The sequence below is a fragment of the Mauremys mutica genome, chromosome 19 (assembly GCF_020497125.1).
Source record: "Mauremys mutica isolate MM-2020 ecotype Southern chromosome 19, ASM2049712v1, whole genome shotgun sequence".
Lineage (NCBI taxonomy): Eukaryota > Metazoa > Chordata > Testudines > Geoemydidae > Mauremys > Mauremys mutica.
The window spans coordinates 3,706,405-3,833,810 of NC_059090.1; the positions used below are offsets into that span (position 1 = coordinate 3,706,405).

The following is a 127,406-nucleotide window of genomic DNA, read 5'->3' on the forward strand; positions in this document are numbered from 1 at the left end:
CCGTCCTGGGGTGGCTGAAAACATTGTCACGAAGCTGGTGCATGGCTTCTGGATTTGCTGTTACTGCTTACACCCAAGGGCTGTGGAAAGACTCACCTCTTCTACACCACCATTGCTTTTTCCTTCTTGGTAGACTCCATTAGGCCACTCAGCATCATCTCTTTCCAGCGCTGTAAACTGGAGAACCTTGATTTCTCAGGAATAAAAGGGCTTTAGGGAAATACCATGGTATACTTTAGGTTTTAGGGTAGGGTCTGGGAATGCTATGAGGTAATTACAGCTCCCAGGCACTCTTGGACCATAAATGGCCCCTCCCATGATGCTTCCATCTTATTGGCCTGGAGCGCTTTCAGGACCATGACTTGGTCTCCTCTGAAGGAATGCTCTCTGGCATGTTTATCATACCAGGCCTTTTGCCCTTGTTGAGCATCCTGTAGGTTTTCTTGAGCAAGGGCTAGAGAGTCTTTGAGAGTGTTTTGCAGGTTAGGTACAAAGTCCAAAATGTTAGTTCCTGGAGAAGATGTAACCCCCTCCCGTTGCTGCTTCACCAACTGTAATGGCCCCTTAACTTTGTGGCCATAAATGAGTTCAAAGGGTGAAAATCCCAAACTGGGATGTGGTACAGCCCTGTAGGCAAAGAGCAACTGCTGCAACACTAGGTCCGAAATCATTGGAGTGAATCATTCACAAATGTACGTATCATGGCCCCCAAAGTCCCATTAAACTTCTCCACTAGGCCATTTGTTTGATGGTGGTAAGGTGTAGCAACCAAGTGGTTCACCCCATGAGCTTCCCAAAGATGTTTCATGGTCCCTGCCAGGAAGTTAGTTCTTCGAGTGCTTGCTCATGTCTGTTCCACAGTAGGTGTGCTTGCTCGCCACATGCACCGGTGCCGGAAGTTTTTCCCTCAGCAGTACCTGTAGGGGGAGCTCTGCTGTGACCCCTGGAGTGGCACCACGATAGCACGCTATAAGGGGAGCTGCACGCTTCCCCCACCCTCAGTTCCTTCTTGCCGCCAGTGACAGTGCATCGGAACTACTCGCTCCAGCTTTGCTGCAGCTCATCCCAAATCTCATTCGTTGTTCAGTAGTACCTGTATCAGTTAGTTCATGAAAGTTCTAGTTTAGTTAGTTATTCTTCGGGCCAGGGCATGCCCTGAGACCCAGGGTATAAATCGTGTGAGTCTTGCAGGTGTTCGATGTCCAGGAGTGACCCACACACGGACTGTCTCCGCTGCCTGGGCAAATCCCACATCAGCGACTGCTGTAAAATCTGCAGGTCCTTCACACCCAGGATGAAAAAAGAGAGAGACATTAGACTTCGGCCATTCTCATGGAGTCGGCACTGGCTCCTACCCTGGTGCACCGAGCGGAATCAGCACCGGATACTTTGTCTTTGGTGCTTGGCGATCCCCTAGCACCTTCCAGTGGCAAGCACTGCTCCCCGTCAAAAAAGCAGAGGAAGGCTTTGTCGTCTCAGAAGTGTAGAGAGAAGGCACGGGGGGAGGCTAGACCCACATTGGGCAGCCCCGGTTCCCCCCTCCTACAGGAGCCACTCCCGACACGGCTGCCGTTGCTGGTCACGCTCCAGCTCTCATATGTTGAGGCACCAAGCTCACGACTCCCGGTGGGGATCGCCAGCTCCACGTCAAGAATCCAGGCATTGAAGTGTCTTGACTAGCAGCAGCTCAAGGTGGCATCGTTCCTCAATGCCAAAGTCCAGATACCATGGCAGACGTAGTGCTCGGTACCACCGCACGTACCGCTCGCCTGGCACCGACAGGTCATTGGCAACCCCGACCTTGTCCCGCACGCAGCACCCTGTGACCCAGCCGGGCCAACCCGACCAGCTGGTGCCACCGGTGCTGCACCAGGGCCAATGGCAGGGACCCCCGTGGCAGGGCCAGTGGTGCCAGTGGCCCCCCTGGCCCCCTGTGCACGTCCTGCAAGGCCCTCCATCAATAGGGGGCGCATTGGAGCCTCCGTCAGTTGCGCTATCCAGACCTCCGAGGGATAGATCGGCAGATCACGGTTCCTTGCCACTGCACGAGGAGTCCGACCAATGGGCGGATCCCGCTGCACCAGCCGACGTGCAGAGCCTGGTACTGGCCCCCTCCCCAGAGGACAAGATTGCAGCTCCGCCCCCCTCCGTACCGCAGGAGGACTTCAGGGCTCATCAGGAGCTGCCAAAGCGAGTAGCATCCAGTCCCCATCTCCAAGCTGAGGCAATGGAGGGACCCTCGGACTCGCTGTTTAACGTGCTCTCATCCTCGGCACCGGGCAGAGTGGCCCTCCTGGTCCATGAATGGGTGGCCAACATCTCCAATGCCCTCTGGCAAACACCGGCCTCCCTGGCCCCGATATCGAAATGGGCAGAGTGCAAATACTTCGTGCCCACGAAAGGCCATGAATACCTCTATACTCACCTGGTCCCCAACTCCCTAGTGGTGGAATCTGTGAACCACAGGGAAAGACAAGGCCAACCAGGACCCGCACCCAAGAATAAAGACTCCAAAAGACTGGACTCGTTTGGCAGAAAGCTTTATTCGCCCGCCAGCTTCCAGCTCCGGGTGGCCAACCACCAGGCCCTCCTCAGACGATATGAGTTTAACTTGTGGGGGTCACTGCCAAAATTCGAGCCCTCCCTTCCGGAGCACAAAAGGAAGGAATTCAAGTCTCTGGTGGAGGAGGGCGCCGCTGCTGCAAAGGCTGTGTCACGGAGTGTGGGGGAGTCCGGCCCTGCACCCCTCTTCCTGAACTCACGGTGACTCTCAGCCAGCCAGTAAAACAGAAGGTTTATTGAACAACAGGAACACAGGATACAGCCCAGCTTGTGTTCAGAGCCAGGATCCCTCAATCTGGCCTTTCTGGGGGGGTTCAGGGTGCTTGGATCCCAGCCTAGGATCCCCTGAAAACCCACCACCCAGCTCCCAAACCGAAGACTGACTTCACTCCACCCTTCCCTTTGTCTAGCCCCAGCCAGAGGTGACGACCTCCCCTCCCCCAGGCCAGGCTCATATTACAGCTGCATACCTGGCTCTCACCTATCAACCACACAGACAGTCCCTGCTCTCACCTATCAACCACACAGACAGTCCCTACTCCATCACACCTCTCCCCCCTCCGAGACTGAACTGAGCGGGGTCACTTTGCCCAGTGACCTGGGGAAGTTCAGGGCCTCCTCTCCGGGACAGCGCATCCGCTATCAGGTTGGCACTTCCCTTCACGTGGACCATGTCCATGTCATAGTCCTGCAGGAGCAGGGTCCACCTCAGGATCTTGGCGTTGGCTCCTTTCATCTGGTGCAGCCAGGTCAGGGGAGAGCGGTCGGTGTACACGGTGAAGTGGCGCCCAAAGAGATATGGCTCCAGTTTCTTCAGGGCCCACACCATGGCCAGGCATTCCTTCTCGATGGCCGCGTAGTTCTGCTCCCGGGGTAGCAACTTCTTGCTCAGGTACACGATGGGGTGTCTCTCCCCCTTTTCATCTTCCTGCATCAACACCGCCCCCAGGCCCGTGTCTGAGGCATCGGTAAACACCATAAAGGGCTTGTCAAAGTTTGGGTTTGTCAGAACTGGGCCTTTGAGCAGAGCCTCCTTCAGTGTCTGGAGAGCCTCCTGGCACTGCTCGGTCCAGACCACCTTGTCTGGCTTACCCTTCTTGCACAGCTCAGTGATGGGGGCGGCTATGGCACTAAAGTGGGGCACGAACCTCCGATAGTACCCCGCCATCCCAATAAAGGCCTGGACCTGCTTTTTGGTCTGGGGAGCGGGCCAGTCTCTGATCACCTCCACCTTGGCCGGTTCCGGCTTTAGGCAGCCGCTCCCCACCCGATGGCCCAGGTAAGATACTTCAGCCATCCCCACCTTGCACTTCTCAGCCTTTACGGTTAACCCCGCCTCCCGGAGTCGGTCCAGCACTTGTCTAACCTGGAACACGTGGTCCTCCCAGGTCTGGCTGAAGACGCAGATGTCATCAATATACGCCACAGCAAAACTCTCCATCCCCCTCAGTAGCTGATCCACCAGGTGCTGGAAGGTGGCCGGCGCTCCCTTGAGGCCGAAGGGCAGGGTCAGAAACTCATAGAGCCCCAGGGGGGTGATGAAGGCCAATTTCAGCCTGGCATCTGCGTCCAGCGGCACTTGCCAGTAGCCCTTTGTAAGATCCATGGTGGTGAGGTACCGAGCGCCTCCCAGCTTGTCTAGGAGCTCATCAGGCCTTGGCATGGGGTAGGCATCAGATACGGTGATGGCATTGAGCTTTCGATAGTCCACGCAGAACCGGATCGACCCGTCCTTCTTGGGGACCAGCACCACTGGGGAGGCCCAGGGGCTGGCGGACGGCTGGATCACCCCTAAAGCCAGCATGTCCCTGACCTCCCTTTCCAAGTCCTGGGCAGTCTTCCCGGTAACCCGAAAAGGGGAGCATCGTATCGGGGTGTGTGCCCCAGTCTCCACCCGGTGGACAGTCAAATTAGTGCGCCCAGGCTGGTTGGAAAACAACTGTCGGTACAGTTGCAGCACCCCTCTGATCTCAGCATGCTGGGCCGGGGTCAGCTGATCAGAGAGGGGAATTGCCTCCAGGGGGGAACCAGCCTTTGTCCCTGGGAATAGATCCACTAGAGGGTCATCCCCCGGCTCCTCCCAGTGCCCACACACGGCCAACGCCACATTCCCCCTGTCATAATATGGCTTCATCATATTCACATGGTACACCCGGCGGTGATGAGCCCGGTTCGACAGCTCCACCACATAGTTTACCTCATTTAGTTGCTTGACAACCTTGAAGGGTCCTTCCCAGGCAGCCTGGAGTTTGTTTTTCCTCACGGGGATGAGAACCATCACTTGGTCCCTGGTGGCGAAGGCGCGGGCCCGCGCCGTGCGGTCGTACCAGACCTTCTGCTTCCTCTGGGCTCGGGCCAGATTCTCCCTGGCCAGGCCCATGAGCTCGGTAAGTCTTTCCCGGAAGGTCAGGACATACTCTACCACCGACTCTCCATCGGGAGCGGCCTTCCCCTCCCATTCGTCTCTCATCAGGTCCAGGGGCCCCCTTACCTGCCTTCCATATAACAGTTCGAAAGGCGAAAACCCAGTAGACTCCTGGGGTACCTCCCTGTATGCAAACAGCAGGTGAGGTAAGTACTTGTCCCAGTCCTGTGGGTGCTGGTGAATGAATGTTTTTAGCATCATCTTTAGCGTCCCGTTGAACCTCTCCACCAGCCCGTTGGTCTGGGGGTGGTACGCTGAGGCCCAGCTGGGTCGGACCCCACATTTCTCCCACAGGCACTGGAGCAGCTTCGACATGAAGTTGGACCCCTGGTCTGTTAAGACTTCCTGGGGGAACCCCACCCGGCTGAAAATGGTCAGCAGCGCATCCACCACGGTGTCTGCTTCGGTAGAGGACAAGGCCACCGCCTCGGGGTATCGAGTGGCGAAATCTACCACCACCAAGATGTATTTCTTTCCTGACCGGGTCGCCTTGCTGAGAGGTCCCACCATGTCCATGGCCACCTTCTGGAAAGGCTCTTCTATGATGGGCAAAGGCCTCAGAGCTGCTTTCCCCTTGTCCCGGGCCTTCCCCACCCGCTGGCAGGGGTCACAGGATTGGCAGTACTGTCGGACATGGGTAAAGACCCCAGGCCAGTAAAAGTTCTGAAGCAGCCTCTGCCTGGTGCGCCGGATTCCCTGGTGCCCGGCGAGGGGGATGTCATGGGCCAGGTACAGGAGCTTGTGGTGAAACTTCTGGGGAACCACCAGCTGCCTCCTAATCCCCCATGACTCCACTTCCCCGGGGGGAGCCCATTCTCGGTACAGGAACCCCTTCTCCCACAGGAACCTCTCCTTGCAACCTCTCCTCATGGTCTGTACCGCACTGAGGTCAGCCCGGTCCCTGGGCTTCTGCAAGGAGGGATCCTTCTGCACCTCGGCCTGGAACTCAGCAGTTGGGACAGGGATGGGGACCTGCTCTCTCTCACCGGCTGGGTCTGAGGCCGCAGCCTCTCTGGGTCATGTCTCTGGGCGTTCCCTCCCCACCAGGTTAGGGTCTTGCGCCTCGGGCAGAGTACTTTCCCCGTTGTCAGGGTGCAGTGCCCTGCGCCGACTCTGACTACGGGTCACGATCAGGGTACCCCGGGCATTGCCTGGCCAGGCCTCGAGGTCCCCCCCCATTAGCACCTCTGTGGGCAAATGGGGGTGTACCCCCACATCCTTGGGGCCCTCCTTGACCCCCCACTTCAGGTGCACCCTCGCCACGGGCACCTTGAATGGGGTCCCGCTCACGCCCATCAGGGTCAGGTAGGTATCAGGCACCATCCGATTTAGGCCCACCACCTCGGGCCGGGCCAGCGTCACCTCTGCGCCTGTGTTCCAGTACCCAGTAACCTTCCTCCCATCCACCTCCAGGGGAACCAGGCACTGGTTCCGGAGGGGCAGCCCCGTGGCCACCCTGTAGCAGAACCTTGTGTCCGGAGCATCCAGCCCCCCAGAGGTGCTGACCTGGGGCCCTCCTCCCTCCTTCCCAGGTGGGACGCTGCCAGCCCCCCTCTCTTGGGCATGTTGCCCCTCCTCCGATTGGGTCTTTACCCAGTCAACCCTCTGCGGGTTGGGTCTGCTCGGTCTGTCTCTGAACTTGGGGCATTGGGCCCGTATGTGGCCTTGTTGGCCACAGTGGAAGCAGCCCATGTCTCGTGGGTCCCCTCGAGTGGGTCGGGTGGACCTGACGCTGGACGTTCCCCTTTTGTGGGGGTTCTCCATAGGGCCCTGCTGGGAGGTCCCATGGTGACTCTCTCTCTGCGTTGAGGCGGGCCTGTTCCCTCGAGACTCCTCCCTGCCATCCCCTGCCCGACTGTCCACATATTGGTCGGCCAGCCGGCCTGCGTGCTGCGGGTTCTCCGGCTTCTGGTCCATCACCCACCACCTCAGGTCCGACGGGCACTGCTCATACAGGTGCTCCAGTACGAATAGGTCAAGCAGGTCCTCTCTAGTTTGGGCCCCAGCTGTCCACTTGCGGGCGTACCCCTGCGCCCGGTTGACCAGTTGTAGGTATGTGACCTCCCGGGTCTTATGTTGACTCCGGAACCTCTTCCGGTACATCTCCGGGGTCAGCCCAAACTCGCAGAGCAGGGCCTCTTTGAACAGGTTGTAGTCCCCCGCCTCCGCCCCCTTCATTCGGCTGTACACCTCCACGGCGGTGGAGTCCAGTAAGGGGGTGAGAAACTGGATCCTGTCTGCAGGGTCAACCTTGTGCAGCTCGCAGGCATTCTCAAAGGCCCGTCAGGAAGGTGTCTATGTCCTCCCCCTCCTTACGCCGGGCCAGGAAGTTCTTATCGAAGCTCTTTGTAGGCTTGGGCCCCCCCTCACTCACTGCAGCCGGGGCCTCCCTGCTTTTCAGCTGGGCCAGGGCCAGCTCATGTCTGCGCTGCTGCTCCTTCTCCCTCTCCTCGTATTCGCGTTGCTTCTCCTTCTCCCTCTCCTCGTATTCGCGTTGCTTCTGCTTCTCTTCCAGCTCACGCTGGCTTTGTCTCTCCTCAAATTCCCTCTGTTCCTTACGCTCCACCAGCTCTCTCAGTTGTATCTCTCTCTCCAAGTCCAGCCGCCTGCGCTCCACGGAGGCCGAGCGTCGCCGGGACGATCCCCTGCTGGCCGGGGGGTTCACGGTGCCCTTGGTAGTCGCTGGGCTCCTCCTCCCCCTAGGCCTAGGGGTGGGAGGTCTCGGGGAGCCCTCAGCAGCCGGCTGACCGCTCCCAGCGGGGACAGACACTGGTGCCTGCGCTGCATCTGCCCGGCTGCTTCCCTCAGAGACAGGGACCGGTTCATTCCTGCGATCTCTCTCCTCCAGCTGGGCAATCAGCTGGGCCTTGGTGAGCTTCCCACAGTGCAGCCCCCTCTGCTTGCACAGCTCCACCAGGTCACACTTGCGCTGCGTGGCATACATCTTCCTGCTGGCTGCTCACAGGCCGGGGTGCTCGCCGCTCCCCACGGGTTCCATGGGGACCCCTAGTGTGCCAGTCCTTGAGGTCACCCCCTCTCTGCCAGGGTCGAGCTGCAGACTCCTCCGCCCCTGGAATCGCTCGCTGTGATCCCCCGGGGGACCCTGTTACTGCAAAGTCCTTCTCGCTGGTCACACTCTCCCAGGGGTTAATCGCCCCTTCGTTTTACTGCTCCCCAGTCACTTACTGCAGGAAGCGCCGTCCACGGGGTGCAGTCGATCCCACTGATGCCACCAGTTGTCACGGAGTGTGGGGGAGTCCAGCCCTGCACCCCTCTTCCTGAACTCACGGTGACTCTCAGCCAGCCAGTAAAACAGAAGGTTTATTGAACAACAGGAACACAGGATACAGCCCAGCTTGTGTTCAGAGCCAGGACCCCTCAATCTGGCCTTTCTGGGGGGGGTTCAGGGTGCTTGGATCCCAGCCTAGGATCCCCTGAAAACCCACCACCCAGCTCCCAAACCGAAGACTGACTTCACTCCACCCTTCCCTTTGTCTAGCCCCAGCCAGATGTGACGACCTCCCCTCCCCCAGGCCAGGCTCATGTTACAGCTGCATACCTGGCTCTCACCTATCAACCACACAGACAGTCCCTGCTCTCACCTATCAACCACACAGACAGTCCCTACTCCATCACAGGCTGCTTTGCAGGCGGTGTCGGATGCGGCTGACACAGCTGCTCGGTCCATGGCCTCGGTGGTGTCCATGTGCAGGACATCGTGCCTACTGCTATCCGGGCTCTCCGCGGAGGCACAGTCTGCGATGCAGGATCTTCCCTTTGACGGCAAGGACCTGTTCGCAGAACAAACAGACGTGAGGCTCCACGGCATGAAGGACTCACGTGCCACCCTTCAAACCCTAGGGTTCTATGTCCCACCCAAGGAAAAGCCTAAGGCGCAAGCCTCCATCCCTGCGTCTCAGCCTAGATACAAGAGGTCCAAAAGTCAGAAGAGGCCACCTCAGAAGCAGTCTCGCTCTGGCTCACAGCCTGGGCCCTCCAGCGGCAAGCAGCAGGGCAAGAGGCGGTTTTGATTGGCTGCGGGAGGGTACCCCGGTGACCCCCAAAAGGACCCTCTCATCAATAAAGTTGGATTTCAGCAACCGCTTGTCTGCGTTCCTTGTGGAATGGTCCTGAATAACATTGGACCAATGGGTCCTCAGCACCATTTCCCAGGGTTATACGCTACATACGCCCGCCCTCCCTCCCTGCTCCCGGCAGGGGGGGAAGTGGGTCGGCTCCTCAGCCTGGGCGCTGTGGAGAAGGTTCCATGGGAATTCCGGGGGAAAGGATTCTACTCTCGTTACTTTCTGATCCCCAAGGCGAAAGGGGGCTTCAAACCCATCCTGGATCTGCAAGGCCTCATCGGTTCATGGCAAAATGCCGGTTCCTCATGGTCTCTTTGGCATGTATCATACCCTCTCTGGACCCTGGCGATTGGCATGCGGCCCTGGACCTTCAGGACGCTTACTTCCATATCCACATATTTGAAGGGCACAGACACTTCCTCTGCTTCCTAGTAGGACAGGACCACTACCAATTTACGGTCCTCCCCTTTGGCCTGGGTGTTCACGAAATGTATGGTGGTAGTGGCGGCCTACCTCAGACGCCGAGGGGTACAGATATTCCCCTATCTCGACGACTGGCTGCTCAAGGGCACCTCCCAATCCCAGGTTCAGATCCATATGGACCTGCTCTTGGCCATGTGTGCCAAACTAGGCCTCCTAGTAAACGAGGCCAAGTCGACACTGGTCCCGGTGCAGCGCATAGAATTCATAGGCACTCTCCTGGATGCTTCCAAGGCCACAGCCTCCCTTCCCATGGACAGGTTCCAGACCCTGAAGGGGCTTATAGCCTCGGTCACGGAGTTTCCCGTTACCATGGCCAGGGCATGCCTACAGCTCCTGGGCCACATGGCAGCATGCACGTACGTGGTCCGTCATGCCAGGCTTTGTATGAGGCCCCTCCAGCTCTGATTGGCCTCAGAGTTCTCCCAGGCCCAGGACAAACTGGACAAGGTCCTCTCAGTACTGGCAGGGGTGATCGCCACACTTCAATGGTGGTCCTGCCCAGACAATATGCTCCAGGGAATTCCCTTCCAGGACCCCACCCCAACATTAGACCTGGTGTCCAACGCGTCGGACCTGTGCTGGGGAGCCCACTTAGGGAACTCTCAGACCCAAGGGATGTGGTCGGCCAAGGAGCTGTCCCTTCACATAAACATCAGAGAGCTCAGGGCAATACGATTAGTCTGCGTGGCGTTCAGCTCGCAGCTGCACGGCAAGGTGATCAGAGTACTCACGGACAACACCGCCACAATGTTTTACATCAACAGGCAAGGCGGGACGCGGTCCTTGGCCCTCTGCCAGGAAGCCCTCAACCTCTGTATAGCCCACGACATCTCCCTGAAGGCCTTCCACCTGCTCGGTGTCAACAACACACAAGTCGATCACCTGCGCAGGGTTTTCTCCTCCCAATACGAGTGGTTGCTCCACTTGGAGGTTACTCACCAAGTCTTCCAAGCATGGGGCTCTCCCCAAGTAGACCTGTTTGCGACCAGGCAGAACCACCGTTGCCACAGGTTCTGTTCCAGTGGGGGCTGTGGGGGAAGCAGTCAAAAAAGTCTTCTGTCCACAATGGTTTGTCTGATGTCCGCAGACCTTCTTTTTTTGGGGAGAAGATAACACCTCCTGTGGTGACTAGTATTTCACACTTGGCAGCGCTTCTCGTCTGATTCATAGAATCTCAGGGTTGGAAGGGACCTCAGGAGGCATCTAGTCCCACCCCCTGCTCAAAGCAGGACCAACCACAACTAAATCATCCCAGCCAGGGCTTTGTCAAGCCTGACCTTAAAAACCTCTAAGGATGGAGATTTCACCACCTCCCTAGGAAACCCGATCCAGGGCTTCCCCACCCTCCTAGTGAAACAGTGTTTCCTAATATCCAGCCTAGATCTCTCCCACTGCAACTTGAGACCATTGCTCCTTGTTCTGTCACTGCCACCACTGAGAACAGCTGAGCTCCATCCTCTTTGGAATCCCCTTTCAGGTAGTTGAAAGCAGCTATCAAATCCCCCCTCACTCTTCTCTTCTGCAGACTAAACAAGCCAGATCCCTCAGCCTCTCCTTGTAAGGCATGTGGTCCATCCCCCTAATCATTTTCGTTGCCCTCCGCTGGACTCTCTCCAATTTGTCCACATCCTTTCTCGGGTGGGGGTGGGGGGGGAACTGGATGCAGTACTCCAGGTGTGGCCTCACCAGTGCCGAATAAAGGGGAATAATCACTTTCCTCGATCTGCTGGCAATGCTCCTACTAATGCAGCCCAAAATGCCACTAGCCTTCTTGGCAACAAGGGCACACTGCTGACTCATATCCAGCTTCTCATCCACTGTAATCCCCAAGTCCTTTTCTGCAGAACTGCTGCCTAGCCACTCGGTCCCTAGTCTCTAGAGGTGAATGGGATTCTTCTATCCTAAGTGCAGGACTCTGCACTTGTCCTTATTGAAACTCATCAGATTTCTTTTGGCCCAATCCTCCAATTTGTCTAGGTCCCTCTGGATCCTATCCCTACCCTCCAGCGTATCTACCACTCTTCCCAGCTTAGTGTCATCTGTGAACTTGCTGAGGGTGCAATCCATCCCATTATCCAGATCATTAATAAAGATGTTGAACAAAACCGGCCCCAGGACCGACCCTTGGGGCACTCTGCTTGAAATACAGATACATCATCAATATTCGTAACTTCAGATACAAAAATGATACATGCATTCAAATAAGATAATCATATTCAGCAAACCATAACCTTTCCAATGACACCTCACATGGTTTATCTTGCATAAAATACATTATAACTATGCCATACTAATATCATAATAATATCACTATGAAGAATATGGGATGCAAAGTTAGAGGTATCATTTGACAACTCATAATTTGATGATCAGTACTGTCCTGATAAAATATGTGTAGCAACACCGTATGTGCAGTTATAAGTGTGACAGGATCCCTGGAGTGCAGTCAGGGACTGTGGGTCTGCTCTACCCCCTGCTGTACCCCTGAGCTGTCTCTCCCAAGGCTTTGCTAGTGACAAGCAGCAAACACCTCTAGGCGCTGTGATCACTCAGCACAACCGCATGTGGAGCCCTCCCGCCCAGATATAGTGCATGAATGCTCCCAGAGCCACTCATGAATCACACAGGGAAAGGCACCAGCTCCCAGCACTGTATCTCAGGAATATACTGTCTTGCACTGCTCAAGACGAGCAGTGCAAATTTATTAATTGGTTCACCACCTCATCAATGGAAAGTGGATACTCACCAGCCTTTGTAAAACCTGAGCACATTTACCATTCACTTTAGGCAAACTCACGGGTAACGATAAACAGTAAAACAAATTTATTGACTACAAAAGATAGATTTAAGTGGTATTAAGTGATAGGCAAAAAGTCAGAGTTAGTTACCAAAAGAAATAAAAGATAAGCGCAGTCTAAACCCTCAACCCTACTAGACTGGGCAATATCTAGACCAAGCAGTTTTTCTTGCCCCACTGGATATTGCAGTTCATAGCACACAGATTTCACCCTTGAAATCTGGGCCAGTCTCCTCTGCTTAAGACTTCTCAGTGTCCTTGTTGCTTACAACATGGGTGAGGGAAGGAGAAAGGCGAAGCCTGGGCCTGCTCTATTCTGTTTTATACCCTCAGTCCCATATGCTTGGGGAACACGAGTCCAGGCTAGATTCTCACTGGAACGTATCAAGGGAGACTATGCCAGACTGGGGAAGACGCTTAAGAAAATCAAGGCTCAGGTGATCTTCAGTGGGATTCTGCCTGTTCCTAGAGAAGGGCAACAAAGGTGTGACAAGATTATGGCGATCAACAGATGGCTCAGGCAGTGGTGCTATAAGGAGGGCTTTGAGATGTACAGCCACTGGGAAGCATTTATGGACAGAGGACAGTTCTTACTCAGTTACTCACCTGAGTAAGTCCTGGGGCTGGTTGGGTACTACAGGCGGTTCATCCCCCACTTCGCCACCAGGGCATGCCCGCTAACCGACCTAACGAAAGCCCGTGGCCCAGACATAGTGAGATGGGCCAGCGCGGCTGAGGAGGCTTTTGCAGATCTGCAGACCGCGCTCTGCACCGCCCCAGTGCTGGTAGCTCCAGACTGGGAGAAAGAGTTTATCTTGCAAACGGATGCCTCTGAGATTGGGTTGGGAGCGGTGCTTTCACAAATGGTTGGAGCGGAAGAACACCCAGTCCTGTTCCTCAGTAGGAAACTCCTTCCCAGGGAACATAAATATGCCATAGTAGAGAAGGAATGCCTGGCCGTAAAGTGGGCCATAGAAAGTCTTCGCTATTACCTACTCGGACAGAGGTTTACCCTTGTCACGGACCATGCTCCTCTGAAGTGGATGCACCAAAACAAAGAGAAAAATGCGAGAGTAACAAGGTGGTTCCTGTCGCTACAACTCTTCCACTTCAGAGTACAACATAGGTCCGGACTCAAGCATGGCAACACGGATGGCCTTTCAAGGGTTCACTGTTTGCCGACCCAAGTAGCCCAACCCTGTAGTGTTGTGCGGGGGGGGGGGGGATGTGTGATAAACTCAGGACAGACAGTTGCAAGAGGGGGGTAGGAGTCAGTCCCAGAGGGTTAAAAAGCCCTCCTCCTTATCAACTGAGAGGCAACTACAGGGCAATCAGGTTCAGCTGAGAAAGGGTTACCAAGGTAGCAAATTAGACTCAGCTGAGGGGGAGTTACCTGAGGGTAATTAGGATCAGCTGATTCCAACTTGGGGCTGCCTGAGACCTTTTTAAACCCCTCCCTGGGAGGAAGGAGGGGAGAGAGCAGAGAGAAGGAGCCCGGCTGCCAGGAGTGCTGGAGCAGCAAGACAGCGAGCCTCCCCAGGAGGAGAGGCAGTACGCTCTCCCACAAGGCAGGGTAAAGATACTTTAAACAAGACTGGTGGGAAGACAGGGAACAGACTTCCCCTGAGTCCTAAGGGGGGCTGCATTACCCAGGCCTGTCTCCCCAGGGCTAAAAACAGCAGAGGCTGGGGAGACGGAGAAGGTACTTTGCCACACAGTGCATACTACCAAATTCCATACCACATCATCAAGCTGGTTTGAACAATACCCCACTACATCGCATTGTCTACACTTCGGACTTCTGGTCTTTTGCTCTCTGTCTGCATGACAAGAACCAGGGGAGAGGGTGAAGGGAAACCCTCTAACAGGTCTGAATAAATGGTCAGCTTTCACAATGGAGAGAGGTAAATAGTGGTGTCCCCATGGGTCTGTACTGGGACCAGCACTAGTCAACTTATTCATAAATGATCCTGAAAAGGAGGTAAACTGTGAGGTGGCAAAATTTGCAGATGATACAAAACTGCTCAAGATATTTAAGTCCAAAGCAGAGTGCGAAGAGTTACAAAGGGATCTCACAAAACTGGGTGACTGGGCTACAAAATGGCAGATGAAAATCAATGTAGATAAATGCAAAGTAATGCACATTGGAAAACATAATCCCAGCTATACATATAAAATGATGGGGTCTAAATTGGCTGTTACCACTCAAGAAAGAGATCTTGGAGTCACTGTAGATAGTCCTCTAAAAACATCCACTCAATGTGCAGCAGCAGTCAAAAAAGCTAACAATGCTGGGAATCATTAAGAAAGGGATAGATAATAAGAGAAAATATCATAATGTCTCTATATAAATCTATGTTACGCCCACATCTTGAATACTGTGTGCAGATGTGGTCACCCCATCTCAGAAAAGATATATTGGAATTGGAAAAGTTACAGAAAAGTTACAGAAAACAAAAATGATTAGGGGTATGGAACAGCTTCCATATGAGGAGAGATTAATAAAACTGGGAGTTTTCAGCTTAGAAAAGAGATGACTAAGGGGGGATATGATACTGGTCTATAAAATCATGACTGATGTGGAGAAAGTAAAGAAGGAAGTGTTATTTGCTCCTCATAATGGAAGGACTAGGGGTCACCAAATGAAATTAATAGGCAGCATATTTAAAACAAACAAAAGGAAGTATTTCTTCACAGTCAATCTGTGGAACTCCTTGCCAGAGGATGTTGTGAAGGGCAAGACTATAACGGGGTTCAGAAAAGAATTAGATAAGTTCATGGAGGACAGGTCCATCAATGGCTATTAGCCAGGATGGGCAGGGATGGTGTCCCTACCTCTGTTTGCCAGAAGCGGGGAATGGGCAACAGGGGATGGATAACTTGATGATTCCCTGTTCTGTTCATTCCCTCTGGGGCACCTGGCATTGGCCACCATCGGAAGACAGGATACTGGCCTAGATGGACCATCGGTCTGACCCAGTATGTCTGTTCTTATGTTCTTATGTACTCATTTAAAATCTATCTCTTTGTAGTTAATAAACTTGGGTTTTTGTTTTTGACATAATCCAGTGTGTTTAAATTGGAGTCTCTTGGAAACTCCATGGTGCGGGGGGGGAGTTGTGTGCATATTATTTCTATTAAAGAAATAACAGACTTTATATAACTTGTGTGGTCCAGGAGAGAGCTGCATAGTACAGGGGGGAAATCTAAGACTTGGCATCACCCTGCAATATAGCCAGGGCTGGTGAGAGCCAGAATATAAGAACAACCCTAGTGGGTCAAACATCGTAAGTTTGGCCACCATGGAAAGAATTTTATATTGTAACAGAAACACCCAAGAAAAATTCTCAGAGATATGCAGGGGTGAAAGTAACTTAAAGGACTTACCAGTACTGCCAGAGTCCTGAGCGGGGGCGTGGCCTTAACCAGAAGAGGCGGGGCCTAAACCGGAAGAGGTGGGACTTTTCACGATTTAAAGGCCCTGGGGCTCCGGCTGTGGCTGGGAGCCCCAGAGCCTTTAAATCACCCCGGAGCTCCCAGCTGCCTCTGCAGCTGGGAGCCCCAGGGCTCAGGGGCAAATTAAAGGGCCCGGGGCTCTGGCCGCTGAGCCCTGGGCCCTTTAAATCACTGCCGCGGAAGCCGGTCCAGTCCGGCACGGCATACTGGCTCTTGCCGGTACGCCGTACCGCCCCGGACCTGCTTAGTTTCACCTCTGGAGATATGGGATTCTTTTCTAGAAATATCTGAATGATCCTATGAAATCCATGGTTCCCCCTCACCTCATTCTCTTCTCTACCCATTTCCTTCCCTTTCCATCAGGATCCCCCTCTTCTGAATTTTGCTTCTAGTCTTTATCTTTTTAAATAATTTTTCTTTAGCTAGTCGGATTTTTTTTAAACAACATTTGTTTGTTTGTTAGTTGTGTAATACAAATAATTGATTTATATTTTAACCATTCATCTTATATGTAATTAAATGTTTAAAGTACAGCTAAGATTAGGTAGCAGATGGTTAATATATGAGAAGAAGTTGATGTATTATAACAAATTTATGTATATTTTATAATGATTGTTTTTCTATATATAGTTTTTAAAAATTAATAAAAAGTAAGCAGGAAAAAAAGAAAAAAAGATGGCTGCCGATGTGACCTGCAACTGGAGTGATGTCATAGAGAAACTGATGACATCACTTCTTTATGACTTTACTAGGCTGGCTCATAGCTAAGGGAACTGATGATTGAACAGCTCCCAGCAAAACAAGTTTTTTGCGGAAGTCAAAAATGCAAATTTCTTAACAGGTGGTGTTTGTTCAGCCTGCAGGCCAGCCAGCCTTCAAGGCAACAGATTATGGATTCTACTCAGAAAGGATATAGTTTAGGTCAGCCAGCAGCAAAATTCCCCCGGAGCTCCTCACCCCAGCAAGGGGGAGGGCTCCTCCAAGGGATCCTGCTCCAACAAGGGAGTGCGCCCCCCCGAACCACCTCACTTCCGCAGGGGAGCGAGCGCTGCCAAGGCATCGTGCTCCGACAAGCAAGTGCACCCCCCCGAAGCGCCTCACCCCAGCGGGGCAGCGAGATCCCCCAAAGCACCTCACCCCAACGGGGCTGCGAGATCCCCCGAAGCGCCTCGCCCCAACGGGGCAGCGAGATCCCCCGAGGCGCCTCGCCCCAGCGGGGCAGCGAGATCCCCCGAAGCACCTCACTGAAGCAGGGGAGCGAGATCCCCCGAAGCACCTCACCCCAGCGGGGCAGCGAGATCCCCCGAAGCACCTCACCCCAGCGGGGCAGCGAGATCCCCCGAAGCACCTCACTGAAGCAGGGGAGCGAGATCCCCCGAGGCGCCTCGCCCCAGCGGGGCAGTGAGATTCCCCGAAGCACCTCACCCCAGCGGGGCAGCGAGATCCCCCGAAGCACCTCACCCCAGCGGGGCAGCGAGATCCCCCGAAGCACCTCACCCCAGCGGGGCAGCGAGATCCCCCGAAGCACCTCACTGAAGCAGGGGAGCGAGATCCCCCGAAGCGCCTCACCCCAGCGGGGCAGCGAGATCCCCCGAAGCGCCTCGCCCCAGCGGGGCAGCGAGATCCCCCGAAGCGCCTCGCCCCAGCGAGCAGGAGAACTCTCCCAAGGCATCCTGCTCCGACGAGAGAGTGAGCCTCCCCTAAGTGCTTCATCCCAGCGAGGAAATGAGTTCTGCCAGGGCATCCTGCTCCGAAGGGGGAGTGCCCCCCCCCGAACCGCTGCACCTCAGCGAGAGAGTGAGCTCTTGCGCAGTGTCTTCCCCCAGCAAGGGCATGATCTCCCACAAAGTGCCTCACTGCAGCGAGGGAGCGAGAGCCCCCGAAGCGCCTCCCCACAAACAGTAATGGAACTGAGAAGTGGCAAATGTTCGGTCCAGCCAGGGAAGTTGTCGGTGACAGCTAGCCACTTGCTGGTAACTGTGCAGCAGGGTCTCAGTGCCCAGAGGGTGGAACCACGCCAGAGAGCTAGCCACCTGCCAGAGACTGAACGGAACCATGGAACATCGACACCAGATGGCAGACACGTTCACAGGCCTCCTGCCCTCCCAAAGAGCGAATCCTTGCAGACAGGATCAACCCCCAGGAGCTCACCACGGCCAGAGGCTGCTTCAGCCAGCAACGAGACTCCTCAGCCACAGACCAAACGTGCTCGCAGAACCATCCTCAATCCAAAAGACCAATCGACCCAGACTGAACCCATCTATGCAGTCTCCTTTCCGCCAAGGACTGATGGGACCCACAGGGGCTCTCCCCATCCCGACGCCGAAGGGACCCGCAGGGGCTCTCCCCATCCCGACGCCGAAGGGACCCGCAGGGGCTCTCCCCATCCCGACGCCGAAGGGACCCGCAGGGGCTCTCCCCATCCCGATGCCGAAGGGACCCGCAGGGGCTCTCCCCATCCCGACGCCGAAGGGACCCGCAGGGGCTCTCCCCATCCCGACGCCGACGGGACCCGCAGGGGCTCTCCCCATCCTGACGCTGAAGTGACCCGCAGGGGCTCTCCCCATCCCGACGCCGAAGGGACCCGCAGGGGCTCTCTCCATCCCGACGCCGAAGGGACCCGCAGGGGCTCTATCCATCCAGAGAGTGAGTCAAGCTACAGGTGCGCACTGCACCATGAGATGGAATCGATTCGCAGGGGCTCACTCCATCCAGAGTCCAAAGTGACTCCCAGGACCTCATTCCACCCACAGACCAGATGCACTAGCAGCTATTTATCTGTCCCAAAGGATGCATCAACACAGACTGAACCCTTCCTTGGGGTTCCACTCCACTCAGAGACTGACTCAACCTGCAAGGGCTCACCCCAGGCTGCGAGTGCAGCCACCCACAGGGGCTCGCCCCTGCCACAGACTACATTAATCCCCAGGGATTTACCTCCTAGGGCCTTAGCCAAGTTTGGACCTGAATCAACGTGGTGGTCCTTACTCCAGCCAGATACCGGACAGCCAGATAGCCAGGCTCCCGCGTGGCCAGGGTCATCAGTGACAGCGGCTGAGCCACTCTCTGCTGGAACTTTGCCTATGGAGACAGACGTGCTCTCAGATTGTGTATGTGAAGGCACAGATATCTCACGCAAAGACTTGGCCATGCCAGTGTTACCAGACAAGCAACTCATTGCTGTCCCATCGCATAAGGATGAGCCAGAGCATGCTGGGCCCAGCTATGAAGCAGTAGACATGATCAAGCCAGCCAGAGAAAGAACAATTCCCAGGTTTAGTGCTTTCTTTGTGGGTATGTATAAACAATCTTGGACCATGAATTTACTGGGGCCTCTCAGAGTGAACATTGCAGGCTGGGACTGGTGTCCTGTCACTCCGCTATGACCACTTCAGGGCTGTACTCAATCCTGTGTCTATAGTAGCAGCTGTCACTGTGACTGCTTCACGCTGAGGCTGGATGGGATTGAGTGCGAAGCTCTTGGCTTGCTGTAAGAAACAACCTTAGGTATGTTCAATCCAGGGCCTCTTACTGGAAGCAGGGTCTCCATTGCTGCTTATAGCCACCCCGAATATGAGCCTGAAAGAGGCTTCACAGGGATGGAGCAGAAGGAATACACAGTCCTTGGAAAGCTCTGCAGGGCTTTTGCAGACCCTCCAGTGCATCGGGGGAGACTATGCATCCAAACATCAGGGGAGCAGAGCTCCCATGGAGGGAGCTATCACTAAGGGTCACTTTGGTGCAGAGGCTCTCAGGGAGGAACCTACCAGTATCTGGAAATATGTGGAGGGGAAGTCAAATGAAAGGAGACACTGAGTGTTCAGGACAGCAAGAAGGACAGGTTTGGAACTTCCTGTTAACTTCAGGTTCCATGCCAAGCAGACAGTCCTGGGTGCAGCACCTTCCCAGGGCACACATACGGGCGATAGGGGTCAGAATCGCAGACAATTCAAGTGGGGTCTCAGACAGGGCAGTGTTTTGCTGCATTCTGCAAAATCTAGGGCAGTGGTTCCCAAACTTTATGACATCATGACCCCATTTTAATAAATTATTTCCTCCCAGGACCCCAGACAGCATGGAGGATGGCATTTTATGTCCTCGGCACAGTGTGACCTCGCACGTATGGTGCATGCGGGGTCAGGACACATGAGGGATGGCATCCTCCATGCATTTTTGACCTCGCACACACTGTGCACACAAGGTCACACTGAGCGGAGCAAAATGGCATCCTCCGCACACTAGGGATTGCAATGACCCCATCTGCTGATGGCTCGACCCCATTTAGGGGGTGAGATATCTGTGCCTTCACATACCCCATTTAGGGTCTCGATCCACAGTTTGAGATCCTAAGTTTGAGATCCTAAGTTTGAGATCCTAAGTAGGGGCATTTCCAGCAGATCGAGGGATGTGATCATTCCCCTCTATTCAGCACTGGTGAGGCCTCATTTGGAGTACTGTGTCCAGTTTTGGGCCCCACACTACAAAAAGGATGTGGATAAATTGGAGAGAGTCCAGCGGAGGGCAACAAAAATGATTAAGGGGCTGGAGCACATGACTTACGAGGAGAGGTTGAGGGAACTGAGATTGTTTAGCCTGCAGAAGAGAAGAATGAGGGGGGATTTGATAGCTGCTTTCAACTACCTGAAAGGGGGTTCCAAAGAGGATGGATCTAGACTGTTCTCAGTGGTAGCAGATGACAGAACAAGGAGTAATGGTCTCAAGTTGCAGAGGGGGAGGTTTAGGTTGGACATTAGGAAAAACTTTTTCACTAGTAGGGTGGTGAAGCACTGGAATGGGTTACCTAGGGAGGTAGTGGAATCTCCTTCCTTAGATGTTTTTAAGGTCAGGCTTGACAAAGCCCTGGCTGGGATGATTTAGTTGGGTTGGTCCTGCTTTGAGCAGGGGGTTGGACTAGATGACCTCCTGAGGTCCCTTCCAACCCTGAGATTCTATGATTCTATGACTAAAGCTAATTTAAAAAAAAAAGACCAGTTTTGTCTGAACATGCAGTTTTGTTGAAATTTAAATGTTTTTGATAGGAACATGTTGATTTCAACTAAATCATTTTGTTTCGATACTGTCAATGTTTCATTTTAACTTTATAGTTTCAATTCAACTTTTATATTAGAATATTAATGTTAATGGTGTATGTATTTTATTTTTGTTTAATAACACAATCCATATGTTATGTTTATTATTTCAACACGATATAAAAGTTGAAACACAAATAGATGTTATTGAAACAAATGGTTTGATTCCAAATTTTGTTCCATGGGAAATTTCAGCATTGGGACTTTTTGTTCTGATTCAGAATCAGTTTTCCCCAGATAGTTGTGGAATCTTCAATGGGATGGATATGCTGTTTCGGACCAGCACTATTTATGACTGTGCAGTAAGAAGTGCTTGCCACTACGGTGTTCCCCATTTCAGCTTGCCCTGGTTCCTAGGTAAGTAGTCCCTGAGTCCCAGCTATGTAGCTGTTCACAGAACCAAAAAGCGGTTCTTTGGCCAGTGCCAGCATTCCCACAGTTCATCACCTCCTCCTCTGTACAAGGCACTGTGCTCAGAGCATCAACCCTGGCAGTGCCCTGCCTACTCTGTACAGTATCACAGAGCTGTTGGGTAATGAGAGAGTCTGCAGGGTCTTTCACTGTGTATCATTCAAACAACCTGTGAACACTGGAGAACCTCCAGAGCAGGAGGCTGAGCTGTTGATGTCATTCATTCTGCTCTGCTCAAAGCTGACGTCTCTCGGTCTGTGTGAATACCTAGTCTGGGAACTGTTGGCTTGCCAAGGCAGCCTCTGGGAGCAGGAATGAAGGGGTGTCACGGAGTCCCCGGGCGATGCTCTGGAACTGCTCCCCACAAAGCCAGGCAGGACTTTGGGGAGCCTCCTCTCCCTTGGAGCAGACTGTCTTCAGGGCAAGAAGCTCACACGGCTTCACCTCCTGGGTCTGACCTTGGAGCATTCAGCATATGCCCCTCCGTGCACTTCCCACAGCGAGTCCGCACAGGTGGGGTTCTGGGGAAGCCACAGGGTCCTGCACCCCCAACTTTGCAGTCAGACATGACTCTCAGCTAGCCAGTAAAACAGAGGTTTTATTCGATGACAGGAACACCAGCCAGCTCCTAACTCAAACCCCCTCCAGCCTGTCCTTTCTGGCCTTTGTCTCTTTCCTGGGGCAGGAGGTCACCTGACCTCTTTGTTCACCTTTAGCTATCCACTTGCAAGGGCCCAGGGGGAAAGGGCCCTGGCCATTTTTTTGCTAGGAGACAGGTTGTCAGTTATTTATGCACACTGGAGACTTAAGAAATGCATAGAGGCAACTCATGCACCCACACAGTATTCAGAGGAAAGATTAAGAACAGTCTCACTTAGTCACATCTCTCCCCCCTTCGAGACTGAACTGAGCGAGGTCACTTTAGCCGGTGACCTGGGGAAGTTCAAACCCACCAACGTTCCCATGGATGCCCCAGCATCTCTCCCATTCCTTGGTGGGAGTTACACCAGGACAGTCCAGTTTCACACCCTCCCGTGGGTCTGTTGTGCTTGATGGCGCTTGCAGACTGCATGTGGGAAGGTTTATGCGGTCCGGGCCCTTTTGCCACCGCAGTACCCCTGGGGTTTAAACTGGGATTGGGTCTTTTCCCAGCGCTCCAGTTTGGAGGGCTGCAATTCAGGCTCTCTTGGATAAGAGCCCCCAGCTTGACCTTGGCCACCCTCTGACCAGTGTCTCTGTCACCTGCAGCTCGGCATCAGCCCCTTACATTTGATTCTGCCACGTCGGAGGAGAGTGGTCAGTATACACAGTAAAGCGCCGCCCAAATAGATCCAGCTGCAGCTTTCTAAGGGCCGGCACCATGGCCAGGCCTTTCTTCTCTGAGGCCGCAGAGTTCTGCTCCCGGGGCAGCAGTTTCTTGCTCAGGTACCCGATGGGGTGTCTCCCCCCCTCAGCATCGGCTTGCAACAGCATCTCGCCCAGCCCTGCGTCTGAGGTGTCGGTGAACACAGCAAAAGGCTCGGCAAAGTCTGGGTTTGCCAGATTTACCAGGCCTTGGATTAGAGCCTCCTTCAGTATCCAGAGAGCCCTGCTCGGTCCAGAGCACCTCGGCTGGCTTCCCCCTCTCACATAGCTCAGGGATGGGGGCAGCTAGGGGGCTAACGTGGGGTACAAACCTCCGGTAGTGCCCCACCATCCCGATAAAGGCCTGGACCTGTTTCTTGGGCTGGGGAATGGGCCAGTCTCTGATCATCTCCACCTTGCCCTTTTTGGCTTTTACCGTCAGTCCTGCCTCCTTGGGCAGCCCAGCACCCTCTTCACCTGGGACACGTGTTCCTCCCAGGTCTGGCTAAAGACACACACGACATCGTATGCCAGGGCCAAGTTCTCCATCCCCCTCAGTAACTGACTCACTTGGCGCTGGGAGGTGGCCGATGCCCCCTTGAGATCAAAAGGCAGGACCAGGAACTCAAAGAGCCCCAAAGGGCTCACAGGCACCTGCCAGTCACCCTTGGTGTGATCCGTGGTAGAAAGGTAATGAGCACCCCCCAGCTTGTCTAGAATCTCCCCAGGCCTAGGCATGGGGTGGGCACTGGACACCGTGATGGCTTTAAGCTTCCAATAGTCCCCACAGAACCAGATCATCCTGTCTTCCTTGGGGATCAGACCCACGGGCCCGTGGGCTGTTGAACAGCTGGATCACATCTAAAGCCAGCAGGTCCTTGACCTCTCTCCAGGTTCTGGGCTGCTTTCCCAGGGACTCTGAATGGGGGACACCTGATGGGGAGATTGGCTCCCACCTCAGGGAAGAGATCCCCCAGGGGGTCTTCCCCCTTCTCCTCCCAATCCTCCCCTTCCAGGTCCTGGGGTCCCCTCACTCTCCTCCCATCCAGCAGCTCGAACGGGAAGAACCCTGTGGATTCCTGGGGCACCCCCAGCTGCCTCCCGATTCCCCCCAGTTCTACTTCCCCTTGGGGAGCCCATTCTCGGTACAGGGATCCCTTCTCCCGCAGGATTCTGTCCCTGCAGCCTTCCCCAAGGGGCTTTGCAGCGCTGTGGCCAGCAAGTTCCCTCAGCTTCTCCAAGGAGGGATCCTTCTGCAGCTCGGTCTGGGATTCAGCGACTGGGGGAGGGAGTGGGACCTGCTCCCTCTCGCTGGCTGGGCCTGGGGTCACAGCCCCCCTGAGCCCTGTCCCTGGTAGCTCCCTCCCTGCTGTGTAATCACTTCCCAGCAGCACGTCTGGACCAGGCAAACCTGGTTGGCAGCCGACCTGCCCTGCCTGGGTGTCCCCCCACTCAGCTGGGGTCTCAGCTCCCCCCATGCTCAGCGCTGCCCTGGCTGTCCCCGTCGGGGCAGGCAGTGAGCTCTCTGCTCTGGTCACAGCATCAGAGCCAGCGTGAGCCCCCTCTCCGGTGTGCAGGGGGACGGGGAGCATCTCTCCCTCCCAGGGGGCTGGTTACAGGTAGGCAGGTATCCTGAGCCCAGCAGCCCCTCCCCCCTGCCAGCCAGGTCATTTGCATTTTCAATGACCATTTTCATCTTAGCCAATTGGTTCCCTGGATTCAAATTCAAATCCTCGGCCATTACAGGAGCAGGGCCTGGATCCTGTCCCAAAGAGACACAGTCACTCCCCCAAGACCTCACAGCCGATATCCTGGAGAACCAGCCAGCCAGACCCCTCCTGCATCTGCACAGGGATCCGGGCCATAGGCAGGGCGAGGGGCTTCACCCCGGGGACTTTCACCCAGGTCCCACAGCCCCTCAGCATCTGTGGCTGCACCACCCGGGGCCTGACAACAGTTCTCTCTGTCCCAGGGTCTCGCCACCCCAGGCAGGTCTCCCCATTGACCACCACCTTCTGTTCCCACTGGGGGTCCGAGAGGCCTGAGCCCAGGAGACTCCACGCAGACATATAGACCGGGGCCAGGAGTGGGAGCCTGTCCACCACCCCACCCGTCTGGCTGACAGCATCTATGGCCTTGGGACCCAGCAAGGGAGCTAGATACGGGGCTTTTCCACAGGGTTCCCCTGGTTCAATCACCCGCCTGCTTGAAGGCAGCATGGGGAGCATCCACATCCCTCCCTCCTTAACCAGGGGCAGCAATTTAGTGTCAAGGTTCCCTGCGGAACCGGCAGCCCGGGGTCTATCCCCACTCACCCCTGGGAAGCCCCCTATGCCTCTCCGCTCCACCATCGCCAGTCCATGCTGCCGCTGCTTCTTCTGCAGCTTTTCCTCGGGCTCTTGCTCTCTCTCACGGTCCTCTCGCTCTCTCGGGCTCTGCTCCAATCCCATCCGTCTCCAATCCCTTGATGGGGAACCCAATCGTGAAGACTCTCTTCTGGTTGGGGACCAGACTCTCCGGGATGCCTGGCTGCTGCTCCAGCTGCTCCCAGATCCTCTTGTAGCCCCATCTGGGTCAGGAATCTGCTCCTCAGAGCGGTCCTCCTCCTCCAACTGCACGATTAACTGGGCCTTGGTGAACTTCCCAATGTGTAACCCTCTCTGTGTGCACATGATCACAATGTCCTTCTTAAAGAGATGGTGATAGGCCATCACTTCACCGTTCCCAAGTTGCTTTGGACTCAGAGTCCCGTGTGCTCTCAGCTCCTCCACGGTTTCCAGGAAGAACCCCTGGTGTGCCAGCCCTTCTCGTGGTCACCACCTCTTTGCCAGGGTTGAGCTGCAGACTCCTCCGCCCCTGGGACCGCTCACTGCAATCCCCAGGGGAACCCTGCTACTGCAAAAGTCCTTCTCCCTCCCAGGGGGACTCCGTTACTCCAACAGTCCTTCTCGCTGGTCACACACTGCCAGAGGTTAACCGCCCCCTGAAACCGTCCCTCTCTGAGCCTTCAGCATGCCTGGTCCTCATTATCCCCCCTTTGTTTTACTGCTCCCCAGTCACTTACTGCAAGAAGCACTATTCACAGGGTGCAGTACATCCCGCCGCTGCCGCCAGTTGTCACGGAGTCCCCGGGCGATGCTCTGGAACTGCTCCCCACCAAGCCAGACAGGACTTTGGGGAGCCTCCTCTCCCTTGGAGCAGGCTGTCTTCAGGGCAAGAAGCTCACACGGCTTCACCTTCTGGGTTTTTCCTTGGAGCATTTAGCATATGCCCCTTCGTGCGCTTTCCACAGTGAGTCCGCCCAAGTGGGGTCCTGGGGAAGCCACAGGGTCCTGCATCCCCACTTTGCTTTGCAGTCAGACGTGACTTTTAGCCAGCCAGTAAAACAGAGGTTTATTAGATGACAGGAACATGGTCTAAAACAGAGCTTGTAGGTACAGAGAATGGGACCCCTCCGCCGGGTCCATTCTGGGGCCCAGCAAGCCAGACAACCCCACCTGCCCTCATTTCCTGTCCCCAGCCAGCTCCAAACTCAAACCCCCTCCAGCTCCTCCTTTCTGGCCTTTGTCTCTTTCCTGGGCCAGGAGGTCACCTGATCTCTTTGTTCACCTTTAGCTATCCTCTTGCAAGGGGGGGAAGGGCCCTGGCCATTTGTTGCTAGGAGACAGATTGTCGGCCATTTATGCACACTGGTGACTTTTAATGCATAGGAGAAACTGAGGCACCCACACAGTATTCAGAGGACACATTAAGAACAGTCCCACTGCGTCACAGAGGGTGTTTGCAGTCAGGGAATAACAGTGATCCCTGCTGTTGTTGAAGACTCCAGTGACAGCCAGTAGACCAGGAGTAGCCTGGATTTATAAAGCTTGGGGGGGAAACTGATTCTTAATCTCCACCATTCATTGATTTGTCAGATTTGGATTTTATCCGTGTTCTCTTAGCATCTGTTTGCCAAAGACTTTACCACCCTACTTAGCTGTTTTACTGGGGCTGTTTCTATTAGTCCTTCAAAATATATAGTAGTGAACTGTCATGCATGCGTGTGTGTGTGCGTGTGCGCATGCGTATGCACCTCTGCCCTCCACTGACAGACTCAGAATTGCTCTGGTGTGTCACAGGCTCCATACTGCTGACAGAGAACAGAGATTTTCCTTCAGCTCAGTACCGAGGCAGTGACTACTGCACCAGTTTCTGATTCACATTTTTGAGGCTCTCTTCATGGTTGTGAGGGCTAGAAGCAACATGGGCAGGCGCCAGGGGGGCACTGCCATATGTGGCTACGAAGTGTATGTGCTTCAAAGCTGAAATCCTGGAACACATTTCTGTAGTCAGCGGTGGATGAGGAGAGGAGACTGGAGTCAGGAGACATAGCTTCTCCTCCTAAATTGCTTCAACTCTGTGCCCTGGGTTCCCCCTCTGCCACAGGGTTGTTACGAGGTGTAATGCATGAATGTGTTTAAAACACTTTGAGATCCACAGGTAAAAGATTCTAGATAAATGGAAGGTATTGTTGTTATCAGCAGGATGGGGGTGAGTCATAGCCAGCCAGAGCCCTTACAGAAAAGTCCTGTCACAGTCAGCAGGGAAGAAAGTGTTAGAGTGTGGTAGGTATTTGACAGGTCTTTACAGAAACTACTCTAAATATCTGTAACATTGAATAGAAAATGTGATCATAGCCATAGATTTTGGAACCAGCCTGCAGAATTCTCCAGCTGTCTAGTCTGTTCATGAGTATAGGCTGGCCTGGCTCAATGCACCTACAGAAAGGCATTCATGTTCTTTAAACTCCATAGGATACTTCTATACGGGTGTGGTTCAACCAGACTACCCTTACTGAAGGTGACATGGTAGCTGCTCCAAAAGCCCTGATGCCCATGCCAGCCTATCCGTCTGACATCAGCTCGGGGCAGCTTGCCGACCCTTCACATAGCGAGAGGATGTGTTGTTACCTGCTGCTGAAACGGCCCCCGGACAGAAGCCAGTGTAGTATGAGGGAAGGGCAGGAACTTTGCCGAGTTTGGGATACATCATCTAGCAGCCAGCGGACCCAGGAGTGGGAGATTTTGGGGCTCTTACCAATTCTTTAGCCTGGCCACTCACCGCAGCACAGTTAATCTGAGCAGGAAAGAGAGGGAAGGTGGAGCAGGGATTGTGTGTGCTTGTGTCTTGCCCTGCACTGAGCTCCGGGACAGCACTGAACTCTTGTCAGTGCAGGGTTTTCCATGACATCACAGCCAGGATTCAGTTCACCCTCTCTCTCTCTCTCTCCACTGCAGATCTCACCGATGAAATGTACACTGACATCCTGTGGTGGCTGAGAGGTTGGTGTCTCCCCTCATTTCATACGGAATCTTAGATACAGGGTTTGCTCTGTTTTAACGGTTAGAGCTCAGAGATCTCTCCCTCCCTGGTTGTTGATTTCCCTTTCTCTAAGGCTCCCTTGCCCCACACGTTATCATCTCACCAAGAAATTGCAACCAGAATCCCAAGTTGCTATTTTTGTAGACCCTACACAAACACAGTGTTTTGCTTATGGATAGCTAAACCCTGAATCACAGACTGCATTAAAGATGGATTTTAAGCTTTTGTGGCCTGTGATCTTGTTGGGGTTCTTCCCTGGGGCATCTTTCTCCATCTATGAGGCATCTGCAGCCAAGGGATGGAGGGTGTGATCAGGTGCTTCTAAAGCTGAAATTTCTACAACAAAAGCCAGCAAGTGAATTTTGGCTGGTGTCTAAACCCAGCAATACACCCTCAGTCTGCTGAGCTTTCAGACAATGGAGGATGGCTGCCCTGCTGTGACAGCAGATAGCTGTGGGGAAGGTGCTTTCCCTTGGTTGTCTGTTTGATCCGTCAGCAGCTGCCTGGGGTTTTTGGAGTGCATGTCGCTGAGTAGTGAAGTAACCTGTATTCGTTTCTCTCTTTCCCTCCTGCTTTGTTCTCCACCTGCTTCCAAATCCTCACACTCCTCCCTGCATGTGGCTCCTCTGCCAAACTCCCGTGTCACCAGACGAAGAGGTAAGAGATCCCTTAGCATGACACTTCTTTCCTGCTTGTAGCCCCTTGCCTGGCCTGGCCCCACTTCTCCAGGGTCTCCCCTCGTTGAGAGACGAGAGCTGGGCAGGTAGGTTCCTGTACCCTCTCAGCTCTCCTGGACAGCACTGTTCCCATTTACCCACCCTGGCAAGGAGCAGGACATCTGGGCAGGTGCTGTCAGCTCCACGGCTCAGGCCTCCAGCATACCCTGTCATCTCACAGCGCCCCCTGCTGGCCTCTGAGCAGCCCTGCACATAGCCCCTCACTGGAGTTTCCCTTCTTGGCACCCCAAATAAACACCACACAGGGTTTTTCCAGTCCCATCATGGCAGCCCTCCTTAGGGTCTGACACATTAAATGAAAGGTCAGAGCTCAACACAGAAATCTTCCCTCCAGCCCGGTACAGCCCAAGCTCCCGTGGTCTGGTCAGCATCCTTCCTGCCTTAGCAGGCTATTCCCAGCCCTTCCTAGCTGGAGCAACTCCCCTGGGCTCAGGGTCTTCCCTGCCAGAACCTCCCTCCCTCCCTGCAGTCTCCTGAGCTTCCTCCCTGATGGCAGCCACCTTCTGCTCCTTGTGGGCAATGGCCTGGTTCCCCTCAGGTGGGCTCATTCTGTAATCCGGGTTGGCTTGGTCCCAGGCTCTCCAGCACAAGCAAACTGCCCTGTCACATTCAGAGCGAGTGCCCTGCTTTGCCAGTGCTGCCACGTGTGCTCGCTGGCCTGGGCACCTGGAAGATGTACTCTGGGGTCTGGGCACTTTCTGGGCTTCGCTGAATTCACCTCTCTGACTGAGGAAGGGAAACCATTGCCCTGGATCCCCCACAATGGGGGGCTGTCACAGAGTCCCCGGGCGATGCTCTGGAACTGCTCCCCACAAAGCCAGTCAGGACTTTGGGGAGCCTCCTCTCCCTTGGAGCAGACTGTCTGCAGGGCAAGAAGCTCACACGGCTTCACCTCCTGGGTCTCTCCTTGGAGCATTCAGCATCCTCTGCCCCTCCGTGTGCTTCCCACAGTGAGTCCGCCCAGGCGGGGTCCTGGGGAAGCCACAGGGTCCTGCACCCCCACTTTGCTTCTCAGTCAGATGTGACTCTCAGCCAGCCAGTAAGACAGAGGTTTATTAGATGACAGAAACACGGTCTAAAACAGGGCTTGTAGGTACAGAGAACCGGACTGTTGCCGGCACAAAGGCCCGAGGCGACAGCAACAGTGGTTCGTTGCCCGGAGTGCCTCGCTCCAATAGACACACCAGGGTGGAGAAGCAAAAAAAAAGTTTATTTGAGATCTCAAAGCACGTGCTCGGAGACACAGACACGTCTCAAATCAAGCACACTCCATACAAGCAGCTTTCTTTCTTTATACATGATTTTAGCTAAGCATCTCTATTACCCCCCACTGCCCAGCTCCCCCTTCCCCGCCCCCTCTTCTCCCTCCCTTTTAGTTCCCATACAGCAAATACATTATAACGTAGCAATTACTCTAAACAGGTTAAATCATACTTGGCAGAAAATACATCATCTCGTTAGTAACTTTTTCCCGACCGGTTATTTTGTGTCACTCCCTTTAGCCAGGTGCAAGCAGGCTGTATAATTGCCTCCTGGTACTGATAACTAGTTGCCACACATTCCATTCTTTCCATCTGGCCTGTGGGGTTAATTAAAGTCTAAACATGGAAGCGGTTCGGACAAGCAGAGGCCTGATACAGGGAGCCTTCATTGGCACTGTCATTTTCCACCCCTCTGTTAACACTGGGCCATGCCTGGTGCCACCAACAGGACCCCTCAGCCAGGTTCATTCTGGGGCCCAGCGAGGCAGACACCCACGTCTGCCCTCACTCCTCGTCCCCCACCAGCCCCAAACTGAAACCCCCTCCAGCCCCTCCTTTATGGCCTTCGTCTCTTTCCCGGGCCAGGAGGTCACCTGATCTCTTTGTCTCCAACACCTTCAGTTGGCACCTTTGCAGAGGAGGGGCCCAGGCCATCAGTTGCTAGGAGACAGAGTGTCAGGCATTTATGTGCACTGGCCCTTTGCTCTGCAGCAACCATACACCCTTATCCCACCATTAGATACTTAAGAACTGCATAGGGGAAACTGAGGCACCCACACAGTATTCAGAGAAAACATTAAGAACATTCCCAGTTCGTCACTGGGGCATGCACAGCACAGGGCCTGCAGGGCCCCTGCCAAGGCACTGGAAATGAGAGCGGGATGAATCTTTTCTGCCCGAGCTCAAAGGCGCACACAACTCGACAGCTTTCAGGGTTTGTTACGTGCTGGAAACCCTGCATTGGCAGCCTGTTTCCTGCCCTAGGTTGGGGGGTGGGCAGGCTCTGAATCACCCTGACAACAGCAGGGAGTCTCCTCTGAAGGGCTGCCCTGGCCCGTGAAGGGTTCTGTGCTCTGGGCTATGCAGGCATCAGTCATCTGTGTAAATGCATTGGCTCAGCAGATGCCACTGTTGAGTGCCAATAGCTCAGACGCTGGCTGGCCACAGCGGGTGTCAGTTGGGTGTGCGCCTCGCACAGGTGCAGCTAAGCACGGGGTTGCTCACTGGGGGAGAGGATCCTAGGGGCTGGAAGGACTGCATAAGGGGAGGGGCTTCTGTGGGGGAGAGCAGCTGCCCAGGAGGGTGTGTTGTGTGATGTGCATGGCGGGGGTTACACAACCTGGTAGAGCTGGGCTGGGATTGCATGGGAACGAGAGGACACTGCTGCATGTGGCCAAGACGGGGAGGGGAGCCCATTGCCTGGCAGCACGAGGCCTTCCACACAGTGTGGGAATGTGATCTGCTGCTGCCCCAAAGCCCCTGGGCAGTGAGAGCGGTTCCAGGTCTAATGGTGAGCGGGAACATCAGCCACTCTGGAAAGTGGCCAGCACAAGCGCAGCACAGCCTTTGTGTTCTGAGGCTGAGCCTCGGGCAGGTTTGCCATTCGGCAAGATTTGCCGAATAGTTTGGGCAGATAATCTCCAGCCCAATGGGTGCTGGCTGTTCGTGTTGGGTGGTTGGGAACCTCAGTCACTTGGTTTGTTTCTGCTCCCTGTTTGGGTAAACAAAACATTTTCAACAGGAGAACACCGAACAGTGCACTTTCTGGTGCAGATTTCCCTACGAACGATGTGTGCGAAAATCTGTGACAGTTCCAGTGTTCACAAGCTTTTTTAGTAATCCCTGGGGTTGTCCAAATGCTCAGGAATAACAAATAATGATGCCACTTGGCTCCTCATTGTTATTCACAAAACTTTCCACTAATTTGCTTTTTAATTATTTGCTCTTTCTAAGATCTGCCCTGAGGGCCAATGCTGGGACACTTTTGTTACAGAGGATTTTTAAAGGAGCGCATAGATACCGTTTGCAAAGCTGTCATCCTTGGAGCTGGATATAATTTGCAACAGGGCTTCATGCCCTCCTGTCACTAACTGCATGGAGAGCTGGGGATAGAACAGGTGCCCACATCTCAGAATGCACCATGACCATTGGTACTAGTTGACCCTGGTCACCGGTCTCAGTAGAGACAGTAGTTAATGGGTCACTGTTCTCTCATCTCACTGGATGTGGGGCTGCCCAGGAGGGTTCAGTACTGGGGCAGGCTGGTGGGGAAGCATGGAGGAACTTTGCTCAGCCTTTGCATAGAGGGCTTAGATGCTAAGGCTGCCAGCTGCCATGTTTCACCAGCACTCCCCTTGCACAGAGTGAGGGGAGAACCCAGCTGTCTGGTTATCACATGTGCAGAGAAACACAAACACGCACACTCTCACACTGGCTCAGGAACATCGATAGCTAGTCAGCAAAAACATAGACAGTGAATGTTAGCTAATTCTGCAGGGAACAGATCCTGGGAGAAGGGGCTCAGGGGGAATTCAGGGAGTTTAAGCACAGGCTTTGCTGTGAGGCCTTGTAAGTGGACACAGACTCACCCCTGCGGCGCCTCCTGCTGGTTGTCTCCAGGAATTAGCTCTCCAGCTGTTGGAGCGCCCTCTGCAGGCCGGTCTCCTGCTACCGCTTGGCCCCCCATGTCCCTCCCAGACCTGGTGCCCTGTTGTCTGGGGTGCTGCCCCCTGGCAGTAACTCCTCACAGCTCTGGGTCTCCCCCTCCCAGGGGAACCCCCACCCACTATCCCCACTTCACCTCAGTGTTAGGCTACTGCTAGTCTCCATCTAGCCCCCACTCACTGGGGCAGGCTGCAGTATCAGCCACTCATCACAGGCAGTAGGGTTTGGACCTGCTGCCTCTGGCTACCTGTGGGCTGCTCCTGCAACCCAATACCTGATAGGCCTTACCAGGCCTGCAGCCTGGGGCTTTCCTAGGCCAGAGCTCCCCAGCTCCCCTGGCCTTTCCCCAGCCCTGCTCTACTCCAGATACCTGATTAACCTCCCTGCAGCCAGGCCCTTCTCTCTCTGAACACAGAGACAGACTCTCTGTTTGAGCGCCTGACTCAAGCCTTTATAGGGTCAGCTGGGCCCTGATTGGGGCATGGCCCCAGCTGAGCTGGCTTCCTCCCAGTCAGCCCAGGCATCTTGCCCTTCCACAGCACTCCTCCAGGGCTGTTTTAAACCCCTCAGGGCAGGTGCGGGGAACCACCCTGCTACAGGCCTGCATTTGCGGTTTACCCCTGTCCCAGACACCTGCCCCTTCTGCGCATGAGGGAGACCCTGGCGCACGTTTACTTAGGGTACGTCTACACTTACCTGCCGGTTCGACGCGGAGAGTTCGACTTTTTGGAGTTCGAACTATCGCGTCTGATCTAGACGCGATAGTTCGAACTCCGGAAGCGCCGCGGTCGACTCCGGTACTCCACCTCGGCAGAAGGAGTTGGCGGAGTCGACGGGGGAGCCGCGGAGTTCGACCCCGCCGCGTCTGGACGGGTGAGTTGTTCGAATTAGGGTACTTCGAATTCAGCTACGCTATTCACGTAGCTGAATTTGCGTACCCTAATTCGAACCCCCTTCTTAGTGTAGACCAGGCCTTAGAGTGCGCCAGGCTGCAGCCCCTATACCGGCTCCTCACCAACATCCTATTGCGTTTCTGGCTGCACTTTTCCCCTCACCTCCTTCTCTACGCACTCCCTATCCATGGCCCCACGAAGTCGCGGGACCTCCTGGTCAACCTCCTCCTCGCCCTGGCAAAAATGGCCATCTACGTGACCAGGGAGAGGCGGTTGGCCAATGGAGACTCCTGCAACTGTGGGGCTTGTTTCCGATCCTCTGTCCGTTCACGTCTCCGGGCGGAGTTCCTCTGGGCGGCGTCCGCTGGCTCCCTTGACGCCTTCGAGGAGCAGTGGGCGCTGTCCAGGGTTCTCTGCTCGGTGTCCCCGTCAGGCTCCCTTCTTATGACCCTTTGACCGCACTCCTGTCCCTGTTCTTTTATTAGTTGTCCCCCAAAATTAGTGGGTTTCTGAGGTCCTGTAGATCCTCCCCTTAGGCTGGGGGGGGATCCTTTAGCATTGGGCGGGCTTCCGCCCACCCCGTTTCCCGGAAACCCAACAGATACAGGCCTGCATACGGGGTTTACCCCTGTCCCAGACACCTGCCCCTTCTGCGGCGTGAGGGAGACCCTGGCGCACGTTTATTTAGAGTGCGCCAGGTTGCAGCCCCTATACCGGCTCCTCACCAACATCCTGTTACGTTTCTGGCTGCACTTTTCCCCTCACCTCCTTCTCTACGCACTCCCTATTCGTGGCCCCACAAAGTCACGGGACCTCCTGGTCAACCTCCTCCTCGCCCTGGCTAAAATGGCCATCTACGCGACCAGGGAGAGGCGGTTGGCCAATGGAGACTCCTGCGACTGTGGGACTTGTTTCCGGTCCTTAGTCCGTTCACGTATCTGGGTGGAGTTCCTCTGGGCAGCACCCACTGGCTCCCTTGACGCCAGGGCGCTGTCCGGGGTTCTCTGCTCGGTGTCCCCGTCAGGCTCCCTTCTTTTGACCCTCTGACCGCACTCCTGTCCCTGTTCTTTTATTAGTTGTCCCCCGAACTCAGTTGGGTTTTGAGGTCCTGTAGATCCTCCCATTAGACTGGGGGCGGGGATCCTTTAGCAGTGGGTGGGCTTCCACCCGCCCCCTTCCCGGAACCCAATAGGATACAGGCCTGCATATGAACCCTGGCTGTCAGCACACTTAGAATGAGTTAGTGAACGTGACTGTCACCATCTGGCTGCCTTCATCGTATTTCCACCTTTAATCGGAGATGTGCTTCCCCTCTACAGGGTGCGCTACAGGGCGCGCTGTCACACACTGCAGGGCGCACTGTCACACAGCAGAGTGCGCTGTCACACACTGCAGGGCGCGCTGTCACACACTACAGGGTGTGCTGTCACACACTGCAGAGTGCGCTGTCACACTGCAGAGTGCGCTGTCACACACTGCAGGGCGTGCTGTCAGGGCGCGCTGTCACACTGCAGGGCGCGCTGTCACACTACAGGGTGTGCTGTCACACACTGCAGGGTGTGCTGTCACACTACAGGGTGCGCTGTCACACACTACAGGGTGTGCTGTCACACACTGCAGGGCGTGCTGTCACACTGCAGGGTGCGCTATCACACACTGCAGAGTGTGCTGTCACACACTGCAGGGCGCGCTGTCACACACTACAGGGCGTGCTGTCAGGGCACGCTGTCACACTGCAGGGTGCGCTGTCACACTACAGGGTGTGCTGTCACACACTGCAGGGCATGCTGTCACACTGCAGGGCGCGCTGTCGCCCACTACAGGGTGCGCTGTCACACTACAGGGTGCGCTGTCACACACTGCAGGGCGCGCTGTCACACTACATGGGGCGCTGTCACACACTGCAGGGCGTGCTGTCACACTGCAGGGTGCACTGTCACACAGTGCAGGGCATCTGTCACACCACAGGGCATGCTACATGGGGCGCTGTCACACACTACAAGGCGCACTGTCATGCACTACAGGGTGCAATGCAGGACGCGCTGTCTACTATCACGCTGGCACACACTCCCGGGCCTGCTGTCTGTCCTGCCATCCTCATGACCCCTCCTCATTCTTCTCTCTGCTGAGTGTTGCCAGTAAACATGTGGCTCTGGGCCTGGTTCTGCTCTGCCTGAGGCCAGTTGGAAAACGGACTCAATGAGACCTAATTAAGGTCTTTTCCATCTAGTTATCTCTGAACATTCCTTAGGCTGCATCTTGGAGGGTCCCGTATTTGTCAGTCCCCAGCTGGCTTTGGGGCCCCCGAGAGACAGAGCTCGGGGAGTGGGATGAGATTTGGGCCGTGTGGATGGGCTGGAATGGGCAAAATGCCCTGTGATACCTCAAGAGCCTGCTCCCAGGGGCCCTCCAGGAAGCTGAGCGCAAGAACCAAGCATCATCTCCCTCGCTGGCTACATGATGCTGTCCCATCTCTGCTGGGGATGAGGCCCTTTCTCTGTAGCTCGCCCTACAAAGGAGTGTGGCAGCATGGCCAGGGGAGTGACCATGTTTCCGTCTAGGCTGCAGCCCCACCCAGGCTGTGTCCTCAAGTGGTTCGGAGCTGCTGTCTGGGCTGCAGCCCTAGGAGCTCCACCCCAGTGCTGGTGCCCTAGGCAGTAAGGCAGCTGAACGTCCCTTTAATGATGTAAACTCCTCTGAGGGCGGGGCAGCACTGGGGTGAGGCTTGGCCTGCTCACCTGGGGCAGGACGGGTGAGCACTGGACATACGGATCTGGAGGGGTGGGGAGGGCACATGGCTCAGGCTCCTGGTGCTGGGGGATGGGCTGGGCTAGTCTGGAAATTATAAAATGGCTCCCCAGGTGTAACTGGATTCCTGTGAACGTCAGATGCTCGGATGGAGCTTTGCCTGGGGGGGTTGGAATTCCCGGGTTGGGAGGGGGTGCGTGGAGCGACGGGCTCCAGGCAAGGGAAGAGCCTGCTGTTTTGTACAAATACTACTGTGACTTCTCTGCTCACCCCGAAGGGCCCAGATTCAACCCCCGAAATGGCCAGGGTGTCTCTATATATGCAGCCCCGGTTCACTACCCATCTCCCCCTCATGCCAGTACTTGGCCCCGTTCCTTATAGCAACTGGCTGAGGAAGGCTCTTTATCCGGGAGAGGGCTGGGAACCTCCTTTCAACCCCAAGGCTTCACGTGGATGATGTAACGTTCCTCTGATGACTCAGAACTTGCAGAAAAGAGAGACACCAAAACTACAGCCTCTAATAACTGAAATCTCCAAACCCGCCCCCCCCCCCCCCGAAAGGCAAAGCAAGCAGACCTTGCAGCCGCCCAGGTGTGACATCAGCACTGCCAGCACATGGCACGGGGCCAGCTGTGAAACACCTGTCACCTGTCACGAGGGGCGGGGCTTATCAAACCTGAGTCTCAGGATCTCTTCTCAAGGTGTGGATTAAATAAACCACTTTAAAAAGCCAAGGAAACTAGACAACAAATGTTATCCCATGCAGCCACGTAAGGAACTGTGCACACGGCTCATCAGGTGTTACACCCTGAACCTCCAGATCCCCACCACAGAGCTCAACCACTGGGTGTCCAGGAGAAATTGTTCTTCCCTGTGTGGACCAGCCACTAGTGGGGGATGTGACACACCCCTTTCCAGTGCATTACATAAGACAGCAGTAGAATATTGGAGCTCAGGAATCCTGGATTCCATCCTCAGGTCTGGCTGGGGAGTGGTGTAGAGTGGTTAGACGTAGTCTAGCTGAAGCACATAAATCTGGCACTGCCAAGCTACTATAAGGCAGCGCATATGAGACTAGAGTAGCCGTATCAGTGACCTGGCTTCTCTTCTCAATTCTGCCTGCAGTGACTTTGAGCCAAGTCTCCATTCACTTCTTTGTAAGATGGTGATTGCTGTGACTGACTTGGAAGGCTGGGATCTGAGGTGCACAGAAATATAACCAGCTGTCAGTAGAGGTGGGAGTAAAGTGCCTGGCTTCCTGGCTGGCAGGAATATCCAATGGCCTTTGCCCAGGCATTTGGGTGGGCTTTGTCGCTCTGCCATGGCTGGGGAACAGGCAGCCGGCATTAGTTCCTGCATGGAACAGTTCACAAAGTCCCGTGCACTGGAGAGCTCTGAATACAAACCCAGAGCTTGTCCATCAAGTCATTGCTGAGTGTGTTTGGAGTGGACATCAACAGACAGACCATTACAGCTCCAATCTGCAAATAGCCTCTCCACTAAACCTCAGACCTGCGACCTAGGAACGTCCTCTGGGAGGAGCCAGTGTGGTGGGGGTGGCATGTGGAAAGGGGCACGTGGCAGAAAGGCAGAGCACATGGGGAGCAGGATGGAGGAGGAAGCACCCGGCAAGGTGCAGTCTCAGCTACAGTCTCGGCCAAGGGCCCAGAAGTCCTGGCTCCCCTGGAGGAAACCTTTCCTCCTCCGTGCACCTCGCCCCTGTGGCTTCCTCTCAGACACGTTGGTTCTCATGTCTAACACTCACAGTGAGCCATGGACTCAAAGCAGCCACTGATGTGGGTGCTTGGGTTCCAGGGCGTTTGAGCGAAAGCAGTGGGCACTTTTGACTATCTTGGCCTTGGCGATTCGCTAGGACCCTGTGGGTTAAGGAAACAGACATGTTTGGTGTTTTAAACATGTCCTGTGTCCACATGGAAACATTGACAACTGATTCTGAACCACAGGAGAGTGTTGGTGGCCCCCGCTGGTAGTGTGGGCATGAGGAGGCGCTTAGCATCAGATGCGGTGCTGCAGAACACGCTGTGACCCTGGGCAGTGTGACCAGACCTTGGTGTGCCACAATCTCCGGTGGCAGAGCCAGTGAGCTAGTCTGCTCTGGGCATGACAGAGCGAGACAATGGCCGCCTGGAATGCAGCAATCTATGCAGGACCCTGCTGCACACAGGCAGGCACGGGGTTAATCGTCCCTTGCACTCCGGATAGGACATTCTGGGCTGGGTTCTTTCCATCTTGTTTTGGTTTGCAGAATAAAAGTCTTGGCAGCAGCATGGCCTCTCCCCAAAATAACTCAGCCTCCAAAGATAATTATAGCTCTCTAGCCCATTAGCTGCTGGCTGAAGCGCCGCTTCCCAGGACACGGCATGAGAATTCTCCCTGCCGTGTCCTCACTAAGCCCTTTGCCATGGCCAGGCCCAGGCATGGGGGAGCTCGGTCACTGCACCCCAGCTGGAGAAGGGAAGGTCCATTCATCAGCAAGTCTGTCAGTCTCTGCCCATCTTTCTCTGCATCCTGCCACCACAATGCCCCTCACCTTGGGAGAGCCCACAGAGCATGCCCCGTGCCTGCCCTTGGCTCTGAGGGCAGCAGCACTCTCTCTGGTTCTTATTTGCTAGGGAGGGACTCTGCAGAGGAAATGCCAGCTGGATATAGCAGCATCTGCCTAAAGGGTCAGGGCACTGGGCTTCCCCCAGCCATTGGAGCAACCACTTCTGCCTCTACTAGGAAGGCTGAACTGATCAGTCAGGTCCCATCCACGACACCCCAGCAGACAGGAGCCCCCTTCTGGTGGGCCAACTGGGCACCTCTGCCCACACCTTCTGCATGTGGGGTGGTGCTTCCCAGGGCCCCGCCATTCTGCGGCTGCACAAGGATCTGTTCCTCTGCAATGGGCCTGGCCAAAGGAAAGCACATTCCTGCAGCCCCCTGAGGCCCAGGCCAGCACGCTCTAGGGTCAGCAGTCCCGTCTTCTCACAGAGCCCCAGGGAGGCGCTGGGAACCGTGCAGCACTGCCTGACTGGGACAGTCTCACTGAGCTACTCTCCTCCAGGGAGCAGACAGACAGGCTGCATTCCTGGGAAGCTGTGACTGAAGGAAACCAATCCGGGCTTCTGGTGGGGCTCTCAGGGGAGGGCTCACCAGCAGGAAGTGCTTCCCCCAGAACAGTTCTGGCTGGGGACCTGGGGAGAAGGAATAGTTGTTTCTGCTCCTTCCTTGCCCAAGGGAACCATTCAGTGTGATTGCAAGTTCCCAGCCCATCTCCCCCTCGAATGCCCAGAATTAGCTTGTAGCCTTCCTGAACGCTCAAATGCTCCAAGCAGTGCAGGCGCCCATCCGTGTCTGCCTGACGCCTGCATCTGAGGATCTTTCATAATATATTTTTCCTTTTATCCTAAAATACTTTTAAACATGGGAATGACCACATCCGCCACTGAAGTGCAGCCACCTCTGGGGTGAAATACAGCTGCTGTTTAACAGCAAAAGGGCAGCGTGTGAACCTGCATGGATTAGTCAGGATGTAATTACTCTGATTGGAATTGACCGGATGATAGAGTCAGTGCCTGCCTCTTGGGGATCTTTCATACTTAGAAGCAGTCTCAGAAGAAAGCTGGCACCTGCAGCAGCATGGCACCCCGACCACTACACTGAGCATCACTTTGTTTACAACTCAGGGGAGAAGCAAGTCTCCGATCCACACATGGCCCCAGCCCAGTCCCGCTTAGCTTCTTGCATAGGCCAGGGCAGAGTGACTGCAGAAACCTGCTCCTGGTTGGAAGCATCTCCCTCCCTTCTGTCTCACCCTCCTACACTGGGCCTTAGATCCCCTTGGGATTTTAATGCCTTATTTAAAGGCCATGCAGCAGCTCCACTGCCGCATCTCACCTCTCTTACCCCGAGCAGCTGCATCCAGCCATGACCTGCCTCAGACCTTGCACTTTACACAGGGCCCCGTCAGGCTGGCTTATTGTTGGTTGCTTGGTGCTTCTGCATGTGAATTTGTGGCCCCATCTCTGTCCCCCGCTGAGCCGAGGCTGCTAAGCTCATCTCAGGAGCAGATTTCCCTCTCCTCCCAAGGGGCGTGTGAACATTAATCCAGCACTGCAGCCAGGGCTGGCTCCAGGCACCGGCGAAGGAAGCAGGTGCCTGGGGCGGCCAATAGAACGGGGCTGCCCTCCGTCCAGTATCGGGGCGGCAGGTCCGGGTCTCCGGCGGCGCTTTGGTGGCTGATCAAGCGCTCCGCGTTAGTCCTCGGCGGCAATTTGGCGGCGGGTCCTTCTCTCCGTCTCTTCTTCTTCGGCAGCACTTCAGCGGAAGCTCAATCGGGGTTTTTTTTGTTTGTTTGTTATTTCGCTGCTTGGAGTGGCAAAAAAGCTGGAGCCGGCCCTGACTGCAGCGTTGCCGGCCCCTGAAGGGCACAGGGGGATGCAGATGATCTCCTGAAGAGTTTAAGAGGGTAATCCTCAGTAATGCCGAGTCTTGGAGGAAAGCATTCGCTGGGGGGATTAGAGATTTAGACATCTATAGTCTCCTCCCTCTCCCAGCCTCTCCTAACCCCAGAGCCTGCGTACGTGTGAGCTCTGCCTCTGCAGCCTGTGTGCGTGCATGAGATCCAGGCAAGGGACTGGCTTCATCTCATCACACTTTGTTAGTGAGCTTCTCTGCGTGAAGGGCAAGAGCCGTCTGTGTCTTGAGAACTCCCACTGGAAGGGTACAGTCAGAGCCTTGAGTTCAAGAATACGATTGCCCCAGGGCCCAGCAGGGTGGGGCTGGCAGCACAGAGAGTGGAATGAAGTTTATCCCTCACCCTAGAGGGGCATACAGAGATCTCAGACTCCAACACTGCAGATGGGGAGGCCCTGCCCATGCCATAGCCTCAGCTGGGGCAGAAGCTGGGCAAATATCAATGCAAACATCCTCTCCAAGCAAATCTGCCTGTTTCCAGTGAGTGTAAGTGCCCCTGAACTACAGCCATTTTCTTAAATGTTTCTGTTTTCTGATCAAATGGTGTCAACGCTGAATCCCCACTCTGGCACTTCGAGTGCAGAAGGTGGGGGCCCACAAGGATTTTAAAAATTAATACTGGCCACTCCAGGCTTGTACTAAACTCCCAAGGTTACAGCTTTTCTCTGACCTTGGCTTGGCAAACGCTGCCACCACCCAAATGCAAAAAAAACCCTTGGACCCAGGAAGGAGCACTTGGGAATTCCTCCCTGTGGGGTACCCTCAAGCCCTTTCACCCCACTCTGGGGAAGAGCTGAGAAAGAAAACAAAGGAAATTAGCTGTTATCACCAGTTAATTAAACAACATGCACAAACCTCTTAGGACAGCAAAAATCCAATCCTGTTCTTAAAAAAGGTAAATTTTATTAAAAACAAAAAGGAAGAAAATACATCTGGAATTTAAGGCTTTTCCTAGATTTTAAAAGAGCAATTCCAAAAATTAAGCACCCAAAATAGCTTTCTTGGGGGTTCAGCTTAAAGGTTACAAGCAAACAAAAGCATCTGGGGTTAGCACAGAGGAGATCAGCAAGCCAAAATAATGAAATAAACCTGATTGCGTCTATCTAAACATTCCATCCCAATGATTCCTTCTAGGTATGGAAGATAATTTTTCATACCTGGTTCAAACATTACACAGCATTCCTGCTTATAGCATTGCTGCTCCGTGTCCCTGCAGCCCAGAGAGAACAACAGATAAAGGGAAAGTTTCTTTCCCAATTTTAAAAAGTTCTACCTTTCCACTGGCTCTTTTGATCAGGTGCCCACTTCCTTTACCTGGGGGACTTTTTAACCCTTTACAGGTAAAGCAAGCAGAGAACAGCCACCAAGAGGGATTTTGCAGCTAACTGGCTGGCTGGGTGTCCATAAAAGGGAGCTCTTTCCCCACCCCCCCGCACTTCATCACAAATGGGATGCACAATATTTGGTCTGTGTGGATGGTTGCAAAGAAAGACAGAAAGAATAATGCCCTGAATTAGCCACACAGGCTAGAGGAGCGAGTGTGGAAGTCAGAACTCTGTGCGCCCCTCTGCCCTGGCCCTGAGACCACTGGGCACATAGCTAGCACTTGGCAAATGCTAGGAAGTAGAGAAATATCATTATCTCCATTTTACAGAGGGGAAACTGAAGCTCAAAGAGGCTATGTGCTTTGTCCAAGGCCACTCAGCCAGTCTGTCACACACACTAGACTTTAAGGCCAGGAGGGACCATCGTGATCATCTAGTCTGACCTCCTGCACATTGCGGGCCACAGAACCTCACCCACCCACTCCTGTGATAGACCACGAACCTCTGGCTGTGTTACTGAAGTTCTCAAATCATGGTTTAAAGACTTCAAGTTACAGAGAATCCACCATTTACACTAATTTAAACCTGCAAGTGACCCGTGTCCATGCTGCAGAGGAAGGTGAAAAATCTCCAGGGTCTCTGCCAATCTGACCTGGGGGAAAATTCCTTCCTGAACCCCAAATACAGTAACAAGTTAGCCCTGAGCATGTGGGCAAGACCCAGAAGGAGGATACCTGGAAAAGAATTCTCTAGTAACCCAGAGCCCTCCCTAACTAGCATCCCATCGCTGGCCACTGGGGATATTTGCTACTGACGGTCGCCAATGGGCCACATGCCATTGTAGGCAGTCCTATCATACCATCCCCTCCATAAACTTACCAAGCTCAGGCTTGAAGGCAGTTTGTTTTTTTGTCTCCACTGCTCCTCCTGAAAGGCTGTTCCAGAGCTTCACTCCTCTGATGGGTAGAAACCTTCACCTCATTTCGAGCCGTTACCAGAACAAGCCCATTCTTCATCCACTCCTCTACCATGCAGTTAGCTCCACCTTTCACTTATGGCAAATAGCACTGTCCTCATTTTATGGATGGGGAAACCGAGGAACAGAAGGGCTACATTACACTGTGAGCTAGCGCAGTGTTTCTCAATGACCAGTCCATGGCCCAGCACCGGTCCCTGAGATCTCCCTGACAGTTTAGGAAGGCAGCAAGCTGGTCCCTGGTATCAAAAAGGTGGAGAAACACTGGTTCTTGTGGACATAGCTATGGCCTACTCCTCCCCAACACCCAAAAGTTCCAACTAGAGAAGAGGCAGCTTTCTGAGCAAAGCTCCAGCACTGCATCCTGGAGCAGAGTTTGCGCTCCTGAAGGGAGGTATTAACAATTCCCACTCACCAGGCACTCGGAAGCTCTGTGCTGGATTCTGTCACTCTCCCAGCATCTCCATTGATGAAATTGCATTAAACTCAACCAGAGATGGCCGTATGTTTTCTCTCCTCACACTCCGGCTCTACTACCTTGGCGAAATCAGTCCAGAGCCAACTGATTGTTGGTGGAATGGACAGAAACTTCCTGAGTGTTAGGAACACTCGACTCTCTGACTGAGCACAGGCTTTCCCAGAATGGCCACTCCAGGAGCGGTTCTGCTGGCCCCGTCTTGGCAGATATGACACTTGTGCTTCTACCACTTCCCTGGCACGGGAATGTAAAAACGCCCCTGCTTCAGTGAGTCAGACTGGGAGCAAGCGACAGCCACCATCATTCCTGTCTCTCCTGCCATTTCGTGTCCCACCTGCCATCTGCACAGCAGTAACCCGCAGGGGGCAATGCCCACGAAGGGACTGTCCAAATGCCAAGTCTCCAGTCCCACACCACAGCTCAGAGCCAGAGCACAGCAGCCTATGTGGGGCAGCCCCAGACCTGCCCTAGAACTCATGAAATCCTGAGTTCACCTAAGTGAGCGTTGAAATAACTCAGGGCATTTAACCTGGGCAACTCCAAAGCCAACTCTGAAGAGAGATCAGCCATGTGGGGCTCGAAGTCAGGAGCCCAGGGGTGGGCACTCCTAGAATCCCTGAGCTCTTCCCATGTGAGGACTAATGGACGAGGCAACACAGGCACAGCACTGTCTCTGGGGTGGGACCAGCTGCACAGAACACAACTGCAACTGCTTCCTAGCCCACCCCCACCCGCCCACCCTTTAGGGTGCATGATTTCCTGGCTGGATGCAAGCGGGTCAGCACTGGCCCAGCTGAATCATCCAGCCAGATTTCCACGACGCAGGGTCAGGCAAAGTGCGTGAGCCTGCCACCTCTTCTTCCTGAAATGACTCCAGGCCAGATCAAGATAACCAGCTGTGCTCATCTTAGCCTTCTCTCCCCAGGCCATTCCTGACAGATACGAGTGCCCCATCCCACGGCCTGCTGCTCCACCAGATCCTCAGCAATGCTGCTCTGCTTCCTAGGCCACAATGGTATCGTGGGCACAGCTGCCACCTCTGGGAATCAGAGGAGAATGCTGAGGGCATCTTGGTCACAGCAAACCAATCTTGTTCCACAGGAAGAATCCCTCTGGAAATCCCAAAGGCTGCAGAGCAGGAGCTTTCCACTGTAGGAGCCTGCCTTAGTCACCTTGCGATTTCGTAGCTATCTTAAGTACTCGTATGCCCTCCCACTGAGTGCCAATCTCTGCTATATTTAGCCTCACACACCTCTGGGAGGTAGGTCAGGGCTCTTATCCTCATTGTACAGATGTGAAACTGAGGCACAGATAGACTAAGTACCTAGCCCAAGGTCACACAGGATGTTTGTGACAGAGCAGGGAATTGAACCTGGGTCTAGTGTGCTAACCACTGGACCACCCTTCATCTGCAATACATGCCAACACCCATGAATGCAGCGCATGTTACCTAGGCTAGTGCACTCCAACAACGATTTCATCATCCTGTGTGGAGAGGGCCTGACCTCCTCTTTTCCCAAGCAGAGACTGCCAAGCCTGGTGATCGGAGGGATCTTTGGGAAAGCCGCTGCCTCAGGCTGGGCTCAGAGGGTGCAGTCAGAGAGCCCAGCTCCTGAGTGTAGCACAGACCTCTCCTGTGGTGGAATAGAGACATTCAAGAACCACCAGAGGGGACCTGACTCAGCAACCTTTGTCCTGCATCCTCTTGGCTGGTTTCTCTCCAGGGGAAGCTCTCCCTGGTTTGCCATGTGCCAGGTACATTTAGGGCTCTGCTAAACAATTGTTAATTGGGAGATTTCCCAAGTGCTCAGGAGGATGTCTCCAGAATCTCACCTCGGCCCTTTTCATGCATGGCCCAAATGGGCCCTGTGATGCCCTCCCACACACCGCCATAGCGCTGCCCGCAACTGCTGGTCCTCTGGAGCAATCCGGCGGGGGCTGGCAGACGAGGGTAACGTTTCCAAGCGCCTGCCTGACGTGGGGGCTAAGGCCAGTTTCAGGAGTGAGCGCGGCACTGGTTGTCATTGGGGTTTAGGCGCCCAAGGGCATAAATCACACGCCAACTGCTCCTAAATCACTCGGGTGCTTTTGAAAAATCCCGCTGGAGGCTTGGACGAGAGATGGAGCGGCTCCCACGGCCGCCTGGAGCCCCCGAAGCTCGGGCAGAGCCTGGCGCGTCCCCGGACCTCTGGGCAGCAGGCCGGGCGCGACGAGGGGAGCCACGGGCCCCCGGGAGGAGGCAGGTAGGGGCGCGGCGTGCGGGTGACCAGCTCGCCCCCTCCCTCCGAGCCTCCGCAAGGCGAGGGCCGGGCCGGGCCGGGCGATTGCGGGCCGGCTGCGCCCCCCCCGCCCGCGCCACGTGACCCACTGACTGCAGCCAGCCACGCCAAGGTCCCCCCCCGCGCTGCGCTGCGCTCCGCTCCGAGCCCGCCGGAGCAGCCTGTGCGCGGTCCCCGGGAGCCGCCGGAGCTGCGCCATGGTGAGCCTGGGTTCTCGGCCGCGGGGGGCTGGGGGCGCGGGGGCCCCAGCTGCAGTCAGAGCCGCCCCGTGCCCGGGGGGGAGCCTGGCGCTGGCTCGCTGCCCTGGCACCGCTCCGGTGGGGATGCGCTGCGGCAGCGGGCTCCACGCCGGCCGGGGGCACGGCCAGTGAGTGCGGGTCCGCCCGGCGCCGGGCTGGGCTTGCAGAAGTTGGAGGCGAAGCAGAGCGAGGTCCCTGCTCTGCCCCGGCCCGCGGGCAGCTTCTCACCTGTCAGGACTCCCGGCGCAGCGGTGTGCAGGTCAGAGCCCCCCGCCACCTGCCGGGACCCTGGGCCGGAGGGACACGCAGGGAGAGATCAGCGCTAGCTCCGTGCAATGGACGCTCTAGCTGGGCCCAGCCCAGCGAGCAGGGAGAGAGAGGTGCTGAGTGCAGGGATGGGACTCGCACCCCGAGGTCAGTGCCACTCCCGCCCCTGCCTTGTGATGAGGCTCATGGCACACCCACATCTGTCCTCCCCCGAAACACTCCGGGGGCAGGGCCCATGTGAGAGAAACAGTCACAGAGATCAGCCCCACGGGGCAGGACGTGACACCCCCCCCTTCGCCCCGTGATGAACCACGGGAGAGAGAGACACAGATGGTTCCTTCCACTTGGGGAGCGAAACACAAGCACAGCAGCCAGTGCTATCAGAAACCACGCCAACCTGGGGATGGGACCCCAGGAAGAGATCGCACGGAGATCAGTGCAATCTTTCAAAGCGAGCCATCTAGCGTCTCATGTTGTGCCCATCACCATGGTGTCTGGGCACCTACATGTAGCCTCCATGCTGGCATGGGAGCCCTTAAAGGAGAAGTACAGATCAAAGCTATAGTTCAAACTATAACCATTCCCCGGGGTGCGTACCTAACATTCGGAGCAGCGCCACCTTCCATCCAGGCACACGAGGGACCAGAAAAGGGGAGGGAGTGCACAGAAAGTGGTGACAGCCTTCTGGAAGTGCCCTGCCTTTATTAATGTATTGCCCGAGGCATGGAAGGCCCTGGAGTGTCCAACACGTAGCATGGCATAGGCATTGGGGCAGCTGTAAGGATCTATACAGCTGATAAAGCGCTTGACTAGCTTCAGGCAGAGGAATATGAGCTGGGGACAGCCTCAGGGTAAATCCCAGTATAGGATCTGCTCTGCAGTTATCAATGTGTGGAAACATTGTCCTTCTGGGTCATGTGACTCGTGCTCATTAACATTCTGGTTGTGACTCAAAGTCACCCAAGCCGGGAACCTGACAGCAAAAGGTGACCCTGCTTCCTTCAGCCATGACCATGTGCACCAGCTGGCATTGGGCACCAGTGGAGGTTGAGTTCTGTCAGTTTGTGTCCCCCATTCTGTCATTGGGAAGTTGTTTACCCGTTTCTTGGAGGGAGGAAGGTCTGTTCTGGGAGGTGGGCTCCAAGTGAGGTTTGTTTCCTGGAGAGTTTAACTGCTGCCCCTTCAGCCGCTGAGACCAAAGTGACACTGGGCTGGGTAGGAGGCAGCTGATTTGCCAGGCCAGGAGAGGGCACCTCCAGCCCAGGACAAGGCATAGGGCCAGGGACCAATGCAACTTATGCAAGAGTATATATGCGCCAGGGTAGAGTGCGTTAGTGTGCGGCTGCAATTAGAAAAGTCAGTACAGAACAGGTCCCATAGGACCGGTGTTTACTCTCAAAGACTTTCAGAGCAAATCGATGCAATTTGCAAATCGAAAGTTGGTGTTGCAAAGCGTCCGCACCGGGCGCTCAGCCTGGGATCTGAGCTGGTGGTTTCTGCCATGCACACTGGTACCAGGCAAAAGGTTCTGCCGCTGGAACTTGTCTGACTGTTGAGAGAGGCAGAATTGCATCCAGCTTGTGCTTTCATAGTTCTGTGGTAAAGGTAAAATGAACAGAGCTGGCTTTCCGCCTCATGCAGATGTGTACGGCTAGAAGGGATTACTGTGCTTTACTGCAAATGCATTTTAAACATAGAAATCCAGCTCAAATGAGGCCTGTCTGAGAGCAGCATCATGTTTCCTGGTAAAACGTTAAGGTGGAGACTAAGGAAACTTGCAGAACAACTAGGCAAAGCTGTAAAATTCTAATAAACTTTTGATGGATATCACAATTTGGAAGGCTGTGGCAGGCAGGTGGGTGGATCAAGGAAGGCAGTCGGAGAGGTTAAGGGGACTTCAGAAAAGTGGCCTTCCACTGGCCTTCACCACATGGAGTGTCGGGTGAAATACCAGCCCTGGCGTTACTTCCTATAGGCAGAGGTGATAGACAGAAGAATAGGTAGCTCGCAGAATTACACAGCACTCAACAGGTCTTAGTGGCATCATTGCTAATAACCATGTACTGTATATAGATTCTTTGATTCCCTTCCAAAGCCAGAAGGGACCACTGTGATCATATAGCCTGACCTCCTACATAGCACAGACCAGAGAGCTGCCCTGAAATGCAGCATTCACTTTGCAGAACCTGGAGTCCCTGCCCCAAAGGGATTATAGCCCAGGGGCTCTGTGGAAGAACTATCTGACATACCCTTTAGAAATATGCAATGTAGCATTAGATAACTGCGTGGCTGCCAGGCAGACAGCACTGTAGACGTCTCTACAATGGATCAAAGGTACAGTGCAGGATTTAGGGGCCAGGGAGCCATGTTTAAGTACCAGGACAAATAGTGAAGTCACTAAAGAGGATAAAAAGCTGCTAGAGGAATGTGTTGTAATCGGCTTGGCTTCTCTAAGACTGTGCTGTACAGGTTAGAAACCCGTAGAAAGACTTAAAATCAAATTGGTGAATCTAATTTATAAAATTGTGAGCAAGTTTCTCCTAAGGGTCTACTGGAGGGCAAGTGTGCTCTGAAAAGGGTCTGTGTAAAAAGATGCTTCTGATGTGAATTCAAAACTGTATTTCCTTGCTTAGCCCTGCCCAGCCGGCCCAGTGATGGGAGTAGGAGCTGGATTCTAGCTAGCTGCTGTCAGGGGTGTGCGTGATGGCAGGTTGTATTAAAAAGGAATAGAGGTTAATGTAGAAAAGATTAGAATGCCATCTGAATTGAGGGTACATCGTTGTGGGGATAGAGTCATCTTATCTCAGAAAAGATGTGGATGAAATTGAAGACCTGGAGACGAACAATGAACATGGCTGAGTGTGGGTGTTAGGTCAGGGGCTATCAGGCAAGGAGATTAGCAAGCCGAGGGGAACAGGAAGAGTAAGAGAAATGGGTTAAGTGTGAAATACAATGATTCATACGTTCTAAGACCAGAAGGGACCATTGTGATCATCTAGTCTGACCCCTGCATAGCACAGGACAGAGACCTGCCCTGAATTAATTCCTAGTTGAACTAGAGCAGAGCTTTCAGAAAACCAGCCAGTCTTGATTTAAAACTGGCCAGTGATGGAGAATCCACCACGACCCCTAGTAAGTTGTTCCAATGGGTAATTACTCTCAACCATTAAAAATGTACATCTCATTTCCAGTCTGAATTTGTCTAGCTCCAATTTTCAGCCACTGGATCCTGTTAGACCTCTCTCTGCTAGGTTGAGGAGCCCTCTAGCATCACATTTCTGTTCCCCGTGGATGTACTTACAGACTGCGATCAAGTCACCCCCTAATCTTCCCTTTATTAAGCTAGACACAGATTCCAGCAGCAGTCGCACCAGTGCCAAATACAGAGGTAACATGACCTCCCTGCTCCTACTCGAGATTCCCCTGTTTATGCATCCCAGGATCACATTAGCCCTTGTGGCCACAGTGTCTCACTGGGGCTGCTGGCTGGCATAGTGGAGGCCAGGCAATTGCTTCTATGTGTCCCATCACATAGTGCAGGGGCCAACCTGAGCCCGAGAAGGAACCAAAGAGCCACAGTAATACATCAGCAGCCCCACATCAGCTCCCCATCCCGGCTCCCAGTGCCTCCTGCCCACAGGCAGCCCCGCCAATCAACGCTTCCCCCTCCCTCCCCACACCTCCCGATCAGCTGTTCCATAGAGTGCAGGAGGTTCTGGGGGGGAGGGGGAGGAGCGAGGGCATGGCAGGCTCAGGGGGGGGGCAGGAAGGGGTGGAGTAGGGGCAGGGCCTGTGGCAGAGCCAGGGGTTGAGCAATGAGCACCCCCCCGGCACATTGGAAAGTTGGCGCCTGTAGCTCCAGCCTATACAAGGAGCCGCATATTAACTTCTGAAGAGCTGCATGTGGTTCCGGAGCCCCAGGCTGGCCACCCTGACATAGTGTGAGATAAAGGGAGCCCTTAAGATTAAAAGGCGATGGAAGGAAGTGTTTTCAAGGTGGCATGTAGCTAACTGGTGAAACGCTGCGGCAGGACGCTGTTGAGGCAAGTCACTAGTGAGGTCTAGTAAAGGCTCAGCTGTCACGTGGAGAAGAAAAGCATCTGCAGTGACCCTAACTATGATAAAATGCTCAGGGCATTACTGGGGGCAGGAAGTAATATCCTCCCGTGCTCTAGTACTGCACATGGCAGGGAGCTGGACTATCCAGTGAAGCGTTCAGTATTGATCCCTGTCAGGCAAGATACTGGACTAAGGGAGTCTCTCTGTCCTTGTATGCCTGTGTCCCTCCAGGTGTGCCCAGGTCAGGGAGACAACGTCTGGTGTTTCAAACAGGCTTAGCTGGCCATTGCAAAAGGACCCCACCATGGCAGAGACCGAGAGATGGGAAATGATTGAATCGTGGGGCCGGGAGCCCCTGTACTCCCAGGAGGCCAGGGCAGCGAGACGCTCTCCCTGCTCATGTTGCTCTGGAACAAATAGCTGTCTTGAGTCATGACGCAGAGCTGTTGTAGTTCCAGCCAGCAGTGGCTGTCATGCTGCTGGATTCACATCTGGATAGCACGTGTGCTAGGGACACCCTGTCATTCAAACCTCATGCGGAGCGAGATGGGAGGCAGAATGAGAATCCCAAGCTGCTGGGGCTGTAATAACAGTAATTAGTGAGCGTGCGCTTTTGTTTATGAGCCAGCCCCACCCATGCTCTTTGCTAACAAAATAGAGACAAAATCCAGCTTACCCCAGGGGATGAAATTTACTGGGATATCTGAGCCTCCAGACCCAGGCCATGGAGGGCAAAGAACTCCAGCTCTCCTCGTCAGCTGCCAGGCTGATCCTGAGACGACTGCCAGCTTCTGAACAGGATATGAAACTAAGGCTCTGCCCACTGATGGGCACAAGAGACCCCATGGCACACTTCCCAACAGGAGGGGTGTTTCCCTTGCGGTCATGAAAATGCCAACCTGGAGGGTTACATACTACCCACCAAAATACCCCCTGCCATTCCCTTTGGCCTTACTCTTCACTGTCTACTCTGGCCTGTGGATAGTGGTTAAACTGCTGCTGCTGCATTCCACTGCTGTACATGAGCTGTATAGAGCTTGTGTATCAGTTTGCTACATTTGTGTGTGTGGGTAAATTGCTTTGGGATGAAAAGAGCTGGGTCCCTTGATGGTGCTGTTGTTATTAGTGACCGTTTGGAGACATACCCGTCTGAAAGAGCCCCAGCTGGACTGGCCAGCAGGGGTAGCTGTCTCCAATCTGCTCTGCCTCTCCACCCCGTGCGAGCAAGGAAGCCCACACAGCGAGAGGCAGGAACTCCTCGGCATTAGCCAGGGCTGCCCTGCCATTAGGACACAGCCCTGGTGGTAAGAGACCCTGGAGGCAGCGGGTCAGCAGAAGCAGGTAGGCTCTGGCGTTAGCTGCTTTCTCTGGGCACAGTGCGACTGTCATATCTGAGTGACAATGGGCTTTCTTTCCACCTGCTGTGTGTGTTCTCGTTGGTGCTGAGTGGCTGCAGATGAGCGCCCCTTGGCGAGCCTGAGGAGTTCTCTGGTGGCTGCCCATGTGCTGGTTAAAGGTCTGGCTCTGCAGGGACGGGCATACATTTCAGGGTGGCTCTTGCTCCCAGTCTCCTGCTGGCAAGGCCGGCTGGGCAGAGACATTCCAGCTGCTTGCTCTGCTGCAGGCCTGAACCCTCGCAGGGGAGATCCGAGGGCTGGGGATGGGGGGGTTAATATGCTCTGGGAATGGAGCGAGCTCAGGAGCTGGGACTGCAGGCGCGTCTGGTATCACTACAAACAGCTGCTGCAGGCTGCCTGGGACCATGGCCCTGCCCGCCCCCACCCCCACCCCTTGCTGTGCTGATGGGGCTCATAAAGGCAGCATGGTCTTGAGGTCAGAGCAACGGACTGGGAGTCAGGACACTGTGCTCCTCCTAGACCCGGCTCTGCCACTGATTCCCTGGAGACCTTGAGCAAGTCACTGCCCCACTCTGTGCCTCAGTTTCTTGATTTGTGAAATGAGGATAGTGATCCTGCCCCACGTAGGGGAGGGGGCTTAGCAGGTGAATATTTGTAAGGTATTGTCAACGCCCTGTGTGGAGGGATTGTGGAAGTGCTCAGCGTTGTGATTTGATTGGAGTGGTTTGAGCATTGGCCTGCTAAACCCAGGGTTGTGAGTTCAATCCTTGAGGGGGCCTCTTAGGGATCTGGGGCAAAAATCTGTCTGGGGATTGGCCCTGCTTTGAGCAGGGGGTGGGACTAGATGACCTGCTGAGGTCCCTTCCAATCCTGATATTCTGTGATTGCTTTTCCTGTGTAAGAGGGAGTAAATTGCTTTTCCTGTGTAAGAGGGAGTAAATTGCTTTTCCTGTGTAAGAGGGAGTGCTCCACTCCCCACCCTGCCACCCCAAACCAGGGGGAGACGTCCACCCAGCTTTCCTCAGGTGTCCTGTCTGCCCTGCATGGACATTGAAGATGCCATCGCCCAGTGTTGTGCTTTGTTCTGTCCACCCTCCATCCCAGAAGTGGCTGCATTTCAGTGGTGCTGGATGTATAATTAGTAGAGAGGCCTGCCTTTGCATGCGGGTAGGGACCATACGCATGTGTTTCTGAGTGTGTGTCAGCTCTGGGAGGGCATGGGGCTGTGTGAACATAAGGCTATTTCGGAGAAGGAAAAAGCTGTTGCGCCAGGTCTCTCCATCCTTTCCAGAAACAGAGTCCATCTAACTCCCCTAGACTCTGCTTCAGTCATTTTCCCAAGTAATTTGCTGCACATGGCTATGGGGCCACATTCGTCCCAGCTGTCATGCCAGTGGAGTGTGACTGATCTCTCCCTAGGGATGAGTTCTTTGCCTGAAGGGGTTTGTATGTCCCCTGGTTTCCTCACTAGAGTGAACCATTTCCCTCCATCCCCTGCTGTCACCTCAAAGTCCCCTCTTCTTTCCCGACTGGAGCCCCCATAACTCAGACACTCTGGGAAAAGCACACTAGGTAAAGTCCTCATGAAGACAAGACACAGAGCTGAGTTATCTGCATCTCTGCTGCCCCTGGAGTCTATCATGTCGTCTGGTGGGAAGCACCTGGCTCTGCACGCAGGTGCGCTGCCTCCGTTCACACTGGGCAATGCCACTGGTTCTCATTGCTCCTTCTGGGCCCTGAATGTTATAAGAACATAAGAACGGCCCTACTGGGTCAGACCACAGGTCCATCTAGCCCAGTGTCCTGTCTTCCAGCAGTGGCCAATGCCAGGTGCCCCAGAGGGAATGAACAGAACAGGGCAATTATCCAGTGATCCATCCCCTGTCACCATTCCCAGCTTCTGGCAGAGGTAGGGACATCATCCCCACCATGTCCCCCAAATCCCCTCTGCAGAACCAGGCTCAGCCCTTTGCCTTTGTATGGTGCCCATGGGTCTTACAGCCAGGCTCTCTCTGGCAGCAAGCAAATGGTTATAGAACCTCCTGGCAGGCCTCAAACCCTACTCTCTGAGAAGGTCTCCTGGGGCCCTCCGGCCCACAGTCCCCGTTGAGTCCCAAGGGCTCCCCACTGTGTTATCTGCCAGCTCACCAGCCGGATCCTTTGGAGCTTGGTTGCATTTTCATCACTATTTTCTGTCTCCAGTTTGAGAGTCCTGTAAAACCAGCCTGATTCTCCTCTCTCCCACTGCTGTCAATCAGAGCTAGCTCAGCCCAAGCCTATGGCTGCCAGAAAACCGCCATAACTGGTCCCTTGGGATTCCCCAGGGGCGTACAATGGAAGGGGGCTCCTATGCCGCCACCTCCCTTCCACCGGCATAAGGGGTGTAGTAGCCACTGATTGGGGAGGGGAGGCTCATTTATCTGTGTGCCTCTTGAGTGAGCTGTGCTCAGCTTTGCAGAGCTGCTGACTCTACCAGCTGCAGTTGCCGTTGGTGTGAGCCGGGAGCACTCAATATCCCTCAGCGCGCTCTGGCGGGACAGGTCCCGAGTGCGAATCCCAGCTCTGTCACTAGCAGCAAAGAATCCTGTGGCACCTTATAGACTAACAGACATTTTGCAGCATGAGCTTTCGTGGGTGAATACCCACTTCTTCGGATGCAAGTAGTGGAAATTTCCAGGGGCAGGTATATATATAAGCAAGCAAGAAGCAAGCTAGAGATAACGAGGTTAGATCAATCAGGGAGGATGAGGCCCTGTTCCAGCAGCTGAGGTGTGAAAACCAAGGGAGGAGAAACTGGTTCTGTAATTGGCAAGCCATTCACAGTCTTTGTTTAGTCCTGAGCTGATGGTGTTAAATTTGCAGATGAACTGAAGCTCAGCAGTTTCTCTTTGAAGTCTGGTCCTAAAGTTTTTTTGCTGCGGATGGCCACCTTAAGCTCTGCTATTGTGTGGCCAGGGAGGTTGAAGTGTTCTCCTACAGGTTTTTGTATATTGCCATTCCTAATGTCTGATTTGTGTCCATTTATCCTTTTCCTTAGAGACTGTCCAGTTTGGCCGATGTACATAGCAGAGGGGCATTGCTGGCATATGATGGCATATATTACATTGGTGGACGTGCAGGTGAATGAACCGGTGATGGTGTGGCTGATCTGGTTAGGTCCTGTGATGGTGTCGCTGGTGTAGATATGTGGGCAGAGTTGGCACCGAGGTTTGTTGCATGGGTTGGTTCCTGAGCTAGAGTTACTATGGTGCGGTGTGCAGTTACTGGTGAGAATATGCTTCAGGTTGGCAGGTTGTCTGTGGGCGAGGACTGGCCTGCCACCCAAGGCCTGTGAAAGTGTGGGATCATTGTCCAGGATGGGTTGTAGATCCCTGATGATGCGTTGTAGGGGTTTGAGCTGGGGACTGTATGTGATGGCCAGTGGAGTCCTGTTGGTTTCTTTCTTGGGTTTGTCTTGCAGTAGGAGGCTTCTGGGTACACATCTGGCTCTGTTGATCTGTTTCCTTATTTCCTCGTGTGGGTACTGTAGTCTTGAGAATGCTTGGTGGAGATTTTCTAGGTGTTGGTCTCTGTCTGCGGAGTTAGAGCAGATACGGTTGTACCTCAGTGCTTGGCTGTAGACAATGGATCTTGTGGTGTGCCCGGGATGGAAGCTGGGGGCATGAAGGTAGGCATAGCGGTCGGTAGGTTTTCGGTATAGGGTGGTGTTAATGTGACCACCACTTATTTGCACGGTGGTGTCTAGGAAGTGGACCTCCCGTGTAGATAGGTTCAGGCTGAGGTTGATGGAGGGGTGGAAGCTGTTGAAATCATGGTGGAATTTTTCCAGAGTCTCCTTCCCATGGGTCCAGATGATGAAGATGTCATCAATGTAGCGTAGGTAGAGAAGGGGCGTGAGTGGACAGGAGCTGAGGAAGCATTGTTCCAGGTTGGCCATAAAAATATTGGCATATTGTGGGGCCATGCGGGTGCCCATAGCGGTGCCACTGATCTGGAGATATATATTGTCATTAAATTTGAAATAGTTGTGTGTGAGGATAAAGGCACAGAGCTCAGCAACCAGTTGTGCTGTGGCATCATCAGGGATACTGTTCCTGACAGCTTGTATTCCATCAGTGTGTGGGATGTTTGTGTAGAGAGCCTCTACATCCATGGTGGCTAGGATGGTGTTTTCTGGAAGGTCACCAATGTATTGTACCGGTAGTTTCCTCAGGAAATCAGTGGTGTCACGGAGATAGCTGGGAGTGCTGGTAACATAGGGTCTGAGTAGAGACCTGTCGCTGGTTCCCTGCGTGGGCTGCTCCCTTTGTCTCTTCCCCGGCTGTGAGTTGGGGTGACACTGGACTCTCCTCTCCCAGCGTCACCATTGCCGTGACGCACTCGATACTCCGGTGCTGAGCGAGCGCCCGTGGGAGAGCCCACAAGGAAACAGGTATTTCATTGTTCAGGGCAGGCTCTAGGCTGGGTGCTGGTACGGCCGGGGCCACGCACTGAATGACGAGGGTAAAGAATCGCAAGCTGCTCGTTCTCTGCGCACCGTCCGTCCTGGCATGGAGGGAGGCCGGATCCTAGGGGAAGACTCAAGCGTGGGCATGCGACGAAGGCTGTCTCAGAGCGCAGACACATGAGGCGGCTGAATTAGGGTCACCCGGGAAACCGTAATTCTGGCGTTTCCTGACTTCCCTGTGCATGACGCCACTCCCTGAATAATGATCTGTGAAGGCAGGGGGTTTGTGTGCCAGCCTGGGGGCAGCTCCCAGCAGCAGGGCCCGGGAGCCCCTCAGCCAGCGCTTCCAGCAGGGGGGCTCCTGCTCCCCAGCCAGTTTTCTGCTTTGCCTCCTGGGCTTTGACTCTTCAGCCATTAACCTTTGTGCAGCCTGGGTAAAAGCTCTGCATGTTCCAGCCCAGGCCTCCATTGTCTCTGCCAGATTGTTCTCTCCCAGCACCCTTGGGTTAGCTCAGCGCCATCCCCTGCCACTTCTCCAGCCTTCCCGCAGGGCTGCCCCCCACGGCCGCCAGCTGCCACCAAGTGACAGCGAAGGAGCCCAAAGCCCCCTTTCCTGGGCTGGGGCTGGGGCTGCCTGTCCTGGTCTCTCCATCTTGAACTGGGGATAAGGATATCTTCTTGTCCCTGTCCCTGGTTCTGTTCAGACCCTGCCCCGGGGGGGGGCTCCCTGGAATGGCTGGGAGGCCCTGGACGTGCGTTACTGTATGGCAAGTTGCTCCTGTCTTCCTGCCCGTGATCCAGGCAGCGTGTGGCTGAGCCATAGTGGCCGCACTGGGAGCCACAGGCCAGCTGCCCTCCCCGTGCACCAGCGACTGCCATGGCAGAGCCGTGTGCAGGCATCTCCAGCACACGCCATGTGAGCGCCCCTCTGGAGTGGCAGCTCCCTGAGCTCTATTCCGTAGCCCTAGGGCTCAGCATCCCTGGGAGGGCGGAGCTCTGCCAGGGCCATCCCCGGTCCCTCTTAATGAGCCCCGGCAGCACCGCGTCCCCATTCGCATCCTCTTTCGCCCTTGGACATCCCCAGGGTCAGACATGGCCTCCGGCACCCAGCCGAGGAGCGAGCTGCAGGTAGAGTATCCAGCCACGTCCTCCGGGGGGTGGGGGTGTCGTGTGCATGGCTCAGGCTGCCCTAAACGCTGTCCTCTGTGCAGGGCGTTCGCCATGCTGTGCGCAGAGACACTTCTCCCTGCATTCTCTCCCCACTCCCACCTTGAGGGGCTTGGTCCTGTTCCTCTCCCATGCTGCACCCTCCCCCCGCTCAGGAAGGGTCTGCCCCCTCGGCACAGCCTGCTGGGACCTGCCATGTCTGTCTGGGGGGGTTACTTTGTGGGCTCGTTCCCATGGCCAGCCGGAAACCCAGCCAGGGGAGCCCTAGCAGGGTTAGAGCTGCTGAGTGTGACCACTGAAGGTACGTCTGCTCTGCAGTAACCCCGGCACTGAGTCTCAGAGCCCGGTTAGCTGGCTCAGGCTTGGGCTGGGGGGCTCGCAATAGCCATTTGGGCTCGGGCTGGACCCTCCACTCCTGCCCCCCATGGGGTCTCAGAGCCCAGCTCCAGCCCAAGCCCAAACATCTACCCGCCACTTTTCCAGCTCTGCAGCCCAGCCTGTCTCAGCTGACCCAGACCAGCGGTGGCTGGGCCATGGGTCCTCTATTGCGGTGTAGACGTCCAGAGAGCCCAGCCCCGCTGGCAGCGCTAGCACCCAGATGGGCTATGGTGAGCTGCACCAGCCTGACACAGACTGGCCTGCTGTCCAGGGCTGCTCTCTCACCCTTCCAGGACATGAGCCGGCAGCGTGGCAGTGGGGGTTCCTGTCCTGAGCACCTGCTCGCCTGGCTGTGGGACAGACAGAGCAGCAGCGCTGGAGCATTGAGGCAGTGTGTGTGCGCTGCTGCGAAGCACTGTCCTCTTGCATGGTGACCTCTACAAGGGTGGAGAGGGAGCGAGGCCGGCGGCGGGGGTGGGGGAAATGCTGCAGTTCCACAAACATAATGAACAGCATTGATTTGTAATAGCAAACTCTACTCTAGATGGCGGATTGCTGGGGGAGGGGACCCACAGCCACCCCAATTCCAGCCTCTTGCAGCCCACTGTGGAGATGGCTCCTTGCTGCCTGTAGGAGGCAGGGGGGACAGGTGTTCAGGTGACTTAGCAGAGGAAATGGGAGCAGCAGGTTGGGTGTGAGGTGCTGAGAACCCTGCAGGGGAAGCTGGTGCAGGAGAGGCAGCTGAGCAAGGCAGGGGAGCCCGGGAAGCAGCATGACCTTGGTTTGGTGCAGCCCAGCCAGTTCATTGTTTGAGTCACATATTGCCTCCAGCTGCAGCTGCTGTCAGTCTCATTGTTTCTCATAGCGCAGGAGTCCAAAGGGCAGCTGGGAGCACTCCCTGGCCCTTAAAAACACCAGGCTGTGAAAGGACAGCTGCGGTGTGGAGGAGCTTGCTGGCGAGCCTGGGGCTACAGCCAGCATGACTGCATGCATCCAGGCTGGGATCCCATGTGGGACCTGGGGAAAACGGCCTACAAGGCTGCTGCACGTTTACTGGGCTTCCCATCCCAGTAAAGAGCAAGCGCAGGGAGGGCTGTGGGAAATGTTTGTGTCTCAGTTGGTTTGGGGTACACAGGACCCCCCCCAGGACAGGTGCAGCAGTTTGGGGCAAAGCCAGTTGGGCAGAATTCCTTGGGCAGAGACAGCTCATACCCACACTGGCTTTGCTGGGGCAAAAGCTACTCGGTCAGGTTTGGGGGTTGAGATCTCTGAACTCATCATGTGAGGGGTGGGGGAATGGTTCTGGCTCATACTTATCTGGCCAGAGCTGGGATCCAAAGCAGGGGAACTAAGCTGAGTATCTCTTCTAGATTGTGGGGTTCAGACCTGAGTCTTGCTTACAAGCTGCTCTACACCCGCTCTCAGCATGGCTGGCCCCTCTGTGCCTTGCCCTGGCTCATCCAGCCTGAGCTCTGCTAGCCCTGCCATGGGCTCTTGGCTGGTAAAATGATCTATCTGACATAGCAATAGGAAGTGACCCTCCAGGCTGGGAGGGGGAGACAGCCTACATGTCTCCACTGCCCAGCCCCCAGGTATTGTGGAGGCCGGGAGGGATTTCCAGTCTGGCCTGAGGCCCCCCTTCAGGTCTCACGTGGGCAGCAGAGAGGGTGGGGGTGGGGGGGCTCCTGCATGCTTTGGAGGGCTCTTGGGTGCTGCAGAGGTCTCTGTTGGTGGCCCTCCATGGAATCCCTCCTTGCTTGGGATGCCTTGTAAACAGCCTGTGGAGAGTGTGTCACTGGAGGCCAGAGGGACCCAGTTCCTGGGTCAGAAGCCATGAGCCTGCTGACCAGGGTCGGCTCTAGGTTTTTTGCCGCCCCAAGCAAAAAAAAATTTTGGCTGCCCCCCGTCCCAGCCCTGGGCTCCTCGCCACACCCCCCTGTTGCCCCAGCCCAGGGCTCTTTCCCCCCACTCACACCCCCTGCCACCCCAGCTCTGGGCTCCCCCCTTCCTCCCCTCTGCACCCTCCTTCCACCCCAGCCCTGGGTCACTGGTAACTCGCTCCCAGGGTGGGTCATTCAGCAGGAATTTTGAATGTGCACAGAACACAGACAGGATTGGTTCCCATATGGTTACAGAGCTGCAGTAAAGTGGAACAATTTTCAGCTTGTGTGATTGGAGGATAACTGGATGCATATTATAAGACTGGTTTCAGAGTAGCAGCCGTGTTAGTCTGTATCTGCAAAAAGAACAGGAGTCCTTGTGGCACCTTAAAGACTAACAAATTTATTTTAGCATAAGCTTTCGTGGGCTACAGCTCACTTCTTCGGATGCATAGAATGGAACACACAGACAGGAGATATTTATACATAAAGAGAACATGAAAAGGTGGAAGTAGCCATGTCAACTGGAAGAGTCCAATCAATTGAGATGAGCTGTCATCAGCAGGAGGAGAAAAAAAACCCCAAAAACCTTTGAAGTGATAATTGAGATGACCCCTACCTCACACCTTCTATGGGTCATCTCAATTATCACTTCAAAGGTTTTTTTTTCTCTTGCTGATGATAGCTCATCTCAATTGATTGGCCTCTTACAGTTGGTATGGCTACTTCCACCTTTTCATGTTCTCTGTATGTATAAATATCTCCTGTCTGTGTGTTCCATTCTATGCATCCGAAGAAGTGAGCTGTAGCCCATGAAAGCTTATGCTGAAATAAATCTGTTAGTCTCTAAGGTGCCACAAGTACTCCTGTTCTTATTATAAGACTGTCCTCTATAAATGAGGAAAAGTTGAGGTGCCTTTATTATTCTTTTGTTCCACTCTTTCTTTCTATGGGGAATTTGCCAATGCAGTATCACTGTCTTCCTTTTAAACAAACAAACAAACAAACAAAAGGCAATGGCTGTTGAAAATAGCAATTCCAGTCCTGATAACCACTGGGAAGCATTTCTTGCTCAATTTTATCCTACTTTTTCTACAGCAAGTTACAGTGGATCAGTATATTTGATTTGGGAGAAATGAAGTAACAGCTGCCCAAACTGAGCTTGAGCACTCCTGAATTTTCATAGAATCATAGATGATTAGGGTTGGAAGGGACCTCAGAAGGTCATCTAGTCCAACCCACTGCTCAAAGCAGGACTAATCCCCAGACAGATTTTTACCCCAGTTCCCTAAATGGCCCCCTCAAGTATTGAACTCACAGCCCTTGGTTTAGCAAGTTAATGCTCAAACCACTGAGCTATCCCTCCCCCCCCGAGGTGTTCAAATCTGGAAGGCAGGTGCTGGGGGTGGGGTGGGGGGTGGGGCTGTGGCTCCACAGGGGAGCCTGGCAGCATGTATGCAGCAGCGTGTCTGGTGCTGCACGGAGCCAGACACGCTGGTCTGAGTGGCACGGTAAGGGGGTTGGAGAAGGGGTAGGAGGTTCTGGGGGGGCAGTCAGGGGCAGGGAGAAGGGGGGTTAGATGGGTCAGGGGTTTGGGGGGGTAGTCGGGGACAGGCAGCGGTTGGATAGGCATGGGAGTCCCAGGGGTTTGTCAGGGAACAGGTAGGGGGTGAGGTGCTAGGGGGGCAGTTAGGGACAGTGGTCCCGGGAGGGAGTGATCAGGGGTTCCCAAACTGAGCAAAAACTGGACCGAACCCTTGGTCTGGCCGTGACGTTCACGGTCCGTAATGCAGCTCTGTCACATGCCGGTGAATGCGTGAACACGGGAGATACACACATGTACAGCCAGACACACGGAGCCACACGCTCCCCGCACATGCAGCCACACAATCCGATATGAGCCTGACTCAGCTAGGTCAGGCTGCAGAACCTTCTCCCAGGGGAGCGGAAAGGCCTTTTTGCGGGGTGGAGGGGGGATTATTTGGGCCTTCTCAGCGAAATGGGACACAGCGAAGCTGGAGAACCTGCAGAGGGTGAGGCCAGCCTGTTTCGCTTCTGTTTCTAACCACTTTCTTGGGCTGGGCAGTTGGTTTTTTATAACTGCAGCAGATAATGGCAATGTTTAATTTTAAGCTGTTTCGATATTTAAATGCTCACAGTTGCAGGAAGTTCTGGGGATCAGACTAATTATTTAATGACAGCAGATGTTGAGATTCAGAAAGTTAAAGCACAAATTAACACACAAATTATCCACATCCCATGTCAAAATAAACCAAGTAAATCTTCCTCCATCCACTCTGATGCTCCCTCAAGCAGCAGTTCTCTTACTTTGCCTAGCTGTAAATTACGATTAGCGTCGATGGAGGTATTTATTATCAGGTTGTGTGTGCACGCACAGACGCTTACCTGCATGATAGGCACATGCCCATATATACAGACCTACGCGTAGAGACTGGCAGACTCAGCCAGTGGGCACACAGACCAGCCCATTGCAGGTGTGCATAGGCATGCAGACAGGGGCACATTCAGATGTGATGGGAGCCCCGTGCCCCATGCACATCCAGGCATATGACAGGATAGGAGGAAGCCAAAAGGTGGCAGCAGGAGTTGGGGCAGGGGGCGCTGGCTAGCACCGCCTGCAGTGTCCATCGCCTTGCCACATGGGGGGGAGGCTGCAGGGTGCACGGGTTGTGCTGTGTTGAAGATGCAGCAAGTGCCGAGCTGTTCCCAGCACCCAGAGTTACTTGTGGCCCCTGACGGTCTCCACTGATCTCTGGCCGTGCCCGTACAGAGCTCATGCAGGGCTCGCAGACACGCCCGGCTGTGCTCTCCGCAGGGAGCTGTGCAGTTCTGGCTCGAGCCCCAGTGGGGTTTCCCCAGCCAGCTGCCTTCTCTCCCTGCCTTTGATCTTTTCTGTCTTTGGTTCCTTTTCTCCATCCCCCCCCCCACACTCTCTCACCCCTCACATGCTGCAATCAGGCAGCAGAGTGTGAGGGGGGCCTGGCTGCTCCTGGAGACCCTGAAGAGACCCAGCCCTGTGCAGTGGAGCAGGCCGTCCCTGGGGAAGGGGCCAGCCCCTGCCTCCCAGAGCATGCTGAGGAGCTGGCTGAGACACACGGGGAGCAAGCAGTAAGAGTCTGAACTGTATCTAGAGGTGCATGGGAATGTCCCTCCAGCCTGGGCCATCCCACACCGCTCCCCAATGGGTCCCCACCGTGACCTCCGGGAGCCCTGAACCCATCGGGTGTGAGGAAGATCCTACCACTTTCCTGACTCTTCCCCATGCTCTCCCAGCCCCCCTCTTGGTGCATGTGATTATTAACAGCAGATTCCTTGCACGCCTGCATTAACGACTCATTCGGCGGGGGGTGGGGCTGGGGCTGGTGGCACTAGATATCTACAACAGCTGCTGAGCTCCCAGCCTGTAAAGTTCCACCTGAGCTGAAAGTAACCTGCAAACGGTGGTAACAAGCCCTGCGATGGGACTAGTGGGCGGAGCACGTGGGCTCATTCCACCTGCCCTGGCTCCGTCATGTCTAACTCTCCATAAACCAGCACCCTCCTCTCTCTGCCCCGCTCCCCCTGGCTGCCCCGATCTCCCTCGCCACTCTCCCTCCCCCGCGCTCCCTTCTCTGCAGATAAGGCGCTTCCTGACAGAAGACTCGGAGGAGGCAGAGCTGGCCCAGTTCCTGAAGGAGTTCCCTTCAGGCGAGAGCTTTAGGAAAGTGGAGCTGGAGGAGGGCAAGAGGGCCCCTGGCCAGGGGCCCGTAGATCCCGGCGTGTTCTCCAGCGTAGCCCAGCCCATTGCCGATGAGCTGCTAGACGAGAAGGAACTGAGGCCCTTCTCCCGGCCTTGGCCCCTGGACTTTCAGCAGCACATCGCAGCTCCGGCACCACTGAGCCCCTCGCGGCCTAGGAGCCCATGGGGCAAGCTTGATCCATACGACTCTTCTGAGGTACAGTGCATCCCAGGGCAGGCCTCTCAGTCGACAAGAAGCTCCAGCCTGTGGGTCGCTGGGGGCAGGGAGCTAGGTGGCTTGTACAGCTCTGATCTGCTGAAGGATCTACCCATTCGCTGTGCGAGACGCCAGGGATCAAGGACACTTAGACACCGGGGCTAGGGCTCGCATGGGCTCCTAAATCCATTGTGCCTAACAGCCTGGGCCTGCGAGGGGCCGAGCGCCCCTAGATCTCGCATGGACTTCCCTGGAGCTGAGGGTACTCGACTTGTGCCAGGATTGGCTCCTAAGTGTCCCAAGTCCCTGTGCAAAGGGAAGGCCTGTCGCTGCCGCCTGGCCTCTCCTTGCTAGGTGGCGAGGACCATGCTGTGCACTGCCGCAGCGGCCGGGTACCCTGTGCAATGCAGGTGCTGGCCCTCACCCCTGTGGAGGGCGGCCTCGCCTGCCCCGTCTCAGACGCTGTCTGCCTGCTCAGGCCTGTGAGAGCGGTGCAGGCATCCCGTGCACAGCTGGCCAGCCTGAGCAGGGCAAGCCTCAACGCTGGGGAATTCAGACACGGCCTCACTCCCAGCAGATGGGCTCTGTAGTCATCAGCGGAGGCTCTTCCCCTGCCCATCGTGAGCGCTGGAGGTCAGAGGGAGCCCTAGCCTGCTTAGGCTTTGGTGACAAGGGCCAGGGCGCAGAATGGGGCTGGCTGACTGCTCTCCATCCCAGCGGCGGGTATGCCCCGGGGGCAAGGGGGGAGTGAGATGGGGGTGGCACTCCAGATTCACATGCCCCCCTCCTCTGCCCTGCAGGACGATAAGGAGTATGTGGGGTTTGCGACGCTCCCCAATCAGGTCCATCGGAAATCGGTGAAGAAGGGGTTTGACTTCACGCTGATGGTGGCAGGTAGGGGCACCCCTGAGGCCTCACCCAGTAGCCCTTCAAAGGGGCCCCCGGGCACAGGTGTGCTGGGACAGGCTGTGGGGGAATGTGCCTCCTGCTGCGGGAGCAGAGCTGACCTGCACGCTGGGTGAAAATGGGCAGGGGAGGAAGGAAGAAGAGACCCCGGCAGTGTAGACTGCGGGAGCTGGGCAGGTGGATTCACACTCCCGTGTTCAGGAGCTCGCATGTCCCGGGAACTCAGCCGCAGAGCACAGTGGAAGAGATGCGTGTCTTCCATTCCTCTCCCCTGGGAGTGCCTGGGCTCCAGCGATGGCCCTGCTGCTGCTTTGGGGAGGAGGCAGAAATCCCAGAGGATTCCGGGCACACGGGGTCTGTGGGTTGGGGTCACACTTCCTGGGTTGCGGTGCCGTCGTTACTGGAGCAGCAGCTCCTGCTCCTATCTCTTTGGCACGTGCCCTGGGACCCTAACAGGGGCCAAAGGATCCCAGGCCTCTTGCCTTGCTTCTGACCTCCGTGAACTGTTGTCTTTCTGCTTCCCCAGGAGAGTCTGGCCTGGGGAAATCCACCCTGGTGAACAGCCTCTTTCTCACTGACATGTACAGGGATCGCAAACTCCTCAGTGCAGAAGGTAAGAGGAGAGATCAGCAGCCAGGGGACGGCAGGGAGGGAGCAGCCTGGCCCACTACATGTGGGGCTTGCCAGAGCTCAGTGCCTGGTAGGGGGCAGCTTTCGGGAAAGGCTGCCGGCCCCATGCTCCTGCCTGGGAGACGCAGCATAGACGGGCTGGTGAGGTGAGAGGGAGGGATCTTCGGTCGGGTTTCCTGCTCTCTTGAGGACGTTCTGATGCCGGGGCCTTAGGAGTGAAGTGAAACAGGCGACTGGGCAAGATCCCCGGCTGGTGGAAATCAGCGCCCTGGAGCTGCTCGAAAGCGTCTGCTCCTTCGACAGAGCTTCAGAGAACACAGTGAGGGAGTGGGATGCTGTTGTAGAGACCTTCCTGGGAGGGGCGAGTTTGACTCGGGGCCCTCTGGCAAAACACCCCCCACCAGGGGGAGCTCTGACTGGGGGCCCTCTGGGAGAAGCCTCCCCGCCCCCGAGGGGAGCTCTGACTGAGGCCCTCTGGGTGGTGGTTATTTGGAGAGATTGTGTCGAGTTCCTACCTGTGGGCCTGGGTCGGTTCCCACTGACGCTAGTGGGAGCTTCACTTTGGCCCTTTCACGCTGGCACAAGGGGACCCAGCCCTGCACAACAAGGGCAAAGGGTTTGGCCCACAAGTGTCCTAATCCCCGTCAGCTCCAGTTGGCTGGCGGCTCCGTCTGTGCTCCCTGCCGGTTCCACTGCCCCAAGCTGACCTGTTCCACAGCCCCTGCTGATGAGCTCAAGGAGGGGCCTGGTGGGTGGGTGGCTGTTTCCTGACTGGGATCATCTCTAACACAGTTCCTGGGGTGGCTCCAGCTGCTCGGGGTGCAGGCAGACCATGCTAGGCCTTAGGCAGGTGGCACTGTCACGGAGTGTGGGGGAGACCAGGCCCTGCACCCCGGCTTCCTGCAATTCACCGTGACTCTCAGCCTGCCAGTAAAGCAGAAGGTTTATTTAGACAACAGGAACACAGTCCAAAACAGGTCTTGCCAGTACAGACAACAGGACCCCCTTTAGTTAGGTCTTTCTGGGGCCCCCAGGGAGGCCACAGCCCCGTTGGGAACCCCAAGCCCCATCGGGACGTCCCTCTCCATTTCCCAGCCAGCTCCAAACTGAAACTCCCTCCAGCCTCTCACTCAGCCTCCCCCCGGCTCCTCCCCCAGCCTTTGTGTCCTTTGTCCAGTTTCCTGGGCAGAGGTGTTACCTGGTCTCCAATCCCCGTCCTGGGTTCTCGTGTTACATGCTCAGGTATCCTCCCTTCCCCAAGGCAGACAGTTCCAACAAAACTCCCCTGCAACCTTCCCAGGTTAATACTCCCCACTCAGTAGTCAAAGAACACATCAAGAACATTCACACTCCGTCACAGGCACGTCTCCTGCTCTAACGTCCAGCAGGAGGCCCGCTTACTGCTCTGATGAGTGCAGTGAGGATCTTGTCTGGCTTCTCAAAGGCTTGGTTCCTTTCACCTCCGCTGCAGTTAGCTGGTGTGCTGATGCCCGCTTGCTGTGAGCAGAGAGGAGTTTCCATTTCCCGCTGCAAATGAAACACTGCTTTTGTCTCTGAGGGGTTTTGTAAAGAACAGCTGTAGCTATTGCCAGCTCCCGTGGTGCCCCAATAACGGTCCTGCATATCCATTGAAGGGTGTCCCCTCCTTTCCCAGCTGCTCGGCTCCCTGCGGCCACAAATGAGCAGGACGAGGCCTGTGTCCTGTTGGTGGGGGACAGCAAGCCCAGCCCCCTCTGAGCGAAGTGTGTCACTTGAATGACCATCACTGATCGTAAGTGTCCACTGCAGGGATCCTTAGAATCATAGAATCTCAGGGTTGGAAGAGACCTCAGGAGGTCATCTAGTCCAACCCCCTGCTCAAAGCAGGACCAAACCCAACTAAATCATCCCAGCCAGGGCTTTGGCAAGCCTGACCTTAAAAACCTCTAAGGAAGGAGATTCCACCACCTCCCTAGGTAACCCATTCCAGTGCTTCACCACCCTCCTAGTGAAAAAGTTTTTCCTAATGTCCAACCTAAACCTCCCCCTCTGCAACTTGAGACCATTACTCCTTGTTCTGTCATCTTCTACCTCTGAGAACAGTCTAGATCCATCCTCTTTGGAACCTCCTTTCAGGTAGTTGAAAGCAGCTATCAAATCCCGCCTCATTCTTCTCTTCTGCAGGCTAAACAATCCCAGTTCCCTCAGCCTCTCCTCATAAGTCATGTGCTCCAGCCCCCTAATCATTTTTGTTGCCCTCCGCTGGACTCTCTCCAATTTATCCACATCCTTCTTGTAGTGTGGGGCCCAAAACTGGACACAGTACTCCAGATGAGGCCTCACCAGTGCTGAATAGAGGGGAATGATCACGTCCCTTGATCTGCTGGAAATGCCCCTACTTATACAACCCAAAATGCCATTAGCCTTCTTGGCAACAAGGGCACACTGTTGACTCATATTCAGCTTTTCGTCCACCGTAACCCCTAGGTCCTTTTCTGTAGAACTGCTGCCCAGCCATTCGGTCCCTAGTCTGTAGCAGTGCATGGGATTCTTCCGTCCTAAGTGCAGGACTCTGCACTTGTCCTTGTTGAACCTCATCATATTTCTTTTGGCCCAATCCTCTAATTTGTCTAGGTCCCTCTGTATCCTATCCCTACCCTCCAGCGTATCAACCACTCCTCCCAGTTTAGTGTCATCTGCAAACTTGCTAAGGGTGCAGTCCACACCATCCTCCAGATCGTTAATGAAGATATTGAACAAAACCGGCCCCAGCACCGACCCTTGGGGCACTCCACTTGATACCGGCTGCCAACTAGACATGGAACCATTGATCACTACCCGTTGAGCTGACCATCTAGCCAGTTTTCTATCCACCTTACCGTCCATTCATCCAGCCCAGACTTCTTTAACTTGCTGGCAAGAATACTGTGGGAGACTGTATCAAAAGCTTTGCTAAAGTCCAGAAATAGCACATCCACTGCTTTCCCCTCATCCACAGAGCCGGTTATCTCATCATAGAAGGCAATTAGGTTAGTCAGGCATGACTTGCCCTTGGTGAATCCATGCTGACTGTTCCTGATCACTTTCCCCTCCTTTAAGTGGTTCAGAATTGATTCCTTGAGGACCTGTTCCATGATTTTTCCAGGGACTGAGGTGAGACTGACTGGCCTGTAGTTCCCTGGATCTTCCTTCTTCCCTTTTTTAAAGATGGGCACTACATTAGCTTTTTTCCAGTCATCCGGGACCTCCCCCGATCTCCATGATTTTTCAAAGATAATGGCCAATGGCTCTGCAATCTCATCGGCCAACTCCTTTAGCACCCTCGGATGCAGTGCATCCGGCCCCATGGACTTGTTCTCGTCCAGCTTTTCTAAATAGTCCCGAACTACTTCTTTCTCCACAGAGAGCTGGTCACCTCCTCCCCGTACCGTGCTGCAGAGTGCAGCTGTCTGGGAGCTGACCTTGTCTGTGAAGACAGAGGCAAAAAAAGCATTGAGTACACTAGCTTTCTTCACATCCTCTGTCACTAGGTTCCCTCCCTCATTCAGCAAGGGGCCCACACTTTCCTTGACTTTCTTCTTGTTGCTAACATATCTGAAGAAACCCTTCTTGTTACTCCTAACATCTCCGGCTAGCTGCAACTCCAAGTGTGATTTGGCCTTCCTAATTTCACTCCTGCATGCCTGAGCAATACTTTTATACTCCTCCCTGGTTATTTGTCCAATCTTCCACTTCTTGTAAGCTGTTTTTTTGTGTTTAAGACGAGCAAGGATTTCACTGTTAAGCCAAGCTGGTCGCCTGCCATATTTACTTTTCTTCCTACACATCGGGATGGTTTGTTCCTGCAACCTCAATAAGGATTCTTTAAAATACAGCCAGCTTTCCTCGACTCCTTTCCCCGTCATGTTATTCTCCCAGGGGACCTTGCCCATCAGTTTCCTGAGGGAGTCGAAGTCTGCTTTTCTGAAGTCCAGGGTCTCTGTTCTACTGCTCTCCTTTCTTCCTTGTGTCAGGATCCTGAACTCGACCATCTCATGGTCACTGCCTCCCAGGTTCCCATCCACTATTGCTTCCTCTACTATTTCTTCCCTGTTTGTGAGCAGCAGGTCAAGATGAGCTTTTCCCCTAGTTGGTTCCTCCAGCACTTGCACCAGGAAATTGTCCCCTACACTTTCCAGAAACTTCCTGGATTGTCTGTGCACTGCTGTATTGCTCTCCCAGCAGATATCAGGGTGATTAAAGTCACCCATGAGAACCAGGGCCTGTGATCTAGCAACTTCTGTTAGTTGCTGGAAGAAAGCCTCGTCCACCTCATCCCCCTGGTCTGGTGGTCTGTAGCAGACTCCTACCACGACATCACCCTTGTTGTTCATACTTCTAAATTTAATCCAGAGACTCTCAGGTTTTTCTGCAGTTTCATACTGGAGCTCTGAGCAGTCATACTGCTCTCTTACATACAGCGCAACTCCCCCATCTTTTCTGCCCTGCCTGTCCTTCCTGAACAGTTTATATCCATCCATGACAGTACTCCAATCATGTGAGTTATCCCACCAAGTCTCTGTTATTCAAATTACATCATAATTCCTTGACTGTGCCAGGACTTCTAGTTCTCCCTGCTTGTTCCCCAGGCTTCTTGCATTTGTCTATAGGCATGTAAGATAACTCACTGATCGTCCTGGTGTCCCAGTATGGGGCAGGAGCCCTCCCCTCTTGCACTCACCTACTTGTGCTTTCTCCCGATATCCCATTTCCACACTTACCTCGGGGCTTTGGTCTCCTTCCCCTGGTGAACCTAGTTTAAAGCCCTCCTCACTAGGTTAGCCAGCCTGCTTGCAAAGATGCTCTTCCCTCTCTTCGTGAGGTGGAGCCCGTCTCTGCCTAGCACTCCTTCTTCTTGGAATCATAGAATCATAGAATTCAAGATCAGAAGGGACCATTATGATCATCTAGTCTGACCTCCTGCAAGATGCAGGCCACATTAGCCGATCTACCCACTCTTTTAGCAAGCGACCCCTGCCCCATGCTTCGGAGGAAGGCGAAAAACCTCCAGGGACACTGCCAATCTGCACTGGAGGAAAATTCCTTCCCGACCCCAAATATGGCGGTCAGCTGAACCCCGAGCATGCGGGCAAGACTCTCCAGCCATACCCTCTGAAAGAGGTTAAGAATATCATATCATTGACCCAATTTGACCCAATTAAGTACCAGTTTGGCACTTAATTGACCTATTGACTAAGCCCGTTATCCTATTATACCATCTCCTCCATAAACTTATCTAGCTTAATCTTAAAGTCATGGAGGTCCTTCGCCCCTACTGTTTCCCTCGGTAGGCTGTTCCAGAATTGCACTCCCCTGATGGTTAGAAACCTTCGTCTAATTTCAAGCCTAAATTTCCTGACTGACAATTTATATCCGTTTGTCCTCGTGTCTACATTAGCACTGAGCTGAAATAATTCCTCTCCTTCCCTGGTATTTATCCCTCTGATATATTTAAAGAGTGCAATCATATCTCCCCTTATCCTTCTTTTGGTTAAGGAAAACAAACCGAGCTCCTCAAGTCTCCTGTCATACGACAGGCCTTCCATTCCTCTGATCATTCTAGTGGCCCTTCTTTGTACCCGTTCCAGTTTTAACTCATCCTTCTTAAACATGGGAGACCAAAACTGCACACAGTACTCCAAATGAGGTCTCACCAACGCCTTATATAACGGGACTAGCACTTCCTTATCCCTACTAGAAATACCCCGCCTAATGCAACCCAAGACCGCATTAGCTTTTTTAACGGCCACATCACATTGCCTACTCATAGTCATCCTACGATCAACCAGGACTCCCAGGTCCTTCTCCTCCTCCGTTACTTCCAACTGGTGCGTCCCTAGCTTATAACTAAAATTCTTGTTAGTCATCCCTAAATGCATAACCTTACACTTCTCACTATTGAATTTCATCCTGTTACTAATACTCCAGTTTACAAGGTCATCCAAATCTCCCTGGAGGATATCCCGATCCTTCTCCGAATTGGCAATACCTCCCAACTTGGTGTCGTCCGCAAACTTTATCAGCCCACTCCTACTCTTGGTTCCCAGGTCAGCAATAAATAGATTGAATAAAATAGGACCCAAAACCGAACCTTGAGGAACTCCACTGGTAACCCCCCTCCAACCCGACAGTTCCCCTTTCAGTACTACCCTCTGCAATCTCCCCTTTAACCAACTCCTTATCCACCTCTGGATTTTCATTTCGATCCCCATCTTTTCCAATTTAACCAATAATTCCTCATGCGGTACCGTATCAAACGCCTTACTGAAATCCAGATATATTAGATCCACCGCATTTCCCTTGTCTAAAAAATCTGTTACTTTCTCAAAGAAGGAGATCAGATTGGTTTGGCACGATCTACCTTTCGTAAATCCATGCTGTAATCTATCCCAGTTGTCATCGGCCTCCTGCTCCTTAACCACTCTCTCTTTCAAAATTTTTTCCATTACTTTGCATACTACAGATGTTAAACTAACAGGCCTGTAGTTACCCGGGTCACTTTTTTTCCCCTTCTTGAATATAGGAACTACATTAGCTAATCTCCAGTCCAACGGTACAATCCCCGAATTTAGAGATTTATTAAAAATCATCGCTAACGGGCTAGCAATATCACTCGCCAATTCCCTTAATATTCTAGGATGAAGATTATCCGGGCCCCCCGATTTACTTCCGTTAAGCTGTTCAAGTTTGGCCTCCACCTCAGATACTGTAATGTCTACCCCCATATCTTCATTCCCATCGGTCCCTCTATCACTATTCCTTAGCCCTTCATTAGCCTCATTAAAGACCGTGGCAAAATATTCATTCAGATATTGTGCCATTCCAAGATTATCCCTAATCTCCACTCCGTTTAAAGTTTTAAGCGGTCCCACTTCTTCCTTCTTGGTTTTCTTCCTATTTATATGGCTAAAAAACCTTTTGCTATTGGTTTTAATCCCCTTCGCTAGGTCCATCTCCACCTGTCGCTTTGCCTTTCTCACTGCATCCCTACACCCTCTGACCTCAATAAGGTAGGTTTCTTTACTGATCCCTCCCATTTTCCACTCCCGGTACGCTTTCTGTTTTTTCTTAATGACCCCTCTAAGACGCTTGGTCATCCAGCTCGGTCTAAAACTGCTACCTACGAGCCGTTTTCCCTTTCTCGGGATACATGCCTCTGACAACTCCTGCAATTTCAACCTGAAGTAACCCCAGGCGTCATCTACCTTTAGATTCCTAAATATGTTGGTCCAGTCCACTTCCCTAACTAGTCGTCTTAATTTAGTAAAGTTAGCCCTTTTGAAATCGTAAACCCTAGTCTCAGATGCAATATTGATTATCCTCTCATTAATTTTGAAACGAATTAGCTCGTGATCACTCGAGCCAAGGTTGTCCCCTACAACTATTTCCTCAACAAGGTCCTCATTACTCACCAAAATCAGATCTAATATGGCATCCCCCCTCGTCGGTTCAGCAACCACTTGATGGAGGAATTCATCAGCTATCACGTCTAGGAAAAGCTGAGCCCTATTGTTATTACTAGCATTTGTTTCCCAATCTATATCTGGGAAGTTAAAGTCTCCCATGATCAAGCAGTTCCTATTAGTGTTTACCTCCTTAAAAACATTAAAGAGCTCTCTATCCGTCTCCAAGCTAGATCCTGGCGGTCTATAGCACACCCCAATCACTATCCCGGGTGAGGCTCTGGTAGTTTTCTTCCCTAATGTGACCATTGCCCACACAGACTCCGTATTAACCATTGCATTGCTAGTTATTTCATTACATTTCACCTCATTACTGATATACAATGCTACTCCCCCACCTTTACCTTTGCATCGGTCTTTTCTAAACAGCACATACCCTTCCATACCTGTACTCCAGTCATGGCTATCGTTCCACCATGTTTCGGTTATTCCTACGATATCCGGTTTCAATTCTCGGACCAGGAGCTCCAGTTCCTCCATTTTATTACCTAAGCTTCTCGCATTGGTGAACAAACATCCTACCTTTTGCTGTTGGGCTCCTCTCACTCTTCTCACCCCGCTCGGTAGGGACACAGTACTACCAGTATGACCTGTCGATCTAGTATCTGTCCCCCCCTCTTCCTTACACCTAACTGTCCCCCTCCGGCTATATCTGTTGTTATCTTCTTGTTCTCACTCCCAATGTATAAATTTGGCGTGGAGTGCACCAGGGCCTCTCCCAACCGTCTCCCCCCAGTGTCTAGTTTAAAGCTCTTTTAATCAGATGAGCCAGCCTCCCTCCTAGAAGTCTACTTCCTTCCCTACTTAGGTGGAGCCCATCCCGTGAGAACAGTTGTCTGTCCCCAAAAGCCTCCCAGTGCCCATACATCCCAAAGCCCTCCTTGTAACACCACTCTCTCAGCCAACTATTAATCGTCAGAATTCTCTCACCCCTTTGGCGCCCTTCCCTAGGGACAGGTAGGATCCCACTGAAGATCACCTGAGCCTCAATTTCCTTAAGCGTCTTACCCAACCTGGCATAGTCTCCCTTGATCCTGTCTAGCGAGAATCTAGCAGTATCATTCGTTCCCACATGAAGGATGACCAAAGGGTTCTTACCTGCTCCTCTTAGGATCCTTTTCAACCTCAGGTCCACATCCCGTATTTTAGCGCCCGGTAGACAGCACACCCTTCTGTTCTCCGGATCGGCCCTGGTCACAGGCCTGTCCAACCTTCTCAGTATGGAGTCCCCAATCACGTAGACCTGCCTTTGCCTGGGGACAGTGCGGTCCTCTAACCTATCCCCCGTTCCCCCTGGTTGCAAGCTCCTTCCATTCCTATCTTCCCTTGTGGTTCCCCTTAAGCCATCCTGTAATCTCCCCTGACCCAAACTTGGTGTTGCCTCCATAGACTCCTCCCCTCTATTTATGGGACTGGCCGCTCGTCTCTTTTTCCTTGGCCTCCCACCATCAGCTACCATATTCTTTACCCCTTCCTCATTCTCCAAACCTTCAAACCTGTTCCTTAGCTCTATTTCCCCCTCACTGGCTCTCCTTTTCCTTGGCCTGCTTCTCACAGTCACATGCTTCCACCGCCCATCCTCCTCGTCTGGTGGTCCCCCCTCACTGGCCTTAGCCCCTGCTCCCACCTGTGCCCCTGGGCGTTCCCCTTCAGTTACTGCCTGCCATTGCTCCATCAGCTGCTCGAACCCCCTTCTATTCTCTATCAGGGTTTCCACCTGCAGCTCTAGGCCCTGGATCTTTTCCTCCAGCAGCTCTATTAGGCGACACTTCATACATACATAGTACTGTTCTGGGTCCCCTGCTAGAACCAGGTACATACCGCAGCTGCTGCATGCTCTCATCCTTGGTGTGTCCTCTGCTGCTTGGCTCATGGCTGCTGCTGTCCCGGCCTCGCTTGGTGCTTGTATCTAGGGTAACACAGGGGACACGGCGCGGCCCCCTTCCTCCTCCCCCTGCTAACTCCCACGCAAACTCCCCTGTTAGCAGCCCTGTTTGCTGCCTCCTGTGCCGCTGCTCGCAGCTGTCATCCCATTGTCAAATAATCCAAACCCTTCTCTCCGACACCATCTGCGTAGCCATTCGTTGATTTCCACGATTCAACGGTCTCTACCCTGGCCTTTTCCTGCCACAGGGAGGATAGACGAGAACACCACTTGCGCCTCAAACTCCTTTATCCTTCTTCCCAGAGCCACGTAGTCTGCAGTGATACGCTCAAGGTCATTCTTGGCAGTATCTTTGGTGCCCATGTGGAGAAGCAGGAAGGGGTAGCGATCTGAGGGCTTGATGAGTCTCGGCAGTCTCTCCGTCACATCGTGAATCCTAGCCCCTGGCAAGCAGCACACCTCTCGGTTTTCCCGGTCAGGGCGGCAGATAGATGACTCAGTCCCCCTGAGGAGAAAGTCCCCGACCACCACCACCCTCCTCCTCCTCCTCTTGGGAGTGGTGGTCGTGGAACCCCATCCCTAGGACAGTGCATCTCATGCCTTCCAATCAGTGGAGTCTCCTTCTGCTCTGTTCCATCAGATGTATCATCCACTCCACTCTCTGCACTAGTACCTGCGGAGAGAACATGAAAACGGTTGCTCACCTGCATCTGTGTTTCTGGTACATGAAAGTTTCTGGTACTCTTTCCCCTTCTGGAAGTCACATGCCACCACTTATCCTCGCTGGCCTTCTGTCCCCGCTGCGTAGCCTGCTCTGAATCTTCAGAACATTGTGCCCGCTGAAGCTGCTCCTGACGTCTATCCAGGAAATCCTCATTTTCTTTTATGGAACGCAGGGTTGATATTCGTTTCTCCAGACCTTGAATCTTCTCTTCCAATATGGAGATCACCTTGCACTTTGTACAGACGAAGTCGCTTCTATCCTGTGGAAGGAAGACAAACATGGCGCATCCTGTGCAGGTCACAACAGCGGATCGCTCAGCATCCATAGTCTCTTCCTTCTGAGAGCTTCCTTACTTGTAGCAGAAGCTACTCAGAGCATCCTGCGAGAGGGGGGCCTCAGTGGGCTCTCTCCAGGCGAACTCCCAGGCAAACTCCTTCTGTTTGCCTCTCTGCTATCTGCTGCTCAGCTGGTTCGCAGCTGACTGCCTTTTTATAACAGTCAGGCCCAGCTGGAACAAAGCACTCCCAATTCACACTGTTCAAACAAGCAATCAAACAATCAAGCACACGGTCAAACTGCCAAACTGTCCCCTCAACAGACACTCAGATGGATACTCACCAGCGCAGTCCCCCTAATGCAGCACTTAGCGTACCTCTGCTCAGACAGATCCCAGGCAAACTCCTTCTGTTTGCCTCTGGCTAGATGGCCTGGTCTGGCAGTCCCTGTGTCCCAGACGGAGCAGAGCCGATGGGTGCCACACAGAGCTGCCCTCATCCCTCTGCTGCCAGAGAGACGAGCTGCTTGGACTGAGAGGCAGGAAAGGTGGACCCACAGGATCACTGTCCCCCAAGGGTTGGGTTACAAAGAGTGGGGTTTAGAAAGTCTTCAGCCTGCCCAGGCCCCTCCCGCCTGAGCACTTGCTTCATGCTCAGGAGAACACGTCTGCTGTACCAACCCCATCCCTCTTGCTTGTGTCGCTGAGAAACAGGCTTAAGCCAAACAGCTATAGCTGCTCTTTAAAGGAAATAAGAGTGTTCACACAGAGCTTTGTTTAACTACAGTTTAACTACAGCAATGTAAACAGCACCATTAGTGAAAAGCCTTCTCCTGAAGGCATGGCCAGAGGAGGAATCAGAGCCCCTTGTTGGGCCCGCTGATTATCCACGGCAGCCGGGTAGAATCTCCTCAGAGTCTGAAACATTTTCACCCCTTGTTCAAACATTTGGGGTGCGGAAGGGAGGGGGCAAGGAAATCACAAAAACGTCATTCCAAACTTCCCTGTTTTTATTTTGTAATTTTGTGAATTTCAACATTTAGACAAACTTTCCCCCAGGTTTAATGGAGATGCCTGTGGGTGCTGGAAGCTTCACAGGTCGCAGCTTGAATGAGTGTTCTCTTGCACATCCATTCCCGTAAATACCTTAGTCTGAAATATGACTAGATGGTCTAATGGGCCCTTCTGGATTGTTCATTATTCAGCTGTCCAGTCAGTGAACAGAAACAGAATCGGGTAGCTCAGATGATCAATCGTAGCCCACGAGTAACAATATTCACAACAGCCTGAACAACGCACAGGCTGAACATTTTTGCTCACATATTTGGGTGTAATGATTGCCTCCATGGAAAATCAGGATTAATCCCGCACGATTTGTGGACTAGAGCAGGAGCTAAATTCAGCCAGCTCTGAGCTCTGCAGCTGGGTTCGGACGGGGTTCACGCCCTGTTATACGGTAGGATGTATGCAGAGTACAGCTGGGGTTTGAGATCCTGGCTGGACTAGAGGCAGTTAGAGAAAATATCCTTGGATTTATAATGGAACCTGTTTGCTGGGGAAGTCACTGAGGCCCAGATCCTCCAAGATAATCTAACTGGGCTCCTAACTTCCACTGATTTAGTCCAATTAAAGTCCTAACTACCCCTGAAGCTCTGGGTTGGAGTGACTAACTGCCAAGCCCCCAGTGCTGCCCTGCCATCACTTGTCAGCACCTCAGCCACAGCGGACGGAGAGTCACAGATGGTTAGTTTCTGGCACAATCCCCAATGTGTCTCTGGGCTGAAGACAGAGAGTGTCCCTTTCAGGAGCCCACTGACTGAGAAAGAGTCTTCCCTAAAGTGGGGGCTTCTGCTTCTGGGGGAGAATGAGCAACCTCCCCGAGCAGAAACTTCCTAAATGTTTTCAGGCCTCGAGTTGGGTCTGACCCAACCCCTGCATCAGCACCCTCCTCCTCTCCCAACGCTAGGGTGGAAAAGGGCCTCCAGTCGCTGGAGGGAGTTCTAGGGCCTGTGGCGTGCAATCCAAGCTGCAGAGCGGTGCCTGTCTCTGCTTGCCATGAGCCCCTAACCTCTTGCCCAGTGGTTGGAGCAGAAGACCTGTGAACAGGGATCTGCCACCTCTCAGGAGAGTGCCCTCACCAGGGGCCAAGGGCTGATCTGCCCTGGGCTCCTCAGTCTCTCCCGGTGAAGCTGTTCCATGGTGGGTACAGAATTAGAGCAATTGGAGCGGGGGACCAGGACCGTGCGTCTCCCCTCCTGGGTGAGTGCCCAGCCTGCTGGGCTGGCGGGTAGCAGGGAACGCCTGCTCCTCTGCATCTCGTGGCTGCTTTGGGTGGAGCTGGGCAGGCTGTGAGTGTGCCTGTGGGAATGGGCCCCACAGCAGAGTACAGTGGAGGAATGCCCCATTCATGGCTCGCACTGGGACTCAGGCGCTGCAGGCCTGCCAGGGGGCTGCAGTACAACGCCCAGAGGCAGAAGTGTCAGTGTGTGTGGAACGTCCACTCGGAAACCGTCGAGTGTAGGCACCTGCAGGGTTCGGTGGCAGCTGAGCGAGGGTTTGCGGATGCCAGTGACACCTAATGAGGTGGCGAGGTGCCTGGGCCGCTTCGTGACGGTATGTGGTGGGTGCTGCACAGGGAGTGCTATCAACAGTTGCCCATGGCTCCGTGTGTTCCCACTTTCCCTCTTCTGAGTTGTCCCCAAATCAATAGCGTTCTGGCCACCCCTGCTGAGAACATTCCTGGTGAGTTTGGAATTCATAGAATCATAGAAGATTTGGTTTGGAAAAGACCTCAGGAGGTCATCTAGTCCAACCCCCTGCTCAAAGCAGGACCAATCCCCAAATAAATCATCCCAGCCAGGGCTTTGTCAAGCCTGACCTTAAAAACCTCTAAGGAAGGAGATTCCCCCACCTCCCTAGGGAACCCATTCCACCTTCACCACCCTCCTAGTGAAATAGTGTTTCCTAATATCCAACCTATACTTCCTGCACTGCAACTTGAGATCATTGCTCCTTGTTCTGTCACTGCCACCACTGAGAATAGCCTAGCTCCATCCTCTTGGGAACCCCCCTTCAGGTAGTTGAAAGCAGCTATCAAATCCCCCCTCACTCTTCTCTTTTGCAGACTAAATAACCCCAGTTCCCTCAGCCTCTCCTTGCAAGTCATGTGCCCCAGCCCCCTAATCATTTTTGTTGCCCTCCACTGGACTGTCCGCTATTTGTCCACATTCTTTCTGTAGTGGGGGGCCCAAAACTGGACACAGTAACTCCAAATGTGGCCTCACCAGTGCCGAATAGAGGGGAATGATCACTTCCCTCAATCTGCTGGCAATGCTGCTACTTATACAGCCCAAAATGCCGTTAGCCTTCTTGGCAACAAGGGCCCACTGCTGACTCATATCCAGCTTCTTGTCCACTGCAATCCCCAGGTCCTTTTCTGCGGAACTGATGCTTAACCAGTTGGTCTTCAACTAGTAGCGGTGAATGGGATTCTTCTGTTCTAAGTGCAGGACTTTGCACTTGTCCTTGTTGAAGCTCATCAGATTTCTTTTGGCCCAATCCTCCAATTTGTCTAGTTCACTGTGGATCCTAATCCTACCCTCCAGCGTATCTACCTCTCCTCCCAGTTTAGTGTCATCTGCAAACTTGCTGAGGGTGCAATTCATCCCATCATCCAGATCATTAATAAAGATGTTGAACAAAACCGGCCCCAGGACCGACCCTTAGGGCACTCCGCTTGATACCGGCTGCCAGCTAGACGTGGAGCCATTGATCACTACCCGTTGAGCCCAAAGATCTAGCCAGCTTTCTATCCCCCTTATAGTCCATTTATCCAATCCATACTTTTTTAACTTGCTGTCAAGGATACTATGGTATCTTTTAGTATCGGCTCTGGCGTTCAGCAGTTACCCTGTGACTGGCAGAGAAAGAGACGCCATGGACCGAGTAAGTCTAATTAGGCTTGTTCCCGCTTCTGGAGCCCAGGAGAAGATCAGGGGCCAGGAGAGCTCTCCCCTCCTATGCCTGATCCTGTTCCTCTCAGGAGAGGGCCTAACACCTGAGATCCAGCCAAACTGCAGCCCCCTTTGTCACTTCAGCTTGGCTATCACCCAGCAGGTGGGGGAACTGCAGGCAGTGTGTCACTGCCATGCTCCATGCCCATTCCAGGCTCTCCCTCTGATTCCAGCTCCCGTTCAAAGCTCCCTGTGATGGGTTCGGTCACAGCGACCCCCTTGGGACTGTCACTTGATGTGCTGAAATTACCTCTGAGCCCGTTTTCACTGCCAGCTTGGGACTCCAGAACCCTGCTTTGTTCAGCCAAACACGCTAGCCTGCTGCAACACAGACCCAGGTCTGGTCCACAGCCCCAAAGCTGCAGATTTTAACCAAAAACTGCTCAGCAGGTCACCTGTCACCAGAACCCAGACACCCAGTTCCCAATGGGATCCAAACCCCAAATAAATCCGTTTTACTCTGTATAAAGCTTATACAGGATAAACTCATAAATTGGCCGTTCTCTATAACATTGATCATGGAAGAGACCTCAGCAGGTCATCTAGTCCAATCCCCTGCTCAAAGCAGAACCAACACCAACTAAATCATCCCAGCCAGAGCTTTGTCAAGCCAGACCTTAAAAACCTCTAAGGATGGAGATTCCACCACCTCACTAGGGAACCCATTCCAGTGCTTCACCACTCTCTGAGTGAAATTGTGTTTCCTGATATCCAACCTAGACCTCCTGCACTGCAACTTGAGACCACTGCTCCTTGTTCTGTCATCTGCCACCACTGAGAACAGTCTAGATCCATCCTCTTTGGAACCCCCCTTCAGGTAGTTGAAGGCTGCTATCAAATCCCCCCTCACTCTTCTCTTCTCTGATAGAGAGATATGCACAGCTGTTTGTTCCCCCAGATATTAATCACCTACTCTGGGATAATTATTAAACAAAAATGATTTTATTAAGTATAAAAAGTAAGATTTAAGTGGTGTGGAAAACCCAGGACTAATGGCTACAAAGGGAGGGGTAGTAATTAGTCCCAGGGGGTTAAAAGGCCTCTCCCTAGCCACTGAGGGGAGATAACCAGGGGGAAATAAGGTTCAGCTGGAACAGGGGTTACCAGGGAACTAATTAGGTTCAGCTGGCCCCAACTGCTGGAGACCTTTTTAAACCCTCCCTGGCATGAAAGCAGGGGGGAGAGTGAGAGAAGCAGGAAGCTGCCAGCAAGTTAGGTGCAACAGGGCTCTGAACCCTTCCAGCAAGGAAGGCTGTGCTCTGTAACCAGCACAAGGGACTGACTGAGGGAAGGGTTAGCCAGACCCTGTGCTACCTAGAAGGGTTTGCTTTGCCCAAGCCTGTGTCTCCAAGCCTAAAAAGGACTGAGCCTGCTGAGGAGAAGAAGGTACTTTGCCACATGTGGTTTCAAGTAATAACAGACAAAACAAAGTCACCAAGCAAAGTAAAACAAAACACGCAAGTCTAAGCCTACATTAAGAAACTGATTGCAGGTAATATCTCAGCCTCAGAGATGGTCCAATGAGCTTCTTTCACAGACTAGACTCCTTCCTAGTCTGGGCCCAATCCTTTCCCCGGTACAGTCCTTGTTAGCTCCAGCTGACATCTCAGGTGGAAACTAGGGGTCTTCTCATGACTGGAAGACCCTTTTGTTCTGTTCCACCCCCTTTTATAGCTTTGGCACAAGGCAGGAATCTTTTGTCTCTCTGGTTCCCACCCCTCCTTCTAAATGGAAAAGTATCAGATTTAAGATGAATTCCAGTATCCTGTGAGACCTCATTCTTCATTACCCATGGGCTGGCCCACGGTACACAGGAAGGCTTGCAGGTTAATAAACCATCTACAACCAATTGTCCTAGTCAATGCGAATCATCAAGATTCTAAACCACCATTAATGGCCCCCACTTTGCATAATTACAATAGGCCCTCAGAGTTATACTAGCTTCAGCTACAAGAATGATACATTTATACAGATAGGATGGACACACTCAGTAGATTATAAGCTTTGTAATGATACCTTACAAAAGACCTTTTGCATAAAGCATATTCCAGATACATCATATTTACATTCATTTATCTTTGATTATCAGCAGGTAAGTATGCCCAATGGTCTGTGATGGGATGTTAGATGGGATGGGATCTGAGTTACTACAGAGAATTCTTTCCTGGGTGCTGGCGGGTGAGTCTTGCCCACATGCTCAGGGTTTAGCTGGTCGCCATATTTGGGGTCGGGAAGGAATTTTCCTCCAGGGCAGATTGGCAGAGGCCCTGGAGGTTTTTCGCCTTCCTCTGCAGCATGGGGCACGGGTCACTTGCTGGAGGATTCTCTGCAGCTTGAGGTCTTCAAACCACAATTTGAGGACTTCAGTAACTCAGACATAGGTTAGGGGTTTGTTACAGGAGTGGGTGGGTGAGATTCTGTGGCCTGCGTTGTGCAGGAGGTGAGACTAGATGATCATAATGGTCCCTTCTGACCTTAAAGTCTATGAGTCTATAAACATACTGTCATAAAGCATATGGAGTGCGACGTCACACTCCCCTCCTCGGGGACGACTGGAGTCCGGGTGGTTACAAACTTCCCACAGGAAATCAAACCACCAAAAGAACAGGAGAGATGCCCCGGGCGGCCAGGGCAGAGTCCTGTGTGCATGGTCAGGGCCTTGGTACTGGGGGCAGCATTGTACCCCTCAGCCATGCACAGAGGGGACTCTGTGTATAGTGTGGGGGTGCACTGTCCCCATTCCTCCCTGCTCATGCACAGCTTGGCTCGGGGGTCCATTGCTCCCCTCTGGCCTGTTGGAGCTTGTCCTGTATGGAGAAGGCTGAAGCCCTGCCTGGGGACACCCCCTTTAATGCTGTCTCAATCAGCTCTGAAAGTGTCAGGTTTCAGAGTGGCAGCTGTGTTAGTCTGTATCAGCAAAAAGAACGAGGACTCCTTGTGGCACCTTAGAGAGTAACAAATTTATTTGGGCATAAGCTTTCGTGGGCTAAAACCCACTTCATGGGATGCATGCAGTGGAAAATACAGTAGGAAGATATATATATATATACACAGAGAACATGAAACAATGGGTGCTGCCATACCAACTATAACGAGAGTAATTAATTAAGGTGAGCTATTAGGTGAGCTATTATCAGCAGGAGAAAAAAACCTCGTCGTGATACTCAGGCTGGCTCATGTGTAGCCCAGCCAATGACAAAGGCAGAGTGAAGATCTCTGCCAAATGATTCCCCCTACCCCACGTGTGCCAAGGTGCTGGTGGGCCCAGCGCTGCGCCTTGGCTTGGAGCCGTAGAACGCAGCACCTCAGGAATAGCCTCTGAAAAGGGCGAGTTAAATGGCAGAGCCTGAGAATTGCAAACAGGGCACAGATGCTGAAATGACTGCAGGCCCATTCACACAATCCAAAGGGCTCCGCTGCATTAGCTGAGCAGGGGTTGGGGGCTGGGGGGCAGGCTCACACATTTCCTGGCGTGTCAGCCCCCAGAATCAGCTCCTGCAGGGCTGGGATGGGTCCTGACCGAGCTTCCTTCTCAAGGTCTGGGGAGCTGCACGGTAACCAAGCGCCTGTCACAGCCAGGCCCCTGAGCAATGTGTTTGGGGCTCTCCGGAGATGAACCAGATTTGTTTACGTACAGTCAGTCTACAGCAGGCCAGCTCCTTTGCTGTGGTGCGGGGCCATGACAGAGGCGGTGCCCACATCTTCACTGTCCCCACACTGCAGCCATAGGAGCCGCTGTCTCTAAGCAGTGCCAGTGGGGCCTTCGCTCGGGCCCCAGGGCTGCAACCCTCCCTGCACCACGTTCCCGCTCCAAGGCACTGGGGCAGTGTGGCAGCGTTAGCGTAGGCACAGACTGCAGCATGGGGCCTCGGGCATGGCTGGGGGGCTGCTCCTCAGCCTCTGCCTTGCCCTGGTGAGTGTAAAGAGCCCAGATTCCCCTGAAAATCACCGTGGGACTGATCTTCCCATCACTCCCTTCATGCCGCCCTGCCCAGTCGCTCCCCGACGGGGGCTGCTGCCCCTTTTCCTCTCTCTCAGGAGAGCCCTGCAGCTACCTCTTCTCCACTTGTCTCTCTCTACGTCCCAGCGTGCTCCCAGCTCCCTGTCCCCGTGCGCTGCCACCAGAGGAGTGCTCCAAGTGCCCTGGCACAGGCGTGCCCCCAGCTCCTGCACCCCCGCACAAGGGCCAGGCCCAGTCGAGGGGCCTGCAGTCAGGAGAGCACAAGGGCTGTCCCCTCTGAGCACCCGTGTGGCACAGATCACCCCAGAGAGCAAGGGGAGCAGCTGAGAAGAGGCCAGGCCATGGTCCTGCCCCCATACAGCCCTGCCCCTGTGTGCTGTGGAGCTGAGACAATCCCTGCTAGTGCTCGCTGGCAAGGCACTGCTCGGCATCGCCCCAGGCCGCGCCTGTGCTCACCGGTACCTGGCGCAGGCTGGCCCTGCAGCTGCCCCACGGGTAACTGGTCTGGGCCTCCGCCGTCCCTGTGCAGCCAAGCTCGGCTCCCCCTGGCCCCTGCCGGATCAGCCCACTGACTGCTGCTGTTGCCGTTCCAGAGCGCATTACTCAGACGGTGGAGATCACCAAACACGTGGTGGACATTGAGGAGAAGGGGGTCAAACTGCGCCTGACCATCGTGGACACCCCCGGATTCGGCGACGCCGTGAACAACACGGAATGGTGCGTCCCACAGGAGAGGGAGGGGCCATGGCTCCGCAGCTCACCCGGCAGGATGAGCAGGAGCCCGGGCAGCCACGCCCACTGGGCAGTCTGGCCCCTGGAGAGAACAGAAATGACACCAAGTACTAGATGAGCACAGGCCACTGCACACAAACCAGCCCTGCCTCACTGAACTGCTCACATCCTCCTGGGGTGGGGCAGCAGAGACGGGAGCTTTCACCCACGAGAGCTCATGCTGCAAAACGTCTGTTAGTTCATAAAAGCAGTAGTAACTGAGCCATTGGGTGCAAAGGGGGCAGTCCTGGTGTCGGTGCTTGGCAGTACCCCGGAGAGGGAGCTGAACAAAGTGGCAATGGTCATGGCTGGCCCAGAATTCCTGGCTTCCCAGGCTGCCTTGCGGGGTAAATGTCTGCTCTGGACTGGCTATTTGTTGCTCCTGTGATTTGGAAAGCCAGCCTGGCACGCTCCAGCTCTTACATCTGCCAAAGCTCCGGGGCTAGGGATGTGTGCATGCAGGCCCTGACCCCACCTGTGGTGTGAGGTTCGCCCATTAACAATCCCCATTGTTCTGGATTCATTTCTGCCAGGAAGTCTAGCTTAAGTTTGCACCAAGGGAAATAATGCCACCTAGCTCTTAAACAGCACTCCAGAGGGTAGGGTCTTTAGCCTCATTTTACAGATGGGGAAACTGAGGTACGGGGCAGTGACTTGCCCAACGTCACGAGCCCGCCAGTGGCAGAGCTGGGACCAGGTCTCCAGAGTCCCAGTCCAGTCCAGTGCTCTACCCACTGGGAAACACTGCCTTTCCCCAGACACAGCTACAGATCAGACAAACCTTAAAAGTCCAACAATCCTGACCCAGGCCCCAACAGATGATGAGACTGGCCCAGCGACCCAGAGATTTATCAGAAAAGATCAGTGGCTTTTTCTCTGTTTGATCTGCTTCCCACCCCCTCTGTGCCAGTCACAGCAGGACCAGCTCTGCCACATGCCCAGGGAGGCAGCTATGGTTCCTGCTGCACAGAGGGATATGCTGGGCTTGGCCCCAGTGGTGCTATGCTCTGACTGAACACACGTCAGAGACAGCCCTACCCTGAAGAGCTTTCAATGTAATGCAGTGGGGCTGTGGGAGCTGGAAATGGGGCAGAGCCCCCAGACATGTGTGGGAGCTACACTGGGCAGGAATCAAACTGGTGACAGACACCCAGCACCCTCTCTCCCCTCCCCCAGCTGTAACAGGTGTGAAGGAGAGTGAGGTTGCTCTTTTAAATCAAGTTCAGGACCAGGATCTCCTGCCCTGGACACAGGCAAAATCCCACCCCAACAACTGCTCTCGGTCTCAGGCCGCCGCAAACAGCCAGCTCCCATTAACCCAATAAATAATAAACTGCACCAGCAGAACGACTGTTAGTACCGTGTCCCCGTTCACTTCTCAGAGCACAGCTTCCCGGCCAGACCCCTGCTAAGTCACACTAGCAGCTAACGTGTCTGCATTTACTGCTCCCCGGCTTAGCAGCTGGGTGTGAGCCCACCATCTTTAGTTCCATAGCTCAGACCTCTTCTATGTTCTCTGTGGGCTGACCTGTACAGGAGGACACAACTCTCCCCTCTCCAGTGGGCTACACAAGTGTTTGTGAGACAGCAGCAGAACATGGGGCAGCGGGATCTGTGGTTTGTCTTCCTGCCTGTGGGAGCAGATTGCGAGCTAGTGCTCATAGTGCAGTGCCCGTGTGTGGGTCGTCAGAGGCACTGAATCTGGCACCGCTGGGGGGCGGGGGAGCATGAGCTTATCTGCTTGAGCTAAAGAGGCAGCTAGCATAACATGGGTCTAATAGCAGAGTCCCAGATCTCTAGCTGTGGTGTAATTACTAGCGAGTGATACAGAACCACACTGTGCTAGTGGGGTACAGAAGCACCTGGTTGGGCACATCACGGCTGTCAGGTGAGGGGTGGCTCTGTTACATTTTCAGCACTTTATGATGTGCTCTTGCACATGCTCTGTTGTCTTAGCTGAGGCCTGGATGAAGGACATTTCCCCAGGCCTGCGAGGTTAATTTGGCATGCGAGGCTGACAAAGGAGGATGAGAATTTCCCAATTGCCCACCGTCATTTGCACTGTCAGAGATCAGATGCTGGCCTGGGTTCTGGTGCAGCCATCCCTGTGATTCAGCACTAGTGAAGCTCGTAGCTTCTCACATCTGGCTTCCCGCTGGAGAGGCGCAGCAGCTCCCGCAGGACAATGGAAGCAGGCTAATTCCACGCTGATGGTCTTACACTTCCTAGTGCAGGGAGTTCTTTTCACATGCTGGCCGGCGCCCCGGGGACCGGGCTCACTTGGCTCTCTCCACCCTGTCCCCTCTCTTCCCAGCTGGAAACCTGTGGCTGATTACATAGATCAGCAATTTGAGCAATATTTCCGGGATGAGAGTGGCCTGAACCGGAAGAACATCCAGGACAACCGCGTGCACTGCTGCCTCTACTTCATCTCACCCTTTGGACATGGGTATGGGAAATCCAGCCACAGCCGATCCCTCCCTCCTTCCCTGAGAATGCTCAAAACCACCTTACCCACAAGTCCTAGACACAGCACTAGTGAGCTAGACTTGCTGCTCAGTAAATGAGTGCTGGCCCTGCGTGGGCCCACAGTGTGATGCACTGACAGCTCTGCTGCAGGAGTCTTGACTGAGGGCTGCTGTGGGAACGCTTGCATTGCAGGGGGTTCAGCAGGCAGTGGGGAGGCAATGACTGCACAATGCTCACACTGCCGGAGTCCTGTCTGGGCACTGCCAGGGCACTGCTCTGGGGAAGCTCACACTGTGGAGTCCCAGCTGGCACTGCCAGGGGGATGCACGCTCTGCCGGAGTCCTGGCTGGGCACTGCTCTGGGGAAGCTCACAGTGTGGAGTCTCCAGCTGGCACTGCCAAGGGGATGCACGCTCTTCCGGAGTCCTGTCTGGGCACTGCCAGGGCACTGCTCTGGGGAAGCTCACAGTGTGGAGTCTCCAGCTGGCACTGCAAGGGGGATGCGCACTCTGCTGGAGTCCTGTCTGGGCACTGCCAGGGCACTGCTCTGGGGAAGCTCACAGTGTGGAGTCCCCAGCTGGCACTGCCAGAGTCCTGTAGCTACGAGACCGTCCAGCCCCAATTTACAGGGCTAACTCTGCTCTCTGTTGGCAGCCTTCGTCCCCTGGATGTGGAATTCATGAGAGCTCTCCATCAGCGGGTGAACATTGTGCCCATCCTGGCAAAAGCTGACACCCTGACGCCCTCAGAGGTGGAGCGCAAGAAAAGCAAGGTGAGAGGAGGCCTGGATGCCTCTGAATTCCTCCCTCCCCCCAGCCCAAGTAATGGACTGCTCCTCCCGCCCTCGCCCCTGGCTGACACTAGGGTCTTTCACTCTGGCATTGCATCTGTACTGGGAAAATGGGAGCCACAATTCCCCACCAGTGCCGTTAACCATTGACAGCCAGGGGAGCAGCTGTGTGCTTCCTGGGACTCAGTCAGGGTGTCCTGCACACGTCTGGCACCGGCCTGGTACAATGAGCCTGTCTACGCCTCAGCCTCCACCATCACTCCCTGGGTGCTGCTGCACCTCAGGGTATTCCACCCAGCGTAGCTAGCGGGGTGCAGAGGAAGCAGCCGCTTCCCCTCAGCATGTTTTCAAAAAGTGGCGCCTGCCGGGCCGGCGCTGGTGGCAGCACGGCCGGAGGAGCCATTGGGCGAGGGGCGGCAGGCATGGAAGCGGCGCCTGCCGGGCCGGCACTGGCAGCAGCACGGCCGGAGGAGCCATTGGGCGAGGGGCAGCAGGCATGGAAGCGGCGCCTGCCGGGCCGGCACTGGCAGCAGCACGGCCGGAGGAGCCATTGGGCGAGGGGCGGCAGGCATGGAAGCGGCGCCTGCCGGGCCGGCGCTGGCAGCAGCACGGCCGGAGGAGCCATGCAGGGGGCAGCAGGCGTGGCTGGAGGAGCGAGGGGGCCGGCTCCTCGGCCATCGCACCCCACGCTCAGCGTGGCCCCAACATCGCCGCAGCCACCGTCTGCGGCGGTGGCTCAGGGCTCGGCGGCCAAGCGCTCCTGCCCCTTGCTAATGCGGCGGGCGGGGGAGGTGAAAGGGCCCCTGCTCCTTTAAGGCCGCCTGGCTGGCGAGCCCCGTGTGGAGCGCGCCGAGTACCGGGAGCAGGCCGGGGACAGGCGGCAGCGCAGGACGGAATGTGAGCGGGGGGGGGTCCTGTGCCTTGCACTGGGGGGCCCGGGTGAGAGGCTCCCCGGGGCTGGGCCCGCAGGGCAGGGGCACAGGCTGTGCTGTCTGGACAGGGGGGGCTCTGGAGTCTGGGGTGGGGGGGACGGAATCCCGGCGGGGGACACCTGCAGAGCGCGCTGGGCAGGAGAGACTCTCCCGGGGATGGGGGGGCATCCGCACCCCCGGGAAGCCCGCAGGAGTCCTGAGCCGGCCCCGGGGTTAATCTGGGGGGGAAATGGGAGGAGTCAAGAGACGTGGCCAGAGGAGGAGCCAAGGGGGCGTGGCCAGAGGAGGAGCCATGGGGGCGTGGCCAGAGGGGGAGCCAAGGAAGGGCACCTTTTTTATGTTTGCTCCCCCTACACTGAAAACCTGGCTACGCCACTGGCACTGTAGCCAAGGCCTGTTTTCAACAGGCATTTCTATAGGGTTCCTCCCAGATTACCCGAGTGCCCCCCTCGGTATCCCAGGAATGGGAGAGGACAGGACAGAGAAGGAGCTGCAGAGTCCTACAGGATACTAAGGGAAGGGACAGCAGGATGCAACCCCTTTGAAATGGAGGATGTAAGAGACAAGAGCTGGTCCCTGTGGCCTCATGGAGTCTGAGGATTGGTGAGAAGAGGGACGGAGGTACAGGCCAGGCTGCAGAGAGTGCAGCTGCCACACCCTGTGTGCCAGAGGGTCCCTGGGGCACAAGACAATGGTCAGAACTGGCCCTGGGGAGAAAGTGGCCCATGTACCATGTCGGGGACCTGGCCTGTTTGGAAACCATAGGAAATGAACCACTGGTGTCTGGATTCTACTGTTCGGTGTGAGATGGAAGAACAGACAGTAGTTGGCATGTGGGTGAGCATAACGTAGTCCTCTCTCTCCTGGGATGCCCTTAAAATGAGGGTGCCGTAAGACAGGGCTGAGTGCCAGAGCCGTCAGTCGGGGGCTTGTTTCTTTGTTCAGATTCGAGAAGAAATCGAACGTTACGGGATCCGGATCTACCAGTTCCCTGAGTGTGACTCTGATGAAGATGAGGATTTCAAGCTGCAGGACCAGGCATTGAAGGTGAGCAGATGAGAGCGGCTGTCCCTCTGAATGCAGTTCAGGGAACAGGGTCAGAGTCACCTGCTAAGCCCCAGGTATATCTTGTGTGACAAATGCAGCCAGACATGCCTCAGCCCAGTGGCTTCTACACTCTGAGAAGGGCAGCTTTATAGTCCAGCCAGAAGGGAAACCTTCCTGGCTCATCTGTTTACTGGGAGGGAGGCTCTGACCAAGAACAGGAGATAATGGAATTAGACCCCACAAGGGCATTAGCCAGTTCTGGGGAATCACCTGATCTAGTGAGTAAGGAGCAATGGGAGGGAGGGAGGGTTAAAATCCACAGGCATGGGAGAAGGGTGGGGGGATCCCCAAAGGCTAGATCCTCTGAAAAGGAAAGAGGCAAGGAGCACGAATCAGCCAGTGTGGCTGCAGGAGGGGCTGCTCAGAGATCTGACACCCTGAAAATACAGCGTGTGGGGGAAGCAGCCAGACCAGTCCGTATTCGAACCAGCCTGGGCATTGGCGGGAGAGCGACCAGCGGCAGATAAAGGAATGAGTGGACATGTACCGAAGGACAAAGGCAGCTAGGTCTTCCAAAGTGTGGACATTAGAAGAACCCTGGGGGGAAGCACCAGAGAGAGACAGTGCCCAGGTGTAAATGAAGGTTAGGGAGGTTTCAGAGCTGCCTTTGACAATAACGCTTTTAAAAGAAGCCTGAAGGAAAGACTATAGACTGTGGTCACGGGGACGTGGTGTTACTAGCTGCTGACAGCTGCTGGCAGTGAGGAGAGCTGGACACAAACTGCTGAGCGTGTCAGCTGAGTTCACGGCTCCTTTGCCAGAGTGGCCTGTAAAGCACCCTGGGCCTGGGCCTGCTCCCGCTCCTGCTCCCGCTGGCGTCGACAGCAAACCTGCCACTGGGTCCAGCAGGGGCAGGATCACGCCTGCAATGGCAGCAGAGAGTCTATAAAGTGCCACAGGACTAACAGACGTATTGGAGCATGAGCTTTCGTGGGTGAATGCCCACTTCGTCAGACGCATGGCTACCCCTCTGATGCCTGCAGTGGCGTCTCCCAGCCTCCGCCCTGGGCTCCCGCAGCCCAGCCAGCAGCGTCACTGTCATGTTGCTGTCATTCTGAGCTCGGGGGGCCCAGCACGAGGTACCGAGCTGCCCTAGCCTGTAGCATGGCACGTCAGGCCCGGATGGTGGACCCCAGCATCACACTGTGCTGTATGGAGCAGAGGGAGGGGCAGCCATCCAGTTGGTTCTCTGGACTAGTAGGGGATCCGCCAGTGATCTCTGCTGGCTCCTGAGAGTATGGGAGGTGAGCTTCTGAGTGACGGGCTTGCAGAAAGGACCAGGAGGGCCAGTAAGATGCTGTTTCCCAGCCCAGCTGGCAGGAATTGCAACAGGATGAACACAGCGGTGATTTGTCACGAGTCCACTGTTGCTGGGCTGCTAGATCAGCGTCTGGGCCCAGACTCGGGCCCTGCTCGGCTCCCATTGAACTGTCAGTTTACATGGCTCTTCCGCTGCTAGCCACAGCAGCTCTCCAGGTCCTTTCCAGCCATTGCTCTGGGGTGCTCTGGCTCCTGTTCAGCGGGACATACCTGGTACTGCCAATCCTGTGTGACCCTTTGCAGCTGGCTTCTCTCTTCTAGCCCATCTCCTCTCTCACGGCTCCACTCTCTCTCCCGCTGGCCCCACTCCTTCCCTGAGTGCTGATCTCAAGGGGAAGGAGCTACTTGCACTCCCATGCCAGGGGCTGGATTTAGCAAGGGCTCAGACACGGTGTGTCCTTCCAGTTGTAGTTTGGGCAACTCTGTGCTAGGTGGTGGCTAGTGCGATCCCAGTGAATGCATTAACCAGGCTTGTTAGCAGGACTGCAGAGCAAACAGAGGGTGCGTCTACACTGGAGCTGGCCGTGTAACTTCCACTCAGGTGAACACACCCACGCTAGCTGGGTCAGAGCTCACGTGCTAAAAATAGCAGCTTCGCCGCAGCTGCACAGGCCGTCCGAGTACGTGCATAGGAGCTCCGATGGGATTGTTCTCAGGGCAGCCAGAGCTACACCAGAGTAGTGAGCAAGCTGGTGCGGGTGTGTCTGCCCCCATGGGGAATGACAGCGCCCACTCCAGTGCAGATGGACCCTGGGGTCCCTGAGCACCAGAGCTTGGGGAGGCTGTGGCCAGGAATAACCCCGTGGCTCTGTTCCAGGAGAGCATCCCTTTCGCTGTGATCGGCAGCAACATGGTTGTGGAGGCCAAAGGAAGGCGAGTCCGTGGGCGACTGTATCCCTGGGGCATCGTGGAAGGTAAGGCGGGTTTGGCTTATAGCTCAGAGGCTCAGGGACCGTGTCCTCCTCCATGTTCCTGCCCCCACCCCACCCCCAGGGCAGTGGTGCTCACGGACGGGGACTGCTGCCGGTCTCAGCAGGCAGGGCTCTGGCACTCACACCAGACAGGCCCTGGCCGGCGATCTCAGTGCGGGTGCTCGGGGGCACGAAGGTGCTGCCCCACCGCCATATGATGGGGGAGGCCAGGGCGAGGTCCCTGGCCTGCTGCAGGGCCCTCCTTAGCCCTCATCATCCCCTCGTGCAGCCAGGCCAATTCAAAGCCGTGCTCTGCCTTTCTGCAGTCCCGGGCCATTTGTTCTCTCAGCCCTCAGCTCCCCCACCCACCTGGGGGAGGCCCTGCTCTGCCGGGTGGCCCCGAGATCTGCCCGTCTAAGCCAGGCCCCTCCTCTGCAGTGGAGAACCCAGCACATTGCGACTTCGTGAAGCTGCGCACCATGCTGGTGAAGACCCACATGCAGGACCTCAAGGATGTGACACGAGAGACCCACTACGAGAACTACCGGGCGCAGTGCATCCAAAGCATGACCCGCATGGTGGTGAAGGAGAGGAACCGCAAGTACGGAGGGAGCAGGCACAGGGCCTGTGGGGCTACGGGGGGAGCGGGCACAGGGCCTGTGGGGGTACGGGGGGAGCGGGCACAGGGCCTGTGGGGGTATGGGGGGAGCGGGCACAGGGCCTGTGGGGCTAAGGGGGGAGCGGGCACAGGGCCTGTGGGGGTACGGGGGGAGCGGGCACAGGGCCTGTGGGGGGATGGGGGGAGCGGGCACCCGGCCTGGGCGGGTAGGGGGGAGCGGGCACAGGGCCTGTGGGGGCATAGGGGGGAGCGGGCACAGGGCCTGTGGGGGCATGGGGGGGAGCGGGCACAGGGCCTGTGGGGGCATAGGGGGAAGCGGGCACAGGGCCTGTGGGGGGGGGTACAGGGGTAGCGGGTACAGGGCCTGTGGGGGCATAGGGGGGAGCGGGCACAGGGCCTGTGGGGGGGTACAGGGGGAGCGGGCACAGGGCCTGTCGGGGTTCGGGGGGAGCAGGCTCAGGATCTGTAGGGGTACGGGGGGAGCGGGCACAGGGCCTGTGGGGGCATAGGGGGGAGCGGGCTCAGGGCCTGTGGGGGGGTATGGGGGGAGCGGGCTCAGGGCCTGGGGAGGGTAAGGGGGGAGCGGGCTCAGGGCCTGTGGGGAGGGTACGGGGGGAGCGGGCTCAGGGCCTGTGGGGGGGTATGGGGGGAGCGGGCACAGGGCCTGTGGGGGGGTACGGGGGGAGCGGGCACAGGGCCTGTGGGGGGGTATGGGGGGAGCGGGCACAGGGCCTGTGGGGGGTATGGGGGGAGCGGGAACAGGGCCTGTCGGGGTTCGGGGGGAGCGGGCACAGGGCCTGTCGGGGTTTGGGGGGAGCAGGCACAGGGCCTGTGGGGGAGGTACGGGGGGAGCGGGCTCAGGGCCTGTGGGGGGGGTACGGGGGGAGCAGGCACAGGGCCTGTGGGGATACGGGGGGAGCGGGCACAGGGCCTGTGGGGGGGGGTACGGGGGAGCAGGCACAGGGCCTGGGGGGGGTACGGGGGGAGCGGGCACAGGAGCAGCAAGACAGAGCCAGGCACAAGTGCCCACCCTGCTGAGAACCTTGGGAGTCAGGAGCAGGGTCTTCAGCCTGCAGCGACCGCGTCTGTCAGCCTCTGCACTGAGCTCTGCACGGGGAAGTCCAGGGGAGCAGAGCCATGGTGCCTGCATCTTGGAATGGGCCTGGGAGAGGCAGGTGACGGACGAGCGCTAGAGGAGACTGTCTACCCTGGACAGCCTCTCCCCTTTGGGGGTTAGCCCAAGCTTGGGCTGGTTCCCTTGCTGGGGAAGGAACGTGGCATGATACCGGTGTGCAGGCAGCAAGGGTGCAGGGTGAGGCCACCCTTCCCTGCACACCGAACCACAATGACAGGCGCTGTGCAGAAAAGCCATGGGTCACATTCATCTGTGTGCTGTGCAGAGCCCCGGAGGTAGGGGGGTCCTGAAGCACCCACTCCTGTGGCTGATGGGGGCTGGTTAGATCATCCTGCCAGATGGGCCTTGCAGCAGCCAGGCACCAGCCAGATCATTGGAACATCCCAGCCACGCCCCTTCCCATCCCGACAAGCCCCTTTGCCCCAGGCTACCCCTGGCACCAGGACAGTTAGCTCCGAGCGAGCCCGGAAGGTGCCTGTGCCAGCAGTACTGCCTGGGCGGGACATACAACCCCGTGTGTAGCTGGCACAACATGGCTGCAGTGCCAGGGTGCACAGCCGGAAAGCAAGGGGCAGCTCCGTGGCCAGCACAGGGCTGGGAGCACAGGTCTCTCCGGTAGCACTCCGGGAGGGAGGCAGAGCTCCCTGTGGAGTCACTCGCTGCTGTGCACAGTGCTCTGGCTTCTCCGGTCACGCTTTGCCCAGGTGTAGGTGGTGGCCTAGGGCGCAGGGCAGGGGAGAGCCAGGCCCTCTGCCCATGTATCTGCTGCTCGCTATCTGCAGTGCCCTCATGTATGCACTGAGCTGTAGGGCCAGAACCTCTGCTGGGGAAAAGCTCTGTACCCCGGTTGCAATCAGAGACTGACTGCAGTTTACAGCAGCTGTGGCTCTGGCCCCTACTGCTGCTTCTCCTCTCACCCTGGTGTAACTCCAGTGGCTTCAGCAGAGCTACTCCTGAGTTAGGCCAACACAGCAGAGGGCAGGTCGGTCCCGTAAGGAGCTGTCTGCCCATAGCTTGAGTGGATGGTGACACCCAGGTAGCAGGCTAAACTGGCAGCTCCAATGGCTCATTCATAGTGATGAATCTCAGCTCGTCTCTTCGTGTACGTTGTTTTGCGGCATCCCCCTGGGGAAGAAGGCGAGAGTCCTCCACCTTGGGACTGTGCTGCAGCGACTGCTCTACGGAGTGACCCCGCTGATCCCCGGCATCAGATGACACCAGGCAGTGCTGTCTCCCCAGGACACCAGCCGGCTGGGAGCTCTCTGGAGCGCTGAACTGCCCCCTGGTCCCTTCCCTTGCGCTGGTTCATGGCTGTCCTTCGGTGGAGTGTGGCTCTGAGCTGCTGTCACAGCCTGCAGCTGGCCCTGTGTATCTGTTAGTTCATAAACTACCTCTGTTAGTTCATAAAAAGTATTTTGTTGTATCAAATGCTGTCTTGGTCCTGTCCATATCTACTCCAGAAAGTGACCGTGTGAAATGACACGCTAGGCCCATGGGTTTTTGTGCCCCAGTCATTTCCAGTCCAGCAGGGCTCAGTTACTATGACTGTCTCTTTCAGACTCTGCCTGGAGTCTGAGAATCAAGTTGGTCTCTTCCTTTCTTGTGCATCATCATCAATCATGTAAGTTCTGCAGCCAGAATCACCAGTGGACACGCAATAGTCTAACGGGCTGGCATTGTGAATGGGACTCAGTAACCAGTACTGTTGGGAAGGCGTTCCTTCTTGTGCAGCCCTAGGATTACTAAAGCATGCACAGTCTGTGAGCACCCCTGTCACAGAGTCCCCGGGCGATGCTCTGGAACTGCTCCCCACAAAACCAGGCAGGACTTTGGGGAGCCTCCTCTCCCTTGGAGCAGACTGTCTCCAGGGCAAGAAGCTCCCACGGCTTCACCTCCTGGGTCTGACCTTGGAGCATTCAGCATCCTCTGCCCCTCCGTGCACTTCCCACGCAAGTCCGCCCAGGCGGGGTCCTGGGGAAGCCAGAGGGTCCTGCACCCCCACTTCGCAGTCAGATGTGACTCTCAGCCAGCCAGTAAAACAGAGGTTTATTAGATGACAGGAACAGGGTCTAAAACAGAGCTTGCAGGTACAGAGAACCGGACCCTTCAGCCGGGTCCATTCTGGGGCCCAGCGAGGCAGACAACCCCGTCTGCCCTCATTTCCCATCCCCAGCCAGCCCCAAACTGAAACCCCCTCCAGCCCGTCCTTTCTGGCCTTTGTCTCTTTCCCAGGCCAGGAGGTCACCTGATCTCTTTGTTCACCTTTAGCTATCCCCTTGCAAGGGGGGAAGGGCCCTGGCCATTTGTTGCTAGGAGACAGATTGTCGGCCATTTATGCACACTGGAGACTTAAGAAATGCATAGGGGAAACTGAGGCACCCACACAGTATTCAGAGGAAACATTAAGAACAGTCCCACTTCATCACAACCCCTGTGGTGGCTCTGGAGACAGCTTGGCCAGAGCCCCGGATCTGGGCCAAGTGGACACAGGAGGCATTTAGGGGAACCACTTCCCTAAACAGTGGCCAGGAGATGAACCATTCCACCAAAGGCAGACACAGGCACTTACCCTGCTGAGCCCAGCATGGTGCTGCCTCTCCTGAGCTAAGCCTCCTGCATTACTGAGCCGTGGGAACAATTTCTAGCCTTCAGACAACTGGCAGAGCAGGAAATTCAGGCCATACCCAAGTTCTGTGCTTAAAGATGGAATACAGCAAAGGCCTGATGGTCAGACACCAGAGTAGGGATTAGAATTCAGTCCCAGTGGCTCAGATCCTCAGTGATATTTAGGTGCCTAACTGATCTCATTGGGGTTAATCAACTAACTCCCCTTGAAATCAATGGGCATTAGGCGCTTAACTACACTTGAGAATCTGAGCCAACATTCAATGGCCTTTCGTTCTAGGATTATAATAAGGAGCTGCTGTCTTGAGGGAATCCAACAGCAGCATACGACCAAGGAGTTTAGTTTGGATGTACGGGTGGAGCCCTGCCCTGCCCTACCATACCTGACTGTGAAGTAGTATGGTCGTAGGACACACCCAAACAGTGAGCCAAGAGGGGCTGTTTCAAGTGCATTGGCCCTGGGGCTCGGGTAGTAAAGGCCTGCAGCTTTTGGACAGATTAGCTGTTCAGGCTCTCAGGGAGGAAAGAGATAAGAAGAGTTCGGGGAGCTCCGAGTGTGACTGCCATACACTGCCACAGTGAAAGTATCAGTTAACATCAGACTGAAAAAGGACAAGCTCCTTCTCCACTCAATTGTAGCAAATTCAGTCTGGGCAGCCACGTTCCCTCTGCAGCAGCTGGTGGGGTACGATAGGGCTCATGTACCATGAGCCTGATGGATCCAAGGTGCTCTCTCTCACTCACGTTCTTGAACGATCGAGGAACCTGTTAGTCAATCCTCACCCTCCAGCAAGGACAATGCATTTATCCAGCCTCCATGGTGGGTCATGACATGTGCCTATCTCTGTGCCACATTTCCACTAGCAGCTGGATAACATTTCATCGCCATATCCGGCCTTCAGACCATAACCAGAGAAGGGAGGAGGCTAAAGACTCCATATAGCACTCAGATGCAGTGGTGACAGGTGCTGTAGAAAGCCCCAAGACAGAGGAGCATCCTAGAACCTACAGGGTTCCTCTTGACATGGTTATTGCTACTATTTCTTCCCATGGGTAAGAGCATAAGAATGGCCATACTGGGTCAGATCAAAGGTCCATCTAGCCCAGTATCCTGACAGTGGCCAATGTCGGGTGCTTCAGGGGGAATGAACAGAACAGGTGATCATCAAGTGATCCATCCCCTGTCTCCCATTCCCAGCTTCTGGCAGTCAGAGGCTGGGGACACCCAGAGCATGGGAACAGGAGTACTTGTGGCACCTTAAAGACTAACAAATTTATTTTAGCATGAGCTTTCGTGAGCTGCAGCTCACTTCTTCGGATGCATAGAAGTGAGCTGCAGCTCACGAAAGCTCATGCTAAAATAAATTTGTTAGTCTTTAAGGTGCCACAAGTACTCCTGTTCTTTTTGCGGATACAGACTAACACGGCTGCTACTCTGAAACCAGAGCATGGGGTTTCATCCCTGACCATCTTGGCTAATAGCCATTGATGGATCTGTCCTCCAAGAATTTAACTAGTTCTTTTTTGAACACAATATTACTTTTGGCCTTCACAACATCACCTAACAACGAATTCCACAGGCTGACTGTGCGTTGTGTGAAGAAGTGCTTCCTTATATTTGTTTTAAAACTGCTGCCTATTCATTTCCTTGGGTGACCCCTGGTTCTTGTGTTATGTGAAGGCATAAATAACGCTTCCTTGTTCACTTTTGCCATATTAGTCATGATTTTATAGACCCCCCTTAGTCGTCTCTTTTCCAAGCTGAAAAGTCCCAGTCATTTTAATCTCGCCTCATATGGAAGCTGTTCCATACTCTTAATCAATGTTGTTGCCCTTCTCTGTATCTTTTCTAATTTTAATATAACTTTTTTTGACATGGGGCGAACAGAACTGCTGCAGTATTTATATAGTGGCGTTATGATATCTTCTGTCCTATTATCTATCCCTTTCTTAATGGTTCCTAACATTCTGCTAGCTTTTTTGACTGCCTCTGCACAGTGAGCAGATGTTTTCAGAGAACTCTCCACGATGACTCCAAGATCTCTTTCTTGAGGGGTAACAGCTAATTTAGATCCCATCATTTTGGATATATAGTGAGGATGATGTTTTCCAATGTACATTACTTTGCATTTATAAACACAGAATTTCAGCTGCCATTTTGTCACCCAGTTACCCAGTTTTGTGAGATCCTTTTGTAGCTCTTCCCAGTCTGCTTTGGACTTAACTATCTTGAGTAATTTTGTATCTGCAAATTTTGCCACCTCACTGTTCACCCCTTTTTCCGGATCATTTACTAATGTGTCAAACAGCACTGGTCAGACCCCGGGGGACACCACTGTTTACCTGTCTCTATTCTGAAAACTGTCCATTTATTCCTATCCTTTATTTTCTATCTTTTAACCAGTTGCTGATCCATGAGAGACCTTCTCTCGTATCCTATGACTGCTTACTTTGCTTAAAAGCCTTTGGTGAGGGAACTTGTCAAAGGCTTTCTGAAACTCCAAGTACACTATATTCACTGGATCACCCTTCTCCATGTGTGTTGAGCCCCTCAAAGAATTCTAGCAGATTGGGGAGGCATGATTTCTCTTTACAAAACCTGTGTTGATTCTTTCCCCAACAAATCGTATTCATCTATGTGTCTGATAATTCTGTTCTTTACTATAGTTTCAACCAATTTACCTGGTACTGAAGTTAGGCTTACTAGCCTGTGATTGCCAGGATCACCTCTGGAGCCTTTTTAAAAAAATTGATGTCACATTAGCTATCCTCCAGTCATCTGGGAAAGAGCCTGATTTAAGCGATAGGTTACATACCAGTTAGTGGTTCTACAATTTTGCATTTGAGATCCTTCAGAACTCTTGGATGATAACATCTGGTCCTGGTAACTTATTACTGTTTAGTTTATCAATTTGTTCCAAAACTTCCTCTCCTGACACCTCAATCTGGGACAGTTGCTCAGATTTGTCACCTAAAAAGAATGGTTCAGGTGTGGGAACCTCCTTCACATCCTCTGCAGTGAAGCAAAGAATTCATATAGCTTCTCCAACAATCTTATCTTCCTTGAGTGCTCCTTTAGCACCATGATCATCCTGTGGCCCCCACTGATTGTTTGCCAGGCTTCCTGCTTCTGGTGCATTTTAAAATGTATTTGCGGTTAGCTTTTGTGTCTTTTGCTAGTTGCTCTTCAGATTCTTTTTCGGCTGCCTAAATATATTTTACACTTGACTTGCCAGAGTTTATGCTCCTTTCTATTTTGCTCTGTAGGATTTTCACTTCCAGTTTGTAAAGGATGCCTTTTTGCCTCTAACCGCCTCTTTTACTTTCATGTTTAGCCACAGTGGCACTTTTTTGGTCCTCTTACTATGTTTTTTAATTTGGGATACACGTTTAATTTGAGCCTCTATTATGGTGTGGAAGAGGAGTCCAGCCCCCTAAAACAAGTGAATGCTGCTAATGTGTTTTTGGCTAGCAACCTCTGCCCAAATCCCTGGGAGTTGGAACAGGCCATATTACCAACCCCGTTGATACACAGATGTGGTGATAAGCTTCTGGTCCTAGCATCCCACTCAATGGCCAGGCCACAAGAGATAGGGGCCTCCTGTTTTCAGCCCTCAGCCTGGACTGATACAGCTGTATGAACTATTGAGGCACTCTGCCTGTGAGGAAGATACAGGCTTGACAGTCACTTGGGAAGGCCGTTGAGCAGTAAAACAGTGGTGATGCTGGTGAGCCATTCCCATCACTGCGGGTGGCTCCTGTTTCTTGTGTGTAAAAAGTAGGATCACTGGTTCTTGGGCCGGCTTCCATGGCATAAATGACAGGTCCATGCCCAGCACACAAGATACTGTGATCAGGGAGAAGCCTGCCTCTGTCATTTCACATGGACTGTACTCATAGAATCATAGAATCATAGAATCTCAGGGTTGGAAGGGACCTCAGGAGGTCATCTAGTCCAACCCCCTGCTCAAAGCAGGACCAAACCCAACTAAATCATCCCAGCCAGGGCTTTGTCAAGCCTGACCTTAAAAACCTCTAAGGAAGGAGATTCCACTACCTCCCTAGGTAACCCATTCCAGTGCTTCACCACCCTACTAGTGAAAAAGTTTTTCCTAATATCCAACCTAAACCTCCCCCTCTGCAACTTGAGACCATTACTCCTTGTTCTGTCATCTTCTACCACTGAGAACAGTCTAGATCCATCCTCTTTGGAACCCCCTTTCAGGTAGTTGAAAGCAGCTATCAAATCCCCCCTCATTCTTCTCTTCTGCAGACTAAATTCAGGGGTTTGCTTTGGGGTCCCAAAAGTGTCAGTGACCGTGTGTGCATGTGGTGATTTATATGTATTTTGGGCCATATTCTCAGGGGGTGTAAACTGGTGTAACCCAGTTGTAGGCAGTGGAGCTGTGCTGATCCACTCCAGCAGAGGCCCTGACACTATAATAGTTGTCCTTGCTCAGTGTAGCATCCTCTCTGCTTGGGTCTGGCAGACTGTACAAACACGGCACTTGGGATTGTCATCCCCACTGGCAGCTGAGACAAAGGGAGCCATGAGTCTGTTCCCAACCAGGAATAAAAGCCAGGTCTCCTGACCTACAATGCTGTGCATGAACCCCAGGCCCTGAGCATCTCAAAGGAAGGGAATTGTTTCATCTCTGTCGGAGTCTTCCTTGATTCTCAGAATAGCAGCTGTTGGAACACCTGAGGTGATCTCAATCTTTTCTACCAGAAGGAAGTCCAGCTACAATTGGGTGCAGGGTCAGGGGCAGGTGGGTCAGGAGCAGATGCCAGAGAAGACCAAAACTACACAGTCATTCCAACCTCACTTCCCTCCCTGAAATCTGGAGGAGACCTAATGCTGCTTGGAGATGGAAGGTTGATACCACAGATACATACAGACCTTTGTTGCTTTATTGGCTCCTCTGAACAAATGAAGATAATTGTGGCGTGGGCGTGAACAGAAGAAGCCAAAATTCCTTTCAAGTCTAGAACCAAAGATTGCTGCATCTCCCTCTTCTTGTCCATCTGGAGCTGTTCATGCTACAAAATGTATTTCCAGATTCAGTGAAGCACCCCTATTCAGGTCTCCATGTGCCCAAAGCCCAGATCCAGACCGATTCAGTAGCATATGATGGTACTAGTTGGATTACTAGAAGGAGCTGTCAGGATCCTGGGTGGAAACAGGCAGCAGTTGTGGCAGGAGCTTGGGAGCCAAGAACTGAAGCCAGGGGTCAGAGCCAGTATCCCTGTCAAGCCAAGGGTCAGGGATGAAGTCAGGAATCGGGCTGAAGGTCAATACCAGGTATCGGGGTCCGTGTTGGCGTTCCAGGGGTTGACTCAGAATCCAAGTTGGAGCTGAGGTCAATACCAAGAGTTCAGGAACAGAGAAGCAGGGCAGTCGTGGCAGCGAGCCAGGATCCACATTGTTAACTGGATGCTTCTTGGCACACCTCATGGGCTTATCTAGGATCAAGGAGCCAATCAGGGATCACCAAGACAACTATCAGTCGGATCACTTAGGGCAGAACTTCCCGTGGCATGTCATCGCTGCAGATTGCAGGTCGCAGGGAGTGGCCAGGTTACAGCTGCCACCAGGTGGCCATGTGAGGCTGTTGGTTGCCGGGTAGCTCTTCAGGCTCAGCTTCAAGTGCCACTGATCCTTACGTTACCTCCCACCCTCTCTGGGTGCTTCCTGCTGGGCCAGATTTGTCTGGGTGGTCTGCATGGAAGGCTGCCATGAGGTTGGGAGCTGGGATGCTGGCTCCCAGAATCGCTGCTCAGGGCCATAGCCTTCCCAGTCAGTTAGATACCTGAAAGAGCCATGTTCCATTTTAGAATCCAGTATTTTGTGGATCACATGTTCATTATGACCCTGGACCTGCACTGGTGGGGAGGCGGCTGTGTTTGATGCACAAAGGGGTTGGGATGTATGGCATTAAAAGAGACATATGAAACACTGGATGTCGGCTGCCTTGGACTGGGTTCCTGGGTGATAGGTGATGGAAAATGAAAGCCTGTGAAGAATTGGGCCCATCAAAGCTGTCTTTGACTGAGCACCTTTGCCCTATGCAGATTCTCTTAGTTTTTATGATCTCTGTAAACCTGTATCAGGCACCTTCAAGGCAGTGGCACCATTCATCAAAGGCAGCCTTGATTGATGGAAGTTCCTTATTTAAAATCTAATGATTTTATTCTGCCAGAGTGAGTTTCTGGGAGTAATAGGCACAGGGGAGCAATTGCTGCTGGGGGCCCATATCTTTGTGAAAATGTTGACCCAATTGCTTCATTAGATATATCATTCTCAAGGACAAAGGCCCACATGTGGTTGGAATGGATCAGGTTTGGAGCACTGGTGAAGGCCATCTTCAGTTGATTGAACACCTCTTGAGTCTCTGGAGACCAGGTGAAGGAGTTGTGTTTGCAGAGAAGCATCGTCAATGGGGCTATTTCAGTCTGAGAATCCAGGACTGAAGAAGTGCCTATAAAAATTAGCAAACCCAGGAAGCACTGCAGCTCCTTAATGTTCAGGGGGACTGCCCAGGACTGAACAGCATTCAGCTTTCCAGGATCCATTCGGAGGCCCTCAGGGGACAAGATGTAATCTAAGAACTCCATGGAGTGCTGATCGAAGGTGCACTTGGTGCTGTGCATATAGATCATGTCAGCAGATTCAGTCCAGGACTGACTGGACATGTTGAATATACTAGTCGTGGCTCTCCGACAAAACAAATAGATCATCAAGGTAGACTAAGACATAGTGATCTAGGATGTCACAAAATACCTTGTTCACAAAGTGCTGGAATGTTGCTGGAGCGTTTGTAAGACCAAATGGCATTTGTAGCAGCCAGACCAGGTTCAAAAGGCTGTTTTCCACTCATCCCCTGCACAGATCCGCACCAGTTTGTAGGCTCCTCGCAGACTGAGCTTGGTAAACATCTGGGATGATCATACACAGTCCTACAATTCCGGAATGAGTGGGAGAGGATACCGGTTTCTGATGGTTCACCTGGTTGAGGTTCCCAGTAATCTGTGCTCAAAAAGCACTGGGGCCCCAGCAGGGGAGGTAGAGGGATGGATAATCCCCTGAGCTAGGTTCTCCTGGACATAGGATCACAGGGTGGCCATCTCCAGCTCCGATATGGCATAGATGTGGCCAAAAGATATCTTGGCCCCAGGTTACAGCTCAGTTGGACAATCCCAGTCACAGTGTGATGGTAGGACATCAGCGTTCTTCTCAAAAACATCCGCATAGTCATGGTGCTTAGCAGGAAGAGCAGGAGTCAGCTTGGATGATGGAACACAGCTGGGCCACACCCTGGGCCTGAGGGCACCTCTGGGGCGACCTGGATTTGGCCTGCAGGAGTGTATCTTGAAGCCAGGACTCGTCTGTTGGTGCACTCAGGCAAACTTGCTGACTGAATTCAGAGCAGAAACTGATTTTCAGCTCACGCCAAAGGACATGCAGGTCAAGAGTGGCCAGCCATAAGATGCTGAGAATTATGGGGAAGTGGGGCGAGCGAATCATTCTGAACCATAGGATTTCTTCGTGGTCCTGGATAATAACTTTCAGGGGAACAGTTTCCAGTGTTACTGGGCCAGGACAGGTGTGAGCCATCTATAGTCTCTATGAGGTTGGGGGCTGTTTTTTGCTGCAGTGGGATGCCCAAGGCTTGTGCCATATCGGCATTTATAAAAGTGACCGTAGCCCTGGAGTCCACGAGTGCCGCTGTGGGGAATTTGTTTGGGGCTTCCCTGGGATGTGCACGAAAACCTGGATTTGCAGGTATGGTGAGGGCTTGCTGTGCCTTGGATGTGGGCCCCAGGGCCCACCCATGCTGGCACACATCTCCGGGCCTGTGTTTGGTCATTACTGTCTTTTTCTGTGTGAGAGCCCGCAGGGGACAGCTGGCAAGAGTATGGCTGGACTCTCCATAGTAGAAATACTTGGTGGTGTTCCCTCTTCTTTGGGGTCACAGGATGATGGGCTGCACCAATTTGCTTGGTTTCTGGGATCAGCTTGGAGATGGATGGGTACTTGGGACCATCAGCTAGGTGGTAACACAGTCCCCTTCCTTTCTTCACTTCGTTTGTGCAACTTGTCAGTGCATATGGTGAGGCCAGCTAAGTCATCCAGACGGGTCGGCATTTCCACGTGAGCTAGCTCATCTTTGGTCTTTTCACGTGGCCCTCACCAGAATTTGTAGAGTTTGTTCCACTCTGTATTGGAGAGGAGCCACCTACAGTGGGTGGCCGAGGAGGCAGGTGGTCTCTGCCCTTGCTGTAGTTTTTGCAGAACTGCCTCAGCCAACTGAGCACAATGGGGTCATCAAAAATAGAGGGGAAGGCCTGGAGGAAAGTCTCCCAGTGTGACAGTGTCAGGCTCTGTCGTTCTAGGAGAGGCAAAGCCCAATCCAGCACCTCCCTCGACAGGAGAGTAGTTATGAGTCCTACTGTGGCCTGGTCAGTGGGGTAGAAGTGGGGGTGAAGCAGATAACATTGGTTTAGGAACCTGCTGAAGTTTTGGCAGTCTCTGTTGAAGTGCTCTGGGAGGGGGAGTGTCAGTCTGGGGTCCAGGTGAACGACTGCACCACGTGCTTGGAGCGTAGTGTTCTCGTCCCAAGCCTGGGCGGCCTGGTCTCGCAGTAACTGGGTGATCTGCACCTGCAGAGCCTGCTTCTCAGATGAGAGCTGCACCATTTGTGTTCGCAATGGGGGAAGTTCCTCTGGGGGGGTTGTCAACCCATTCAGGAATGTCTAGTGCCTGGTGGGACATGCCGGGTGTGACAGGTTGGATCACAGAAACCCCATGGGGGCTGCCAACTGATGTGCCAAGACTACTTCTGCCCCTGCCTTCCCTGCCAGCTTGGGACTCCAGCACCCTGTCTTGGAGCAGACTGACATGTCTGGCTCAACAACACAGACCCAGGGTCTGAACCACGTGCCCCAGATCTGCAGACTTAACTGAAAGCAACTTACAGAAGTGTTCCTGTCTTTAATACTCAGATGCTCTACTCCCAGTGGGGTCCAAACCCCAAATAAATCCATTTCACCGTGTATAAAGTTTATACAGGGTAAACTCATAAATTGTTCACCCTCTATAACACTGATAGAGAGGTATGCACAGCTGTTTGCTCCCCCAGGTATTAATACATACTCTGAGTTAATTAATAAGTAAAAGTGATTTTATTAAATACAGAAAGTAGGATTTAAGTGGTTCCAAGTAATAGCAGACAGAACAAAGTGAATTACCAAGTAAAATAAAATAAAACATGCAAATCTAAGCCTAATACAGTAATAAAACTGAATACAGATAAAACCTCACCCTCTGTGGTGTTCCAGTAAGTTCCTTTTACAGACTAGTCCCCTTCTAATCTGGGTCCAGCAATCACTCACACCCCCTGTAGTTACTGTCCTTTGTTCCAGTTTCTTTCAGGTATCCTTGGGGGTGGAGAGGCTCTCTCTTGAGCCAGCTGAAGACAAAATGGAGGAGTCTCCCACGGGCTTAAATAGACTTTCTCTTGTGGGTGGAGACCCCCTCCTCTCTCCTATGCAAAGTCCAGCTCCAACATGGAGTTTTGGAGTCCTATGGGCAAGTCAGATGACCATGCATGACCCAGTCTTTCCAGGCAGCAGCCATTGTTTACATGCTACCCTGAACGTTCTCAGGTAGACTTCTTATGTGGATTGGAGCCTTCCAAGATTCATTGTCCTTTAAGTGTTTCTTGATTGGGCACTTAATTTGCACATTCCTTTCTCAAGAAGCTGACCAAATGCTTTACTAAGGCTACTTAGAAATCAAGCAGTTACCCAGCCGATATTCATAACTTCGAATACAACGATGACACATGCATACAAATAGGATGAATAGATTCAGTAGATCATAACCTTTACATAGATATGTTACATGGCATATGTAGTATAAAACATATTCCAGTTATATCATATATACGTGGGATACAACATCACACACAACATCACACCGGGTAAGGGGTGTCCTGCTGCCTCCATGTCCCCACCAGGCCAACCTTCTCCGTGGGTTATGTGGGGGTCCAGGCAAACTCTCAGGATCCAGAGCGGAGGTAGGCAGGACTAGTGGCAACAGCTTGGGAGCCAGGAACTGAAGCAAGGTGTCAGAGCCAGTATCCATGTCAAGAACAAGCTGAGGTCGAAGTCAGCAGTCAAGCCAAGGGTCAGGGATGGAGTCAGGAATCGGGCTGAGGGTCAATACCAGGTATCAGGGTCTGTGCTGGGGTTATGACTAGTTACAAAAGTCATCCTATCTGGTAACACAAAAAGTATCCCATGGCCTACGTAGCTAACCAGAGCTTTCCCTCATGCCCTGTGCTGCCCAATTGTAGGCTATGGGGTAGCAGGAGGAGGCTTTATCTGGCCACAGTACAGAGTGTGAACTGTGACGAGTTCCCTGGGGTGCAGCTTGGGACTATGGGACCACTGTGCTCCCTTAACTCTCCCCAGGCTGGGCTGTCTCTCACAAGGCTTTGCTAGTGACAAGCAGCAAACCCCTCCAGGCGCTGTGATCACTCAGCACCACAGCGTGCGGAGCCCCACACCCAGCTAGATTGCATGAATGCTCCCAGAGCCACTCATCAATCACACAGAGAAAGGCACCAGAGCTCCCAACACTGCACCTCAGGAATATGCCGTCTTGAGCAATGCAAATTTATTAATTGGTTCACCACTTCATCAATGGAAAGTGGACACCAGCCTTTGCAAAACCTGAGCAGATTTGCCACACACTTCATACAGACTCACTGGTAAAGTAAACAGTAAATCAAATGTATTGACTACAAAAGATAGATTTTAAGTGATAGGCAAAAAGTCAGAATTAGTTACCAAAAGAAAAAAAATTATAAGCACTCAGTCTAAACTCTCGACCCTATTAGACTGGGCAACAACTAGACTAAGCAGCGCCTTTGTCTCACCCCACTGGATATTGCAGTTCATAGTACACAGATTTCACCCGTGAAATGGACAATGGCTGTTGATGGTTGTTTGACACCCCGCCCGGGTGTTGGTTACTTTCCTTGCTGTTGCCTCTGGGGAGCTAATATCTGGCTGATTCCCCCAATTTACAGCATGTTTTAGTGACAACCATACAACACAATCTCATAACTTTATGTGCATTAATGATACACATATATGGATAGAGAAATGACTTTCAGCAGATCAAAACCTTTCCCCTGATACCCTGCAAGGCATGCTTTATATGTAATATTACAATTATATAAAAATGAGGAATACAGGGTACAGAATGTCACACCTCCCTCCCCCCCTTAGTCCCTGACTAACCTGAAGGCAGTTTGTGTTATAGTTCTCTTGGCATCCAGCCATCAAGACCATGAGGCGGTGTGCCTCAGTTTCCCCCTCGTACACAGCAAACCAGGTTTGTTATGGTTTCTGTATTGTGATAAGCTTTAAATCTGTTTACCTGTATTAACTGAGAACTAGCATTACCACAAGTTAACATCAGTATCAAAATTCTTACCCCAAGGTTTAACATTAATACCAGCATTTTCATCACGATGGGTGTTTACAAGCATTGTTATGATACCACGCCCTCTGTTCAGACAGTCTGGTTTGAGGTTGGTTTGTTCATCACCCACGGTGTCCTTTGACTCTCTCCCATGTAATCAGTCACTGGCTTTTCTTTCCCTCCACTGTTCCCCTCTGCCTGGGTTCTTATTTTAATCATGTTTCTGGGATTTTGGTACCTCAGGGTCTGGCAAGATAGGTAGTTAGGGGAATCCTGTATACTGGCTGCCCTTTGGGGAGGGGTCTCCTAACCCCAGGACTGCACATATGCAAAAAATCCAGCTCCCCTTTTGGGGTTACCCTGTGTTTCCCCCTCCCAGCACTGGGTCCTTCCCTGCCCCCTAGAGGGCTGTGATCTGTGCTCTCTGGGCTAGGTGTGTTTACCCTTTGAGCAGATGCACCTTTTCCCAGCAGCTCTCCCATAATTGCTTTCTGTGTCCCACCTCCCTCTCTGTCAGTTGGGCCATTTGCATTCTCCAGCAATTTCCTGGTCTCAACTCCTCTGTTATCACAGGCCTTGGAGCTGCATCTTGATTTAAAGAGAGACAGTTACTTTCCAAAAACTTATCAGAAATAGCGTCCTGAAAAACTGGGACCTGGATTGGGCTACCGTCCATCACCCCTTTCTCTGTCCCTGGGAAGTCAGCTGTGTGACTGCTCCCCTCCAGGAGGTCAGGTACACAGTTCCTTCTCAAAGCCTGGGTCACAGGCTGATCAGATGCTGACTCATCCATTCGGTCCTGAGCATCCTCTCCCAAGTGACCAATGAGGAGATATTCCTGTACTCCCACTGTTCCTTCCCCAGTTTCCTCCTCTGGATTCCCCTCCAAGACACATTTTTCTGTGCTCCCTGAGACGGGATCCATCCCTTGTTCAGCTGCAAAGCCCTGCCAGCTACCAACTGGGGCAATTTCCTTAATCCCTGACAACACCTCTCCTGCCCCTGTGCCTGAGGGCACGTTTCCTTCTGCTGGAAAGGAGCTAGGCTCAGCCCCTCCCATTCTTGGCAGCACCTGTGTTACAGAGTCACAGGAATCCTCAATCACCTCAGTGGTTTGTGAGATCCCCTCCCCCTTCTCTGGGCTTTCTTCTGAGACAGATTTCTCTATGCTCCCGTCTCTGGTTCAGCTGCAACTTGCTGGCAGCTAACAACCTGGACAGTTCTCTCCCTGGCAGGCATCACATCACCATCTCTTCCTGATGTGGTGTTGCCTCCAGCTGCAGTGCAGCAGCTGGTCTTGTGTTATGCAGCCCATAGGTGGTCCCAATTGTGAATTTTTGGAGTGATGGGAATGGTTGGGGTTGGTGGTTTCTGGTTCTGCTTTTCTAGCAGGTCCAGTTCACTTTTCTCTCTCTCTCTCTTTCCTCCCACTCTCATTCCTTCTCCTCCATGGCCAGTTTCTTTAGTGCTAAGAGTCTCTGGTGTTCTCTCTCTTTTTCTGCAGCCTGCAGTCTAAAAAGCTCCAACTTTGCAAAGACTTCACTGCTTTCAGTCATTTCCCTGCTTTTCTGTCCCTACTTCCCTTTCCCAAAATAAGCAAAGAGAAAATAAGCCAGTAGCCTCCTCCTGACTCTCCTTGGCCACCACACTTAAAATCTTTACACCAGTGTATGAAGTGCAAATCTTGCTCAGTACAACAAGCTGCGTATTTCATCCTGCTCACAGCACCACTGTGACGGGCTCCCCGGGGTGCAGCCTGGGACCATGGGAGCACTGTGCCTCCTGAACTCTCCCCAGCCTGGGCTGTCTCCCACAGTGTTTTGCTAGTGACAAGCAGCAGGCCGCTCCAGGCGCTGTGATATGATTGTAGCTCACTGGGGCAGGGACAGTCTCCATCTTCTGGGTGTGTATGGCGCCCAGCACAATGGGGTCTGGACAGAGCTGGGACGTTGGGCACGACCACACGTGAGATCATAAATAACGAACTCCCCGGGGTGGGAGTTTGGTCAGTGTTCGGTGCTGCCTTTCTCTGTGCCCGTGAAGTCAGTGGGAAAACTCCCCCTGACCTGAGTGGGAGCAGAACCAGGCCAGCGCTGAGCACGTCTGAAGATCCACCCCAAGGAGGCCACGATCTGTGACAAGTCAGAGCAACGCTCCACCAAAGGATGGATGTGAACCAGCACCAGGGTTCTCCCACTGGGGAGAGTCCAGTGCTCCAGAGAGCCACAGCCTCTCCCCTTCTGCTGGCGTCCCTGGGAGACAGGCCAGCCTGGTGTCAGCCGATGCCGAGCGCTCCACAGGCTTGCTCCAGAGAGCAGTCGCTGCAGCACAGTGTCTCTCCTCATTCTCGAGGAGCAAGTGGCAAAACACCGCGTGTGAAGAGACATGGGAGACATTCATCACCCAGAATGAGCCGTTCCAGCTGCCAGTTTAGTCTCTTACCTGGGGCGACACCCCCCCCCCACCAGCGCTCTCCCGCTCCTCTGCACATGCTGCCTTTTTGTCTGCAGTTTGCTGTTGGGTGGCATTTGCTGCTGGGCAGAGGGCAAGCCCAGGGAATGGGCAGCACTGAAGTGGCATGAGTTTAGGTGGGAGGGAAGCAGTGCACAGGCCGTGCGCTAACCCTCTGCACCGGGGTGACTCACTCGTCACTGAGCTCAGCCAGAGCAGTTGTCCCCAGGAGCTGCGCCTCGTGTAACAAGAGTCACCATTGTTTTGTTCCAGACCCAAGAATCTCACTTTCTGTGAAATGACCCCTTGCCCATGGGAAGTGTGGGACCGTCCCAGTCTGGCCAGGTTTATAGAAATTGAGTTTCCTCCTAAAGAGATGTATTGTGAAGTTCTGCACCCGAGTTTGAATCCAGCAGTTCCTGGAGCGAGCGCTTGCGCGGTGAGCGCTGCCTGTCGTACTGGGAGCTGCTGCACAAAGGGCAGGGTGGGCTCTAGTCCTTGCACCTGCCCCTGCACCGCTCTTGCATTCTACTTGTCCTGGGCCCTCCCCATTCACCTGGGCTTCCCTCAGCAGCAGATCTGATCTGTTTACAAACTGATCGTCTCATGGCAAGGGTCAAGGTCCCCAAGCTGCGTGACAGGGTCTGGCTGCTGGGTCCGGATGTCGGCCAGTGGCTGAGAGAGGACACTGACCGCTGACGGAGGGGAAGGGCCTTGCTAGGGTACCTGGCACACCAAAAGCACCGCAGATGCATGTCCAGGAGAGAGGAACCCTGGCTGCTGATGGGCCCATTCTGTCTGCAGAGTGGCAAGGGGAGGCCAGTGTGTGTTCCCCATGGGAGTATGCTCAGGGACTGTCAGCTATTCCTAGTGCCCAGAGACATGCAAGGGCCAGTGGGTTGTAGGGACACCTTGTGGGACATCCTAACAATCCTGGATGCCCCACAAGGTGGCACTCCTGCTCTTGTGGAATTTTCCTGAATGCTGGAGGAACAGGTCCCTGGGTCCCAGGGTGATGCTCTGTGATCCAGCCACATGGCAAGGCCTTGGGTGGATTAAGTCGTACTGGGCCAGCACATTTCATGATGAGTCTTATTGTGGGGATTAAAAGGCTGATCCCTACATGAGACACAGCATGTGCATTAGGAAGAGCTGTCCCACTGAGCAGGGCCTGGGTGTGTCCTTTGTAAAGGCCAGAGCGCGGGGTGACCTGGGTCTATGGCTAGCTGCTGACTGACCCTGAGATAAATGGATGCAAAGCTAGCGACTAAAAGTGTCTGCCATGAAGCGGCCAGGCTGCACTTGCCAGCTGGACTGTTCCTGAGCACCGTGGTCCGAGGACGCGTTAGCATCCTCTCTGGGTAGCTGGATGTGACCACAGAGCCTGTGTGCCTGGGCTTTCTAGGGTGGGGAATGTAACGTCCCCATACATCCAAATGGGGTCAAGCAGTGGCCCCAGAGCCTGTCTGGCAGGCCCCTCAGCAGCAGGAGTGGAACAGGACTCTGTCACCTGCAGCACGGGCAGCCGGTGGCATGGAGGTAGCTCACTTGCGCTGGGGACAGAGCTTTTTCCGGGGCCAGGCCGAGACTGTGGAACTCACTTCCACCGGGACCGAGAACCTCCAGAAACCTCTCCCCGTCCTGCTCCAAGCTGAGGTTCACTGCTTCAGCCTGCCATCCCCAACTGAAATCCAGCGCTGCACAGCAGCGGGAGGGGGCCCGGGGCCAGTCAGGTCATGAATGCCTCTCTGGAAGACACTCAGATACCAAGGTGATAGGCCCAGTGTCAGGCCCTCTAGTGTGTGCGGTTTGCTGGGGCTTGACTTCTCGGAAAGAAGCCCCAGCGCGCACAGCCCCAGTGTGCATATCTGCAGATCACTGCAGGTGACAGGAGAGGGAGGAGGCGCTGGGGCCCTACCAACGGGCTCCCCCATCTCCAGACCTGACGCTTTGAGTGGCAAAGGGGAGCGGCTCAGGTGTTGAGTGCGGGCCCCACCCGGGGGGAATTAGGAACTTTGGCCTGTTCTGTCACTCCCCTCCCCTGGCTCTGGGCTCTATGGTAAATCCATCCCTCTGTGCATTTTGATTTTCTCTGATCTGCCAATTCTCCAGCAAGATCCTACTGTGGGCCTGCCCCTTGTGATGGGACGTCACCTGTGCACCATGACCATTGTGGGGGGCAGGGGTTCTGCGGAAGGGAGCAGGCCCTGCTCACTTCCCCTTCAGGCTGGAGAGAGTGAGTACGTGGGCTGCCCTGGCCCTGGTGCTCCCCAGAAGGAGACAGGCCTGGCAGTGTGTGACCATGGGCAGCACAGACACAGAGCAACTATGAGGAGCCTTCCCAGCCGCGGCCTGAGTCTGCCTTGTCCGCTGTCTGTGGGGTCGCGTTTCCTAGTGCAGGTTGGGGGTGACACGCATGGTGCTGCTCTGCCCTCGCTTCCCCTTGCGCCGGTGCAAACACGGCCACGAGGCACAGGGCACGGGAGCCTCAGGCCCGGTCCAGTTCCCCTGCTGCTGGTACCACTGGTGCACAGTCTCGCAGGGACTGGATGGTGCGGCTCGTGGGGCACAGTCTGCGGCGGTTCCACCGCCCTCTGAATGCCTCCTGCTCGGCCTGCCTGGCCTCTCCAGCACACTGAGAGCCGTACAAACTACACGTGTTTCTTCCTCTTTTGCCTCCTAGCAAACTGACGCGGGAAAGCGGGACAGATTTCCCCATCCCAGCTATCCCAGCAGTGCCGGACTCTGAGACGGAGAAACTCATTCGGGAGAAGGACGAAGAGGTGAGTGCCAGGGCCGGGGCCTGTGTCTCCTGCCAGGGGCTGCACCAGAGCCACTCCCGCAGGTGGGAGGCCTGCGCTCTCTCCCACCCCCGCATGCCGTTGTGCTGGGCTCTGGTCCCCTCGCTCTCCATGGCAGCACAGGCAGCCTGCAGCAGGGCCTGACACACTCCCCACTTTGCATATTTCCACGTCCATCCCACTGGAGGAGCTAACAGAGTCCAGCTCCATCCACAGTGCAAAGCTGTCCAGTGCCCTTTGGCCCCCTGCAGCCATTACCGCCTCCCTGGGTCTCCCTCTCGCAGAACTGGGCTTTGGGTTCTTTTCCCCCACCGGAAGGTGGAGTTTCCTCTGTCCATGGTGCTAACCGGCCCTGCTGGCCCTGACACACCCCGAGGCTGGTTTCCTCTCCACATTCCCGGGACCAGCTCAGGGCTGAAGATATGAGCTAAAGCCAGACCTGGCCTGGCCCCCTTCCGCCTCACTAGCCCCCCCTTCCTTGCTGCATTGCTCTCATTCACTCCTGCCGCTGGAGTTCCCAGGAGAAACCCCTCTCTCTGTATTCCCATGGCTTTGCCTAGAGAACTAGTCTTCTGTGCTGGAACTCCCACTGGCTGGCACAAGGAAGCACAGCGGTGTGTCCCAGCTGGCACTGCCGTGGGGAAGCTCACAGCACTGCAGTCCCAGTCTCTGAAGCAGAGTGCTGAGTGCCCAGGCAAAGGGCTGCGGGGAGCTGGCCCTCACATGTGTTTCTACCATTTCAGTTGCGGAGGATGCAGGAGATGCTGCAGAAGATCCAGAGACAGATGAAGGACTCCCACTAGCCACCACATTCCCCTCCAGCTCCCGCCCCACTCAGACCAGAAATGTTTACATCAAACCCCAGCCATCAAAGCCAGCTCTGCTCCTTGGTACCAACGATGCACCTCGCACCTTAAGCTGATGCAATACGCCTTATTATGGACCCTCGCTGAGCTTTCCTCAGCGACCTACAGGAAATAAAGGCTGACCCGCACCCGAGCTTCTGCAGCCACCCTCCCCTGGCTTGGACTCAGCCTGCTTCCTTGGCAAGGCGCCTGCAAACCCAGCCTGGCCCGCCTGCAGCTGCAGGCAGCCCTTCCCCACGGTCTGACTGAGTCAGGCCCAGCCACTGGGCTGCTTCCCTGGCGTTGAATGTGTGCAGCCTCCCTCATCCAGAGCCGCCTGTCTGTGTGCAGAGCCGCCTGTCTGTGTGCAGAGCCGCCTGTCTGTGTGCAGAGCCCCCTGTCTGTCTGCAGAGCCCCCGCTCTCTGCACCGTGCCGGGTTTCACACATTTTCCCCTCAAGGCTCCTGCACAGCTGGGCCCCAGAGCAGGCCTGGGATGTGGCTCATTGGTGCAGCGCAGTGGCCGTGGCCGTGTGCCCAGAGCGCTCCCCAGCAGTGTGAGGAGCCAGTGAAGTCAGCGTTTCTGGAGCAAAACTTTCGGTCCCCAAGGCAGCTCATAGAATACCAGGGTTGGAAGGGGCCTCAGGAGGGATCTAGTCCAACTCCCTGCTCAAAGGGGGACTAATCCCTAGACAGATTTTTGCCCCACATCCCTAACTGGCCCCTCAAGGATTGAGCTCACAACACTGGGTTTAGCAGGCCAATGCTCAAACCACTGAGCTGTCCCTCTGCAGGGTGCTCTGCACTGCTCCCAACAAAGCATGAGCTGCTGCCCCAGCACCCTGCCCAGGGCTCGGCAACCTATGGCACGCATGCCAAAGATGGCACGTGAGCCAATTTTTAATGGCACGCTGCTGCCTGCCCGAGTCCTGCCCGAGTCCTGGCAGAGTCCTGGCAGGCAGCAGCGTGCCATTAAAAATCCTGCCCGGCCTGGCCCGGCCCACTCTTCTCTGCCCCCCGCCCCCCCGCCCTCCCCCGCGGGGCAGGGAGCAGAAGCTTGGTCCTGCCAGCTCCCCTGCCTCTTCCAGCAGTGTGCTGGGTTCCTGCCCCTCCTCCGCCCCTCCCTCCCTGCTGGCCGATCAGCTGATGGCCTTTGCGAGGGAGGGGGTCGGGAAGGAGCAGAGTCAGTGTGCTCGCTGCTCCCGGCGGAGGCAGAGAAGAAGTGGGGGCAGGGCCTTGGGAAGGGGGGGGGTGGAATAGGGGCATATCCCCTCCAGCCCCCTGCCTGACCCCCCGCACACACACACTCTGCCCTGAGTCCTGACCCCAGCCCCGCACACACCCAGCCGTCTGCCCTGAGACCCACAGCCCCGCACACCCCCCAGGCCCGTGCCTGAGCCCTGTACCCCCCTAATACACACCCAGCCCTCTGCTTGACTCCTTCACCCCCCCATGACCCCAGCCCTGACTCTGGCACCCCCACACATACCCAGCCTCCCCATCCCCTGCCCTGACACCTGCACCCCGCTCACATGCCCCCAGCCCTCTGTCCTGACTCTTGCACCCCCCTACATACCCAGCCCCCCCAAACCCCATACACCCCCCACATCCTGACTCTTGCACCCCCCACATCCCCATCCCCACCCTGAGCACCAAACGGGAGCTCCTGCACCCCCCCCACACACACATTTCCACCTGCACCCCTCACACCAAATGGGAGCTGCCCAGGTAAGTGCCCCACACCCAAACCTCCTGCCCCAACCCTGAGCCCCCTCCCTCATTCTAGCTCCTGGCCAGACCCTTCACCCCCAGCCCTGTGCTCGGTCCACTCCCACCCTCAGCTCAGTGCAGAGAGGAAGAGAATGGGCCAGAACCAGGGAGAAGGTAGGTACCCACTGTATGTGGGCAGGGCCGGGACCCCAGACTGGCAGCGGGCTGAGCAGGTCCGGCAGCCAGGATCCCGGCTGGCAGGAGCTGGCAGATGGAACCCCTGAGCGGCAGTGGGCTGAGCCGCTCAACCCACTGCCAGTCTGGGGTCCCGGCTGCTGGCCCCACACAGCCCACTGCCAGCCTAGGTGAACAGAACCCCAGACCAGCAGCGGGCTGAGCAGGCCGGTGGCGTAAGATCGACATTTTAATTTAATTTTAAATGAAGCTTCTTAAACATTTTGAAAACCTTGTTTATTTTACAATACAACACTAGTTTAGTTATATAATATATAGACTTGTAGAGAGAGACCTTCTAAAAAACATTAATATGTATCACCGGCACGGGAAACCTTAAATGAAAGTGACTAAATGAAGACTCGGCACAGCACTGCTGAAAGGTTGCCGACCCCTGGTGTACAGGATGTCGATACAGCAAGCGAAGAGGGGGTTGTAGCAGAGGTTTCATGCCCCTGTTAGCATCAGTCTAGCTAGCGTGAGTAATGATGGCAGCACAGGCTTTGACATGGGCTTGCCACTCGAGTAAAGCCCTCCCGGGACGCTGGGTCCATACTCCAGTTAGCTTCACTTCTCATTACCCACCCTCGCTAGAGTAAAACTAGTGTGGGTCTGCGTCCCCAAGCCACAGTCACACACAGCTTGCGGGGTGCCTGTAGCCTCTGTGAGCCCCCTCCTCCAGCCACCAGCTGAGAGCCGCTCTCAGGGACCCACCCAGGTCTCGGGGTGGGTGGGCCACATTCTCTTCTCTCCTGCATGTGCTATGCTAGTGAGGCCAGTGGGCTCCACGCGTGGCACTCAGAAAAGAGTGTGGCCCAATGGCACCTGTGGGAGAGGAGCAGCGAGGATAGAAACAGTCCTAGTGGTAAATATGCTCAGGAACTCACCTTCCTCAAGGGACTGGATGTCAGGATCCTCCAGTGCCCCCCATCTGCTCTGCTAATCCGGGTGTGGCCAAGCAGCATCTCCCACACCAGCCACTCCCCCAGCAGGGCAGTGAGGGACACACCTGGCCTAGCAATGGGAGCAGCGCTGTGTGTGCGAGCGAGCACAGGGCTGGTGCTGCACTGCTCACACATGCACACACACACACACACACTGCAGGGCCTGGCCTGGCACAGGTGCCTACGCACACATACAGCAGGCACCAGGTCCCCCCTCCTGACACGTGCACACAGACACTGCAGGGCCCCTCCTCTCTCCTGGGAGCTGGGTGATGGGGGCAGGAAGGCAGCATTTCATTGTGAGTTGTCCATGGCAGTGCACAAGGAGATCCCTGACGCTAGGCCCTCCCAGAAATCCCCTGGCCACGCAAGTTGCCGTTCTGTGCCCTGTTTCAGCCAGTGTGCTTGCCTCATTGGGAGAGATTCAAAGAGCCTCCATTGGCCACGCTGGAGGCTAAGGCCCCATTTCCAGTCTCCCATCCCCCAAGGTGCTGCACACCAGTCCAGGGACACAGCAGCTGACAGCTCCCTGTAACCCCCCTTGCTGATCGCAGACTCCACCTTGCAAGGAGCGTGACTGTAGCAAACTGGTGAGTGAGGCCACAGACTCACAATGTCCAGAGTGGATTTCTCAGCATCACTGCAAAGAACAGGAACCAAGAAGACCTGGATGAGCTCACCCTCCCAGCCAGCTCTGGCAACAAGGTGGGGCCTGGAGACTGGCCAAACCATTTCAAAGACAGAAGCAGCTTTCATCTATCCGCACCCACACCTCCACTCTCAGTGTCTTCTGCATTGTCTCACGAAGTCTCCTACTAAATACCACTCACAAACACAATGGAAAACTCACAATCCAGATTAAAGACCTGCCTCAATGGTCCTCATGGAGCTTCTACCCCATACAACTAACTTCTTGGGATGTGCCCGGAGAGCATTCCTCATTCAGACGGTTGGTATTTCTATCATTCTGGGACACCACAGATGGAGAAACCAGTTTGAATAAAATAGACTGACTTGAACCTTTGCCCAAAACTTGAACCAAACCTTTCGAGGGCTTTCCACGCTTGCTTGTCTGCCTGCATTCTGCCCCGAAACACAGGTGTTGAAGAATGGAGAGGAGTGTTGTCCTGACAGCAGCTCCAGCCCAGCAAAGCAAAGAAGACTAGAAATCTCCTGAGGAAGCTGGTTCTTGTGAGTCATCCAGCCCAACTTTGCAGACTCACTAGATTCAAGATAGTTTGGATAAATTCTGAGAAGCTTCTGCCCTTTGGGGTGTGTCACTTCGGGGCACAGTCCAGGTCCTTGAGGTGTTCCCATCACTTTCTCTGCATCCTGCCTCTGTCAGATGGTGACCAGTGCCATCTGGAGAAAGATGGGGGATTCTTGTGGGTGTCCCTGTGTCACGTCAATCTCCATGTGCAGGCCCTGCACCAGCTGCTGTCTCTGGTTCAGCATCCCTTTAGCAGAGTTCAGGGTCCTCCCTTGGAAGAGACCTCAGGAGGTCATCTAGTCCAATCCCCTGCTCAGAGCAGGACCAACCCCTCTAAATCATCCCAGCCAGGGCTTTGTCAAGCTAAGCCTTAAAAACCTCTAAGAATGGAGATTCTACCACTTCCCTAGGTAACCCATTCCAGGGCTTCACCAACTTCCTAGTGAAATCATTTTTCCTAATATCCAACCTAGACCTCCCCCACTGCAACTTGAGACCATTACTCCTTGTTCTGTCATCTTCTACCACTGAGAACAGTCTAGATCCATCTCTTTGGAAATCTCCTTCAGGTAGTTGAAGGCTGCTATCACATCCCCCCTCACTCTTCTGCAGACTAAATGAGCCCAGTTCCTTCAGCCTCTCCTCGTAAGTCATGTGCCCCAGCCCCCTCATCATTTTCGTTGCCCTCTGCTGGACTGTCTCCAATTTATCCATATCCCTTCTGTAGTGGGGGGCCCAAAACTGGACGCAATTCTCCAGATGTGGCCTCACCTGGGGAATTCTTCAGATTCTTGTGTCTGGTGCTCAGGTACTATGGCAATCAGCTCATTTGAAATGCCGGTGTATTAATTAGTTCTCACTTCATGGGGACATCTTTAGCTGTCTGAGATTTAAAGCTCCATCAAAAATGTCCATTGAAACAAACGTTCAGTGACCAATGGGGAAGGCTTTCCTGAACTTCTTCTCAAGCACTGTGTGATTTCTGAGCGGCTTGGCTCAGACCGGCATTTTCAGCAACAAAGTTCCACCCGCGTGAGCATCAGTCCTAAGCAGCTATCCTATACAACTGACGATAGCAATTCCCACGCTACCCACAGTATCATTACTCAAGTTGCAGAGGGGGAGGTTTAGGCTGGATATTAGGAAAAACTTTTTCACTAGTAGGGTGGTGAAGAACTGGAATGGGTTACCTAGGGAGGTAGTGGAATCTCCTTCCTTAGAGGTTTTTAAGGCCCGGCTTGACAAAGCCCTGGCTGGGATGATTTAGTTGGGTTTGGTCCTGCTTTGAGCAGGGGGTTGGACTAGATGACCTCCTGAGGTCCCTTCCAACCCTGAGATTCTATGATTCTATGATTACCCCAGTGAGAGGGTTCTGCCAGAGCAACCCCAGCTAGAGGCAGTCCTGGATTTGAACAATCAGACTCCAGGTGGCAAAAGAGTCCCTTTCTGGTTTTGTAGCTCACAGGTTGAGCCCACTGAGGTCATTGCATCTGCCCCAGCACAGCTGACCTCACTTAGCTCCTCCCTCTCAGCAGGGGAGCCATTGAGGAACATAGAAAATGCGGATGCACCAACCAGACGCTGTGCAGTGCAAGCCCATTCCTTCCCTGTACAGACCAGCTGAGAGCTCTGAATAACACGCTGTGAGTCTGGCAGCTCTAGATGTCACCTCCATGCTGTCTCCTACAAGGGGCGTTTGTATGAAAGCAGGCTCATTGGTGTTTATTCCCCAGAAGAAGTGAGAACCCTCTGTGTGACATCATGATCGTCTCCATAGCAACCACTGTGATGTCACACACAGAAGAATCTGGGGAACAAGAAGCAACCCATGGATGCCTAAGCCCCAGTGGTCCTGTTTGTATGTAAAGGTCCTAATAAGCAAGGGCAAGAACCTTCTCCCCAATGTGATGGCTACATGTCTGCTTCTTAGTAGGTTGCCAGACCAAGCTGAGGTTCTTTCAAGGCATCATTCATGGGAGGTCAGGACAGTTTCCTAGGCCTAACTGGGCTTCATTTCCCTTAGTGCCACCATTAGGAAATGGCTGAGTTCTGCTGGGAAGTTCGAGTAGGTGGCCTGCTTTCCACAAACAGCCATGTCCCTGCTCCCGGTCTCGGTGCCACTGACGCTCGTAGCCCGCGTGCTAGACTTCCTGCTCCTGTGCAGGGCAGGATGCAACAGAGAAGCTTCCTGCCACTGGCGTGTGTATTTGTGCAGAGAAGCTCACCACCCACCTAGATCCCATCCCTCCCATGCTGGGTGGTCAGAATCCAAGCTCAGGTCTGACTGCTGGGCTACCCCCTTCTCTTCTGCCTTTTGCAAATTTGCTTTTCACTCAGTGACGTGTATTTGTCTCCAAATTCTGGCTGCTTTCGCACATTCTGGTTCAACACCATTTTCCACTCCCCCATCACAGGCTACATCAAACCTGTGGGCACTTGCCAGTCAGCCTCCTGGCCACAGCATTTCTGAGACGCGAATGACACACTGTCTCTCCAGGTGTGCTGGACAGAGTTGCAGTAGGAGGAAAGGAAGCTGTTTCTTTCCCCTGTAAGCTCAGCTCAAACTATCTCCCTGCCGCCCTTCTCTGTAGTCAGTATAGGTCAAAGCAGCTTTTTCTAGGACGGCTCCTGTGCTGGGCGAGAGGTCTGTAGGTCAGTCCACACTCTGAGGGGACAGGTCTGGCTAGTCTGATAGAAGCAGGGCATTGTGGGAAAACTGTACCACATCATGAGTGATTTGCATTCCTGAGTAGGCCAAAAAGCCAGAGGGGCTCTTCTCCCTGGCTGCGTGAGGGACCATGCAGCTGTCCAGGGCAGGAGAGCCCCACCAGATGGATTAGTGCTTTCCATTTCCTTTCTTATCTAGCTATTTTCTTACTGAAATACTATCTTTGCATGATTGTCAGAGAGGCATTTATTAAAGTATATAAAGAATATCGGTTTATAAAATCGTATCGCTCCAGTGGAAATATTTGTATCCCTCCACAAAGTTCTCAATAAATATGGCTGATGTGAATTACCTGGGGGGGGGGAAACCTCTTGTAACAGGAACCTGGTATGAGTGTGTGTATGTTTGTAATCATGGGGGGGGGGGGGGGATGTACGAGGTGTGTTTGTGCTAAGGTGTGTGCCAGTGAGAAGGATCCCAGGTTAAACGTTACTACCTGGCTCTAAGTTTTGGCATGGCAGAATGCAGGCCTTGGGCTGGGCGGCCGGTTTATAACAAACAGCTCAGCCCATACTTTGGTTCCAGAAGATCCCCTGGCTCATGGTGACTAGTGCCCGACTCCTTGACTAGCCCCAGTGACACCAGCGGGGCCAGGCCCAGGGGATCAGACTGACCCAAACTGTTCACAAACATTGATTTTTCCTATTTTTTTTTATTTTAATTGTTCGATGAACACTTTATGCAAATGAATTCCAGCCTCTGGGGCGTTTGGGAACCATGGCTGAGACTTTCTATATAGCCGCAAGGATTTAGACACCCAAATCCCATTAAAACGAATGGGAGTCAGGCAGTTCTGTGGCCATCATGGATCTTCCCTTGTTGTTAACCCCATTGTGTGACCGGTCCCCTCCGATCAGGCCTTTTGGGAGGAGAAAGGGCCAGTTAGGGAGATTGGCCCCACATGAGGGGCTCAGGCTGGAGATGCAACCCTTGGGTGATGGAGCTGGTGCAGGCTGGGCTAGAATAAAGCCAGGAAGCTGGTTCCAGAACTGGCTGGTTCCAGAACTGGCTGCAGCCATCCTCTTGTGCATTACGGCGGGAAGGAGGGAAGCCAGGAAAAGAGCAGGACCCCTGGGGGCCTGGCCCTGGGGGAAGGGCGGACTTGGGAAGCCTGTGGGAGGCAGGTAGGAAGCAGCCCAGGGAGAAAGCAGCACAGCTGGGGACCGAGCAGACCTTGGCTGCATCTTGTAGGGTCCCTGGACCCAGAGAAGTGGGTGAGCCCAGGTCCCCTATCAGGCACTGGCGGAGTGGCACTGCCTGGACAGCTGCTCCAGTGAGACTCTGTACCCCAGAGGGGACACCCCGTAGTGACCTGGCCAGAGGGCTGAGTCATCAAGAGGAAGCTGCAGCCCCTGGCGCGGGAGAGGGGCCACAGTGAGGGGAGACCACAAGGGGATGTGTCGGACCTGGAAGCGAGCTGTTCCCCAGAGCAGCCAGGAGGAGGCACCACCTGCGGTGAGTGAGAATCCCTGACAGGCCCTCAGGAAGGGTGTGAGCTGTGCGTGGAGCTAGGACCCGCACGGGGGGGGGACGACTTACACTACATAGTGTCCTCCCGAGCCACCAGAAACGGGCCTTGCTAGAGACACGGTGCTGGGACCCTGCCGGCACCACTGCAGCCCTAGGGCAGTTCCAGCTGCCTCGCTGCTCTCAGAATAACAGCTTGGGCTGGGCTCACGCATGGGCCCGGCTACAAAGGCCTCTGGGCCAGAGGTCTTCCCGGTGCCCACGGGGCAGGGCTGGCTCACGACACAGCCTGGCTACTGTGTTTTACTCAGTGAGCGCCCAGGTCCTGTGCCCATGGAGCTGCGCTGGGCTGGCACATAGCTGCCTAAGGCAGGTGCTGATGCACTTCACACCCCCACCAATCCCTGCAGGCACCTTCGCTCCCCAGGAGCCGAGTTCTTGCAGTAAAAGTTCCCGCGTGTCTCCATTTCTGCCTCTGGACTTGTGCTCTGCTTCCTCCCTCTAGGGGTCTGGAGACCTGTCACCCAGCTAAGCCCCAGAGTGAAGCACACTTGGGGGGAGGAGAGGTGCTTTCCTGCTGGGCCTGATCTGGTGGTCATGCTCAGAGTCATTGGAGCAGGGTCCTCGCTCTCCCCCCAGGCTGCCGCGTCGTGCTCCTGTGCTCCTTCCCACCCCGCCTTTCATTACTGGAGCAGCCCCCTTCTCATCAGGCAGGAGGGACTGGACCCAGGGCCCACTCGCAGGCTGGGTGAGTTCACTAAGCGCTGGGCCAAGTCTTACAAGGCAGGGTGTCCTCCTCTGCCCTCCCGCCAGCTTGTTGCGAGAGGCACCCACCTTCTGGAGCTGTTTCTCGGGGCAGCTTCTCCCATTGGCTAGCTTAGACAGCTCCCTTTCTCAGGAGCCCGTCTCACCCCGGGCAGTGTACCGGGAACCTGCGCACCTACCGTGGGCTCGTGGATCGCAGTATGTGCCAGTGATTTGCTAGGCACCTAACAGGGAAGCGGTGTGATGCTGTTGCAACACCCACATCCTTTTATGGGTCCAGGCCTGAACCCTTCCCACATACAGCACAGCAACATTTTGTATTTCAATTAGGGCTGCCAATTAATCACAGTTAAGTCAAGCAATTCACTCAAAACAAATTAACTCAATTAAAAAATTAATTGCAATTAATCGCTGCTTTAATCTTGCTGTTAAACAGAATACCAATTTACAATTATATAAAATATTTTTTATGTTTTTTCTTCTTTTTCAAATATAGTGATTTCAATTACAACACAGAATACAAAGTGTACAGTGCTCACTTTCTATTATTTTTTATTACAAATATTTGCACTATAAAAAAGAAACAAAAGAAATCATATTTTTCAGTTTATGTCTTACAAGTTCTGAAGTTCAATCTATCATGAAAATGCAACTTACAAATGTAGAAACTTTTTTTTGTACATAATTGCACTCAAAAAACAAAACAATGTAAAACTTTAGAGACCACAAGTCCACTCAGTCCTACTTCTTGTTCAGCCAATTGTTAAGACAACAAGTTTGTGTACATTTACGGGAGATAATGCTGCCTTCTTCTTATTTACAATGTCACCTGAAAATGAGAACAGGAGTTCACATGGCACTGTTGTAGCTGGTGTTGCAAGGTATTTAGGTGCCAGATATGCTAAGCATTATTTTGTTTATCTTTTTTTACAGGGCAAATATTTGTAATCAAAAATAATAAAAGTAAGTGAGCACTGTACACTTTGTATTCTGCCTTGTAATTAAAATTAATATATTTGAAAATGTAGAAAAACATCCCAAAATGTATATAATAAAGTTCGCTGGGTGTATTCTGTTCTTGTTTCACAGTGCGATTAAACACGATTACTGTTTTCAGTTGTTTGACAGCCTTAATTTCAACCACCCTGTACTTCTTCCCAGCCCTCGTCCCCTCTCCACCTTCACCACTGGCATGGTCACAAACCGGGCAGACATTACGTGTGGGGTGGGGCAGGTGTATGTGTAGGGTTGTACAGCCATCAGGAAAGGCCTGGTGGGTTCCCCAGAATAGTCTTGAGTTCAGGGCGCCAGCTGGGGGCCTAGCCAATACTGTGTTATTAAGCAGTGTCCCATGTTAAGCACTATTCACTGGACCACTCCAGGTGGATGGGGTGCGATTCCATTTCTCTCAGCTCTGGTCTAACAAGATGGTGAATCACACCCAGGATATGTCACGTGTATTGTTCTCCAGTGTCCTGTCCTCCATCCACACGCACCCTGGTCATCAGCACATGGCGGCTGCATTTTACCAGGTGCTGTTAGGACTTACCAGCTGGCAGATATTTCAGAGCACGCCAGGCTAAGGAGAGGAGACTGTTCTGCAATGAAGAACTGCCAATACTTTAGCCCGGGGCTCCCCCAGAAAGCTCCCTTATCTCAGCTTGTGATGAGGCTGGTGTCTAGATGGGAGGTGCATTCAGGGCCAGCTCCAGGGGGTTTGCCACCCCAAGCAGCCGAAAAAAAGCAAAAAAAAAAAAGCCGCGATCACAATCTGCAGCAATTCAGCGGGAGGTCCTTCGCTCCGACCGGGAGTGAGGGACCCTCCCCTGAATTGCCGCCGAATAGCTGGACTTGCCGCCCCGCTCCGGAGTGGCCACCCCAAGCACCTGCTTGCTAAGCTGGTGCCTGGAGCCGGCCCTGGGTGCATTGCAGAGACGCTGCAATGCCGAATCAGCAAACCTCGATGTTCTTCATGAAGACAGGCTATGGGCTCCCTTCAGTAGCAAAAGCACTTGGCCAGGTTTATGGCTGTGAAGGCCTGGTACTAGCACCCCATAGGACATACAGATACACTAACACGTGGATACCCATGACAACGGTACTGGTTCAGTCAGGACACCAGGATCCTGTCCCCTAGGCAGTCACAAAGATGCCTCTGCTATGACCTATAGAATCATAGGGCTGGAAGGGACCTTGAGAGGTCGTCTAGTCCAGTTCCCTGCACTCAAGGCAGGACGAAGTATTATCTAGACCATCCCTGACAGGTGTTTGTCCAACCTGCTCTTAAAAACCTCCAATGATGGAGATTCCACAACCTCCCTGGGCAATTTATTCCAGTGCTTAACCACCCTGACCATTAGGAAGTTTTTCCTAATATCCAACCTAAACATTCCTTGCTGCAATTTAAGCCCATTGCTTCTTGTCCTATCCTGAGAGGTTAACAAGAACAAATTTACTCCCTCCTCCGTATGTACTTGAAAACTGATATCATGTCCCCCCACCCCACACTCTTCTCCAGACTAAACAAACCCCATTTTTTCAATCTTCCCTCATAGGTCATGTTTTCTAGACCATTCATCATTTTTGTTGCTCTTCTCTGGACTGTGATGTTCCCCTTGTGTTATCTGGGCCAGTGATCTGCTAGGTGACTCCAATCCTTGACTCTGGTAGCCAGCCCTACCCTGCTCTGCTGTGAGAACCCCACTCCGGGGCTGTTCACACACAGCCTCTGCCATGTAAGCTGCTCCTTGGATTGTGCAACTGAATGACACTAGCCAATATCTCCAGTCCCAGACACAACTCTAGGAACCTCCGTCTTGCAGTGTCCAGTTATGCCCACTGGACACTGCAAGCTTATATGAGTTCACCAGTTTAACAAAGAAATTGATATGTACCAGGCTTGTTATCCCAAGGGGAGCCCCTGACACACTTCAGACCAAACACACAGCTTCAGGTAGAATAAACAAACAGATTTATTAACTACAAAGATAGATTTTAAGTGATTATAAGTCAAAGCATAACAAGTTGGATTTGGTCAAATGAAATAAAAGCAAAACACATTTGAAGCTGAGCTCAACACTTCCAGTGCCCTTACAAACTTAGCTGCTTCTCACCACAGGCTGGCTGGTTGCCCTTCAGCCAGGCTCTCCCCTTTGATCAGCACTTCAGTTGCTTGGTGGTGGTGTCTGTAGATGGAGGTGGAAGAGAGAGGAAGAGCCTGGCAAACGTCTCTCCCTTTTATCATGTTCTTTCTTCCCGCTTGGCTTTGCCCCCACCTCTTCAGAGTCAGGTGAGCATTACCTCATCGCAGTCCCAAACTGTCCAAGGGAAGGGGGGTGACTCACAACAGATCCTTTGTTGCTGCCTAGGCCAGTGTCCTTTGTTCCTGTGAGGCTGGGCTGGTTTGTCCCATACATGCCCTGATGAGGTGTGAACTGCCCCTCTGCTCTTGCAGAGTTTTTGCTTGGGCCTGTTGTAAGCCATGAGGATGCATTTTCAGCCTCATAACTATATACATGAAATTACAACCTATAACATTACTATAACATCACTGTAACAACAATGTTCAGTGCATCATGAGCCTTCCGAAGACACCCGACATGACAAACTTTGCAATGGATACCACACAAGCATATTATAAGGATTAATATGGGGGTACAAGGTGTTCCCCCGAGATACAGAGTGTCACACCTGCCCTCTTAGTTTACGGCAAGAGGGTTAGTCACTGACTATCTGGCTAGATTGTGGGGCTCAACGGGTAATGATCAACGGCTCAATGTCTAGTTGGCAGCTGGTATCAAGTGTAGCAGGGCCGTCCCTAGGCATACAAAGCGTACACGGCTGCGTGGGGCACCTGAAAAATTGGGCTACCCCCGGGGTGGAGCAGTGTGCACATGCATGGCCAGGGACACAGTGTGGACAGTTAAACAGCAGCTTTCTCGGACATGCGGGTGCATACAGCAGTGCAGAGAGTGGAGTGGCACATTTGCTGTCCCGCTGCCAGAGCCCAGACTCACCCATGCCGTCTCTGCAGGGACACCCGTGGAGCTGGAAGCTGCTGCAGGTGCAGGCTGGGTGGAGGGACGCTCGGTCCAGTATTTATAGCTCCCTCCTGCCCCATGGGCGGGGCATTGCTGTGACCGCTCCCAGGGAGCCCTGCTTGTCCTGTTGGTGTCTGTGCTGGTGGTTTCATGGTTTATGTACTTTGTGTCTCTATGACAGGTGACCTGAGGCACAGGCTGCTGTGGTTCTGGGGAAAGACACCGGATCAGAAGTGAAGCAATGATATTTGGGGCTAACAAGGGACTCTGGCACAGCTCAGGTTTGTGGCAGCCAGCGCTGAGGTGGGGCTTTCCTAGGGAATCCATATCCTGAATAGCTTTGGAAACCTCAGCCCAGTAAATAAATACTATTCAGTAAATAAAGGCGATTCACTACCTTCCAGAGAAACCCCCTGTGATGTTGCATTCCATATGTTTCATGGAAATATGCTAATGTGTGTAAATATAATGTAACTGAAATATGCTTCATGCTAAAGGTCTCTTGTGAGGTATCATTACAAAGCTTGTTATCTACTGAGTCTGGTCATCCTATTTGT

At 54.0% G+C, this 127,406-nt stretch overlaps 1 protein-coding gene across 4 annotated transcripts; it reads left to right on the top strand.

The window, feature by feature from the left end:
• Positions 1–17,180: 17,180 nt before the first annotated feature.
• Positions 17,181–114,561, top strand: LOC123353269 (septin-4-like). Of its 4 annotated transcripts, XM_044994238.1 has the most exons (14): positions 17,181–19,102; positions 27,933–27,977; positions 28,667–28,674; positions 63,292–63,609; positions 64,410–64,503; positions 65,042–65,128; positions 84,077–84,200; positions 86,569–86,703; positions 87,377–87,494; positions 89,390–89,491; positions 91,689–91,785; positions 92,221–92,383; positions 112,790–112,889; positions 113,651–114,561. In XM_044994238.1, exons 1-14 carry the CDS (start codon positions 17,713–17,715, stop codon positions 113,708–113,710), a joined length of 2,841 nt encoding a protein of 946 aa, XP_044850173.1. In that variant the 5' UTR covers positions 17,181–17,712; the 3' UTR covers positions 113,711–114,561. The 4 variants fall into 4 exon arrangements, with proteins under 4 accessions (XP_044850173.1, XP_044850174.1, XP_044850175.1 ...); XM_044994239.1 differs by lacking the exons at positions 112,790–112,889; positions 113,651–114,561 and adding an exon at positions 94,671–94,895; XM_044994240.1 differs by lacking the exons at positions 112,790–112,889; positions 113,651–114,561 and adding an exon at positions 94,674–94,895.
• Positions 114,562–127,406: the final 12,845 nt, after the last annotated feature.

Excerpts from the sequence above, each read along its gene's own strand:
- LOC123353269 (XM_044994238.1), top strand. The coding sequence starts at position 17,713 with ATGGAACTGAGAAGTGGCAAATGTTCGGTCCAGCCAGGGAAGTTGTCG. Across the intron at positions 89,492-91,688 it reads TGCAGGACCAGGCATTGAAG|GAGAGCATCCCTTTCGCTGT; the intron begins GTGAGCAGATGA and ends GCTCTGTTCCAG. Across the intron at positions 92,384-112,789 it reads GTGAAGGAGAGGAACCGCAA|CAAACTGACGCGGGAAAGCG; the intron begins GTACGGAGGGAG and ends TTTGCCTCCTAG.